The sequence below is a fragment of the Lampetra planeri genome, chromosome 40, assembly GCF_965212315.1.
Source record: "Lampetra planeri chromosome 40, kcLamPlan1.2.h2, whole genome shotgun sequence".
In the NCBI taxonomy this organism is placed as follows: Eukaryota; Metazoa; Chordata; class Hyperoartia; order Petromyzontiformes; family Petromyzontidae; genus Lampetra; species Lampetra planeri.
The window spans coordinates 8,086,624-8,192,218 of record NC_136146.1 but is presented as its reverse complement, the minus strand read 5'-3'; the positions used below and the strand labels follow the sequence as shown (position 1 = coordinate 8,192,218).

Below are 105,595 nucleotides of genomic sequence, written 5' to 3'. Positions count from 1 at the left end.
GAACCAATGCCGCTGGAGATCACGGACGCCCGGACTGATGGGATATAGAACAACAACAACAAAGAGAACATAAATTAAATCACGACGTTTCTGAAGCAACACAAGCAACCGTCGTGAGGTGTTGACTGCTCCAGCAAACACGCCTCAGTAATTTTGCTGGAGCAGTCAACACCTGATGACGGTGGCTTGTGTGGCTTCCGAAACGTCGTGATTTAATTTATTTTCTCTGTGTTGTTGTTGTATGTCCCGTCAGTCCGGGCGTCCGTAATCTCCAGCGGCATTGGTTCGACACCAACTCTGGGCCGGTTTTGATGTTACCCCAGTGGTGTGTTGGCATCGGCCTTCGGGCTTGCTTGAACCCAGCGCTTGTGAAACTCTGGACCCATATCTAACGAAGCGGGTCCCTTGCCTGTTCACGTGTGGCAGTTGTTCATCGGCGTCGGTTCAAGCAAGACTGCATCTGCTGACGAAGAAACTGAACGCCGAAACAGGTCCCGGAGTTTGTTTGTTTGCGTTGAACCGACGTTTGCCGAGATGATGCGCTCCCAAAAGGTTGTGTGGGGGCCGTTGGTTTTGTGTAGAAAAAAATTGACCTTTTTTTTGCGAAGGGACATAGAACTCAAGGAAACGTATTAGTAGGCTTTCGCGACCAATATTATCCATATCACAAGGGTTTTTTTGGGGTTAGATCGTGTAAATTATCATGACCCCCCCCCCTCATGGCCTTCACACGTGAGGTGCTCACAAGTGACGTCATCACATCTACCCCGCCATTTAAGGAACGAAACAGGAGGATTTCTCCACAAATCTGGCTGTCGCCTGATGATGTTGGTTGTAATTACCGGCGAAACGTCGTACTCGGATTATAAATGTTGTGTATTTACTTTACAACACACCGGTGTGCTGTACCAGTAACGAATTTGCATGTTCTGTTTACGTGACAAACCTTCCTGATTGGCTGTGTCGGGTGGTGGCGGATTTAACGACACATTTATATTTACGCGATCTAACCCAAATATAAAATTCAATTAAGGAAACGTATTGTCTGCGAATATGCTTCACACATTTTCTCCACAATGGCCCGAATTTATATAATGTCACGGTCAGTGTAAATACATAGCCCCCTTTTGTCAACATGAGCGGTGAGCGATATCCATGAACGCCAAATCCCACAACAAACCCATTTCACCGCTACGCACTGACCAGCGTGACGACGTATGGTCGAACAACCCCAATGAGTCGGCGTCGGAAGGCATTCACCCAGCGGTGAGCTGACACACGGTTGTCAATTATTTTGACGCATTACTACTCGATAGCATTATTAATCAGACTGCCTGTCTCTGTGTGTCTATGTTGTGTGTCTCTCTCTGTGTGTCTCTGTGTTGTCTCTCTCTCTGCGTGTGTGTCTGTCTGTGTGTCTCTATGTTGTATGTCTCTCTCTGTGTGTCTATGTTGTGTGTCTCTCTCTGTGTCTCTGTGTTGTGTGTCTCTCTCTCTGTGTCTATGTTGTATGTCTCTCTCTGTGTGTCTATGTTGTGTGTGTGTCTGTGTTGTGTCTATGTTGTGTGTGTCTCTCTCTCTCTCTGTGTCTCTGTGTTGTCTCTCTCTCTCTCTGCTTGTGTGTCTGTGTGTGTCTATGTTGTGTGTCTCTGTGTGTGTGTCTATGTTGTGTGTGTCTCTCTCTGTGTCTATGTTGTGTGTCTCTGTGTGTGTGTGTATGTTGTGTGTCTCTCTCTGTGTGTCTATGTTGTGTGTCTGTCTGTGTGTCTATGTTGTGTCTCTGTGTGTGTGTCTATGTTGTATGTCTCTTTGTGTGTCTGTGTTGTGTCTATGTTGTGTGTCTCTCTCTCTCTCTTTGTGTGTCTCTGTGTTGTCTCTCTCTCTGCTTGTGTGTCTGTGTGTGTCTATGTTGTGTGTCTCTGTGTGTGTCTATGTTGTGTGTCTCTCTCTGTGTGTCTATATTGTGGCTCTCTCTGTGTGTCTGTGTTGTGTGTCTCTCTCTGTGTGTCTGTGTTGTGTGTCTCTGTGTGTCTGTGTTGTCTCTCTCTGCTTGTGTGTCTGTGTGTGTGTCTATGTTGTGTCTCTGTGTGTGTCTATGTTGTGTGTGTCTCTCTCTCTGTATCTCTGTGTTGTCTCTCTCTGCTTGTGTGTGTCTGTCTGTGTGTCTCCGTGTCTGTGGTTTGTCTCTCTCAAATTCAGTTCTACCTGATGACGGTTGCTTGTGTTGCAATCGAAACGTCGTACTCGACTATTTAATTGATTTTCTTCCTACGTGACTTTACCGAAAGAACCAAACTGGAGGAGAGACGCGTGGACCCGTGGTGTTAACCTGTGGCCATGCCTGTCGCATGGCTGTCGAAAACATCCGCACGTGGCAGCGGATGATGCTCAGACGAGACAGGGGACAAGGGATCAACGCTCGGTCAACAAAGGGGCATTGGACGTCGCTTGACTGGGACCACCAAAAGCGACATCGCTCCCCTACTGACGGACGTTGCGTGTCGGTGTTGCGTCACCTTTGCGCCACACACGGACAGCTGTCGTCGTGGGGGGGAGGGATGGAAGGGGTGGGGGGTGGCTAGAGGCTAAAACGCATATGTGCATTGGAATGAATGAGATGTGGCGTGGATGTTAAGGCGCTGCTGAGACGCTGGGGGGCTATTTGAGCGCTCAAACGCGCGTCTTTGTTCCTTCTTGCAAGGCCGTAATTATAATATATATTGAGGGGGACACATCCCCCCAATATTCAAAAATGCTCAAAATGCCCCCCCCCCCAATGTATTGCTATAAAATAGATTTCTGTTTATATGATTGTGGTTATGGTTGTACTTTATTAATCCCGAATCTCTGTCATTACATACAATGAAACAAGAAAAGGTTAAAAGATAAAACAGAGCAATGTAAAACAAAACACTATTAGACATTATTGTAAAAAACAAATAAAAAGTGCATCCTATGTGTTAGTGTTTTTTTACATTTTAGGCAGGGAATTCGTTTTCAAATGTTGATTATTATTTTTCTGGGGGTGGGGACCCCACACCCCCTGGAAGATTTAGTCCCTCCCAATGTTGACTCCACGGCTACGGCCTTGCCTTCTTGGTGCAACTCGTAAGAGTGTGCGTCCACCTCCTCCAAACTGGGGCATTGCCATCAGCGTTGTTGACTATCGATTGTAAACCACGACAGTCCAAAATAAAGGCGCAGCGCCGCAAGTTCGTCTTGCTCACATCACTGCTGGCAGAAGCGCCTCCGGTAGAACGAACTCAAAAAAGCTGGACAATGGCCACGTGTCTTGGAAGACGTGGGGATGCCCACGTTTTACCCCACCACACCGATTGTGGTTGTCTCCAATCAAGAGACATTTTAAAAGTACAGTGCCTTTTGCCACAATTGTGATTATATGTATATTGAATTTCTTTCGCACCGTACGTAGCCAACCCATACGGTCTACCCGTATTCTTGTACAGGGAAATTTAGTTTTCAGGTTCGTACGGCGTACAGCCGTTTCAATACAGGAACAACAAAATATATATTTGTTTGTGTTTCTCCCCTTATGATGGAACTTTTGTCGGATAAAAGTTGAGATTTAGAAGGGCACGGGTCTGAATTGGTCTACAATAAGCGAGACACTGATGAGGGGTTGACAGGTATGACAACCGTGCTAATCGGAGGTGCGGTAGGAAGATGATAGAAGGGGTACGAATGTTGCTCAACAGAACCAGCAATACAACATCACCGCGATGTCCAAGTTTATCATTCTTGGTGTCCCCCCCCCCCTCCAGGAGCAGCGATTACGTGTGTACAGTATGTTGAACTTAAATTTCGATTTGAAGCTTTCGTGACTGCATGGATTCATATTCTTGGTTATTTCGGAAAAGTCACGTAGAAGGGAAATAATTAAAAAAATAAAACATAATTAGATAAAATCCTCACGACGTTTCGGCCACAACGCAAGCAGCGGTCCTCAGGTGAAGAAACGTCGTGATAATTTTATCTAATTATGTTTTCTTTTTATTATTTTATTATTTCCCTTCTACGTGACTTTACCGAAATAACCACGAGTATGTTGAACTTCTTTAGCGCCGCACGTGGCCATCCCGTGCTAAAATCGGAGCTGTCGACGAAGGTGGTTGTCACAGGTGATGAGTGAGTGGGTGTTCGTAAAGTGAGGACGTATTTGCGAAACGACGTAAGAAGGGGAGCTCACGTCTGCATGCCCCTCTCTCCCCCATACTCTTCCCTCTCCTCTCATCACCTTCTCATCCCCAACATTATTGGCCGTATCATTCCTTCTCTGCCCCTTCCCCTCGCTGCCCTGGTTTTCCTTTCTTCCTGCTGCTCGTTTTGAACCATGCCCTGTTTGCCTTGGGGGATTTCTGTTCTGACATCCATTTGCCGGTCATCTTGCCCCATCTTCTCGGTTCTCAAGTTTCCTATCTCTTTTTCCGTGCATTATCCATTTGTGTCTACTCCCTCTTTGCTGTGATGTGCCATGGGTAAAAGGTGTTACGTTCACGATTTTATTGTTACTCCTATGTTGCCATTGTACATACTGGTATCGTATATGTTTTGAAAATATACAGTATTAATACATGCCATTATTGGGTGTCTGTTAATTATACATGATATATTGATGACCTTAGAAGTCTGATTTACCGTAAGTATATTTTTTTTTTAACAAGGGAAGGTACAGAATACGGCAAGACAGGGTTTGATGGGGGGAAAGTGTAACGGAGCAACTCCAACAAGCGAGAACGTAAGTAGGAGATATACATCGTGGAGGGGTGATGCTTTCTTTGAGTGTTGTGTGGGGAGGCAACTGAGGGTGATGGTCTGGTGGAGGTTGGGTGACTCATGGGGTGGTGATCGGTGAGTGTGTTGAGGGATGTGTCAGTGGGAGTGTGGCAAAACGCGGTTTGTGTGTGTGAAGTCTGATTAAACACATTCCTGCGGAGGGAGCTGGTAGGAACGTTGGGTTGCTCGGTCAATGGTCAGGGTCAACGGCGGCGTGATGTATTCCGCAAATATGGCCGACTGTGAGGGCGGGCACAAGCTGGCGTGAGTAGGTTAAACGTTGAGTTTTATAAGGGCACCACGGGGTGACCAGCCCCTCCCCACCCAGCCCCACCCCTTCCACCCCCCACCCAGCCCCACCCTCCCCACCCAGCCCCTCCCCACCCAGCCCCTCCCCACCCTCCCCTCTCCACCCAGCCCTACCCCTCCCATTTTTGGATGCACGACGGACGGACGGACACAATAATCCCCTGTGGGCTGGTGTAACCAGGAGGTTCCTACCAGTAAAACTGCTTCATAACATCTCCACTACTTACTGGCTAGATGCATTGTTATTATAACTTCATCTGTAATAACACATTGTAATAATTGCTGATAAACCAGTTTCATGATCCTACCACTTCAACCTAAGTGCATTTGAGTTCCTGTTATCTGCGTTGATTTGGGGAGCACCGTTCGTGGTTCTTGTTCATGTTCAGTGGAATGTTGCTGCAGGTGATGTAATCGTTAGCGCAATGGACTTGCAATTCAGAGGTCGCCGTTTGGACCTCCCGGCGCGGCAGTTGGTACAATGAGCAAGTTAATCAGAATCAGAATATGGATTTAGACTAGAGGCATCAAATGAGCCCTGAAGCTCTTTTTCACAGATGTCTAGCATGGGCGGGTTAGCAAGTTAAATCCCTCCACCTCTGTCCCTCCAGCAGTGGTAATGGGTGCACCACAATCAATTGGCAGGTCGTGTGTGGTGGGGTAAAGTGTGGATACTCCACCTCTTCCAAGGCACTGATCAAGTGTGGAAGAGCAGGCGAAATACCCCCTATAGTGGAATCTAAAGAGCTCCCTCTAGTTGAGATCTTTGCACCAGCAGTGATGTGAGCAAGACCCCTGCTGAAACCTCTGAAACCTGTAACAGGACATTGAGTAGCCAAACACAAGAATCCAATGCAGGGATGCGAGGCTGATACAAAACTCTCGAAACTCTTGACAGATACCCAAGCAATACCCCTCATAGACCTCCGCCCGTACCAGACCATACAGAATCCTTAGTAATGTGTTTTGTACTAATATTACTCGTAAATCGTAATTCCCGTATATCACCGAATGTAATGGCAATAGTAGTGACATAAACAACTAGCACAATTAAAATTACACCTTTAAATTACAATATTTCCTTTAATTACTAATTAATTCTCAATAAAGTTATTGATATAGGTTCACAATTACTAATTACCACAATATTGTAGCTAAAACACAAGAAAATTTGACAAAATCAGCGACGATAAAACACGAGCAGCAACGAAAACAGCAGCGCGTGCTCGTATCGCGTGCAGACGAGACCACGTGACTCGAAGCGTCACTGTAGTCGGGTAACAATGACGGCTTTGACCGGAGCACATTCGAAGGTTCAAAAGTTAATTAACTATAGAGTTTTAGCCTTGTAGGTATATTGATACAATACATGTAAGCTGGGCTTACGAAAAAAATGTGTTATAACTAACTACGGGGATATTTTACTAAAAAATAATAAATGTATGCTGAAACACTGCACAAAAGTTGTATAGACAGTAATTTTGGTGTCACCCCCTCTGATGGTGTCACCCCGTGCGGTCCGCACCCCCCGCACCCCCCTAATGACGTGGGACCACCTCTGAAAATTAGTGAAGAACGCTGGTGTGCATTATTAGCTAAAGCAATAGGGGCCGTCCATAAATGACGTCACGCATCTAGGGGGGGGGGGGTCAGACATTTGTGACGATGTGTGACGAGGGGGGGGGGGTTGAGAAATGTAACGTCACATCAAAATTCGCAACTTTAAATAAATATAGACAACACGTTCTACTTAATTAAATAGACTTTTTAATAATTGTTTTCTCCTACAACATCAAAGTGCAGTGGCACATTAAATACGCACTACAATGACAATAGTTTAAAGCGATTTGAAGCATGTTTATTTTTGGGAGGGGGGGGGGCAGAGCTTTGTGACGTCATATTTGAGGGGGGGGTCTGACTTTTTGTGACGCCGTATGACGAGGGGGGGTTCAAAAATCGTCCAAAATCGCATGTGACGTCATTTATGGACGGCCCCTTAACCCGGGTCTTGATCCCTCAATACCCGGATCCTCATCAGTGCCGGGTTCGCTGTCCACGTCTCCCCCCCCCCACCGTGAGCTTTCCTCTCCCTCGGCTCTCTCCTCCGTCTCCCACCAGGGAGAGCCCTTAGCTCCACAACCACCATCGATCTCTCTCTGCCCGTGGTGTCACAATGTCGTCTGCGTGGAGCGGCTTTTCAGAGGAGGACCTGCGGCGAATGAAGGGGCAGAGCGACACCCCAGGTGAGAACCCTCGGCACCACACCCCCACTCCCCGCCACGCCGGCCCGGCCCTGTGCAACGGGATCCCGGCAGAGAAACCAGGCGAGGCCGAGGATGCGAGGCCTAATTTCCGAACCCGACCACCACCGCCCCCAATCCACCCCGTGAGTGTCGTCAAATCGTCTCGGCAAGGCAACATCGTCCGTGGTTTAAAACCCCCTGAGCGTTGGTTGACAGTCGTACGCCGAGACGTTGGTGTGGAATAGAGGTCACTTGAACGGGATCTTAGAAGTACCGTACAGTAAGTTCTGTGATATCCACTTCCACGGGTCGTTTTCTTACAATGGGGTAAGGGGGTTGGTGGGGGAAGAGGTTCCGAACGGATTTTTCGTTCGGGAATAAATGATATTGTGGGGGGGGAGGGGAATGACAAACATAATACAAAACCTACGTGCAGGTAAATATACAGGCGCATTGAATAGAGACAACCCTAACACAGGTACAGTGGGACACGCGTGCGAAAGCACACGCTAAGAACGCGGACAGAACAAGGGCCATGCAGGCAAGACACGGGTGACAGATCACACGATGACTTGATAGAAAACCTCTGACCAAATCAGCCGGAATTCCCCCGATGTGCGTTCTCGTAAAGGTTAAGCCGGATTAGTGCTTGGATCGGTGACCCATAGGCTGCCCCTGGTCTGTGCTAACGTAGTGTTCGGTCAGTGCAGAAGAATCAAGTGAAATCTATTACTCGTGAATGTATCATGGCACGTCTACGCTCGCCGCGTTCACCAAACTGCACTAACCAGCGTGGGGAAGTATAGTCGAGTTACATGCACGGCGTGGGATGTCCTCATCCAGCAGTGGATTGACATAAAGGTACAACGCGTGTACGTATGCCAACGCAACCGTCATGGACTTAACAAGACGAGAGATGGAGGAGAATACAATCAATGCTGTACAGCACAAACCCAGAATAATGACGATTATTGAACCTCAGCGGCGGTGTCAAACAACCATGGGACGGGTAGCCAGCCACACATTGGGCTGTCGCATGGTCGAGATGACGGTCCCTGCTGACACGTGGAAGGGAAGCGGTCTTAGGCATTGCGTCCTTCCTGCGAACGAAGTTAGTAGTCCCGAACCCAAGAACCCAAGCAAAACCGCCCCCCTAAATTCTAGCCCCTAACTCCCAACTCTTTACCTCTTACCCTAAATCCTAACCCCATCCTTAACAACAATAAAGACCCTAAGCTCTATCCTCTTAACTCTAAACCATTCCCCTAACCCAAGGCAAGTCAGTTTATTTTTGTTTCACACGTGGCGCCTTTCTGGAACAAATCTTCCATCCAAAGCGCCATCATCACATCATTACACACAACATAAACATAGAAACGAACAATTCTATATTGTGAAATAAATACGCTGCTGTCAATAGCTGTTCACAGTATTTCCTCGTTGTTCGCGAACTTGCTGTCCGCGATTACAACACAAACACGGGAACAGCATAGACAGACACACATGCAGAGAGAGACACACACAAAGACACACCGAGCGAGACACACCAAGACACACACCAATGTCTTGATGTGTGTGTCGCTCAGTGTGTCTTTGTGTGTGTCTCACCGAGCGAGACACACACCAAGACACACACCAATATACCAATATCTTGGTGTGTGTCTCGCTTGGTGTGTCTTTGTGTGTGTCTCTCAGACACGGGTGACAGATCACCCCCCCCCCCCCCCGATGACGATTGCTTGTGTTGCGATCGAAACGTCGGTTTTTGTTGTTCTACGTGACTTTACCGAAAGACCCAAAGAATATGAATTCCTGCAGTCACGAAAGCTTTAAGTCAAGATTCATTATAACCAATTATATTTTCTTTGTGTTCTGATGATTTTCATTAATAGCTTATTTACGTATTTATTATCTGCGAAAAAATGCTTCTCCAGAACGTATCCCTCGCTAATAACAATGGAATACTGGATATCTTAATTTTTCTTTATAAACAGCTCTAAACGCTAACCCCTAAGTGCTAAGCCTTTCCCCATAACCCTAAACCATTCCCCTAACCCAGGCGTTGGCAACCAAAATAACAAGTACAGAATTTTTTTTCGAATTCGGTAAAACAAACTCCAATGTTTGAAGAGCCACAATGCATGTGAATACGAGATGGTGGTCATTAAAAAATGACGTCACCAAGCAGCTCCGAAAGAGCCGCATGTTGCCAACCCCTGCCCTAACCTCAAGCCAAAATTCCTGAATGCTACACTACAATCCTAAACCCTGATCCCTGACCCATAACCCTACATAAAAAACTAAAGAAGTGGTGTTCCATTCATGTTTTTTCGACTGAAAGCTAAACAAGTGGAAATTGGAAAGAATGGCGAATGGGTAAGCATAACTCTGCACGTCTGCAGATACAAGTTAGGGTAGTGGCAGTCCAACTCTTCTCGTGAGTGACCTGTCCCATCCGCATCTCGAGGTCGTACGTGGCCATGGCGGACACGTGCTGTTGTTTCCTTCTCCAGCCGGACGCGACACCAACCGCAGCCGGCGGCACCTCCAGAAGGACGGGCGCAGTGTGCGGCGAGGCGGGCAGACTGCTCGCCCAGAAGGGATCAGGCTCGGAGGGGAGGCTCGTGGCCCAGCACCTGATCCGGAGCTCGCGGGAGCCATGCTCGCGCCCACGCGAGCACGCCCAGCTACGACGCTGCACGAGGTGACGCCCTCACACCTCCGATTAGTACGGTGGGCTACGTACGGTGCGAAAGAAGTTCAACATGCATCTTGTATATTTATTTAATCAATTACTTCCAAGCCGCTTCTTCCCACCCCCCCCCCCCCATGCAAATATTGACTTTTTTAAATATCACTCTGTAATGCTTTTTCTGACATGGTTCAGAAGCATGGTCATTTACAATAACACGGAAGAAAAACTGAAAATCGCGCAAAGAAGCATCGAGAGATTGGGCCAGCTGCAACGCTATTATTCCTGTCCAGGCTGCGAGCAATGCCACTCCGGTGGTTGCGACGAGGGCGCGTGAAAAGGAGGTGGTGACGGAGAAACTTGGTGAACCTCCTACCCAGGCCCAGCCCCGGGCGAGTGTGGAGACGACGCAATGTGGGGGGAAACAAGTGGAGGTTAAGGAGCTAGATAAGGATGAGGTGGAGAGGTGAGGCTCGCAAGAAATACTTTTTGGCCACGTATCATTTGCATTGTATAAGAAATGTGTTCTCGATGTTTGTATTCTGAAAAGAAAACCCATAAAAAGGGCCTCCATGTGTAATTTCAAACGATGTAAAAATTGTTTGTGTTTCGGATTGTTCCTAATGTGTGATATCACCAAAAGTTATGTTACTTTCATGGTGTCACTTCTCTGCTTTTTCCATAGTACGTGGCATTTTCTCTTACTACGTAAAATGTTTGCGTTAAGTGATTGTTTGACTGATGATTACTTTATGTTCAAATGGAATTAAGTCACGGGTTGTATCCGGCCCATGGGCCGTAGGTTCTCTATAACTGCTCAAGTCACATGATTTAAAACTGCTTTTTGTGTTCAGTTTGTCGTCCTCTCACACCGCCGATTAGCACGGTCGGCTTCATACGGTGCGAAAGAAGCTCAACATGCAAATATTTGGAACGTAAGATCGGCTGCTGGTGTTGTTACATGAACTGCTCCATGTGCCGTGATTGGCTGTGCCGCAGGAGGGAGCTCACGAAGTTGGAGATGATGCAGCAGGAACAACAGCACATGGAGGAGGAGAATAAGCGCAAGCGCAATATGCTGGCTTATGCCATCGCAGAGAGGTACGCCACCATCATTACCATCACTCACAACGTCAACAACAGCGTCGTCAACATCACCATCAAACACAATCGCCATCAACACAGTCAGCATACTAACATCACTACCATCGACAAGGTACATTACATCAACACCATAAACATGAACACCGTAATATTTAAACCCCAATACCATCAATATGACCTTCATCAACAGTGTGGCACTTAAACAGAAATTTGCGTCTTAATTTTCTTGACCCACATTCCACCAAGAAAGCGTATAATACTCTTTGCATAATCTATCTGGTCAACACTTTACAGAACCCACGCATACGTGCGCATGGTGTGTAACATGATCACATTGGCTGAGCATGCTTACCCATTGTCGCTGTTTATTTATCACCCAAGTTTTTTCATAAGCCTCTAGTTTGTCCAGTTTTCTCCAGGCTTAGATCCCTTTTTTGAGCAACGCAACTTTTTAATTACATAAACATTTCTTTAGCTTAACTTTACGACAGCTACCCTGACCCCGTGTTACAGACAGACGGACTCGGGAGACATTAACGCGCTCACCACGTTAGTTGGGAAGCGTTCGGAAGCTGTGCTGAAGGCCGGGATTGATGAGCGCTGTCGGGATGTGGATCAGCGCTAAGCGCACGCAGGCCGAGTCGGCGAGGATCTCCAGCGTCCGCAAGGAGCTCAACGAGCTGGACGGAGCGCTGAGCGGGGATGTTGCGCTGCTGCGCAGCAAGATCGAGGAGGCCTGCATGGCGTACCACCACGCGCGGTAACATTCACGTCAACACTCACGATGTGTAGACCTACCGCCATGCACGGTACTCGCACACAGCAACACACAACCACCATGCATGGTAACACGCACACGTGGTACGTAGTATACAGTATTACCGCCATGCACAGTACTGCCACATGGCAATACCGCCATGCACGGCAACGTGCACACTCAAATAAACTTCCGCCATGCGTGGTAACACACACGGTAACACATAGTATACAGCTCGACCATCATGCACAGTACTCGTACACGCACCACCACCACGTACGGTAAATAACACACGTGGTACATAGTAAAAAACACTACCACCACACAAGGTACAAGTTTGAATATTGTCTTCTGAGGGGTGTGAAGGGTTGCAAAGCCTCAAACGGGAAGATAATTCTCCACAGCCTGAGGAAATCCGGCTGATCTGCTCTCTCTGCCAAGGAGCTGTGAAGGGCAGTCATTATCTCTTACTAATTGGCCGTGTCGGGTTGTGGCATGTTTAACGACACGTTTATATTTACGCGTTCTAACCACAAAATAACCATTATGAGACCTCCTTTGCCAGTAGTAAAATATGATAATAGGTTTTTTACCCTTTTATCTGGCAACAAAACTGACACCTTTTTACAAGGGATCATGTTTGCATTAACCACAATACCTGCAGTCAAAATGCAAACAACAAAAAACAGCACTCTGATAATGTGTGCACTGTCCTTGAAATTGATTGGTGTGGACCAATTCAAGGACAATGCATACATTATCAGAGTGCTGTTTTTTGTTATTTGCATTTTGGCCGCAGGTATTGTGGCATTGCAAACATGGTCCCTTGTAAAAAGGTGTCGGTTTTGTTGCCAGATAAAAGGGTAAAAAACCTATTATCACAAAATAACCCTTATTGTGGATCATATTTGTCGCGAAAGCCTACTACTGCTACCATGTTTTAAACAGTCCTTGTCTCTGCAACTTGGGTGTGTCAACGCGTGCCGCGTCAGCAAGCGCTACGAGCGCGCGGAAGCGGAGTTCGTCGCCTCCAAGCTGGAGCTGCACCGGCTGGACGAGCGGCGCGAGCTGCTTGCTGAGCACCTGTGCGTGGTGATCCGGCAGAGCGAGGCGCGCAAGGCGGAGCGGCTCGAGACGCTCTTGAAGGCCCTGCACCTCGACAGCTCCGCGCCCCCGCCGGCCCTCGCAACGGCAGCGTTAGCGGACACAGCGAAGGGGGGAGGGGAGGAGGGGGCAAAGGGGATGGTGGCGGTGGCAGCGGAGTCGGCGACAGGCGAGGGGACGGTGGCGTCGGACGCGGAACTGGTCGCAGCCAAGGCGGAACGTGAGGCTGCGACAACCGGTGAGGCTGCGACAACCGGGGAGGCGGTGAAGGCGGCTGTGCCGACGGCCGGCGCAGGGGACTCGTCCGTTGACGTTGCCGTGGTCGCGTCGTCAAGCAGTTTGGTGGAGGGCGCAAGGCCACGGCCCGAAGTGACGGAGGTGAAGCAGCAAATTGTCAATGACAATGGAGCATCAACCACGGCGGTGTGATGGGTGGAAGAGACCAATGTTAACGCAACCCCGAGGTGTCTTATAAATGAAAGAGCAGCGCTCGAGTTAAGTGGACACGCTTTGGTGACTACATTGGTGAATTGAGATCATAAATAGGGGGGTGGTAGCTTCGTAGTTGTCTCGATTCGATGCCATTCAGCCTCCACACTCACGACTCGAGAGGTGTAAGGATTGCAGTTAGGTTTTGTATTGTAGACTTCATTGTACTAGTGAGTGTTAGGGTGAATCTTCGGGTAGTTTAAATGAAGAACTCAACCAATAAAGAATAGTTATTGTATTACATCTTCAAGACAATGTAAATTCACAGCAATGTGGCATGCAGTATGCTTTGGAACAGGCAAAGCTATTTGCACATCATCTATTTAAAAATCTACTTTAACTTTTTAAATCCACGGGGACAAATTGTTGTTTTTGTTTACATTGAAATATATATTCTTAAATACATTTATATGACTTGCCATCACCACCAAATCCACCGCTGGTTGGCCCAGCCTCTACTCACCCCGCGGCTTTTCTTCACCTCCGCTCTGCTCCTTCCTCCCCCTCTTCAGTCTGTCGCTGCCACCGCACGCTCTCTTGGCCCTTTCTACCTCATCAGCCCCATGGCCTCCGTCCTCTGATCGCTGTGCTCTCAATCCCATAAGCCCAGGACTCGGCCCCATCTGCTTCATGCTGTTATCCCAATAGCATCATTGGCTTCATACTTTGACCATCATGCACTTAGGTCTGTGCACCCCATGTCTTTGAGTCCCATCAGCTCCATACTCAAACGTATTATACTGGTAGGAACCTCCTGGTTACACCAGCCCACGGGATTATTCCGTCCATTGTGCTGGGTGGGGAGGATGTGGGTGGGGAGGAGCTGGGTGGGGAGGGGCTGGGTGGGGAGGGGCTGGGTGGGGAGGGGCTGGGTGGGGAGGGGCTGGGTGGGGAGGGGCTGGGTGGGGAGGGGCTGGGTGGGGAGGGGCTGGGTGGGGAGGGGCTGGGTGGGGAGGGGCTGGGTGGGGAGGGGCTGGGTGGGGAGGGGCTGGGTGGGGAGGGGCTGGTCACCCCGTGGTGCCCTTATAAAACTCAACGTTTAACCTACTCACGCCGGCTTGTGCGCGCCCTCACAGTCGGGCATATTTGTGGAATACACCATGCCGCCGTTGACCCTGGCCATTGACCGAGCAACCCAACGTTCCTACCAGCTCCCTCTGCAGGAATGTGTTATGTACATCGTCGTAGAGGCATCATCATCGAGACATCTGAGTAAAAATAAACTTTTATTTTACCAGGTAAGGCCCACTGATCTATACGGCTCTTTTTCAGAAGCGACTTAGCCACAAATGATAGCTCAACGAAGTGGATTTTCATCACGTGGAAATCTAGAGCAGTCAAAAACCCGAGACACACGTTGCTATTATTAATCTGACACTCAAACGCTCTGCTTTCATGCACTACTTACACGGCTGGGTTTATTTTTAAATATTCTTAATGACGGGGTTTGGACGATTATGTATCGAGTGCAGGACTCACGTCTTTATTTTATAAACTGGGGCTTCGTGAGCTCAAGGCCACGTACGATGCACTTGCGAGCATGATAACGGTTTTCAGTATCGATCTGGCGGATGGATAGTTCACGTTGCACAGATGACATCCGTGGATGCGAGTTTTGTTTTCCGTACCGAGAATATGGTGGCGATGCTTGTGCCCCAGAATAAATTTGATGCAGGAGTGGAAGAGAGCGCATCTACCATGCGACTCTCGTCAAGCACTTTTATGAGCTTACCTCCATCCATTGGTCCTCTGCCACAACAACCCCATCATGGCAGATGACTACCCCCCCCCCCACACAGCACCAGCGAAACACCACGTGGTCGCATTTCACACTTGAGTTTCAGGACTAATAATAGGGGTTTCCCCCTTTTTTCTGGCAACAAAACTGAAACTTTTTTACAAGGATTCATGTCTGCATTAACCACAATACTTGCAGTCAAAATGCAAACAAAAAACACACTATGATAATAAATGCATTGTCCTTGAAACTGATTGGTCCACACCAAGGGACGGCTTTCTTTTGAGCCTCGAGCCGTCCCTTGGTGTGGACCAATCAGTTTCAAGGACAATGCATATATTATCATAGTGTTTTTTTTGCATTTTGACTGCAAGTATTGTGGTTAATGCAGACATGAATCCTTGTAAAACGGTTTCAATTTTGTTGCCAGAAAAAAGGGGAAAAACCCTATTATTATATTTTGGCAAAGGAGGTCTAATGATGTTTCAGGACTATTCCAGTACGCCCGTCGCTTCAATCTTTCCAGGCCGTTGAAACGATGGTGCAAATTTCTTAAAACCGCCACACCGCTATCCATTCAGTAAGATGGGTACACCGCAATTGGCAGGTCGTGTTTGGTAGCTGATGTTTGGGTACTTAGTTTTATACTGGATTCCTCCAGTATAAAATATTCTGAATGCCAAAATAACATCAAGAGATGGTTTCTAGAGCTCCCTTTGGTGGAGGCCTTTATCCCAGCAATGGCATGAACAAGCAATTTTCAGGGCCGCACCATTGCATTTCATTTTATTCTGACTTCAGCGTAACAAACACGAATACACCAGCAGTGCTGTGGTTTCGAGAGTGAATGAACACACCAAGATGCATTACCTTTATGTGTTTCTTAATTGTAACAATTATCTCAACTGTACCATTGCTGTTGAGGTACACATAAATATTTATTTCTGGGGCTCCATACACTACAACCGCGTGAATTTTATCTGCGTTCACCCGCATCTGCAAAGCTGATTGTTTTACAGGAAAATCGACTAGCACCACCAGTTGGACGGTTTGCAAGATCAAATCCTGTTTGGGGTTAATTCAGCCATGCATTTCTCTGGGCTAGAGTAAATGTTCAGGCACAGTCCTGGGTGACTGAGCCGATACAATAAAGTTTGTTACACGGCGATAGAGGGATTAACAAAAAAAAGTTCTGACGCAAGAACCTGGATTAATCTTGGGCAGGAGCCCGAGATTCAAAAACCAGCATCTCAACGGTGATGACTCACTGTTCTGATGTATCCATTCTGAACTCTAATTCACTACCCAGCCACCTTAAATGTTTATAATTGCACGGAGATTTGATGATTGAGGACTTTAACGTGGGTGTGAGCTAAGGAACAATTCCACGTTATCTTCTTGGTTCTTTCGGTAAAGTCACGTAGAATTGAAATAATAAAATAATAAAAATAAAACAATAAAATAATTCTCGCGTTTCGGCCACAACGCAAGTAGCCGTCCTCAGGTGGAGAACAGGTCTGTCGAGGAGACGAGTCCGAAACGTCGTGAGAATTATTTTATTATATTTTATTTTTATTATTTTATTATTTCAATTCTACGTGACTTTACCGAAAGAACCAAGAAGATGAATCCCTGCAGTCACGAAAGCTTTAAATCGAAATTCCACGTTACGTAACGAAAAGCAATGGAGTCCGTGTCTTTTGTGCGCCTCTGATTCAACAGCGATTGATGTATCCATGGCTTTTCACTGCAAGCGTTTTCAAGGGCGCTACCATAGTGGCAGCATTGCTACTTATTTTGATTGCAACGATGAGTCAATTAACATTGATTCTTATGCTCACAATGCATGCTTCGCATTGTGTGTTTAAGGAGCAACTAGTTACCAAAAAAATTATGAAATGTTAATTTTACCGATGGAACGAACAAGACCGCACGCGGGATGGGCAACACAAACCAGACGGAACGAATTGTGGAAAAAAAAAAGGTTTTAATCAAATAATCGCCCCCAAATCGACAACGTGCTATAAGGCTACTAGCTAGAAATGCAAACCAGGGAGAGGAAAGTGGAGAGAGGAATGAGATGGGACGTGAGGGGCTTGGAGAGAGCAGTCGGGTGTTGTCACGAGAAGGGATCATCCGAGTAGACGACTTGATTGCGTCGATCTTGGTGCAGCCCCTTGGCGCTGTGCCCCAGCGCTGCACACACACAAAGACAAAAGATCCGCCCGTATAGCCTTAACAGACTGTTGGGGCAAGTGCTGTTAGCGAACACCTATGCAGGCCGGAACAGTAAACGAGGGGGTGGGTGGCCAGCACCACGCCCAACTCTCTTCGTCTCATTATTGGCAATATTTACACACTGCATCAGGTACTAATTTGAGGCCGAGTCAACCTAGGGGAGGCCCAGGGCCGGTTAAAATATTTGTCACTGGTGTTGGCCGTGAACGGGAATTGAACTACAATATTCACCGAGTTATCCCACTTTGGCATGTAGGCACAGAGTCAATCCTCTTCCACTCTGGTGTTAATCTAACAACAGCAATGCCACACATGCCAAGTTGCAGAACAGCTCAGAATTTACATTGCAGGTATTTGCCCAATATCCTTGAAGGGTTTATCTTGGTTTTCTATGTGTGTCTCTTCTTAATAGGTTCTCAGAGTAGGATTTGACTGACAAATTCACAACCAAGTTTAAATATACATTTATGTACAATGTACACGTTTTTTATACATAGTGCATTGGATAAGGTGACCAAATTTGCTACACAAGAACCTGGATTCATCTTGGTTGGGAATCCATGATCAAGGCCAGGACCACAGTCCTGATGTCAAACATCGTGCAGTCCCCTTGTCTATCTGTGATGCAATTACATGACACTCGGGAACTGCATGTGAAGGATGTGCATGTTTAACATACATTTACAGGGATATTTGTTGTGGTTGTAAAGGTGACAATCTATGCAAGGTTTGTTGATGGTGTTGATTATATTAATCGGATGTTTTTTATATTAAAGGTATATCATGAAGGGTACTTAAAAGTGTATAATTACGGTTATTGATTAATAAAGGTTTCGAATTATATTTGAATAATTTCTACAATATCTATTTGAGCAAAGGACTGTTCATCTGAGTAAAACTATCACTCAGCTACACCACATACCAACCACCCATTCACTACCAAACAAACTGTCCACACAGTACACAACCACTGCCTAATTACCAATTCACCCAGCTCACTACCCACCCACTCACTACTCAACCACTCACTATTATCTAGCCCTTAAACTCACTAGCCACTCAACTCACTACCCACCCAGATCACTACACACCCATCAACTCTATACCCATACACCCAGCTGACTATCCGCACAACTCACTACCCACGCAACCAGCTCACTACATCACCCACTCACTACCCAACCACTCAGCTCACCATCACCCGCCCTGCTTACTTAGGCTATGTCATCACATTAGACCCAACACCACCCCTTCCCCCGTCTCTATTGGAGGTGGTGGCTGAGATTACCCAGAGTGCTCCAGGGCGACGTCCCAGCTGTGGCCTCGATCTTGGGCTGACGGCGCGCAAGGGACACGCGGAGACGCACGTCCGATACCACGGCCCCGTTCATCTGTGCATAGCGACATTGCGACACGATTACATGCTACATCCATAATGACACTGTTACACGTTTACATGCTACATACAACACAACACCGCTACACATTGACATGCTACGTAAAAAATGGCAATGCTACACGTTTATATGCTACATACAATAAGCCACCGCTATACGTTCACATGCTACATACAACACAACACTGTTAACACGTTCACATGCTACATATAATGACACCACTACACATTCACATGCTACATACACCACGACAGCATTGCACACTTACTACATACAGCACAAAACCAATGCATGTTCATATGCTATATTTGGAACAAAAATGTAAACATGAATGGAAAATAAACTATAACATCTGCAATTTCATGTAATATATCATGGGTATGTACAGCCCTTTTGTCAATTTACTGCTGGATGAGGGCCTCCCCACGGCATGTAGATTATGGGGGGTTATTTAACCATACTTCACCATGCTGGTCAGTGCTGTTTGATGAAGTGGGAGGGGTGGTGGGAGATAATGGCATTAGCCGTAGCCAGGAATCGAGCTTAGGTCACCAGCTTCATAGGGCAGTGTGCTAACCACTGTGTAATTGCTCCACCATGTGACAACGCACGGAGCGGGGGTGTGGTCGTCATCACGCCTGGCCGCCTTTGTCTCACCAGTACTGATGTGAGCACACTGCACCAGGCACTTTTTTAAGTCCAGTGCTCGCTGCGCTGCATTGACTACTGGTTGCCGAACGAATACATTACAGGGTCTCACTCATTACACACGGAGTGCTTGCCACAAATGAACCATAATACCTTGCTGATCTCGTCAAGGAGCACAAACCATCACGCGAACTCCGGCCATCATCGCAGCAACTTTTGGCTAGCCAACAAACAAAGGTGGTCACCGCATCGTGCACTCTGAGATGCTCTTCTGCGGCGGTCAGGAACGCACTTCCTTACGATATTAGGAAGCACTTCAAAATCTAGATTGAAATCGAATTTCTTTAGAACTGCTTTTGTATTTAGTCTGTTGTCCTTCCCCTACACCTCCAAATAGCACGGTTGGCTACATACAGCGCAAAAGAAGTTCAACATACATACACACATACCCACCACACACTATATGTGACTTTGTGCTCTCACCTCCGCTATGGCTTGGTCGGCAGACTCCATTTTCTCGAACGTGACAAATCCACAGCTGTACACATGCACAGCAAGAACGCGGTGATTCTAAAGTGATGATGAACACATATGAAGCGATGCCTCTCCCACTCTGACACAACACAGCGCCACTTACCACAGAGATCCTGTGTACTGTAGCTTCAGAGTATGCCGACTGCAGCATCACCAATGCCCGTGTAATGATATGATGCTGTTAGTATTGTGGCGCTGCGGTGTTGTGCTGTAAGAGCTTCATGTCATCGTGGTGTGGTGGTGGTGGGTGTGTTGAAGTAATGGCATTGTTTCGATTTAAAGCTTTCGTGACTGCAGGGATTCATATTATTGGTTCTTGCTGTGGTTTTCACACCTGATGATGATTACTTGTGTTGCAATCGAAACGTCGTGATAATTTTATTGCTTTATTTTTATTATTTCATTATTTACCTTCTACGTGACTTTACCGAAAGAACCAAGAATATGATGACATTGTGTCGGAGTGGTATGGCATTGGTTGTGTTGGTGGTGGCAGCGATGTGGTGATGGTAATGACTATCTTGTGGTGAGGATGTATTGGGGGTGTGTGTTTTGCAGTTGTAGAGGTGACGGTGTGGTGTAATGGCGTCATATTGTATATTCTTGGTTCTTTCGGTAAAGTCACGTAGATAGAAAATAAAAGAATAATATTAAATAAATTTTTTTTTTTAATATTTCTATTTTCTATCTACGTGCCTTTACCGAAAGAACCAAGAATATGAATTCCTGCAGTCACGAAAGTTTTAAGTCACGTCGTATGTTGGTCGCATTAGTGGTGTGACGGTGTCACGTCATTGTGATGCATTGAAGTAATAGAGTTGTGTATTCGTGCTGTGTTGTTGTTGGTATGTCGGTTGCATAATGGTGTCATGTCATCGCGGTATTGCTCTGTTAACATAATGCTGTTGCGTTACAGTGATGTGGTCCTGATGTGTTGGGGGTATCATCGCATTGCAACGGTGATGTGGTTGAAAACTCATCTCTAAATTGAAAACTCATTTATTTTTAACTGCTTTTTCCGTTTAGATTGTTGTCCTTCCCCCACGCCTCCTATTATCACGGTTGCCTACAGATGTAGTTCAACACACATACGTACATGTGGTGCAAAGGTGTCGTGTTGCTGTAGTGTTGGTGTGTTGGTAGCGTAACAGGCACATGTTGCGGTAGACGATGTGATTGGTGCTCGTGCCTGCGAGCGCGCTCCATGGTGACGTTGAGGACCGGGCCGATGGAGCTGAAGGCCGTCTGCAGGATCTCGTCCGTGATCCCAGAGCCGTTCACGTAGATCGTGTTCCCCCGGCGAGGCTCACGCCGCTCCGACGAATCTTCGCAAGACACACATGCACGGGAACAAAACAAAGATCCCCCGTGTAGCCTTTAACAGACTGTTGGGGCAAGTGCTGTTAAGCGAGCACCGATGAAGGCCGAACAACACACGAGGCGGTGGGGTGGCCAGCACCATGACCCGGCCGCCTTTGTCTTCCTAGTGATGATGTTTACACAGTTTAACACGTAGGCTTTATTATTCATAATAAAGGTTTTTGGGTTAGATCGCGTTAGTATAGATGTGTTCATATTCTTGTTTTTTTCGGAAAAGTCACGTAGAAGGGAAATAAAAATTTAATTTAATTATCACGACGTTTCGGCCACAACGCAAGCAGCCGTCCTCAGGTGAAGAAACGTCGTGAGAATTGTATCTTATTATGTTTTATAATAAGATACAATTCTTATTATAAAACAGCGTCCTAATTAACACTGCTAAGCTTGGCAGCGTATTTTATATTTTATTTTTTATTATTTTATTATTTCCCTTCTACGTGACTTTACCGAAAGAACCAAGAATAAGAATCCCTGCAGTCACGAATGCTTTAAGTCGAAATATAGATGTGTTGTAACTCTCCACCACCCGACACAGCCAGCAAGGTTTGTCACGTAAACAGCGCGCCAATTAGTTTACTACTTCAGGCCACCGGTGTGTTTACACGTCGCACCAATGTACTCATTGGAGGCTGAGTCGACCTAGCGCAGGCCCAGGACTGGTGTTGATGAGGTTTCTGGTGGTGTTGATAACGATGCTGGTGGTGTCGATAGTAATGATGTTGTGGATATTGCTTCTGACTCCCAGATAGATATTCACCCTCTCCCACCCCAAGCATGATGGCTGCACTTGTCCGTCTTGCTTGTAGTCCCATTAGCTGGATTAGCTTAAATGTAAAATGTGCATTTACTTAGCAAACATCCTTTTACATTGTACATGTAAAAGTTAAAGAGAATTCACCCTCCTTTCAATTCAATAAATCGGCATAATTTTAGGCCATGATTTGATTAAATAATCAAGTTTTCGTTTGCTATTGCGGTGCATGTATAATTTACAATGGCTGCAGCGTTTACATGCAGCTAATACAATAAGTACGAAGAGAGAATAACTGATTCGTACTCGCGTTATTTGATTCATGTATCGTGTGCTTCATATATTTTTTTTTTAATCGATCAATCATTTTTATTCCAAGTGCCGTTGGTGGAGATTCTCACGTCTCTCTCGGTCCCACCCTCTGTCATCGACGCGCTCTGCATCTTCCATCGCTGAGTTCTCATTATCACGGCCACTCACAAAGCTGCATCAGCAAAACAGAGTAACATCGGAAATCACCGACATCGGCAAACGCCAATATTCACATCAACACGTACTGCTTTTTGTGTTTAGTTTTGTTGTCCTTCCCCCGGACTTCTGATTAGCACGGTTGCCTATGTACGGTGCGAAAAAAGCTCAACATACAATCACCACCATCACATTCACATTACTACCATCACATATATTTTCACTCAAAACACATGAACATCACCACCACTACATCAACAAAATAGCAGAAACACCATTATTACATCAACATTAGCAAGTGACCACGACCAAAATAATTTTACCACAACTTCAAAAACCACCACCACCATAACACACTATCTTCCAATCAACATCACCACCATCAAACCAGCAACGCCACCGTTATGATTCTGCTCCCGTACCTCTCGTAGAGATTCTTCACTTGTGGACGGCGCACGTTAGCCTGGAAGACGGAGACAGCAAAAATCGGCGACAATAAACATGCACATGGGCCCTCTACACTGATAGCCCTCTCAAATAGCTATTACCCATTCAGTTCTGGAGTGACAGCGAGGCAATTACATTACATCATCAACGTTCGTAGTTGATTTATTCTTTTATCGTGTAACGTACAGAAATCCGCACGATAAGCATCATAACTTGTCAAGCTGGAATGGTTACCTGACTCATGCTCGTTTAATAACTATTTTTTTTGTAATCTATATTCACACTGGAAACACATAAAATGATACACCAAAAATGTGAAATACGATTACAAGGATTTGAAAAACGGATCTCATGATAATCGTCATATCCTGATAATGAATATCGTATCATTTTGTGAAAAATTATATCATCACAACCTTACTGACTACTCAATGAAGCCAGTAGCAAATCAGAATTGAACCTGACCTGCCCCTCACATTGGTGGACTGGTGTGGAAGTTTTGGCAAAATTAACACTGGCCGCAAACACCTCTGTGGACTAACAGGTATAAAACAGTGGCATTTCGGTTGTGTGCGATTGTGCGCGTAATTTGTGTGCTTTGTGTTTAAGTGCACATATGGGAGTAACCACAACCTCCGCGGCCTCATCCTCGGCAGAAACGCTTCTCTGGAACGGCTGAAATGAGGGCGGCTTCTCCTTCTCTGGGTCCTGAATGCAAACACAGCAGAAAGCACATCGGCACAACGCAGACGGTACCAACGTGATTCATGTAAACGCAATGCGATCTTTATAAGCATCACAAAGAAAAAAGATGGTTATCTCTCGACTTAATTCATGCTAATCCCCTGCCCAACCGCCCGCAGATGCCACACGGCCTGCCGCATGCTCCTCCCCCCCCCTAGTACCCAATATAAACACGTGTCTCTAAATAGCTCTCTTCATACGCTACAGTAATTTTGCTGGAGCGGTTACACCTGATGACGGATGCTTGTGTTGCTTCGGAAACGTCGTGATTTAATTTAGTTGTTTTATTTTTATTTCATTTAGTTTTTACCTACGTGACTTTACCGAAAAAACCAAAGAGTATGGATCCTTGCAGTCACGAAAACTTCAAATCTAGAATTGCATAAAGTCGACTGGGTCGGCCCTGCTGACCTGCATTGCTGAATTATCTGGCTCCTGTAGTCTCAACACAAAGGTCTGCACAGTAGCCCATATAACCCCGTTTGACTGCACAGAGGAGCAAATTGCGATGGCATGGGCTCGAGAGGTTGACTGACTTGGTGAAAGAACTAATATTGTGTGAGGACCCCAATGGCGATCACCAGCATTTAATATTAATCACTGGCTTATAGTTTGGGAGACAGCATTTCACTACGTGGTACCTTAACAGGGAGATCTGTTGACATGAATGTCAACTTTTGGAAATACTTCCAGTTTCAAAACACCACGCTGCACTGTGCAATCTCCAGCTACAAGAACAAAAGACATCTCCCCTCTTTATGCTCATCGGGTGCAGCAGAGGGCAGTGCAGAAAATTGCATTGTTGTACCGTACTTCTGTGCTCCCACGTCTAAGCCTCCCCTACACCAACATGCCATGAAGTATGGTCAATAACACCCACCACTCGCATGGTGTGAAGAGGCCATCATCCAGCAGTGGAGTGAGAAAGGGCTGCACACATACATGTGTGTGTCTTTGTGATGAATGGCGGCGGTGTAGCAGTTAGTGCGCTGTGCTATGAACCCGGCGATCCGAGTTCGAATCCCGCTCACAGCCAATACCAGTGACGATTATCTGAACCGGTCCTGGGCCTCCCCTAGATCTACTCAGCCTCAAATGAGTACCTGGTGTGGTGTGCAAACATCGCCACTAGGGAGACAAAGGCGGCCGGGCGTGGTGCTAGCCACCCACCCCATTGTGTGCTGTGCCGGCCTTCATAGGAGCTCGCTGACATCAATTGCCCCAACAATCCATTAAGGCTATATGGGGGCTCTTTGTCCTTGCATGTGATGAATGGCAGCCACCGATGTTTTTTGTGAGGGTCTGTGAGCACCTTGAGCTTTCCCTCCAGCGTTCGCGAGCGCTTGAAGCCGGAGCTCTTGGTCTCGGGCCGGATGGCGCTGATGGCGCCGCTCTTCATCAGCTTCTTCGCCTGCTCCGTGGCTGCGGCTCCATCCACGGTCGGCTGCTCCGACACGGCTGGCGCAAAAACCACCATCCCCACCAACCAGAACCATCAACGCCGCCACCCGAGCAATCATCACTATCATTACAACCACAACTATCAACACCACCATCAATCACCACTACCAAAAACCATCATTCCCACCACCATGAACATCAACACTGCCACCACCCTCATAATCATCAACACCCCTAAAACCACCATCATAACCCTCAACACCACTACAAGAACAATCAATACTTTCAAGCACCATATTCACCATCACGGATACTGATATCATTAGAACCACCACCTTTATCACACATATCACTATAATGATCATCACCACCACCTTGATCACTCAGGCCAACATCAGCAGAACCATCAAGACCACAACCATTTCCAGTTGAACACCAACAGCACCAATTTCATAACCAACATCAATATCAGAACCTGCATCACCACAAAAATGAACCACAAAGACAACTGGTGATTGGTGGTTGTGATTATGGCAATTGCTGGTATTATAGATGGGTGGTTCGTGATGGCAAAAGTTGAGTATGATGATCGTGGTGGTTGTGATGATGGTAAGTGGGTTTAGTGATGTTGGTGATAGTGTTGGTGATAGTTGTGAAGACCGTCGTGATGATGGCAATTGTTTTGTTGATTGTGATGACAGGGGTGATAGTGATGGTAATGGTAAGGTAATGGTTGTGACGGTTATATAAGTGGTTGTCATGGTGGCGGTGTGGATGATGACGATGAATGTACTGCATCACTCACATCGCTTTAAACCACTCTGTGTGGACGGATTTGCCGTGCTTTGTTTCTTTAAGGCCATGACTGCTTTTTTCTGAAATTCACACAAGGTGCATGCAGCGTGAATTTCCCCCCACACACGCGACTCAAACTCTGGTCATCAGGTGCGCGTTTCTCATCAGCAAACCAAATCTAATGATAGCATTGTCAACCGTGTGCCTGCATTTTTCTCTCTGCATCAATCCCTCGCCATGTCTCTATGTCTGCCTCTGCTGGTTATCTGCGTCACTACCTCAATGTCTCCCTATGCATGTCACTCTCCATCTGTCTCTCCAACGCTTGCTGCCTTCAGGTCCTCCTGTGCGAATTCCTAGCTTTATATCTCAATTTATTGCATCTATGTATCCGTGTCTTTCTCTCTACGTCTCTGTCAATGTCTATCTACATTTCTTTCTGACTAAACACATTCCTGCGGAGGGAGCTGGTAGGAACGTTGGGTTGCTCGGTCAATGGCCAGGGTCAACGGCGGCGTGGTGTATTCCGCAAATATTCCCGACTGTGAGGGCGGGCACAAGCCGGCGTGAGTAGGTTAAACGTTAAGTTGTATAAGAGCACCACGGGGTGACCAGCCCCTCCCCACCTAGCCCCACCCCTCCCACCCCCCACCCAGCCCCACCCTCCCCACCCAGCCCCTCCCTCTCCACCCAGCCCCTCCCTGCACGACGGACACAATAATCCCCTGTGGGCTGGTGTAACCAGGAGGTTCCTACCAATAATAGTCTCTCCAATGTCCCTGTACCTCCATCTCTCCGTGCCTCAATGCGTGTCTCCGTATCTGCATTTATGTCACTGCATTTATCCGCGTGTCCGTCTGCTTGACTCCTTGTGTCTCTGCTTGTCTATGTCATTCCCTGTCTCTCTTTCAGACGTGGGTGTCAATAATTGTTATTGATGATGGAACGAATGCAACAACGTGATTGTGATCTCAGCAAACGATCTTGCTGGTTGTTATTATAACTGATCCCCAGGCTATTATTGGTATTTCAATATCAATATCTCCATGTCTCTCTCAATCTCTTTGTCTACAAGGTAGTCTCTTCTGTCTTTCCATATCTGTGCTCGTGTCCATCTGTCTCCAAGTCTCAACGTCTCCACGTCTTTTTCCTAAAATCTGTCTCAATCATGTTTTCTCTCTTCTGCCTCTCAAATGTCTCAGTCTATTAACTACTCTTATTTTTCGATTTAAAGCTTTCGTGACTGCAGGGATTCAAATATTATTTCCCTTCTACGTGACTTTAGCAAAAGAACCAATAATAGATTTCCCTTCTACGTGACTTTTACCAGATAAGGCCCACAATAGCTCAACGAAGTGGCTTATCGTGTGGAAATGTAAAGCAACCAAATGCTCCAGATGCACGTTTCTAAACGTGGAGTAAAGAATCTTGGAGGACCCGGAGAAGAAAACCACACGACCACGGGGAGAGTCATGTAAACTCCAAATATACAGCAGCTGTCAGGGTCGGGATCGAACCCATGTCCCTCCTGTTACACCAGGAGAACCAATCGTTCTGTGTATTGTTTTCAGTTGTAACTTGCTGACCCGCCCAAACTGGACATCTGTCAAATAAGTAACATTAAAAATACTTTTTTTTAAACACGCTTTAATTAAATGTACCGTACGAGTAATGGCAGAACTCCACGAAGTGGCCCCGAGGCTTGCCATAACGTAAGAGACCGTGGCCAATTACAGCCAACGTCAGTTGAGCGTGGACAATTAGACCCAAGCCGAAACATAAGATGTAAAAATGAATGTTTAAAAATATTTGTTTTATTTTTAATGATAGAATATAGTATTGTCATCAGTATGACATAAGTATACCGAGTTTGCAGTCGATACCACATTGGGAAGTGGGTTAAAATTGAGTTACAAGATTTGAGGGTACGACAACAACAGAAAGAATGCGTTAATAGAAAGCGTGTAAAAAAGATTGTTTAAAAATATACATTACATTTTTTATGATAGAATATAGAATTGTCATCAGTAAAGTCACGTAGAAGGGAAGTAATAAAATAATAAAAATAAAACATAATAAAACAATTCTCACGACGTTTCGGCCACAACGCAAGCAGCCGTCCTCAGGCGAAGAATGAGACATTATCAAGCTAGGAGCTTATATAGGTGTAGCGAGGAGGAGCGCCTTAACAAAAGAATGTGCATATGAAGAGGAATTTAGCATACCAATGGGCAATGCGTAGGAGGTGGGCGGAGGGGTTTCAAAGTCCCATTATGCCCATGCATTATGCAGGATCAACAGCACCACGGGGGGGCGCAAGGAACAGCGTTAATAAAGGAAAGGAATGTTAATGATATGTAGCTGCATTTACCAAACAACCATGTAGAAAACCAAAGTAAAAAAAAAACTACATAAAAAAACTAAAATATAAACTGATACTTACTATACTCTACAATAAGCTGAGTTACTAACAACAAATAATAAATTACAATTCTACGTCGTAAGAAGTATATAATATACTTCCATCTAAACTTTATTCTCATAGCATATACAGTACTATATACTGCCATAGATAAACCCAACATTAAATTAGATACTGTATTGCTGTAAACCACCCTATACTTAATACATTTTAATATAACACTATGTATTATTCAACTCACCCTAATGTGTATCGAAATGGTTTATTACGTCCTTCCAATGATTGCTAAGCCTGAATCCATCTTCTCGGTTAAAATTGTCTCTGTGTTTGTATATGTGGATCGCCTCATGAACGAATCTCTCATGATAGCCAGATGGCTTGCAGAGAACCTCCGTCTTGGAGAAGTCAATGTCATGTGAGCCCACTGAGTTGTAACAGTGGTCTGCCACGGCTGAGGTGTTTGTCCTACCGTGTTTTAGATCAGCTTTATGTTCACGAATGCGGTCTGAGACGTGTCGTTTGGTTTCCCCAATGTAACTGCTACCACAGAGGCAACTTAGTTTGTAGACGCCAGGGTACTGTATGTCTGGAATCACATCTTTTACAGACGGTACCAGATCACGGATTTTATGTACTGTGTTGAATCGGACCTGGATCTTGTGTTTAATCAGGATTTTGGAGATCTTTTTTGTGACCCCAGCAATGTAGGGTAAGGTGATGGTCTTGAAAGGCTCCTCAACAGGATCCTTCTTGATGGTTGGAGTGATTGATGGTTGGAGAGAAGGATCCTGTTGAGGAGCCTTTCAAGACCATCACCTTACCCTACATTGCTGGGGTCACAAAAAAGATCTCCAAAATCCTGATTAAACACAAGATCCAGGTCCGATTCAACACAGTACATAAAATCCGTGATCTGGTACCGTCTGTAAAAGATGTGATTCCAGACATACAGTACCCTGGCGTCTACAAACTAAGTTGCCTCTGTGGTAGCAGTTACATTGGGGAAACCAAACGACACGTCTCAGACCGCATTCGTGAACATAAAGCTGATCTAAAACACGGTAGGACAAACACCTCAGCCGTGGCAGACCACTGTTACAACTCAGTGGGCTCACATGACATTGACTTCTCCAAGACGGAGGTTCTCTGCAAGCCATCTGGCTATCATGAGAGATTCGTTCATGAGGCGATCCACATATACAAACACAGAGACAATTTTAACCGAGAAGATGGATTCAGGCTTAGCAATCATTGGAAGGACGTAATAAACCATTTCGATACACATTAGTTGAATAATACATAGTGTTATATTAAAATGTATAAAGTATAGGGTGGTTTACAGCAATACAGTATATAATTTAGTATATAATTTAATGTTGGGTTTATCTATGGCAGTATATAGTACTGTATATGCTAAGAGAATAAAGTTTAGATGGAAGTATATTATATACTTCTTACGACGTAGAATTGTAATTTATTATTTGTTGTTAGTAACTCAGCTTATTGTAGAGTATAGTAAGTATCAGTTTATATTTTAGTTTTGTATGTAGTTTTTTTTGTTTTACTTTGGTTTTCTACATGGTTGTTTGGTAAATGCAGCTACATATCATTAACATTCCTTTCCTTTGTAGTATTCTTGAATGAGGCAGAGACTTCGTAGAGGCCACACGCTTTTATTCCAATAACACTAGTCCTCCGGACTCACTGGGAGAACAGCCCAACCACACAACCTAGGGAGGTACAGCCCCCGGCTCTCTTCTCCTTACTCCCCTTCCCTAGCCTACAGCTACCCAGTTACTCTCCTTTCCTAGCCTATAGCTACTCAGCCCACTCAGTCCCAGCGGGGCGGCATCCTCGAGGCTTGGGGGTCCAGGATCTCCGGCCGCACCTCCTCCAGCTTCTCCTGAGATTGACCCCCTCCGCTCTCCGGGAGCCGTCTTATATCTCCTCCCTCTGAGGGGCGGGGGTGTCTCGGGGCCCTGGCTCTCGCCAGCCCCCTCCCCTCAGAGCGGTTCCAACCACCTCTCGTCCCTGCCGGTCCGGACCGATCCAGACCAGTACGTACCTCTCCCCTAGCTTGTGTGACCTATGTGACCTGTGTCAACCTTGGTGTCAACCTTGACCACGACATCACCCCCCCCTACACAGCACGCAGCCGTCCCGGCTGCATCACTATCCACATCCCAACCCTAACTCGCGAACCAGGAATTCTGAACACGACAAGAACAATGCGTGAGCCTCAACACAACAGTAACAACAACAGAACAGCAACCACAACCGTCCCCAATAATTTACCCCAACCCCCCTGTACACAAGAACACCGCGGACACACCACACCAACGAACAAGGTGACTCGAACACCCAGGCTCCGCGAGGAGGCAGTGTGTCTGCGACAGGTCTCAGGAGAACCTGAGACCCTTCGAACGAGTCCGTGTGGCGGGTCCATCGCCAGAGGCCAGCGTTCCTTGCGGAGGGTCAGGAGGGCCCAAATGACGGGCGTCCGGCACGTCCCGAGGCCCCGGGGACAAAGCCCGCGAGCCGTCTTCCTGCTGGACAGGCGGCCGGCTCGCTTCCCGCTCCTCCGGTGAGGCCACCCTAGGTGGACTCACACCTGCAGCATCCGAAAGAGTGGCAGGGGGTGTCGGAACAACAAGGGGGTCGCGAGGCCCTTCCCCCAACCTGCCGGACACGTCACGCGGCCGGCCCCTGCGAGATGAAGATGTGTGAGTGCGTGGTGTGACATAGGGCTTCAGGCGCGAGGGGTGCACGTACCAAGAACGCCGTCCGCACGCGACCCTAACACACTGGTCCCGAACGACCCGAATAATGTCGACCGGCCCCCCGCCAGGGCCGCAGCAATTTCGATGACGTTGACAGCGGCACCTGCGGGCAGTGCAGCCACGCCTTATCCCCTACCGCCCATTTATACCCCGTAACCCGGCGATTATACAGACGCTCATTGGCCCGTTGCCTTACCCTGGAATTTTCCTGCGCGGCCACCCTCGCCTCGACCAACTTCCGAATATTGAACTGAGCGTGTTCGGACAGTTTCGAGCGAGACGCCGCCGACTGGACCCGCAATTGCACCTCCATGGGGGGGTCGACATCCCTGCCGTACATTAAGTAGAAGGGCGAATAGCCCGTGGCCGCGTGAGGCGCCAACCTATATGCGGCCAGAACTCCGGGAATCCTCAGGTCCCAATCCAACTGTGTGTCGTCTACCTGATGACACAACATAGAGGTAATGGTCCGGTGTAGACGTTCGACCATACCATCGGTCTGCGGGTGGTAGGGGGAAGTCCGGACCTTCTGCGTGCACAAAAGGTCACAAACCTCCCGCAGAAGATTGGACGAAAAGTTCTTTCCCTGGTCGGTTAGCAGCCGTTCCGGGGCGCCCTTATCCAGGACGTAGCCCTGGAGAAACGCCTCCGCAATGGCTGCCGCCGACTGGTTGGGGAGGGGCCAGGCCATAGGCCAACGGGTGAAATATTCAACCCCAACCAGCAGGTACTTATTACCCCGAGCGGTGACAGGGAAGGGACCCAGAATGTCAAGGGCCACCAGCTCGTTAACCCGGGACACCTGAATGGACTGAAGGGGTGGGCAAGCCGCCCTAGCCGGGTGTTTCCGCCGCGCACACTGCGTGCAACTATTCAAAAGGTCGGCGACATCGCGCGCCATTCCCGGCCAAAAAAAATCCAATTGCAGTGTAGCGAGCGTTTTGTGAATACCCAAATGCAGGATGCGTTCGTGCGCCGCCCACACGGCCCTGCCCCGCAGAGCGGTGGGGACGACGATTTTGTAACGCCCCGAGCTGGCGTCCCATGACATGAGGAGACCCTCCCGCAAGCTGACAGTACCTACCCTTCCCTGACAATCTCCCCCTCTCTCCGCACGACGGCGTAACCTGAGGAGGGAATTGTCTTCCATCTGGAACCGTCCCCATTCGTCCAGAGGCAGATCGAGGAGCGAGTCGCGAGCGACCAACACCTGTGAGTCCCCCTCGGTGACAGGTTCCCCATCGACCACCCCTGCTGCCGCCGCCAAGGGGGAAGCCGGAGCGGTACTCGTGGCCGATTTGCATCTCCCCGAGCCCATAAAACACGCGCACCCATCACCCGGAGGGAGGCGTGACAAGCCATCCGCGTTTGAATGTTGTGTCCCCTTCCGGTACACCACCGTGAACGTGTAGTCCTGTAGGACCTCAAGCCAACGTGACAGCTGGCCGGACGGCTGGTCTATTTTCAACGCATACTGTAGCGCGGCGTGATCTGAACGAACCGTAAAATGCCTACCGTATAGGTACGGTCGATATTGTTGAACAAACACGACAATCGCGAGCAGTTCACGGCGGGTGACGCAATAACGTTGTTCTGCCGGAGACAGGACTCTACTGCCGTAGGCAACGACCCGTTCGACCCCGTTGACCACCTGCGAAAGCACCCCGCCGATGCCGGTATTGCTGGCATCGGTGTCCAGGATGAAGGGCAATGTGAAATCGGGATAGCATAAGGGAGGAGCTCGGACAAGGGCATCGCGAAGCGCCCTGAACGCCCTGTCTTCCTCTTCCCCCCAATGGAATTTAGCCCCCTTAGCCGTCAGAGCATGAAGGGGTTTGGCGATCGTCGCAAACCCCTCAACAAACCGGCGGTAATAGGACGCAAAGCCTATAAAGCTGCGGACTTCCCCCACAGACGTGGGCGTGGGCCACGTTCTTACACAGTCAGTTTTAGCAGGATCGGTGGCTATACCCGTAGAACTGACAACGTGGCCGAGGTACCGCACCGATTCACGCAACAGAAAACATTTCTGAGGCTTAAATTTAAGGTTAGCCGATCGCACTCTGAGAAATACAGCCCGCAGTCTGTCCAGATGTTCCTCAAACGTACGGCTGAAAATAATCACGTCGTCCAGATATATAAGACAAGAGTCCCACTGCAGGCCAGCGAGGACCAGTTCCATCAATCTCTGGAACGTCGCTGGAGCTGAGTGCAATCCCATGGGCAACCGATTGAACTGATAAAGGCCCTGTGGCGTACGAAACGCGGTCTTAGGTTTGGAAGCGTCATCCAAGGGCAGTTGCCAAAACCCCGACAAAAGGTCCAAGGTTGAAAAATACCGTGCCCCCGCCAAGGCATCGAGCGACTCGTCCATGCGAGGGAGCGGATACGCGTCCGCCAGCGAAACCTTGTTAAGCTTCCGAAAATCCACACAAAACCTCAAACTGCCATCATGTTTTTTAACAAGCACAATCGGCGCACCCCATGGGCTGTTGGAGGGAGCCACAATGTCAGCGGCAAGCATGTCATTCACTGCCAACCGGACATGTTCCTTCTCTGCCGGACTCAATCGGAACGGATTTTGCCGAATGGGAGCGGAATCTCCCGTATCAATGTGGTGTTTCAATAGATTAGTGCACCCAACATCGAATTTGTGTTTGCTAAAAACATCGGGAAATTCACGAAGCAACATGCGCAGCTTTAATCTTTGTGACTCTGAAAGATTTTCAGCCCCTGAACAGAGAGAATCCATCCATGCCTCATCGACACCCACCTGCGTCCCGAACGCCGGTGCCTCACCGACATGAGCCGCGACGGAGTCAGTGTGCAGCGGCAGCGACGCATGTGCAATGACAGCCCCTCGGTGCACGACCTTCGTCCGCAACCCCGCATTCAGCACCTGAATGAAGGGCTGTCCATCTCTAGGCACAAGCGTTTGTGCACCCACCAGGTCCAACCCTCGCTCGGTCGTATTGGAAGGAGACAACAAAACCCCCGACGTAGCGTCTGCCTCCAGTGGTTTGCGTAACTGAAGCGGTATTAGCATCTGCGCACCCGGCGGAATCCGCACGGTTTCAGACGCCATAGCCGGAACAGTCGTGCAAGCTGTGCGCAGCCGGTTTGGTGAGGGCAGAAACGCCATCCGGCGGCCCGAAGGAAGCTCGATGCAGCCTTTGTCAATTAAAATTTTGATGGGCATCCTCCCCAAGAAGTCCGTACCCAACAAACAGGGAACGGCCAAGGCATCGGAAACCAAAACGGGACCAGATAATTTAATGTCGCCAATACAAATTTGTGCAGTTATTTGGCCAATAATCCCCAGGGAACCCCCATTCGCCGCAAAGCAAGGGACGGAGAACGGGGTGAGTGCCTGACATCTCTTTGGTAACACGTTGTATATGAGGTCTGAAATTATAGTAGCCGAAGCTCCCGTATCGACCAGCAATCGAAATTGAATTCCCTCAATATCCCCGAGAATAACCGACGAGCCCGTCGCCGCGGCCACGACCCTGTGGGCCAACTCGGACCACTGAACAGCGCGAAGTGGCCCCCGAACATCAGCCGCGTTCCGCTCCCCCCCCCTCAACGCAACGCGATTTAGTGGCGCGCCGATTGGCGGTGTATGCGGTGTATGAGATGCGGGCAGGGACCGTGTGCGTGAGGTGTCGCGACATGCCTGGGGTTCTTGTGGAGCGGCCGGTGGACGGGCGGACGATGGTGGACGACCCGGAGCTCGGCGCCGGGGTGCTGGGCAACCCGATGCCAGGTGACCCAGCTGGCCACAGTTGTAGCACGTGACGCGAGCCCACGCCCGCGGGGATCCGTGTCTCCTCCGGGTTTCCCCTTGGCGAGGCCGGTCGGCCCCCCTCCAACTGGCGGCCTGCTGCGACGCGAAGGCCTGGGTATCCGGAACCTCGTCAACTCTTGCAGCGGCGCACGCCGCCACCTGCCCATCCCGCTGGAGGAGCAACTCTGTGTGTAAGTAATGTGCCGCCCCCAGCGAGGAAAGGTTAGCTTCATCTTTGACGTGGACGGCAATCCTCAGTTCCCGAGCCAGCAGCAGCAACTTCTCAAGCACTATGGAGTCCAGGCCCACATCGTCCATTCGAGGATAGGCCGCTTGAGCCAACGCCATCAGTGCACTCTGATAGGCGAGGGGTGTCTCGTCCGCCTCCCTCCTCCGACTGGCGAAACGATGTCTTGTTTCGGATGGAGGTCCATACACTAAGGCCATCCGATTGAGGGCCTCCTGCAAGGTGGAGCGCTCCCTCCGTGGAATAAGGAGGAACGTGGCCAAGGCCACGTCGTCCAAGGCGGAAGGCAGGGCTCGGAGAGCGATGTCGGCAGACCACCCAGCCGTCTCGGCATTTGCCACGAAACGGCGTGAAAAAGCAGCCCAGTCCCCCCCCTTTGCCGCGAAAACCTGCAGCGAAGGCAAGCGCTGTTGCAGCGCCGGGATGTAGTCCCCCCTTGAAGACAGCAGCGTCCCAAGTGCAGTATTTGAAGCATCTTCCGGCGGCAAAATATCCGACCAAATCGGCGGGCACCTACCCGAAAACTCTGCTTCTCCCGATGTAAGGCCGCCGATGCCGGATGTGACGCGGTTCACCTGTGCCCCATGACCTCCTGGGCGGGTGACGTCATTTCCCCCGGAAGCGGTGACCCCCCCGGCGGAAGTGACGTCATCTCCGGCGGCCGCATTCCCAGCGGAAGTGACGTTTCCCCCTCCGGAGGCGATGTCAAAATTTTGCGCGGGAATGGCGCGTTTCTCGGCGGGAACCCGTCCCATCCTCCGGCCTGGTTCTCCACCCGGTGCTCCCGCTCCCCCCAGCGTGAGCTCGTCGAGGATGGAGGCAGCGGCATGGAGGAGATCGGCCAGCCGGGCATGGGCCGACTGGATCGCCCATCCCGACGTCGGCGGACTCCTGGAGGGCCCCGGAGAACCCGAGCCCGCCCCTGCAGACCCGTCCCCCGGAAATGGCGCTCCCGACTCCGGCTCAGCGTCGCCCTCGACGTCCTTCTCCTGGCCCCTGGTGAGCGCTTTCTGTCTTGTTTCCATGTTGGCGAGGTTCGTTGGCCGCTTCTAACACCAGTTGTAGTATTCTTGAATGAGGCAGAGACTTCGTAGAGGCCACACGCTTTTATTCCAATAACACTAGTCCTCCGGACTCACTGGGAGAACAGCCCAACCACACAACCTAGGGAGGTACAGCCCCCGGCTCTCTTCTCCTTACTCCCCTTCCCTAGCCTACAGCTACCCAGTTACTCTCCTTTCCTAGCCTATAGCTACTCAGCCCACTCAGTCCCAGCGGGGCGGCATCCTCGAGGCTTGGGGGTCCAGGATCTCCGGCCGCACCTCCTCCAGCTTCTCCTGAGATTGACCCCCTCCGCTCTCCGGGAGCCGTCTTATATCTCCTCCCTCTGAGGGGCGGGGGTGTCTCGGGGCCCTGGCTCTCGCCAGCCCCCTCCCCTCAGAGCGGTTCCAACCACCTCTCGTCCCTGCCGGTCCGGACCGATCCAGACCAGTACGTACCTCTCCCCTAGCTTGTGTGACCTATGTGACCTGTGTCAACCTTGGTGTCAACCTTGACCACGACACCTTTATTAACGCTGTTCCTTGCGCCCCCCCGTGGTACTGTTGATCCTGCATAATGCATGGGCATAATGGGACTTTGAAACCCCTCCGCCCACCTCCTACGCATTGCCCATTGGTATGCTAAATTCCTCTTCATATGCACATTCTTTTGTTAAGGCGCTCCTCCTCGCTACACCTATATAAGCTCCTAGCTTGATAATGTCTCATTCTTCGCCTGAGGACGGCTGCTTGCGTTGTGGCCGAAACGTCGTGAGAATTGTTTTATTATGTTTTATTTTTATTATTTTATTACTTCCCTTCTACGTGACTTTACCGAAAGAACCAAGAAGATGAATCCCTGCAGTCACGAAAGCTTTAAATCGAAAAATGTCATCAGTAAGACATAAGTATACCAAGTTTGCAGTCGATACCACATTTTTTATGTGAGTTACAATTGAGTTACAAGATTTGAGGATACGACAACAGAGTGAGTTAAATAAAAGCGTGTAAATAAAAAAGAACATCCTATTTCATCGGACTCCACCGTGTCTGCGTTCTCATCTCTCCCGCGCGTCTCTACCAAATGTCACCTTCTTCTTGAGCTTGGCGAATTTCTTCTGCAGACTCTCCTCTTCCTCCGTGAGGGAGCTGGGGAAGATCATGATGACGACTGCTCCGCCGGCCCTGAAGGCAAAACACGTCCACCACGTTAACAGAACGAAAAGTACGACGAGAACTTCACCACCACGACACCGAACACGAAGACCCCCCCCCACCCAGCGTGGCCTGCAAGACAACCGGGGCAACACCGATGAAGGTCGGCACCGTGGCACACGAGGGGGTGGGTGGCCAACACCACGCGCGGCCGCCTTCGTATCCCCAGTGGCGATGTGTACTACAAGCCGCCACCAGGTACTCGTTTGAGGCTGAGTCGACCTAGGGGAGGCACAGGACTTGTTCGGATAATCGTCACTGATGGTGGTGTTGTTGGCCATTGTAACACCACCACTGTTGTAACACCACCACTGTTGTAACACCACCACTGCTGTACACACCACTGTTGTAACACCGCCACCACTGTTGTAACACCGCCACTGTTGTAACACCACCACTGCTGTACACACCACTGTTGTAACACCACCACCACTGTTGTAACACCACCACTGCTGTACACACCACTGTTGTAACACCACCACCACTGTTGTAACACCACCACTGCTGTACACACCACTGTTGTAACACCACCACCACTGTTGTAACACCGCCACTGTTGTAACACCACCACTACTGTACACACCACTGTTGTAACACCACCACTGCTGTAACACCACCACTTCTGTACACACCACTGTTGTAACACCACCACTGCTGTAACACCACCACTGCTGTACACACCACTGTTGTAACACCACCACTGCCACTGCACAATCGCTACCACACTAACACCACTGCACTACCGCTCGGATTCTAACATCACGGCCACTGTAATCAGGCTACCGATCTAACACCACCACCACGCTAACACCACCACCACAACACCACCACTCTAACACCACGCTAACACCACCACCACCACAACACCACCACGCTAACACCACCACTCTAACACCACCACGCTAACACCACCACTCTAACACCACCACCACAACACCACCACTCTAACACCACCACCACGCTAACACCACCACTCTAACACCACCACCACCACTCTAACACCACGCTAACACCACCACCACAACACCACCACGCTAACACCACCACCACCACTCTAACACCACCACCACGCTAACACCACGCTAACACCACCACCACTCTAACACCACCACACCACCACCACAACACCACCACCTCGCTAACACCACCGCACTAACCCGCTGTGAATCTAACGCCGCGCGCACGGCACCGCACACACAGAGAGACACACAGAGAGACACAGAGACAGAGAGACACACACACAGAGACACAGCGAGAGAGACAGAGAGACACACACAGCGAGACAGAGGCACACACAGAGACACACACAGACACACACAGAGAGACACCGACACACACAGACACACACAGAGAGACACAGACACACACAGAGAGACACAGACACACAGAGAGACACAGACCGAGAGAGGCGCCTCAGCGTCGCCCGGCAGTGACGTCGTCTCCGTCTGGGGTCGTCATCGCGCGCCCAGCGCCTCGCCAGCGCCTCGCCGCTCGAGTATCGATTCACAGCGAGCTCGCGATTCACGATCGCAGTGCGCGCGGATCGATTACTTTTGATTTTTACGGCCAGAGGTGGAGAACCTTTTTTCTGCCAGGGGCCATTTGGATGTTTTTATAACATCATTCGCGGGCCATGCAAAATTATCAACTTAGAAATTAGCCTTTTATATTTGGTCAAACATTTAATTAACTCACCCCTAATGCGATGGCTGGACCAGACTAATTAATTTGCGGGCCTTTATACGGACGTACGCGAACAAAAAATTTGGACTTATCCATCATCATCTAGATTTGAAGTTTTCATGACTGCAGGGATCCATACTCTTTGGTTCTTTCGGTAAAGTCACGTAGAAGGGAAATAATAAAATGATAGAAATATAAAAAATTCTCACGATGTTTCGACTGCAACACAAGCAATCATCATCAGGTGTGAAATCAACAGCAATATTTTTTTTAAAAAGTGGCGTTTTTTCAATATTTCTTGCTGTGGATTTCACACCTGATGACGATTGCTTGCGTTGCAGTCGAAACGTCGTGAGATTTTTATTGTTTTATATTTTTATTATTGTATTACTTCCCTTCTACGTGACTTTACCGAAAGAACCAAGAATATGAATCCCTGCAGTCACGAAAGCTTTAAATCAAAATGTATAAATGTGTCGTTAAACCCGTCACCACCCGACACAGCCGGCCAATAAGGTTTGTCACGTGAGCAGAACGTGCACATTCGTTACTCGCACTGCACAACCGGTGTGTTGGAGAGTTAAACCCCACAACATTTACAATTCTAGGACTACGTTTCGCTAGTTATTGCCACTAGCATCTTCAGGTGACAGCCAAATTGAACTTGGTTATATTTTTAAAAAATATTTTACCTGTAAAGAAAATCGAGCGAGATGATTAAATGAAGTTTTCTTTGTTTTTACATTGGGTGTCCATTTACACTCTTGCAAGGCTGTAGCCATGGAGTCAACATTGGGGGGGACCACATTTTCCAGGGGGTCTGGGGGTCCCCCCTCAAAAAAAAAAATCTAAATTTGAAAACGAATTTCCTGTCATTTCCTGCCCTAAAATATTTTTAAAAATTCACTAACACATAGGATGGACTTTTTATTTATATTTTACAATAATGTCTAAAAGTGTATTGTATTACATTGCACTGTTTTTTTCTTTTTTATCATTTCTTGTTTCATTGTATGTAATGGCAGAGATTAGGGATTAATAAAGTACAACCATAACAACAATCGTAGAAACAGAAATCTATTTTATAGCAATATATTGGGGGGGACATTTTGAGCATATTTTAACATTGGAGCGGATATGTCCCCCCCAAAATATATTATCACAAGCTTGCATTAACGTGTATTTCAAACACGTAATGGTATGTAATCGACCATTTAAATAGATTAACATTTTCTGGAGCTCAGCCCTCGGATAAGTTTAATCCTTGATCATAGCTGTCAACCCATACGGTTTACCCCGTATTCTTGTACAGAGAAATTTATTTTTAAAATCCATCCGGCGTACAGCCGTTTCAATATGGGCAACAAAAACATATTTGTTTGTGTTTCTCCCTTGTGATGGGACTTTGTAAGATGAACGTTGAGATTGATAAGGGCACGGGGTGACCAATAAGGTCTACATTGGTCTATAATAAATAAGGTTGACACTCATAAGGATTGACATGTGTGCCTGATTTAGGCCGCAGCCCATTACCCCCACCCAAGTTCGCTCATGTCCATGCAGTTCCCCTATTTGTGATTGCCATTTATATCATTGCGTTGTTCCGTTGTGTTTAGTGTGATATTGTGTTATCGCTTTAATCGCAAGCAAACCAATTCTTTTTGACGGACGATTTCATGTTCGTATTTTATGATGCGATTCACCCGTTTTCATTCAGTGTTATGGATTGTGTGTGTGCGTGTTTTATATCCTCTGTTTGGCAACTGTTGCATTTTAATCTTCGTGACGAAAGCGTTTAAATACCCTCACCAAAGATTTCCGTTGAGCAAAACAATCAGGCGACAGCTAGATTTGTGGAGAAATCCTCCTGTTTCGGTCCTAATTTAGAGGGATAAATGTGATGTCGTCACTTGTGAGCAAACCAGGTGCGAAGGCCGGAGGGGAGGATGGTTAATGATGCATATACATTACAATGGGTATCCATTGCCAGTTGGGTTATTCATGGTGCAATCAACATACATTATGCATGTGCATTGTGCATGCACTACACACGTACAATCCTGCCGTATGGTGACCTGTATAGGCATGCAGTTAATGCAGGGAGGAACAATGTTCCACACTGCCCACCAGGGATTATTTAGCTGTCTGTCTGTCTGACTGTCTGTGGTGCATAAATAAATATATAATACACACAGCTCTTTGATTGGTGGAGACCTCACAAACAGCTCTTTGATTGGTGGAGACCTACTGCCGGGTACGGAGAGGGGAGGTGCCTAAGGGAGGAGGGTCAGGGGAGGTGCCTAAGGAAGGGGGGAGTCAGGTAAACAGCTCTTTGATTGGTGGAGACCTACTGCCGGGTACGGAGAGGGGAGGTGCCTAAGGGAGGAGGGTCAGGGGAGGGGCCTAAGGAAGGGGGAGTCAGGAGAGGGGCCTGAGGGGGGGATCAGAGGAGGGGCCTAAGGGAGGAGGGGGTCAGGGGAGGGGCCTAAGAATATGGGGGGTGGTCAGGGGAGGGGCCCAAGGGAAAGGGGGTCAGGGGAGGGGCCTGAGGATATGGGGGGGTGGCCAGGGGAGGGGCCTAAGGGAGGGGGGGGTAAGGGGATGTGCTTAAGCAAGGGGGAGGTGCCGATAGTTAAGGGGGCTGGCTACCTGGTTGGCTGCCTGGCTACCTCAAGTCAAGTTATCTTGTACACAGGTAGGAACAACAGGGATTATTTGTCTGTCTGTCGTGCACGAATGCGCTGTCCAACCAAGTTCCTACCTGCCCACTCCGAAGGAACGTGTACGGTGTATGACTTGATAATTCGCTTCCAAGCAGTACTTAGCCCGTAGCTAATCCGGCTGTCGCCTAATTATGCTAGTTTGCAATTACTTGGAGAAGGCTCTACAAGCAATTGATAGTGATGATCATAACAGGCGCATATTTCTGAAATAAACAAAACATTTTTCCCTTTATTGCATGGAGCGCACGTAAACCAATACACCCTGAAAGGTAAAAAAAAAATACCATTTTTATATAGCAACTGTGTGGCAATGAACATCCGCCCACAATGGGCACGCGACAATCGCTGCCGCACACCACAGATAAAGCACAATGACGACCACGATTTCGACTTTTCTTTGTTAATGATGTTGCCCTACATAAGCAGGGCGACGAAAAATTGTTTAAGACTCATTAGAGTGTTCCTCTCCACGGAAATCTTTAGTAAAAGGCGAAAGATTTATTCGCTCTGAAGAGAAACCAGAGTAAAGCTTACGGCCACCACTCGTAGATACTTATATGAACAGTCTCTATATTTATCCTATGGGGCCTTTACTTCGTGACCACATTTTCATTTAATTTTACTTTCTAATATAAAATATTCGTATAATACTACTTTAAATTAGTATTTGTTTCAGTCTTATTCATCTGTCTACGCGAGGGTTATTGAGGTAAAATAAATAGCATAAATACTCATGCTGTGCATAAATTATAGTATTTGACCAATGGGGAGCGGTTGGACCTCTTCCAACCTCTTGGCTTCCTACTCCTGGCCAGGCGCGGTTCGTCCACTAGGGGGCGTTTGGGGCACCGCCCCAACCAAGCAACTGGAGATGAGAAATTATTTTTTATAATAAAATGTCACGATTCTTTCAACGCGAATTGCCTAACGAAGATAACATTTTAAGTTGTTCGTATTAGAAACCGCTGCTTGCAACGCCGTGGTCTGATTTGTGACTCGGGGAGGTCTCGGGGCAGCTGTGAAGGCGTCCGAGTGAGAGATATTCCCCTTCATCGTTGCGATCAGCTTCACATTTTAGCCACGCCGTTTGAGACCCATTCAGGGCGGTGAAAAAGGCGCCCGTGGCTGTAAATGAGACGATGTCTGCTATATTTGCACTGTGCAAATATAGCAGCTCATGGCCTACACGCTCCAGGAGGAAACAACAGCGATGGCGATGGCAGCAAGTGCAAGCAAATGAAGAATTAGGAAGGACACTGTGGATTCACTTCTAAATATTCAAATGCAGGAGAAGTTGAATGTCAAGCATTGGATTGGGTGGACGTGCTGCGTGGTGCGGTCGTGATGGCGTGGAGGAGACCGCGATGGCGTGGAGGATACCGTGATACACTCACTCATCTTACACTGACTCACTCACACATCATACACTGACTCACTCATCATACGCTGACTCACTCACACATCATACACTCACTTACACATCATACACTAACACAACCACTGACCCATTAACTCATCATACACTGATTCACTCATCATACACTCACTCATAATACACTAACTCACTCACACGTCATACACTCACTCACTCACACATCACACACTGGGAGTGTCATGCTGCCAGATATGGCTGAAAGTTTGGTCGTACATGTTATGTATATCGTTTATTGTTCAATTTGAGTCAAAGTTCCTATGATTACTGTTGTTACATAGTATTTTATAGCTTTATTTTGGTGATTTCAAAAACATATGGTTAATCTAAATTGTCTTATGGTTGTTATTGTTTGACTTGCAATACACTGGGATTTTTGCACGCAGCGTTGTAATACGGTGGGGTTTTACTGGTAGGAACGAAGTGGACCAGACCACCAATAGATTAATGTGTCCGTCCGTCCGCGTCAGTCCGTCCGTGTATCAACATCGCCCCCTACTGCAAACGCTTGGCATGACCCTGTCCGACAAGATGGCCGCCCGCTCCCCCTGCGATCTGTGAATTAAACAAGATGGCCGTCGCTTCCGGCGCATCACGGCAAAACTTTAAACTTCACTTCAAAATTACTTTACTGAAACGCAGCACGTTTATTTAAAAAATTACTTTACTGAAACGCAGCACGTTTTTTTAACACAGAGACAAGAAACATTTATTAACACAGAGACGAGATACATTTAATCGCCTTATTTGTGCACGAAAAGCACGGCGCGAGGCCTAGTGCGGCAGGCTTCGCGAGGCCTAGTGCGGCAGGCTTATTAACACAGAGATGGTAACGCAGCACGAGAGGTGCCTAAGGGAGGAGGGTCAGGGGAGGTGCCTAAGGAAGGGGGGAGTCAGGTAAACAGCTCTTTGATTGGTGGAGACCTACTGCCGGGTACGGAGAGGGGAGGTGCCTAAGGGAGGAGGGTCAGGGGAGGGGCCTAAGGAAGGGGGAGTCAGGAGAGGGGCCTGAGGGGGGGATCAGAGGAGGGGCCTAAGGGAGGAGGGGGTCAGGGGAGGGGCCTAAGAATATGGGGGGTGGTCAGGGGAGGGGCCCAAGGGAAAGGGGGTCAGGGGAGGGGCCTGAGGATATGGGGGGGTGGCCAGGGGAGGGGCCTAAGGGAAGGGGGGGTAAGGGGATGTGCTTAAGCAAGGGGGAGGTGCCGATAGTTAAGGGGGCTGGCTACCTGGTTGGCTGCCTGGCTACCTCAAGTCAAGTTATCTTGTACACAGGTAGGAACAACAGGGATTATTTGTCTGTCTGTCGTGCACGAATGCGCTGTCCAACCAAGTTCCTACCTGCCCACTCCGAAGGAACGTGTACGGTGTATGACTTGATAATTCGCTTCCAAGCAGTACTTAGCCCGTAGCTAATCCGGCTGTCGCCTAATTATGCTAGTTTGCAATTACTTGGAGAAGGCTCTACAAGCAATTGATAGTGATGATCATAACAGGCGCATATTTCTGAAATAAACAAAACATTTTTCCCTTTATTGCATGGAGCGCACGTAAACCAATACACCCTGAAAGGTAAAAAAAAAATACCATTTTTATATAGCAACTGTGTGGCAATGAACATCCGCCCACAATGGGCACGCGACAATCGCTGCCGCACACCACAGATAAAGCACAATGACGACCACGATTTCGACTTTTCTTTGTTAATGATGTTGCCCTACATAAGCAGGGCGACGAAAAATTGTTTAAGACTCATTAGAGTGTTCCTCTCCACGGAAATCTTTAGTAAAAGGCGAAAGATTTATTCGCTCTGAAGAGAAACCAGAGTAAAGCTTACGGCCACCACTCGTAGATACTTATATGAACAGTCTCTATATTTATCCTATGGGGCCTTTACTTCGTGACCACATTTTCATTTAATTTTACTTTCTAATATAAAATATTCGTATAATACTACTTTAAATTAGTATTTGTTTCAGTCTTATTCATCTGTCTACGCGAGGGTTATTGAGGTAAAATAAATAGCATAAATACTCATGCTGTGCATAAATTATAGTATTTGACCAATGGGGAGCGGTTGGACCTCTTCCAACCTCTTGGCTTCCTACTCCTGGCCAGGCGCGGTTCGTCCACTAGGGGGCGTTTGGGGCACCGCCCCAACCAAGCAACTGGAGATGAGAAATTATTTTTTATAATAAAATGTCACGATTCTTTCAACGCGAATTGCCTAACGAAGATAACATTTTAAGTTGTTCGTATTAGAAACCGCTGCTTGCAACGCCGTGGTCTGATTTGTGACTCGGGGAGGTCTCGGGGCAGCTGTGAAGGCGTCCGAGTGAGAGATATTCCCCTTCATCGTTGCGATCAGCTTCACATTTTAGCCACGCCGTTTGAGACCCATTCAGGGCGGTGAAAAAGGCGCCCGTGGCTGTAAATGAGACGATGTCTGCTATATTTGCACTGTGCAAATATAGCAGCTCATGGCCTACACGCTCCAGGAGGAAACAACAGCGATGGCGATGGCAGCAAGTGCAAGCAAATGAAGAATTAGGAAGGACACTGTGGATTCACTTCTAAATATTCAAATGCAGGAGAAGTTGAATGTCAAGCATTGGATTGGGTGGACGTGCTGCGTGGTGCGGTCGTGATGGCGTGGAGGAGACCGCGATGGCGTGGAGGATACCGTGATACACTCACTCATCTTACACTGACTTACTCACACATCATACACTGACTCACTCATCATACGCTGACTCACTCACACATCATACACTCACTTACACATCATACACTAACACAACCACTGACCCATTAACTCATCATACACTGATTCACTCATCATACACTCACTCATAATACACTCACTCACTCACACGTCATACACTCACTCACACATCACACACTGGGAGTGTCATGCTGCCAGATATGGCTGAAAGTTTGGTCGTACATGTTATGTATATCGTTTATTGTTCAATTTGAGTCAAAGTTCCTATGATTACTGTTGTTACATAGTATTTCATAGCTTTATTTTGGTGATTTCAAAAACATATGGTTAATCTAAATTGTCTTATGGTTGTTATTTTTTGACTTGCAATACACTGGGATTTTTGCACACAGCGTTGTAATACGGTGGGGTTTTACTGGTAGGAACGAAGTGGACCAGACCACCAATAGATTAATGGGTCTGTCCGTCCGCGTCCGTCCGTCCGTCCATCCGTGTATCAACATCGCCCCCTACTGCAAACACTTGGCATGACCCTGTCCGACAAGATGGCCGCCCGCTCCCCCTGCGATCTGTGAATTAAACAAGATGGCCGTCGCTTCCGGCGCATCACGGCAAAACTTTAAACTTCACTTAAAAATTACTTTACTGAAACGCAGCACGTTTATTTAAAAATTACTTTACTGAAACGCAGCACGTTTTTTTAACACAGAGACAAGAAACATTTATTAACACAGAGACGAGATACATTTAATCGCCTTATTTGTGCACGAAAAGCACGGCGCGAGGCCTAGTGCGGCAGGCTTCGCGAGGCCTAGTGCGGCAGGCTTATTAACACAGAGATGAAACGCAGCACGTTTATTTAAAAAAAAAATACTTTCCTGAAACGCGGCACGTTTTTTTTAACACAGAGACAAGAAACATTTATTAACACAGAGACGAGATACATTTAATCGCCTTATTTGTGCACGAAAAGCACGGCGCGAGGCCTAGTGCGGCAGGCTTCGCGAGGCCTAGTGCGGCAGGCTTATTAACACAGAGATGAAACGCAGCACGTTTATTAAAAAAAAAATTACTTTACTGAAACGCAGCACGTTTTTTTAACACAGAGACAAGAAACATTTATTAACACAGAGACGAGATACATTTAATCGCCTTATTTGTGCACGAAAAGCACGGCGCAAGGCCTAGTGTGGCAGGCTTCGCGAGGCCTAGTGCGGCAGGCTTCGCGAGGCCTAGTGCAGAAGGTGGTGGTGGGGGGTGGGATGGGTGGTGTTGAGGGTGGTGTTGGGGGGTCTTTAAATCTCACAGCGTTTCTTGTTAAAACAAACACTTTTAATTAACGTTACACTAGAATACAGTAATTTTTTCTTTAACTCCTCTATACCCGGTCGATATCCCTGTACCGGTACTAAGTATTATTCCTACCAGCCCACCCCGCAGGGTCCTGTTATACTGGTAGGAACGAAGTGGACCAGACCACCAATAGATGAATGTGTCCGTCCGTCCGTCCGTGTATCAACATCGCCCCCTACTGCAAACACTTGGCATGACCCTACAAAAACCTTTAGACTCAGTGACGCTATCCTGGTAGCAACATCGCCCCCTACTGCAAACACTTGGCATGACCCTACAAAAACCTTTAGACTCAGTGACGCTATCCTGGCTAAACAAGTGTAAAATTCCCTTATAATTCCCTCAGATAGCTTTTAATTAAAACATTTAAATTAATGAGGCTTTCCTGGCTAAACACGTGTAACATTCCCTTATAATTCCCTGAGATAGCTTTTTTTAACACAGAGACAAGATACATTTATTAACACAGAGACGAGATACATTTAATCGCCTTATTTGTGCACGAAAAGCACGGCGCGAGGCCTAGTGCGGCAGGCTTCGCGAGGCCTAGTGCGGCAGGCTTTGCGAGGCCTACTGCAGAAAAGGCATCGCGAGGCCTACTGCAGAGAAGGCTTCGCGAGGCCTACTGCAGAGAAGGCTTCGCGAGGCCTACTGCAGAGAAGGCTTCGCGAGGCCTACTGCAGAGAAGGCTTCGCGAGGCCTAGTGCAGAAGGCTTCGCGAGGCCTACTGCAGGAGGCTTCGCGAGGCCTAGCGCAGGAGGCTTCGCGAGGCCTACTGCGACAGGCTTCGCGAGGCCGTCCGTCTGTCCGACAAGATGGCCGCCCGCTCCCCCTGCGATCCGTGAACTAAATGAACTAAACAAGATGGCCGTCGCATCCGGCGCAGCCAATGACATCGCCTGTTGCAATCCTTGCTCTGTGGGCGCGCGAGTCAGTGGGGAGAGGGGTGTGGACGTCATCGCTCTGTGGGCGCGCGCGTCAGTGGGGAGGGGGGTGTGGACGTCATCGCTCACCCCCCATGCACAAATCATTTTCTTTTTAACTCCTCTATACCCGGTCGATATCCCTGTACCGGTATTAGTATTATTCCTACCAGCCCACCCCGCAGGGTCCTGTTTTTCTGGAAGATTTGCTGGTTTATCCAGGATGTTTCTGTTGCGCGTCGTCGCTTTAAGATGTTTCTCTGTTCATATTTTGTTTGTTGCGGTTGCACCCGACTCAATAGCCGCATGACTCACAGGGCTACACCTAATAAATGAAACTTGAAAGAAACTGGGTCCTGATCAACCGATTCGAACACCACATTTTCAGAGGTCACTTACAACAGCCCCACCTAATGGAAATATCACGAGCCGCCACTGCTCCTGACCCCCTTTGTCTTCCCAACACAATGCCTTATTACTCCCCCCCCCCCCCCCCAGCTAGGACCAGGACTATCCCAACCCCTCCGTAACAATCCCTCCCGTTCGACTGACATTAAAACAGCACTTACAATCAGCCGATTATTCATTTACAATCATCATACCTTTTTATTTAAAGCTTTTTATATTTTTATTATTGTATTATTTCCCTTTTACGTGACTTTACCGAAAGAACCAAGAATATAATATAATCATTATCATCTTACGTACATTGTTTAATTTCTGTACAGCGCGTTGGAAAAGGCGTTATATAAATCTATCTAAGATGGCGGTGCCTCAATAACTTGGCCAACATCCGATAGCTTTTACAAGGAAATATATTTTAACAAATCTTGTAATTTATTATCTCCAGAATGTTTAATACACTTTCGCTAAACTCTTCTTTATGACTGTTCAAACCCCGCATCAAGAGCAAAAAATAAATTCCTCCCCATATGGTTGGCTCAATGCGAAAAGTCGCATTCACATGGCAAATTTCACTCACTGCAAGTACAGCATATACGGCAACAAAATGTTGGTTCTATCTTTTTTAACGAAGGGAGTCCTGCCGAAGCAGGACGACGAAAAATTGTTTGATACTCATTAGAGTGTTCCTCTCCACGGAAATCTTTAGTAAAAGGCGAAAGATTTATTCGCTCTGAAGAGAAACCAGAGTACTTTTAAACTCCTACTCCATATTACTTATACGAAAAGTCTCTATATTTACCCTATGGGGTGCCGAGGCAAACGTACAGTATTTGTTTAGAATTATTTATTTTAACGTAACCGTCAATTGTATGAATTCATCTTCACATTTTTGTTGGCGTTCGCTGCCATGAAAACGTATAAACTTAAAGCTATTCACGTGAAGAAGCATTTTACATTTAGACATTGCCGCTAGCTCATTATGCATAATCGGGGTATTCGACCAATGGGAGGCCCGCGTCTCTCATTGGCTTCAAAGCAGGCTCCACGTGTGTGTGTGATGCAGCGGAACTTGGTGAAACGTTTTCAAAGCACGAGTCACTCACATTTCTGAAGAGATGCCACCCACTAACTCTGCAGCCCTTATAACCTGAAAAAGACCGCTTGTATTGCGATCGAAACGTCATGGATTTTTTGCTTTTAATTAAGATTTATGTTTTCTAACTACGTGACTTTACTGAAAGAACCAAGAATATGAATAACTAGCTGTGCTGCCCGGCTTCGCCCGGGACTTGGATTCACCACGCCCGGCCGCCTTTGTCTCCCCAGTGGCGATGTTCGCACACAACACACCAGTTACTTGTTTGAGGCTGAGTCGACCTAGGAGAGGGCCAGGACCGGTTGAAATAATCGTCACCGGTGGTGGCCGTGAGCGGGAATCGAACTCGGGTCGTCGGGTTCGTAGCGCAGCGCGCGATCCGCGACAAAGTCGCTGCCCCCACACACAGCATAAAGACAAAATCCCTCGTGTAGCCTGTGAGACTGTAGGGGCAAGTGCTGTTAGCGAGCACCTATGAAGGCCGGCACGGCACACGAGGGGGTGGGTGGACAGCACTCCGCCCGGCCGCCTTTGTCTCCCCAGTGGCGATGTTCACACACAACACACCAGTTACTTGTTTGAGGCTGAGTCGACCTAGGGGAGGCTCAGGACCGGTTAAAATAATCGTCGCCGGGTTCGTAGCGCAGCGCGCTAACCACATGCGCGGGTCACGTGACAGATTTGACGTCACCGCTCATTTGCATTATTGAGCTCCCCCCTAAAAAAGTGTATTTTTTATTTTTGCATGATGTACAGTCTGGGAAGTACCCACATGGCAAATTTCCAGTTTGTTGCATGTCGGGAAGTAGACTAAACATTTTGAACAGACACACATAATCACAACTTTGCCTTTTATATACAGTATATGGATATTTGCCTTTTATATATATGGAGAAGATAAAATAAGTATTTAGATCAGTGAGGCTTCCCTGGGTTATCACGCAATTATTCGTGTTTGCTCTTATGTGCACTGAATAACATCATTAACGTCCTGCAAATATGTTCTGTGCTAGCGTGTGCTTTTTTATTATTTGATTATTTCCGAACATTTCAATAGATTATTTTCTTAAAGAACAAAAGCCCGATGACCGACGCAGTGTGTGGAGGGGGGGGCTTTCATCCAGCAGTTGACTGACGAAGAGCCAAGCGGAGCAACGCGAATGGTGACAAAGCGATGAGCATGAGATGCGTCAAACACATTGACGTCTTCCTCCAACAGTGGATAGACCATAGCTGGTTGACATACCTGTCCAACCCGTTATTACAGACCAATTCAGACCTTATTGGTCACCCCATGTCCCTTATACATCTCAACGTTCATTCTACAAAGTCCGATCACAAGGGAGAAACACAAACAAATAGACAAAAACATGTTCTAACGCAATTTCCCTGTACAGGAATACGGGTAAACTGTACGGGTTGAGGCTTATGCAACAATATTATATCCAACAAATGATGGACGTTTAAATCAATATTCTAGTGAGCTCGCTAACTTTGGATGATTTTTTTGTTCAAATAAATGTATATTCGACGGGTCTAAAATGTACGTTAGGGGCCGTCCATAAATGACGTCACGCACCTAGAGGGGGGGGGTCAGACATTTGTGACGATGTGTGACGAGGGGGGGGGGGTTTGAGAAATTTGACGTCACATCAAAATGCGCAACTTTAAATAAATATAGATAACACGTTCTAGTTAATTAAAGACTTTTTAATAAATGTTTTCTGCTACAACATCAGAGTGCAGCGCTACATTAAATACGCACTACAATGACAATAGTTTAAAGCGATTTGAAGCATGTTTAACATTTTTTGGGGGGGTAGCAGAGCTTTGTGACGTCACATTTGAGGGGGGGTCTGACTTTTTGTGACGCCGTGTAACGACAACGGGGGGGGGGTAAAAAATCGCGTGACGTCATTTATGGACGACCCCTTATATCGTGATGTATGCAACTGATTCAATTACTGTTCACCATCCACAACAACAAATGTTGTTACTACGAAAGGCCAAAGCCTGCTAATAACAAACTATGTATTTATTTTGGGGAAATCCAATGGGCAGTCGGGGCGGGTCAGCGAATTACCAATGCACTTTTGCTAGTACACACTGTAATAGATATTCCTCCATAAACGAACAACGCGCTATATAGGCATCAATACGTGATTCGCATTTTGAATGGGCTCCATCGCGTTCAATGTAAAGCCTTGGAGAAGGCTCTACAAGCAATGGATAGACAATTGATGAGCATAGCAGGCGCATATTTCTGAAATAAACAACAATGTCCCTTTATTGCATGGAGTGCACATAAACAATACACCCTCAAAAGATTTTATAATACCATTTTGATATAGCAACTGATGTGTGGCTATGAACAACTGCACACAATGAGCAGGCCACAATCGCTGCCACACACCACAAATACGCACAATAACGACCACGATTTCGACTTTTCTTTGTTAATGATGTTGCCCTACATAAGCAGGGCGACGAAAAATTGTTTAAGACTCATTAGAGTGTTCCTCTCCACGGAAATCTTTAGTAAAAGGCGAAAGATTTATTCGCTCTGAAGAGAAACCAGAGTAAAGTTTATTTCCATCACTCGTAGGTACTTATATAAATACGCTGTATATTTACACTATGGGGCTCTTTGGCATGTGTCATTACCTTTTAATCTTTAGTATATTCATGATTTTAGAATACATCTTAATATTATTGCTCACTTCGTTTCAAATTTGTAGTAAATACTATAAAGCTATTCACGTAAAGGAAGACGTATTTCTGTTTAGTGGTTACAGCGGTCTGTCGTGCATAATTGCGTTATTCGACCAATGGGGAGGGGGGAGATAAAACCGCGTCTTTCATTGGTTCCGAAGTTTCCTCTCTCCGTCTGCATGACGTTCCCCGACTTTGTGGTCAAACGTCTGCAGAATCGCGTCAGTCTCAAGAATCCGTGACAAGTTCCTGGGTTAATCTCCAGCCTCAACAGACTGTAAAGGAGCAAGCGCTGCCCGCGAGCACCCAATGAAGGCCGCGACGGCACGCTAGGATGTGGCCGGGCAGCTTCCACGCTCGACCGCCTTTGTCTCCCGAGCGGCGATGATGTTTAAGACGCTGCACCGGCGACTCATTTGAGGCCGAGGTCGACCTTGGGGGGGGGGGGGGCGTTAAGACCGGTTCCGACGGTGTTGACCGTGAGCGGGAATCGAACTGGGGTAGCCGGGTTCGTAGCGCGGCGCGCTAACCGCTGCACCACCGCTCCCCGGCGGAGTCCTGCAGAGAGCGATGGCCGGGAAGGGGTTGGCCGATCGCTTTTGAGCGCCACTGAGGTCTTCTTCCATTGCAGCTGAGCAAGCCTCACGTCTCCTCCTTCCTCCACAGTCCAGGTTGGATGTGACCAAGGCCGTAATTATAATATATATGGACACACACACACCGACCCCCCCCCCCCCAATATTCAAATATGCTAAAAATGTCCCCCCAATATATTGCTATAAAATTGCTATGCTATGGCAATAAAAACAACAATTTGCTATACCTTGGCCACAATATCTGGACTTGTCTTCATATAAATCAATGCATATATTTTTGTTTATATGACTGTGGTTATGGGTGTACTTTAGTAATCCCTAATCTCTGCCATTACATACAATGAAACAAGAAATGGTAAAAAAAGTAAAAACAGAGCAATGTAATACAATACACTATTAGACATTATTGTAAAAAAAAGTCCATCCCATGTGTTAGTGAATTTTTGAAATATTTTCGGCAAGAAATCAGTTTTCAAATTTAGATATTTTTCTGGGCTGGGACCCCCAGACCCCGTGGAAGATTTGGTCCCCCCCAATGTTGACTCCATGGCTACGGCCTTGGATGTGACACACCGGGCGAGTGTGGCCACCCTCTCTGAGGACTCGGGCAAGGCCACCACTAACTTGGCCACGTTAACAACCCAGCCACGCCTGCCACAAAACAAATTCAGTCGCTTTGAAGCAGAGGTCGCAAACGGGTTTTGATTCCTTACCCGTACCCGGCCGCACCAGGGTCGCAAACGGCTACCCGTACCCGGCCGGGTACGGGTAACCGGGTATCGGGTAGGGTATGGGTATCGGGTACCCAGTTGCGACCTCTGCTTTGAAGGGAGACCCAGAATGACTGTAACTCGAGCACCTCCGCTCCGTATGAATAACGGACATCGATATTTGAACCAATTGTCCATTTGAATTTTGCTGTCTTTTCTTGGATTTTCTGTTTGCACATAGTCACATAGTCACTTTAAAATGTTTTCTTGTTCATGTTTTTGTTTGTTGCGGTTGCACCCGAATCAAGAGCCGAATGGCTCACAGGGCTATATCTAATAAATTAAACTGAATTTTGTGAGGTGTCCTAACGAGCTAAATAACTGCAAGCGGATAAAAAAAAAACAATTAAACGGGCGCTTTGCACGCATGGCGACACTGTGTTCGCGTGCGCCGGTTACTCTGGAAACCAACATTGATTACGACCAACGCGTTCAGGTACCTTATATCGTGCTAGGTTATACCATAGGGGCCGTCCATAAATGACATCACGCACCTAGGGAGGGGGGTTGAGAAATATGATAAAACCACACCGATTCATCTTCTTGGTTCTTTCGGTAAAGTCACGTAGAAGGGAATTTTTTTTTACATTTAAATAAATGTATTTTTATAATTTCCCTTCTACGTGACTTTACCGAAAGAACCAAGAAGGTGAATCCCTGCAGTCATGAAATCTTTAAGTCGAAATCACACCGATTAACTCTACGAATCGCAATGATTTGATTTTTTTCTAAAACAAAACGCCTTTTTGTGGTTGTTTTGTCCGCGCGCGGCCACCGTTCCGCCCGGCGGAAGTGCTTCACTCCACGTGGCGACGCCGACTGGTCGCCGCTCAGGTCGTCCGTGCTGCTGCTGCTGCCGCCGCTGCTGCTGCTCCTCTTCCTCCTCCTCGTTCGCCCTCGGCTACCCGCCGCCCATCCCGCCGCTCGCCCCCCTTCGTCGTACAGGAGGGCGAACCCTCGCCGCCCTCAAATCGACGTGGCCATGCTGCTGGAGGCGCTGCCCGGGCAGTGCTCGGTCGTGCTGGGCCGCAAGTCTGGTGAGTGTCTTGTTAACAAAGACGAACATCTCCCTCCGCGTAACCATTAATAGGCCGTCGTGTGGGAAGTTGCTGTTCGCGAGCACCTAATAAAGGTAGGGACGGCAACACAAGGTTGATACCCCTTCCTCCCCATCTCAGCACTTACGCCCGACCGCCTTAAGAGTCCCCAGTACTCAAGACTAAGCCGGTCCAAGGGAGGCCCACAGGACCGGTTCAGATATTCGCCACTGTTCATTGGTCTTGAAATACAAAGCACGCGTATCTTTGTCTCACTCGTGCTCGTTTTAATCACCGCCCCAGGTATTGTAATCAATTTAAGACCGGGTGGGCCGAGACGGAATGTGACCAGTGACCCGTTCGCATATTCCTGACTGACCTCGGTGTTTTTCCGAACCTCGCTTCACAGCAGTAATTCTAATTAATCAGTGCAGTTGGAATGTTATACCTACTCTTCGCTGGCAATACACGTAATTATAAACAACGGTAATGCATGTAAACGGTTCTTAAAAGCGACAATGATTATCATTACACACTTTCGTAATGATCATAATCGTCGCCTCGTTTGAGGTTGCAGACCGGTGGTACTGTATGTTTAACTTATTTCGCACCGTAAGTAGCCAACCGTGCTAATCGGAAGTGTGGCAGTCATGGGGGAGAACCCATCCGCATGGCTGTGTGCACCATACCTGTCAACCCCCTATCAGTGCCCAACCTTATTACAGACCACCTCAGATCTTATTGGTCACCCCGTGCCCTTATATAAATCTCAACGTTCATCCTACAAAGTCCCATCACAAGGGAGAAACACAAATACACTCACCACTTGTACACACCACTCGTACATGCACCATTACACTCACCACGAGTACACTCACCACTACGCTCACCACTAAATACCTGCCAACCCCTTATCAGTGCCATACCTCATTACAGACCACCTCAAACTTTATTGGTCACCCCGTGCCCTTATAAATCTCAACGTTCATCCTACAATGTCCCATCACAAAGGGAGAAACAAACAAATAGACGTAAATATTTTGCTCGGATTTAAACGGCTGTACGCCATGCGGACCTGAAAACGCAATTTCTCTGTACAAGAAGGGTTGACAGCACGTACTGGGTGGTAATTATTATTGCATCGCAGTGATCCGTGAGAGATGGCGTTGGCCATGAATGATGAACGCCAGTCAGTAGGTTGGTTGTTAAGTAGATGGACTTCCCTCGGTCAGAGAATGTGGAATTTCTACGGCTGCTTGAGCGAGGCACAGTGAGTTTGTGAGTCGAAGTCGGGTGCAAGTGTGGTTGACACGATGGGCCATGTCCATGCAGTTGTAACCACATCAAAGACAAATATCTCCCGTATAGCCTTAACAGACTGTTAGGGCAAGTGCTGTTAGCGATAACCTAAGAAGGCACACAAATGGGTAGGTGGCCAATACCACGCTCGGCCGCCTTTGTCTCCCTAGTGACGATGTTTACACCAGATAATCATTTGAGGCTGAGTCAACCTACTGGAGGCCCAGGACCAGTTAAAATAATTGGTGTTGGCCGCGAGCGGGATTCGAACCTGGGTCGTCAGGTTCGTAGCGCAATGCGCTAACCGTTACACCACCACTTTCAGCCACTCACAATACGCTCACCAAGTCCACAAAGTTTATTCGTGTAACCAGGTGAGAACCCAGCAGACCCTGATAGTGTAGTCTTTGTCTAATTCGCTAGAGTGACCTGTTACACCGAAATGACAAAATAGAGGATTTTTTGGGGTTAGATCGTGTCAATATATAAATGTGTCGTTAAACCCGCTACCACCCAACACAGCCAAGTAGTAAGAGTTGTCACGTAAACAGAACATGCCAATTCGTCACGAGTATAGCACGCCGGTGTGTTGGAGAGCCAAGCCACAACATTTACAATCGGAGTACTCTATGTCGATGTCTCAATGACGATATCGATGTCTCTATGTCGGTATCTCTATGACGATGTTAAATGTCTCTATGATGATGTCTTTATGGTGATGTCTTTGACGATGTCTATATGTCGACGTCTATGACAATGTCGATGTCTATGATGATGTCTCTGATGATATCTCTGGGACGATGTCGCTATGACGATGTCTCTATGACGGTGTCGCTATGACGATGTCTCTGTGATGATGTCACTACGTTGGTCAATGTTGGTGTCTCTCAGCTCCCGTGCACTACGCGTTTGAGGCCGCTGGCCGCTGGCTCGAAGCACTCGTGTGGCGCCGTTCGCGCAGTGCCACCTCGCTCTCCGCGGCCGACGCGGCCGAGGGCAGCAGCTCGGAGTCGGAGGACGATGGCGACGAGGAGCGCCTCGAGTTGGAAGAATACCCGCTCCTCAAGAGCCTCGACCCCAAGGAGTGGAAGGTTCGAGTCCCGAGCTGGGTCGTTAACTGGCCTTCATAATTAGACAAAGTCAAAGACTAGGCATGGACGTACAAACCGCACGGTGGTAGGCCTAAGGGCGAGTAATACGGCAAGTCCCCGCTAAACGTGGCGGTTGCGTTCCTGAAATTGCCTCGTAAAGCAATTTTGCATGAGGCCGGAGATTAATTTTCCCATGAGGAATAACGGTAAAGGTGAGAGTGCCATTGCAGCCCGTCATTTTATTATTGTTTTTATATTTTCAGTTTCATTTATTTGGAATAGCCCTGTGAGCCATTCGGCTCTTGATTCAGGTGCAACCACAACAAACAATAAAATTACAAGATACATTAAAAATTTACTGTACGCAAATTGAAACATCCCCTACAAAAACAATAAAATCTTCCAGAAAAAGCACCATTTGTTCATGCTGCGTACAAAAATGTGACAGTACATTGTTTTACAGTGATTTATTTTTAAATACTTTGTGTTTATATAGTATTTATATTAATATTCTATGTGTTGACAGTAGTGCAGGAGCCCTACGATCACTTACTGGATGCTTACCACTCATTGTTAAATGAGTGGTAAGCATCCAGTAAAGTTTCCGATTGGTGAGATGACGCTATGCAACACAAAGATGCTGGAACAACGTGAGGAAGAGGAAGGCATGCCGTCTGGTGCTGGCTGCATCACCCCCTCATACGTGCACAGTACCGCCCTTCATAGGTGCTAGCCAACAACACTTGCTCCAACAGGCAATGTGGGCTACATGGGTGATCATTGTGTGTTTGTTTGTGTCGACAGACTCAAGATCACTACCTGGTGCTGGGCCTAGGAAAACTGCGGTACCAAGCCACAGCCAAACAGATCAAGGCTGCGCGTGAGTCACTCTTAAAGTCCTTGGAGCAGCGGGGGCTGGACATGGGCCCTTGTGTGGAGCTGGAAGCGAGTTTCCCTGTGGCGCTGCACTGTGTGTGTGTCTACCAAACCAATTCAGCCGCACAACTGCTAAGCGGTGGAGCGAGGGGCAATCGCAAGGTTGTGAGGTCAAATCCTGGTTGGGATTAGGGGTGGGTTTTCATTAACTCATCCCATAATCGCTCCTTCCGTGGTTGATCAAATGAGTACCACTTTGTTGTGGGGAAGATCAACAGTGGTTGCCCTGTGGACTTACCCCCTGCTGCCACAGTAATGTGGAAATTCCACCACTGGCTCTGCAGGGCTGTAAACGCGATGTGAGCACTGTTTGCATCACTGATCACTCGAACAGGAATTCTCACCGGCAAGTGCCTCTTTGGGACATAATTAACGCTTTCCAACCGAGTTGGAAAGCGTCGATGTGTGATCTCTGTCCCTCCGGAACCGGGGGGGCTGGGGATCACAATAACTCGTAGCGATGATCCAGTATGAACGAAACTCCAGCGTGTAGTCGTGTTGCCTTTTGGGACTCTCCGTAGAGGAAACCGGCCACGTTGATCAAAGCATTGTTGCCCAAATCCTGGAGACAAAACTAGCGATAAATATGATTTGCGTTGCCAAGGCGATGAGCGTTGCCATGGCGATGTTGCCTAGCTGTGCAGTGATGTTACCGCCCGTTAAATGCTCCCAAGGACAGACGTGTGGGCAGGCGTAGTTGATTCCGTCCGTGTGCGTGATTTTTCTTTTTTGTTTTGTCCCGACAGACAAAGCCATGGTCCTGAAGCATCACCCAGACAAGCGCGAAGCCACGGGGCAGCGGACGGGCAACGGCGAGGACGACTACTTCACCTGCATCACAAAGGGTGAGAGGACCCCTCGCTCGTCAGGCATTGCCATCACCGCTACCACCAAAACCACCGCCACCACCAAAACTACCGCCACCATCACTACAAAGGCCATCACCACCATCGCTGTTGCCGCCACCACAACAATCGCCGCCATAATACCATTACTGCCACCACCGAAATTGCGCCCACAACGACCACATGCAGTGGTGTAATTTCTGTATCGTTAGTGTGCCTCTTGTGTACATTAACCGACACGGGAGTGATGAATGTGTCGTTCGAGAGTGTGTTCTGTACAGTCGGAGTGTTTGCTGCGTGTGTTGTATAAGCCGTAGTTGACCGTCTCATCAGGGGTTAGTGGACGCAACAAACGTTGCGAAATTCCATTCCCATGGCAGTCGAGGAAGAGCCACGCCCTGGCTTGCCAGGAGAAGGCGGTTTAGCAAAGTGCAGTCTTACATCTGTCCCTTCTGTATGGTATAGAGCAGGGGTCCTCAAACTTTTTAAACAGGGGGCCAGTTCACTGTCCCTCAGACCGTTGGAGGGCCGGACTATAGTTAAAAAAGACTATGAACAAATTCCTATGCACACTGCATATATCTTATTTTGAAGTGAAGAAACAAAACGGGAACAAATACAATATTTAAAATGAAGAACAAGTAAAGTTAAATCAACAAACTTGCCAGTATTTCAATGGGAACTATGGGCCTGCTTTTGGCTAATGAGATGGTCAATGTACGGTTCCATATTTGTCACTGCTAGTCGTAACAAGTGATGCAAGTGTGCATCCGTTAGTCTAGATCTGGTTGGAGATTTCAAATTTTCATTCTGGAAAAAGTTTGTTCACAGACATAAGCGCTGCCAAAGATGGTTGCCATTTTGAGTGCATGGTTCCTGAGATGAGGATATGTATCAGAGGGGAGAAATGCATAGAAATTATGAAGGCTGCTTGACTTGAATGCGTCTTTCAGAGAGTCACAATTCTGCAGTTCAGCCAGTTCTATTTGGTAAATTGTATCCACATTTTCAATGTCAATAGAAAATGGGTTACGGAAAAGCTGTATGTCCTGTTCATGGAGATGAAGCTCGTTAAATCTAAATTGGAACTCCTTTTGCAATTTTTCCAGTAAATCCACACATGTTTTGTTTGGGAATGCAACCAATGGTTTTTCCGCTAACAGATTTTGAGTTGTGGGGAGATGGCAGAAGTTTTCCTCCTTCACTTGTTTGATGAGGAGGCCTAATTTTACTTCAAATGCTTTGACATGTGATTGCATATCACATATGAGCTTCCCCTTTCCTTGAAGTTGCACATTGAAACTGTTGAGTAGCTCTGTTACATTTGTCAGAAAGGCAAGGTGCCATTTCCATTCTGCATCATTGAGCTCTGGTACTTCTTTGTTTTTTGAAAACAGAAAAACTGTAATCTGTGGAAGTAAGTCATGTAAACGTTTCAAAACTCTCCCTCGACTCAGCCAACGGACTTCTGTGTGGTACAGAACATCTTCATAGTCAACATTTAGCTCAGACAGAAATTCCTGAAATTGTCTGTGGTTTAGTGCATGAGCTCTAATGAGTTAACAGAGTCCCACTTCAGTGATTTACTACACAGCGCTTGTTGGTGGATGAGGCAGTGTATGGCTATTGGACGAGAATGGTTATGTTTGTCCATCTCTTGGTTAATGCGAGCAATTACTCCTTTCTTAGACCCCACCATGCTAGGAGCACCATCAGTTGTCACACTGGCTAGTTTAGCCCAGTTCAGCTCCAAACCATTCACAGTTTGGCAAACCTTTGCATAGATATCCTCTCCTGTAGTTGTTCCTTTGATGCTTTGCAGTGCAGCAAGCTCTTCTGTGACTTTGAAATAGTCATTCGTCCCACGAATAAAAATTAGAAGTTGTGCAGAATCACGAACATCATTGCTTTCGTCGAGTGCCAAGGAAAAATAGGAAAGTTTTTTTGTGGAGTTTTGCAAATGCTGATGGAAATTGTCTCCCATTTCTTCAATCCTCCGTGTAATTGTAGGTCCTGAAAGACTCACTGTACTAAATAAATCGGCCTTCTCTGGACACATCTCTTTGGCAACAGAGAGAAGGCATTCTTTAACAAATTCTCCCTCAACGAATGGTCTGCCAGTGCACACTATTAGCTTGGCAACTTGAAAACTTGCTCGCAGTGATGAAATATTTAGCTGCTTCTGCTTCACAAAAGTATTTTGCTGAGTTGTTAATGTATTTTTCAGTTTTAGTATTTTATCTTTTCTCACTTCTCCGACCAAACAATCATATTTATCTTTATGTTGAGTTTCATAGTGTCGACGTAAATTGTATTCTTTGAACACAGACACTATATTCTGGCATATCAGACGCACAGCTCTTTCCTTGTACTGCATGAAAAAGTAATCATAAGTCCACTGTTTTTTGAATATCCTACACTCCGAGTAAATTTTTCTCTTTCTTGACATCATTGTGTCCTAGGGAGTCAAAATTGCTATTAGTAAAATACCAATATATATACAGCGCTACAAAAACAATATACAGTACCAGCAATAACTTTGCCCACACAGAGACATACAGACTGCACTGCCCATCAATGCAGTCTGATTGGGGGAACTCCGCTTTTACCCCAGGCTCACACTGGTGCGGGTGCCATTAAAAAGTTAATTACACCTGCAGTTTTGTTCACAGATCGCAGCCCAATGAGTGCTCACCAGCGCAGCCCAATTAGTGCTCACCAGCGCAGCCCAATTAGTGCTCACAAGCGCAGCCCAATTAGTGACCATGGGCCGGATAAATGCCCTCGGTGGGCCGCATGTGGCCCGCGGGCCGTAGTTTGAGGACCCCTGGTATAGAGGGTTGCCTCCTCGTAAATGTGGGTTTTCTCTTGGTGCTCTGGTTTCCTCCTACATTTATAAACACATTAATTTTCTGAAAACATCTTAATATATAAATGGACCGCAGAGCTTGGGCAATTCTTCACCGCTTTGCTGGCTGCCTTCCAGCTGGGCCTCTGAATTCCTCGCGATTGTGAGATGCAATTTAAACCTTCTCCTCCCTGTTCCTCCCCCACCTCCTCCCCGGTTGACCGTGGCGGTAGCGTACGAGGAGCTAGGAGACCCCGTGAAGCGCCGCGCATTCGACAGCGTCGACCCGACGTTCGACAGCAGCACCCCGACACGCGGAGACGTCAAGTCCGGGGACTTCTACGAGACCTTCACGGAGGTGTTCGATAGGAACGCACGGTAATACGCGCGTACGCATAGACCCAGAAACCCTCCCCCCGCCCCCCTCATAGCCTCTAACAGACTGTTGGGGCAAGTCCTGTTAGCAGGAATCAGAATATTTTTCAGAATATTTTTCAGAATATTTTTTTATCCTGGAGAAATCCGATGAGCTATGAAGCTCTTTTTCACAGATGTCCAGAAATATCATCTATTGGGAGTGCTTGGTGCGCTGCGCTACAAACCCAGCGACCCGCGTTCGATTCCCACCCACGGTCAACGGTGATGATTATGATGGTGATGATTATAATGGTAATGACGATGATGATGCTGCTGATGATGATGCTGTTCCTGCTGATGATACTGCTCTTGCTGATGATGATGTACCTGCTGATGCTCTTGTTAGTCAAGCTGCTGATGAGGCTGCTTTTACCGATGACGATGATGAAGATTTAGCTGCTGAAACTGCTGTTGATGATGCTGCTGATCTGCCCCAAGGTGGTCAACCAAGCAGCCTGTGCCTCGTCTGGGTGACGAATCGTCGGCCTTTGAGGAGGTGGACAGATTCTACTCGTTCTGGTACAACTTCGACTCGTGGAGAGAGTTCTCCTACCTCGACGAGGAGGAGAAGGACAAGGCTGAGTGGTGAGAAAGACGGAGAAAGAGTGTGAATATGAGTGCCTGAGTGAGCATAGAAGAGATCGTCTTGTTTCACTGCAGCTCTCTTACCCATTCTAGCAGTTGCTTCTGGCTGTGGTGGTCCCACCTGATGACGAGCGATTGTGTAGCGCCCGAAACGTCGTGATTTAATTTATTTAATTGTTTTACTTTTATCATTTTTTACCTACGTGACTTTACCGAAAGAACCAAAGAGTATGTGATTAACTCTCACTCGCTTATCCTCCCCATGTTTCACCCACTCTTATCTTCTTCCACCCTTTCTTGCTCTCTCTCCCTCTCTTTCCCCCTCTCACTCTCTCTCTCCCTCTCTCTCCCCCTCTCCCTCTCTCTCCCCCTCTCCCACTCTCCCACTCTCTCCCCCTCTCACTCTCTCTCCCCCTCTCGCTCTCTCTCCCCCTCTCCCTCTCTCTCCCCCTCTCCCTCTCTCTCCCCCTCTCCCTCTCTCTCTCCCCCTCTCGCTCTCTCTCCCCCTCTCCCTCTCTCTCCCCCTCTCCCTATCTCTCCCCCTCTCACTCTCTCTCCCAATCTCTCTCCCTCTCTCTCCCACTCTCTCCCTCTAGCCGGGACGAGCGGCGCTGGATTGAGAAGCAGAACCGGGCGGCACGCACTCAGCGCAAGAAGGAGGAGATGGTTCGCCTTCGCTCGCTCGTCGGTGAGGTGCAGCCAGCTAGTCCTGCCGCCACCTCCCATTTATCATTATCGTCGTCATCATTTACGATGAATTCATTCTGGCTTAGATCATGGTGTAGGTATAATGTTATTTTTATGTTTCACTATAACCCTCCACCACCCAAAAAGAGCCATTCATGTCAAGTTGCTCCGTCGTGGCAATTTATTGATTTATCCGCAAATGGGAGGAATGTTGAAATGTGAACAAAACGCTTGATAATTGTGTACAACGTTTCACTGGGGATAACACCCAGCATCGACTGTGTCATGAAATAGCTTTCTGCTCCACGTCCTTAAGTGTGATTATAGGCGTGAATTGATGAATGTGTGTGGTCGGCGTGGGCAGACTTAGTCACGTGACACAGAAATGCGGAGGAGTGGTGTGTTTGTCGTGTGTGTGCTGTGTATATGCAGTGTATACAGGGCCGGATTAAGATTTTAGAGGCGCCTGGGCTTACAGGTACTGTGAGGCCCCCAGTAATATTTTCAAACGGAAAACAAAGTTAAATAAAAAACACATTCCTGAGGAGAGAGCTGGTAGGAACGTTGGGTTGCTCGGTCAATGGCCAGGGTCAACGGTGGCGTGGTGTATTACACAAATATGCCCGACTGTGAGGGCGGGCACAAGCCGGCGTGAGTAGGTTCAACGTTGAGTTTTATAAGAGCACCACGGGGTGACCAGCCCCACCCCTCCCACCCCCCCACCCAGCCCCACCCTCCCCACCCAGCCCCTCCCCACCCAGCCCCTCCCCACCCCCCCCTTTCCACCCAGCCCCTCCCCACCCTCCCCTCCCCACCCAGCCCCTCCCCACCCTCCCCTCCCCACCCAGCCCCTCCCCACCCAGCCCCTCCCTGCACAACGGACACAATAATCCCCTGTGGGCTGGTGTAACCAGGGGGTTCCTACCAGTATCAAATGTATTTTTAAATCCTTTATATTAAGTTTGCGTGCTTGCTTGCTTGCGTGCTTGCTTGCTTGCTTAGGACCGTGCAAATCTTTCGGTCGTTTTTTAACCCACTTCCCGTGATCCAATCGAGCTGACATTTTCCACACAGACTCGTTGTGCCAGACAATTATTGTTCGTGAAAAAAATTTTCCCAAAATTTTACACTTTTTAGGCAAAAAAAAATTAGTTTACATATATTCAAATAGAACGCATTCATGGCTTTGGCTGAACGTCAGAGTGTAAGAGCCCAGAGCGTAACCCCTCCACAGGCCGTGGCGGAGTAGCGCAGTTGGTAGCGCCCTCGCTTCCCATGCCAAAGGTCGCGGGATCGATCCCCGCGTCCTCCACAGGCGAATATATTTTTAAATCCTTTATATTAAGTTCGCTTGCTTGCTTGCGTGCTTGCTTGCATGCTTGCTTGCTTACGACCGTGCAAATCTTTCGGTCGTTTTTTAACCCACTTCCCGTGATCCAATCGAGCTGACATTTTCCACACAGACTCGTTGTGCGAGACAATTAATGTTCGTGAAAAAAAATTCCCAAAATTTTACACTTTTTAGGCAAAAAAAAAATGATTTTACATATATTCAAATAGAACTCATTCATGGCTAAGAGCCCAGAGCGTAACCCCTCCACAGGCCGTGGCGGAGTAGCGCAGTTGGTAGCGCCCTCGCTTCCCATGCCAAAGGTCGCGGGATCGATCCCCGCGTCCTCCACAGGCGAATATATTTTTAAATCCTTTATATTAAGTTCGCTGCCACGCATATAAAGGATTTATAGTGAAAAACTTTGTTTTTACGGGTTATACTGATGTAGGGGTGTTAGAGAGAGAGCCCGTTATGCATGGCAGCTTATGGAAAACAAACACAGTGGGCGGGGCTACGTGAGTGCACGGGGAGGTGCTCTCTACGACGTCCGCGCCAGGCACCCTGGGGGGGCTGATTCGGAGTTATGATCCCCCGGGGCCCCACCCCTCAGCGGGGGGTTGGGTATAAAAGGGGATGTATCAGAGGGCTCGAGAGAGATGTTAAGCTAACCAGTGAAGACAGAAGACGTCTTAGCTAGAGCCCTGGACTCCCCTGGTTCGCCGTCCTTATCAGGGCCGAACAGGACCGAGCCAGCGGCGTGGTCCCGAGATCCAGAGCCGGTGCTCTTGTCAGTGCTGGTCTGGGACTCAGGGTACCGGGCCCGACTTACCAGTGTCGGGCCAGATAGCCTCCCCTAGCCCATTAGAGGAGGACTAGGAGGCAGGCTAGAAGTAGCTAGCGCGTGTATCCCCAGCTAGCCGGGTGAGGGGGCCGACACCCCCTCTAGAGTTGTATGCCACAACCGTGCTGTGTGTAATAAACCCGTGTGCCTCCAACTCCGGCGTCCAAGAGTCGTGAACTCTACTACACTTATTACAAGGCTAACAACAACTACAATTCAGCATTCACAAGTGAAATAACTTTTTACTTAATCTCTGGAGGCCCTCCAGCTGGTAGAGGCCCTTGGGCTGCAGCCCCTAAAGCCCCCGTGCCTTAATCCGGCCCTGATTGTATATAGCACGCAGTGTGTATGTATAGAGAGCGGTAGTGGTTAGCACACTTGAGATATGAACCCGGAGACCCGAGTTCGGCTCCCGCTCACGGCCAACACGGTAATGAATATCTGAACCAATCCTCGGCCTCTCCTGGGTCGACTCGCCCTTAAATATGTACCTGGTGTGGTGCGTAAACATTAGCACTGGCGAGACAATGGCGGCCGGGCGTGGTGCTGGCCTTTCCACCTCCTTGTGCTCTGTTGCCAGCCTTAATAGGTGCTCGCTCACAACACTTGCCCCAACAGCCTGTGTGAGCTACACGGGGGACCTTTGTCTCTGGCAGACCTGGCGTACTCGTGTGACTCGCGGGTGAGGAGGTTCCGCGACGAGGAGAAGTCGCGCAAAGAGGCGGAGAAGAGAGCCAAGGCGGACGCCAAGAGACAGAGGCAGGAGGAGATCGACAGGGTGAGTGCGGGCCAGCGCCAGTGACTTACAGCTGAGTGGGGTGGGACTCCTTGCTTGACTGTGCGAACGGGCGAGTGTGTAAAGTGAGAGTGTGTGGATGTGTGCGTGTGTCAGGTGGTGCAGCGGTTTAGCGCGCTGCGCTGCGAATCCGGCTACCTGAGTTCGACTCCCGCTCATGGCCAACACCAATAACAATTATCTGAACCGGTCCTGGGCCTCGCCTAGGTCGACTCAGGCTCAAATGTGTACCCGGTGCGGTGTGTAACATCGCCACTGTGGAGACAAAGGGCGTGGTGCTAGCCACCACCCACCCCCTCGTGTGCCACATCGGCCTTCATAACAGCACTTGCCCCAAAAGTCTTGTCAAGGCTGTACGGGGGATCTTTGTTTTGTGTCAGGGTGTGAGAGTCTTGATTGATGCCATTCCGTGCGTCTGTCCCGTGGGCATTGCAACGCCGCTGTCCGATTGAACGCCGCCATGCGTGTGTCTCTCCTAATGCCCGTCTCTTCATCCCCCCCCCTCCCACCCCCTCCAGGCGAGGCAAGCGGAGGCGGAGGCGGCGCGCGCGCTGCGGGAGAAGGAGGAGGCGGAGGCTCGTGTGGCCGCGCAGCACGCCAAGAAGGAGAAGGAGACGTTGAAGCGAGCGCTCAAGAAGGAGCGCCAGAGGCTGCGCGCGTTCTGCAAGGTGCTTAAACCACACGAGGCCAGCTCCGGTCATCCTTCCAGCGGCAGCCTTTGGGCTGGTCCATCGAATAAAGATGGTGGCCGCATCACGCGCTTCTGAATGCGGCCGTCTGGAACGCTCTTCCTTCCGATATTAGGAAGCTGCTGGAGCTACGCGTGCTTCCAAATTATCTAAATTGGAAACTCATGTCTTTCTAAATGATTTTTGTGTTTATTGTTGTCCTTCCGCCGCACCTCCGATTAGACCGGTTGGCTACTTCTGTTGCGAAAGAAAATGAACATACAGCACACATACAGCGCCACTCCACCATGGTGCCGTGCCGGGGGGACAGGGGTGTTCATCCTCACCACTCGGTGGCTTGCCAAGATAGCGGTGCTGCTTGCGTTGTATCTCTGTTGCTTCAGCCCTGCAGGGATGGAAGTGATGATGATTGTGATGATGGCACTCGTGATGTTGATGATGTTTCTATTGACGGTTGTGAGGATGGAATTAGCCGACACACGACCAGGATTTGAACTGGTGATATTTTGATCATCAGTCACATCCACTGACCAGAGTGATGCTGCCCATTTATTTGCAATCGTATGAATACAGTCTGCTTGTGTTTGTGTGTGGGATGGAGCGGTGGTGCAGTGGTTGTCACACTCCGCTATGTACCCGGTGACCAGAGTTCGATTCCCGCTTACGGCCAACATCGGGGATAAAAATATCTTAACCTGTTCTGAGCCTCCCCTAGGTCAACTCAGCCATTCTGTAAAAACTTCTTCACTGGGGATACAAAAGGCAGCCTGGCACGGTGCTGGCCGTGCCTGCCTTCATAAGTGCTACACGCTAACACAACTCGCATCAAGAGTCTGTTAAGGCTACATGGGGGATCTTTGTCTTGGTCGTCACTTTAGACTTGGAGCTACTTTGCGGAGGATGAAGCGGAGAGCGTGCGCATGATGGGGGAGATGGAGAAACTGTGCGAGAACCTGGAGCTCAACAGGTGAGAAAAGCAGATGTGCAGAACACACGCTAAGCATACGCCACGCGCACACCAAGCACTACTCTTGTTCTGCACATGACAATCGCACGGTAAGCACAGACACGGGAAGCACAAGGCTCGCCGCATACAAGGACCGGGTTTCAGACATGTCAGAGACGTACCAAGCACATAACGCGACCACATTTACAGTACCTTCCACCTCCCGCAATCTCCCTACCATGATCTCCCATCTGCCTCCATCTTTTACCACCTCGATCTACCACAACTTCCCCCATCTCCGATTAGCACGGTTGCTACTTACGGTGCGAAATAATTTAAACTTCATCTTCTATCTCACCGCTCCGTGTCCACCCATATCCCCCTTCTCTCCCACTCTATAATATCTTCCTATCTCCTTTTAAAACTTTCAATCTCCCACCATCTCCTTCACATTCCTCCATCCACCTTCCATCTCCTTTCAATCTCCCACCCCGCATCCTCCCATCTCCCATCGTCTCCTGTCTCTTATCATCTCCCACAATCTGCTCACATTTCCAATCTCCTGTTATCTCCCCTTCGCTTCTTCCACCATCTTTCATCATCTCCCACCACCATCTCCTCTCATATACCACAATCTCTCATCTTCCATCAACCACCCAACCAACCCACCCAACCCCACCCACCCACCCAACCCAACCCACCCACCCAACACAACCCAACCCACCCACCCAACACAACCCAACCCACCCACCCAACCCAACCCAACCCACCCACCCACCCCAACCCACCCACCCACCCCAACCCACCCACCCACCCCAACCCACCCCAACCCACCCACCCACCCCAACCCACCCACCCCAACCCACCCACCCAAACCACCCAACCCACCCACCTACCCAACCCAACCCACCCACCCAACCCAACCCAACCCACCCAACCCACCCAACCCAATCCCACCAAACCCAACCCACCCAACCCAACCCACCCATCCAACCCACCCATCCATCCAACCACCCACCCACCAACCCAACCCAACCCCCCCACCCAACCCAACCCACCCACCCAACCCACCCAGCCCACCCCACGCAACCCAAACCACCCATCCACCCACCCACCCAACCCAACCCTACCCACCCACCCACCCAACCCAACCCAACCAACCCACCCACCCACCCACCCAACCCACCCAACCGAACTCACCCATCCACTCAACCCCACCCACCCACCCAACCCAACCCACCCAACCCACCCACCCACCCAACCCAACCCACCCAACCCACCCAGCCCAACCCACGCAACCCAACCCACCCATCCACCCACCCACCCACCCACCCAACCCAACCCAACCCCACCCACCCACCCACCCACCCCACCCAACCACCCACCCCACCCAACCCAACCCCACCCACCCACCCAACCCAACCAACCCACCCATAACCGAACCCACCCAACCGAACCCACCCACCCAACCCAACCCACCCGAACCAACCCACTCAAACCTCCCAAACAACCCACCCACCCACCAAACTCACAAAACCCGCCCAACCAACCAAACCCACACATCCAATCCAACCCAACCCAACCCACCCAACCAACCCAACCCACCCAACCAACCCACCCACCCACCCAACCTACCCACAACTCCACCAACCCCCCCGACTCTCCGCCCTCAGCCTGCAGGATCTGAACGAGGCCCTGGAGACTTGTGGGGGGCGCGAGGCGGCTCACGAGGCAGTGGGGGGTCGCCTGCGCGAGGTGGAGGAGCTGCTGGAGCGGCGGCGCGTGGAGGAGGCCGAGGCTCAGGCACGCGAGCGGGCGGCCCGCGGCGCCGACGCCGACGCCGCCGCCGCCGCTGCCTCCCTCGGGGGGGGACGACGCCTCGTCTGCCACGTCGGCGGCAGGTGGGGGCGGCGGTGGCAAAGCATGGCCCCCAGAGGACCTGCAGCTCCTCATCAAGTCCGTCAACCTCTTCCCAGCGGGGACCTCCTCACGGTGAGGAGGGGAGCTGGGGGTGTGGGGGCTCCGCCAGGGCAACTCGGCGATATGGTGCCGACTGACTTTGGTGGGGGAATGTTTGTCGTGTTCTGTGTTAGTGAAAGTGGCTGGGTGTGAGGGCGGGTGTGAGTGAGTTCGTGGGTATGAGTAAGAGTGAGTGAGTAGGTGCGAGTGAGTCGGTGGGTGTGAGTGAGAGAATGAGTAGGTATTAGTAGTTTAGTATTTTATTTTGAATTACCCTGTGAGCCAAAAAGCTCTTGAATCGTGTTTCATCAACAAAAAACAACACCGCCGTTTCTCCGACAAATGCAACAAGTCACGGTCAAAATAAGTCGAGAATAAACAAGAACAGATAAGCTAAATAAAAAATAGCAAATCATAATTGCACTATAAAAATTTCCTTTTTTTGTAAGAAATAATTAACTAAATGTAGGTTATTATCAAATAGCATGCTGTATCTATAAAAAAAAATTAAAATCTGCCATATGAATTGTAATGCAGATACGGCCTAAAAGACGACGGCATTGCATTTAGGATAAAAAAAACACAGCATCCATGTAAAATACGTAATGTAAGCAACGCGCATCAAGTGGTCGCTTACAAGCAAATCATCTCATCTAACTCTTTATACATTGGCAGCTGGACTGGAATTCACTTGAAATGAGTGATTTGAAGCGAGTGATGGACGGCGATGACTTGCAGGACCATGTTTCGTGGCAATATTGTTCCACAGACTCGGGGCAGCCACCAAAAACGCTCGTTCACCAAAACTTGTTTTGTATCTAGGAAACGTTCAACAGAAGGAGTGATGAACTTCTCTGGTTCGGTCCGCCCTACCGTCGTGTCAGCTGATCTAACAGATATTATGCCGAATTACGACTCAGGATATTGTAAATAAACAAAGCTTGATGAATCGTTCTGCGGTCGTGGAGTTGTACAAGTCACAATGATGGGTTTTTTCAGGGGCATCCAGAGCAAATCTTAGAACAGAATGATAAGTGGGAATGAGCTTATTCAATGTTGTATTGGAGGCAGATTGGTACACAATATTACAGTAATCGCATAATGGTAATAAGGTAACCCTTACCAATTCTAACCGAAACTTAGCTGGTAAGCAACGTTTATGTCTGTAGAGAAATCTAGTTTAAAATCTTGGAATTCCTCCCAATGCATTCACCAAGCTTCCAGGGATACTGTTATGTTGACTCTATGTATCATAGTGCTTTTAATAATATTTTTTATGAAAATGGCTATCTCATTACCTTTGGTGCCTCTGTCTAGATGAATGAGATTGTAATTATCAGTTTCAATTTGAGAATGTTTTACACCCGTTGAAAATAGCATTTCCATCAGACTGGTGACATCGGGATGTGGACTTAACTTCCTGTTTTAGCAAATCTAGTTTGCATAAAATCCCTCTTATATTTACATGCATGAATCCAACACCTCTTCTATTCGTAAATTAATAAGTGCATAATGTAGTAGGTTTATCCGGACTTGGATGAGTGGGTGGGTGTGAGAATGAGTGGGTGTGAGAGTGAGTGAGTGGGTGGATGTTAGTGAGTGAGTGAGTGGGTGTGAGTGAGTGAGTGCGAGTGTGTGGGTGTGATAGTGAATGAGCGGGCTTGAGTGAGAGTAAGTGTGAGCAAGTCGTCAGTCGGTGATTGCGAGTGAGCTGCTCATTGTCAACGCGCACCACGTGTGTCCCCGTGACGCCACAATGACGTCAACATCGTCGCACCCAGTGAGAGGAACCGCCCGTACGTGCGGACTCTGTCGCGCGCTTCTCCCACGCGCCCGCGGAGGGGTTCATTATTCAGCCAGGATAACAGAGTAGCACCCACACCACTCACGCAGGATTCCTGTCCGCCGCGATTGAGAATGGGTGGCTCTGCCCAGGAGAGGGAGCACCGAGGATGGCATGGCTGTGACGCCATGGCACGAGGCCTTTTAGCGCAGTTTGTTTGTTTCTCCTATTATTTGGGCAATAACACTTCTCGATGTGGCCGTTTCCTGCAGGGTGAGTCCCTAATAGCAACACAACTTTACACTAGAGTTTAATTCATGCTGGATCATCACTACCACCCCCCCACCCTCAACTCGTACACACGGATGGACAGAGATTGTCCGTAATGGCACCACGGTGGGGAGATGTTAACTACCTCGCCTGGAATGCAGAAGGCTGTGGGTTCGATCCCACCCCTGACGCCTGCGGTATAATAGGGAGTTTGCATGTTCTCCCCGTGGTCGCGTGAATTTTTCTCCGGGTCCTCCGGTTTTTTCCTCCACATTTAGAATCATGCGTTTAGAATATTTGGCTACTGCTATAATTTTCCATGTGATAAGCTACATTGTTGAGCCATCCTTTGTGGCCAGGTCACTTACCAAAAAGAGCGATATAGCTCGGTGGGCCTCACCTGGTAAAATAACCCAACCCCCCCCCCCCTCTCTCTATTTAAGGCCTCGACACAGAGGCATTGGGTCTCTGTGTATCTATGTTGTGTGTCTTGTATTGTCTCTGCTTTTGTGTATGTCTGTGTGTGTCCGTGTTCTGTGTTTTGTCTCTCTCTCAAATTTAGTTCTACCTGATGACGGTTGCTTGTGTTGCAATCGAAACGTCGTACTCTATTATTTTATTTGTTTGTATTTGTTTTCTTTCTACGTGACTTTACCGAAAGGACCAAAGAGAAATTCCTGCAGTCACGAAAGCTTCAAATAAAGTTTAAATAACAATAGTTTAGTTTTTAAACGCTCGGTAAAGAGTCGGCGGTGCTTGCCTCCTGCATACAGCCCCCCCCTCACCCCCTCGTGGTACAGACAGAGCTCACGCACTCTGCGCCTTCTTACCTTCGCAGCTGGGAAGTCATCGCCAGCTTCATCAACTCGCACTCACTCACCCCTGGGGTTCGCCGAACGGCGCGGGACGTGGTGGCCATGACCAAACACCTCCAGAAACTCGGTGAGTGGGGGAGTTGAAGCACGTACACACAGACACTGGGTATTATTATTGTGTATGTATGTTGAACTTATTTCTCACCGTACATAGCCAACCGTGCTCATCGGCGGCGCGGGAGGAAGGACAACAAATGAAACACAAAAAGCAGTTCTGAAGAAGTTAGTTTTTAATCGAGATGGTCTAAAAGTGCATAACTCCAGTGGTTTCCTAATATCGGAAGGAAGAGCGTTCCAGAAGCGCATCTGAAAGCGCACGATGCAGTGACCGTCTTTGTACGATGGCCGGCCAAAAGCCACTGCGAGGATGACCGGAGTTTGCATGATGGTTTATGCTCCTTGACGAGATCATCATGTTATTGTGGTTCAATTGTGGCAAGCACTCTGTGTGCGACCTCATAATGTATTCGTTCGGCAATCGGAAGCCAATGCAACTCGCCGAGTACTGGACAGACGTGGTCGCATCTTGCAGTGTTTGCCCAGGAAAACCTGACGTTGAATCTTCAAGATTTTTTCAGGAGGGTTCTGCCAGGTTTTCCTAGCAGGGGGAGATGTTGTTGCTGCTGCTGACTTTTTTAGCATTTGGATGATTGGTCAATGCCAGTTACATTGTTCGTGTGTTTTCGCTGTGGGAAGAACCCGGAGAACTCGGAGGAAACCCATGTAGAACAAGGCAAAGATCATACAACCTCAATTCTCTTATTTGCACTCAATGACAAAGACAATGATCCACCGTATAGCCTTAACAGACTGTTGGGGCAAGTGCTATTAGCGAGCACCTATGAAGGTCTGCACGGCACATGAATCGGTGGGTGGCCAGCACCACACCCGGCCGCCTTTCTCTCCCTAGTGTTGATGTTTACACACCACACCAGGTACTCATTTGAGGCTGAATCGACCTAGAGGAGGCCCAGGACCAGTTCAGATAATCACCCGTGTTGGCCGTGAGCGGGCATCGAACTCGAGTCGCCTTGTTCGTAGCGCGGGGCACTAACCGCTACACTACCGTTCCCCACAATCACACACATGCTCATTCTCACTCTCTGCAGAATAGGGGGCGGTCATAAAAATTCCACGCAGGCGCCAAAGTCGGGAATCGAACCGAGACCCTTCTTGCCGTGAGTCACAAGTGTGACCCACTCCGCATCCACCCTACCGCAATGCTGCAATCCACGGGATAATCCAAAGGTTGCCGCTTTCAATTCCTTCTCCCAGTGCGGTAGTTAAAACAATGTGGGGTGAGGTTTGTAAATTCTCCCCACCTCCACCTCTGGCGACCCAGCAGTGTCCAGTAGGGGAGGGTCAGAATGTTGAAACAACACACAATACAAAACACGATAGGAGTGCAAAGTATAAGAAAGGTAAACAAATCACTAAAGAATACACAAAAAAAATTAACTTTTTTTATTTTATCAGGTAAAGCCCCACCGAGCTATTGGCTTCTTTTTCAGAAGCGAGCTGGCCACAAATGATAGCTCAACGAAGTGGCTTAACATTTAGACATTTGTAGCAGCCAAATAATCATAAGTAATCGAAACGCATGTTTGTGTTTACCACAGTTAGTCGATCGGCAGGTCACGCGTGGTGGGGTAAATTGTCGGTTGCTACCACTGTCTTCCAGCCCGCTGTTCCAGTGTGGACGAGTAGGTCAAACCCCCTCTAGATGTCCCTTCCGTAGACGCTCTTCTGCCAGCAGTGGCGTGAGTGCGCAATTGCAGGGCTGCTCCTCTACCTGCGACCTCTGCGTTGCATGCAGACCCGGCGCAGAAGGAGGAGCTGAGTCGGCGGGCGAGCGAGCGACTGCACTCGGGGGCAGGGACGCTGGCTCCCGGACTCGACCGCGCGACACCGTCAGAGCGTGATGGTAGCACACACACTCGCTCACATGCGTACACGCGCAGGCACGTACTCACTGGCATGCACGCACTCGCACACGCATTCGCTCACATGTGCACACGCATACACGTGCAGTCACGTACACATGTGCTCACGCTGGTACGCACACACTCGCTCACACACGTACACGCGTACACGTGCAGACACATACACACGTGCTCACACGCTCACACGCACGCGTTCCCGCACTCACATGCGTACACGTGTACACGTGCAGACAGGTACACGCGCGCTCACAAGCTGATATGTGCACACTCACACATGGCACGTGTTCACGCAGTCACACGCACGTGTTCACCCACTCGCACACGTATACGTGTTGACACGCACGCGCTCACGCAACAACAACAACCGTTTGCCACAAAGTGGCGGTGACGTCACCACGGCGCTTGTGTCAGTCTAGATGCACTCTGAGGCCGTCATGTGAAGTGTGTGGAAGGCTTGCTACTGACAGGTCACGGGACAGACCCAGGTATTATGATGGGTTGAATAAGATGACCAGCAGATGCACAACTGTGCTTCCACACACACACAAAGACAAAAATCCCCAGTATAGCTAAAACAGCTGTTGGGACAACTGCTGTTAGTGTGCACCTATGGTGGGTGACCAGCACCATGCCCGACCGCCTTTGTCTCCCTAGTGGCGATGTTTACACACCATACTAGGTATTAGTTTGAGGTTGAGTTGACCTAGGGAAGGCGTAGGACCGGTTCAGATATTCGTCATGGTGTTGGCCATGAGCGGGAATCGAACCCTGGTCGCCAGGTTCGTAGTGCAGCACGCTAACCGCAACACGGCCGCTCCCCACACACACAACAACAACCGCCATTCGCCACTAAGTGGCGGTGACGTCACCACGACGCTTGTGCCAGGCCATGTGCACCTTGAGGCCACGTGAAGTGTCGAATGCCCGCTAGCAGGAGGTCACGGGGCAGACCCAGCAGGTGCCACGGGTCGACTGACCGAGATGACTGGCTGATGCACCACCTGTGCCCCCTACTGCGCCAACGTACATACTAACACACGTGCGCGTGTGTGCGTGCTCAGGCCCAGGAGTGAGCGAGTCCGTTGCCCCGGCTGCCTCCGAGAGCCCTTGGACGGCGGCGGAGCAAAAACTTTTGGAGCAGGCGCTGAAGACGCACACGGGGGGCGGTCCCGAGCGCTGGGACGCCATAGCACGCGCCGTGCCAGGTCGCACTCGCAAGGAGTGCATGCGGCGATATAAGGTAAGCCAACGGGCGGCGGTGGAAACTCCCATTAGGGTCTGAAATGGGGGGGGGATGCTTTGCAATTGAAAGTTGTCTTTCAATCGGAAGGCCGTGAGGTCAATTCCTAGTTGTGGGGCGGGGGTCGGGGGTTGACTCAGCCCATTATTTCATTGTGGGGAAGATGAACAGCGGTTGTCCTTTGGATTGACTCACCCCCACCATAGTGGAAATGAGGAATTTCCATAACTGGCTATGCAGGACTGTAGATGGGAGGTGAGCACCGCTTGCATCACTGCTCACTCTAGCAGGAAATCACTCTGGCTGGTGCCTCAGCCGGACGGCATTAACGCCTGCGAGGTGGAAATGGCGTGAATGGGTGATGGGCGATTTCTGTCCGTCCCGTTGTAGCAGGTGAGAGGGTCATGCTAACTCTTGTAGCGATGATCCGGTATGAATTAAATACTTCTTGGTTCTTTCGGTAAAGTCACATAGACGGGAAATAATAAAATATACGCTGCCAAGCTTGGCGGTGTTCATTGGGACGCTGTCTTTCGGACAGCTCTGTCTCTTCACCTGAGGGACGGCATCTTGTGTTGTGGCTGAAACGTCGTGAGATTTTTTTTATTACCGAAAGAACCAAGAAGATGAATCCCTGCAGTCACAAAAGCTTTAAATCAAAAATTAAACTCTAACCGTGAAGTTGCGCTGCCGTTAAGGAACTCGCCCTCGAGGAAACTGGACACATTGCCAAATAGATAGACCTTTTCGGCCAAGGCGATCATGTCAAAAGCCGCACGACATCTAAAGCAGTTGAACCGATTTCGGTGCTGGCTTCATTGGCTGCTGCTAAATGATAAAAACCTGGTTCTCAAGTGCAGCGAGATAATGGTTTCAGCCATATCACTAATGAAGGCACACAAAAATCCTGATCACTTAAAAACATGTTCTGCACTTAATTTGGCTAAAATCCAGCTCTGAAAATGTTGAATATGGTTTTTGACTCTCACGCACAGTACGCTCAAGTGGCAGAGCGGGTGGGATAGTGATGCCCTCTCTACTGTGCGGAGCAGAGGTCATTGAAATAAGAAGTGTTCTGAGAGGTTGCTCTGTGATATCCGCTTCCGTGGGAAATTCTCTAACACACGGGAGGGTGGTTTGTATTGCTTTTGAGATTTGCCTTGAGATGACCCAACACCGCCAATCGTAACACAATCGTGGATTTTTCGATTTAAAGCTTTCGTGACTGCAGGGATTCATATTCTTGGTTCTTTCGGTAAAGTCACGTAGAAGGGAAATAATAAAAGAATAAAAATACAACAATTAAATTCTCACGACGTTTCGATTGCAGCACAAGCAATCATCAGGTGTGAAAACCACAACAAGAAAATTTGAAAAAAGTGGCGTTTTTTTTTTCTTAACGTGGTGCTAACGTTAAGAAAAAAACACCTTGTGTTGCAATCGAAACGTCGTGAGAATTTGATAGTTGTATTTTTATTATTTTATTATTTCCCTTGTACGTGACTTTACCGAAAGAACCAAGAATACAATCGTGGATTTAAAAACATCTGGAAAATAAGCTGCTGTGCCTCGCTAAAACACCGAGAACTGGGGTCACTCAGTTTCAACTGTCAGCGTGATTGGTAGTGAATCACAATCACAGTGCGCCGATTGTGCCGATTGTAATCTCAGCTGATACCGCCGCTGTTTGGCCGATTGACCCCAGTTGTCCGTTGTGCATAGTGCGGTTGTGCGTTAACCGCTGCACCACCACTCCACGCTCGCCGACCGGAGGCTCTGTCAAATCTCAGTCTTGTCGCGTGCTTGGCACGTGTTTTTGACGCGCGTTTTGTCATGTCGGCTGCAGGAGCTGGTGGAGATGGTGAAGGCGAAGAAAGCTGCACAGGAGGCGGTTAAGATGAATAAACAGAAGTAGCAAGAGCAACGGGAGAGGAGCGCATGAATGGGGAGGAGTGAGTGGGGGGGGGAGTGGGTGGAGATGAACAGTTTCACGCCTCACAGGAGGTGTGAGTGGGGCAGGGTTGCAAATGGGCGATTGAGAATAATGTGTGAACGGGCGAGTGCGTGAGTGACTATAGGCGAGGTGAGGCGGTGTGAATGAGTAGCTTAGAAGGGATCGGATGAGTGAATCAGAGGTGCTGATGTGAGCGGTGTAGATGTGTGCGAGTCAATAGTTGAGTGAGAAGGTGACCCCAAATAGGGGAGATGGTAATAGTGAGTGTTCAGCGTGGGTGTTGATGCGTGAGATTGCGCGCGAGCGCGTGCGAGATTGTGCGTGAGCTGGTGTTGGCGCTTTGCGTCGTGCGTCGTGTCACCAAGATGACAGAAGCAGCCTCTCTCTGGCGCCGGAAACGCGTCGTGACATTTCACGAGCATCCCCTGTGACATTTTGCGTACAAAACTGCTGACCCGTGTATGTGTGTGCGCGCGCGCGTATTTTATTGGCGTGTACAACACGAATTAAACTTTTGCGCTGCTGAGAGGAGAAACATTGCCAGTGATGTCATCAGTTGGCCTTGGTGCGAGCGACACTGGGGAGACCGGGCGAGATCTCTTCCACTTGTTGGATGATGAATGCTGAAGCAGGTTCCTCGATGCTGTAGTCATTGGAGATTATTTTAAACATAATGCAACCCGGATCCATGTCAAACCGGACCCTTGGCAGTTCACCAGCATTGGTTCAAACAAGCCTGACTGTTGATGAGACATCAGTTGATGAGACATCAACAGTCAGTTGCATTTGGGAGAATTTAATATTTATCTGATGTTATTTTAGTCTCGTGCTGATCATTCATCCTATTTGCCCAACATAACATTTGCCACACGTGCAGTTGATCCTGTACACACCTTCTGTTGATAGCTTCGGTAATACATCTTTTGTACCAGATATTAGATTCTGTATTTTATGTACCGTGCAAAATGGGACTCGGATGTTTTGTTTTTCCAAACATCTGATTAACTGCACGTGTGGTAAATGTTATGTTGGGCAAACAGGACTAATGATCAGCACGATACTAAAAGAACATCAGAGAAATATTAAATTATCCCAAATGCAACTGTCAGCAGTAGCAGAACACGCGTGCCAACAAGGACACTCAATTGATTTTGATAATGTTGAAGTTGTGTGCAAAACTAGCTACTACTGGCCAAGACTAATTAGAGAATCTATCGAAGTTGAACGTAATCAAAATAACTTTAACCGTTCGGATAGCTACCGTCACGGTGATGCGTGGAAGCGAATCATCAACTAATACATTCTTTAAATGCATGCCTACAAAGGGCAGCGTACTTTAATAGGGGTTACCGTTGGTAGGGCTATTTTAATAAACAATAGACATGAAGGACAAGTTCAAAGGGCCTGCATAATGTACGTTGCCTCGGTAATCCCTCCCACCCACATTGTGCAAGAGCACAGAAGGGTAGTCACCACATCTAAGCCTCGATATAAGGACCTAAACAATAAGACTTCTCACAAATCTCTCTGTCGCCTGATGAAGCTAGTTGTAATTACTGGCGAAACGTCGTACTCAGTTTGTAAATGTGGCTTGGCTCTCCAACACACCGGTGTGCTGTACTAGTGACAAATTGGCCACGTTCTGTTTACGTGACAACCCTTACTAGTTGACTGTGTCGGGTGGTGGCGGGTTTTAACGACACATTTTTACGCGATCTAACCCAAAAACCTCTTATGGATGATATTGGTCGCGAAAACCTACGTGTGTGTTTCTTTTGTGTGTGGTGGGACATATGAAGCAGGCAGAGCATTCTCTGCTCATGTTTTCAAATCTTCACACGTGGCTGTGCTCATGACATTTTGCCTGATGTCTTCACAATGATATGCACCTCTTCACGAAGCCAGTGGCACAGACAACGCCGCATCGGCGAATTAACTTGACGTTCACTTTTAATTCTGATGACTTACGCGTACGTGCCGAGGCTCCCACAAGGCCATGCGGGAGGGCGTGTGGCACAGTTTGGCGCCGGCTATAGAGTTCGGTTGTGTCGCTACGGTTCTCTGCGGTGATAAACAATGTTTTTTTTCTTTTAAACAACGGTGATACGCCTCTCTAAATAAAGTTAACACTAACAACCGCGCGCACGTTCCGAAATTCAGCGGCGCAACTTGCAGACGTCTCGGAACGTGAAAGGGTTAAGGGACCGTGGGTAGGGGGGGGAAGAGGAGGGTGAGGAGGGTGAGGGCCTGGGCAGGATGCGCCACGGCTGGCAGGGACGACGTACGGCGGTTGAGGCAAACTGCGGAACGGCGGCCCAAGGAGAGGACGCGCCCCAAAGCACGACCGCCGTCGAGGCAGAGCGACACAATGTTGAGTGCTGGGGACGTCCCGTGGTGTCGCGGGCAGGGGCGGTTTCTTCATTAGGGCGATTGGGCGACGCACCACCAATGTCATTCAACCACAGAGTCACGCTAGCCGTCACTGTGCCTCTGGATATAGTCCAATCAGCGTCATGTCACGTTCTGTGGAGTACCGCCTCTTTTTGGGCAATTTCACTCCGGCTGAGAATCGCCCCAAGTGGCCCCATAGACTTACATTCAAAGATGTTTTTTTTCGAACGGGGGGCGCTGCAATGCATTCTCTATGGCTTCCGGGAGGGCTCGCACTAACGTGCTTACGTCATCATACGTAAGCACGTTTCATCCAACATAATTTGTCGCCACCTAGTGGAATCTTTAATAAAATAAACTTGAGTGGATTGTATTAATAGTGAGTATAGAAACAAACAAGATGTATTGTAAGAGTCACTTTATTTTTCATTAATATTAAAGAAGTGAAGTTGCCTTTACATGCTTAAGCTGTTAATTTATCCATTGCATGGGTGGACCTTATCCTTATCAATCATCCAGACATTTCCCCCCCCCCCCCCGAGAGATTTTGCAGAAGCCGCCACTGGTCGCGGGACCGTGAGGGGCGATGAAGGGGGGGGGGGGGTCCTTTATGCAGCAGTGGAGAGCGTGGCTCCTTAGGAATGGATCTACACTGGATATTTTAAAAAATGTGAGTGAAGACGCCATATTTGTATTCATATCGACAGGCATCTACAAAACGGATTAATGATTGGCATTTTGCACCCATTGCCAATTTAACTGATTTCAGAGCATTCCTGTGAAAAAAAAACTTTACACAGTTGTTGGTAATTACAGTATGGCCTCAAAAGGAAAATAGGCGACATTTCATGAAATTAACCTTCACAGCACGTAATCGACGATAATTGGTGCTTTAAAACTCCCCTACGCGTGTGTCAGGTGGTGGAGGGTTTCACGACGCATTCGGTCAGATCATTACATGTGTAGTAACGCTTACGACTCGTTGACACCGGAGTTGGAGGCACACTTGTTTATTTGAACACCACTTGTGACATACACAATTGAGGGGGTATCGGCCCCCTCACCCGTCTATCTGAGGACACACCTCTAGGCTAACCCTAGCCTGCCTCTGAGTCCTCCACTACTGGGCTAGGGGAGGCTAACTTGGCCCGACACTGGTCAGTCGGGCCCGGTACCCAGAGTCCAGACCAGCTCTGGCTCTGGTACCACGCCACTGGCTCGAGCCTGCGCGGTCCTGATAAGGACGGCGTACCAGGGGGAGTCCAGGGCTCTATCTAAGACGTCTTCCGCCTTCTCTTCTTTAGCTAAACATCACTCCCGAGCCCTTCGATGCATTCCCCTTTTATACCCAACCCCTCCCTGAGGGGTGGGGCCCCGGGGGATCATAACGACCGAATCGACCCCCCAGGGTGTCTGGCGCGGACGTCGCAGAGGGCATCTGCTCGTGCACACATGTAGCCCCGCCTACTGTGTTTGTTTCCCATAGGCTGCCATGCATAACGGGCTCTCTCTAACACCCCTACATCACTCCCCCCCGCATAGCATGCAGCCGTCCCGGCTGCCAACATACAAAAATTTGACAATAAAGGTGCCTTTACCCCCTGACCGCGCGTGTGCCTCACTATTTTTGAACAATAACAGGAACCAGAACAAGAACGCAACAGCAAGATGAGAAACAACCCGTCGCACCCCCCCCGAATAAATACGAATTCCGTAAAAAAAAACAGCCTATATACAATCAGCAGGGAACCCACCACGCACACACAACACACGGTGAACCCAACATATGTACATCCGAGGAGCGAGGAACACACCACCCACACAACACCCAATAAACACAACAGCTATGTACACATTTCGCCGGCCTCACAACAGTTTGCGCATTTTAGCGCGCGTCCTTGCAGCGGGCCCCTCACACGGGGTAACCCCGCGTGGCGGACCATCAGGTGGCGAATGTCCGTCTTGGGGTGAGCATTCATCCGACTCCGCGTGACCCTTGGTATCCGCAGGCGGGGTGATCGGGCGTGAGCCCGTCACTCCTGATGCTCCTGAAGGTGGCACAGCCGGCAAGGCATTAGGTGAGAGCGACGGAGACGGACCCAGCGAGTCGGCCGACCCCCCACACGTTTGGCCACGCGCGTGTGAAGTGGGATTGTGTACCGCCGCGAAGGGTTTTAACCTAGAGGGGTGCACGAACCATCTCCGCTTCCCCCACTTTATGCGCACGCACTGCGGACGTAACACCTCCACCACTTCCACAGGGCCCCGCCACGGCCGCACCAGTTTAGAGGAGGTTGCCAGTGGCACCTGAGGGCAGTGCAACCATGCCTTGTCCCCCGGCTTCCACTGCAGTATGTGCGCTCGACTCAATCTGAGGCGCTCATTCGCCTTCTGACGGAGGTCAGAGTTTTGCATTGCAGCATCCCGTGCCTCGGTCAATTTTTCCAGATTAAATTTAACATGGTCAGCCAGATTAGTTTTTCCCTGCGGCACGGGGATCCGCAACTGGGCACGAACAGGCGGGTCTGGTTCTCGGCCATACATGAGGTAAAAGGGAGAAAACCCCGTAGCTGCATGGAGTGCCATCCGGTACGCCGCCAAGACCCCCTGAATTTGTAGGTCCCAATCCGTTTGCGAGTCCGAAACTTGTTGTGATAACATGGACGAGATGGTGCGATGCAAACGTTCGACCATCCCGTCAGTTTGTGGGTGATATGGGGAGGTCCGAATTTTCTTTGTGCCCAGGAGATCGCAGACTTGTCGGAGTAGTTTACCGGAAAAATTTCTGCCCTGGTCGGTCAGCAACCTCTCCGGAGCACCTTTGTCCAGGACATAACCCTGAACGAAGGCCTCCACGATGGCTGCTGCCGACTGGTTGGCCAGAGGCCAGGCCACAGGCCAGCGTGTAAAATACTCGACACCAGTCAACAAATATCTATTCCCCCTGGGGGTGGCGGGGAATGGTCCCAAAATGTCCAGAGCGACCAGCTCGTTTATCCTGGACACCTTGATCGATTGCAAAGGCGGGTTAGACTCCCGTGCCGGCGGTTTGCGTTGCGCACATTGAGGGCATGATCCCAACAAATCCCCAACATCCCTCGTCATGCCAGGCCAATAAAAATCAAGTTGCAACAAGGCGAGAGTCATTTTGGGTCCCCAGGTGTAGGAGGCGCTCATGCGCGGCCCATACCACCCTACCCCGCAACCCAGTAGGGACCACCGGCCGATGTCGACGTGACTTCCCGTCCCAATGCATCAGCAGACCTTGGCACATTTCCCATGCGTCGGAACCACCTCTTTTTCCCCCCCCCCCGCACCGCCAACGCGACGTTGCCACCCGAGGAGGGAGACATTCTCCATCTGGAGGTGCCCCCATTCAATGACGGGCAACCCCAACAGGGAATCTTTGCCCTGTTGTTCGATCGAATTAGGAACCACTGCATCGTCGTCGTTGGCGGCCGCCAAGACAGGTACCGATGTGTCCCCTGGAGGCCTGCAACGTCCAGACCCCAGGAGGCATGCACACTCGGAGGCGGTTGGCAAGCGTGACAGAGCGTCCGCGTTGGTGTGGCGAACGCCCTTACGGTATGTGGTTTGGAAATCGTAATCCTGGAGGACCTCCAACCATCGGGACAATTGTCCCGATGGCTGTTGAACCCTCAGGGCGTACTGCAGTGCTGCATGATCTGTGCGGACGGTGAAATGCCGACCGTACAGATATGGGCGATACTGTTGGACGAAATGGACAATTGCCAACAGTTCCCTACGGGTGACACAATATCGTTGCTCCGCTGGAGACAACACCCGACTGCCGTACGCAACCACACGTTCCACGCCGTCAACCACCTGGGAGAGCACGCCCCCAATACCCGTGTTGCTCGCATCGGTGTCGAGCAAGAACGGTTTTGAAAAATCAGGGTAAATCAGGGGAGGAGCGTTTACCAAAGCATCCCGAAGGGAGCAAAAAGCAGCTTCCTCCTCCTGACCCCAGCAGAACCGAACCCCTTTAGATGTTAAAGCATGTAGGGGTTTGGCGATAGTCGCAAGATTAGCGACGAAGCGTCTATAATACGACGCAAACCATATGAAACTCCAAACCTCTCCCACTGAGGTGGGAGTCGGCCAGGAGCTAACACACTGCGTTTTGGCGGGATCGGTAGAAATACCTGAGCGCCCCACGATGTGCCCCAAATAACGCACCGACTCGCGTAACAAATGGCATTTTTGGGGCTTAAATTTCAAATTAGCAGCCCGCATCTTTAGGAAAACTGCCCGCAACCTCTGGAGATGTTCCTCAAAAGTTTTGCCAAAGACAATGACGTCATCCAAATAAATCAGGCACGACTCCCATTGCAATCCAGCCAAAACCAATTCCATCAACCGCTGGAAAGTTGCCGGCGCTGAGTGTAAGCCCATCGGCAACCGGTTGAATTGAAACAGGCCGTGCGGAGTACGGAAAGCAGTTTTAGGCTTTGAATCATCGTCCAGAGGAAGCTGCCAGAATCCCGAAAGTAAGTCCAATGTGGAGAAGAATCGCACTCCCGCCAAGGCGTCAAGCGATTCGTCCATCCGTGGGAGCGGGTATGCGTCGGCAACCGTAATTTTATTAAGGCGCCGAAAGTCAACGCAAAACCGCAACGAACCGTCCTGCTTCTTAACCAGGACGATCGGCGCTCCCCAAGGGCTGTTGGAGGGAGAAATGATGTTGGCGGCTAGCATGTCATCAACAGCCGATTTGACATGGTCCTTTTCGGCGGGACTCAACCGAAAAGGATTTTGGCGTATTGGCGCGCTGTCACCCGTATCAATATAGTGACGCAGCAGATGAGTGCAGCCCAAATCGTATTTATCCCGACTGAAAACGTCGGAAAATTCCCTCAGTAGTGTCTTAAGACGTTGGCGCTCTAAATTTGACAGGTCCGTCGATCCCGCGCAAAGCGCCTCGAGCCACCCTTCATCGCTGTCTGAATGTGGTTGCGGCGCAGGGGCAGCGCTGACATGACACGCGACGGGTTCCTCACAGGGCACCGGCGTTGCGTGAGCAAGCACGGTCCCCTGTGGGACCACCACCGTCTGCGAGCCCACATTGAGGACCGCGATGAAGGGTTCTCCATCCCCTCTCACTATGGTCTGGGCCGGGAGTAAATTAGGTCCACTGATCCCGGCCCTAGACGGTCCCAGCAGAACCCCTTTATCCCCAATGCCTTTAGCGAAAGGCCGCCGAAGTCTTAAAGGAATTAACATTTGCGCCCCCGGAGGAACGCGCACCGTTCTATCTACGAACGCCGGCACCGTCGCGAATGCCGTCCGGCTCGTAGCGGGGGATGGCAAAAACGCCATGCGTCGGCCCGATGGGAGCTCAATGCATCCCTGGTCGATTAATATCCTAATCGGCATTTTGGCCAGGAAATATGTCCCCAGCAGGCACGGAACCGCCAGCGAGGAGGAAACAAAAATCGGCCCAGATAATTTAATATCCCCGACACAAATTTGGGCTCGAATCTGTCCGATGATGCCAAGTGAACCCCCGTTAGCAGCAAAGAATGGCACATTAACAGGCATCAAAGGACGGCTCTGGACAGGGAGAATGTTATAAATCAACTCCGAAATAATGGTCGCCGATGCTCCTGTATCGACCAGGATGCGCACCTCCACCCCATGGATGTGACCCACAACGGCCGACGACCCCGACGACGCGGCTACAACCCGATGGGCCTACACGGACCACTGGCTGGGTTCAATGTGAGTACCCAGAGCGGTGCGTGTTGGTGCCATGGTACGCGATATTGGCCCCCCCTTCGCTGCGGTGTTTGAGTGTGCGACGGGCGTGTGCGTGGGCCAAACGTGAGGGGTGCCGCGACTCGCCGGATTATGATGGTGGAGCTTGTGACGAGGGCCGGCGTCCCGTTGAGGCGTCGTCCCGCGCTGCCGAGGAGAGCGGCACCCCGAGGCGACGTGGCCCCGGATGCCGCAGTTGTAGCAGCGTGGAAGCGCTGGTGGCGACGATGGACGTTGTAGATGGCTCGAACCGGCCCGGTCCTCCCGCACTCCCGCTCCGTGCTGCCGTCGATGGTTGACGGCGCAAACCTCTTCCGCCGGGAGGGTGGCCGCAGCGACGGCGCGCCCGCTCGCCGCCTTGCTGGCCTTCCGTCGTTGAGAGGACAGGTTTGCGTGGAGGAGACGGGCCGCTTGGAGGGAGCACATTTCTGCATCGTCCTGTGCGACAATGACGATGTCTAAGTCGTCCGCCAGCAAAAGTATCTTCTCTGTCACCATGGCGTCGATCCCTTCGTCGTCCATTCGTGGAAAGGCTTCCTTCGCCAGCGCCAGGAGGCTTGTACGGTACGCCAGGGGCGACTCCTTCGTCCCCCGCTGGCGATCGTAAAAGAGTTGACGACAGTCCGATGGTGGCCCATACACAGCGGACAGCACTTGCATCGCCTTCCGCAGCGTGGACCGCCTCTCCTTCGCTGCCGATGTTAGTGTGGCGAGGGCGTCGCTGTCGAGGAGTGCTGGCAGTGCTCGGAGAGCCTCGGCGTCTTTCCACTGTGCCATCTCCTGGTGAGCGAGGAAGCGCCGCTGGAAGCCGCCCCAGTCGCCCTCCTCGCCCACAAATTCTTTGAGCGGCGGCAGTCGCTGATGTAAGGCAGCGGCTGCAGAGGACGATCGCGCTCCCTCGTCTCCCTCACTCGACTCAGCGTCGGCCCGAAGCAGCGATGGCATCGCCGGTCGCACCCGTGGTGACGCGGCAGGTACTGTACTCCCGCCGTTGGACGCGATGCTTAGAGCGGCCACGCCCTCAACAGCAGCTGCGGCAATGGCGGGAGATTCAAAATGTTGCTCCGTTGAAATGGCGGGAAGGCGCTGTGGTCGTTGGCTGCTGTCGCCTCGTGGCGGTCCCGCAGCCCCCAGCCGCGTGATGTTATCGAGCATGGCGGCTGCGGCGTACAGCAGCTCGGCCAGCTTCGCGTGCGCCTGCCTCAGCCCCTCCGTCGACGGCTCCCCTTCCTCCAGCTGCTGTGGCGTGGATGCACCCAGTCCTGGCTGCTCGATGGCATCTTCAGCCGTCTCGGGCTCTCCAACTGCAGCGGTGTCCTCCGCCCCTGGTACTCCGACTCGAGTCGTCCGGCGTGTATCCATGTTCGTACTTTGTTTCACTTCTGACGCCAGATGTAGTAACGCTTACGACTCGTTGACACCGGAGTTGGAGGCACACTTGTTTATTTGAACACCACTTGTGACATACACAATTGAGGGGGTATCGGCCCCCTCACCCGTCTATCTGAGGACACACCTCTAGGCTAACCCTAGCCTGCCTCTGAGTCCTCCACTACTGGGCTAGGGGAGGCTAACTTGGCCCGACACTGGTCAGTCGGGCCCGGTACCCAGAGTCCAGACCAGCACTGGCTCTGGCTCTGGTACCACGCCACTGGCTCGAGCCTGCGCGGTCCTGATAAGGACGGCGTACCAGGGGGAGTCCAGGGCTCTATCTATGACGTCTTCCGCCTTCTCTTCTTTAGCTAAACATCACTCCCGAGCCCTTCGATGCATTCCCCTTTTATACCCAACCCCTCCCTGAGGGGTGAGGCCCCGGGGGATCATAACGACCGAATCGACCCCCCAGGGTGTCTGGCGCGGACGTCGCAGAGGGCACCTGCTCGTGCACACATGTAGCCCCGCCTACTGTGTTTGTTTCCCATAGGCTGCCATGCATAACGGGCTCTCTCTAACACCCCTACACATGGCCTCAACCAGAAATCAATTATGAAACCTGATATCAGTTTCGGAAACCTGCTACGCATTAAAACCAATGCGTTTGTACAGTATTGTATATGTGTGTATGGCTATGTATATAAGCATGATACATGTGTCCAAATCTTCCAATGGTTTGTGAGCTCCGGCAGGCAAGGCTGCGTTTGCTGGGTTATGTAGCCCGCATGCCCAGCCACCGCACGCTGCCCAATCAGATTTTGTTTGGCCGGATAGAGGGCTAAACGTTTGCGGCACGGGCTCGAGAAGAGATGGAGGATAATACAGGGAGGAACAATGTTCCACACTGCCCACCAGGGATTATTTAGCTGTCTGTCTGTCTGACTGTCTGTCGTACATAATATATAATACACACAGCGCTTTGATTGGTGGAGACCTTACAAACAGCTCTTTGATTGGTGGAGACCTACTGCCGGGTACGGAGAGGGAGGTGCCTAAGGGAGGAGGGTCAGGGGAGGGGCCTAAGGAAGGGGGGAGTCAGGTAAACAGCTCTTTGATTGGTGGAGACCTACTGCCGGGTACGGAGAGGGGAGGTGCCTAAGGGAGGAGGGTCAGGGGAGGGGCCTAAGGAAGGGGGGAGTCAGGTAAACAGCTCTTTGATTGGTGGAGACCTACTGCCGGGTACTGAGAGGGGAGGTGCCTAAGGGAGGAGGGTCAGGGGAGGGGCCTAAGGAAGGGGGGAGTCAGGGGAGGGGCCTGAGGGGGGGGGTCAGCGGAGGGGCCTGAGGGAGGGGGGGTCAGGGGAGGGCCTTAAGGATATGGGGGGGGGGGGTGCTCAGGGGAGGGGCCTAACAGAAGGGGGGTTAGGGGAGGGGCCTAATGGAAGGGGGGTCAGGGGAGGGGCCTGAGGATATGGGGGGGGGGGGTGGTCAGGGGAGGGGCCTAAGGGAAAGGGGGTCAGGGGAGGGGCCTAAGGGGGGAGGGGCCTAAGGGAGGGGGGGGCGATAGTTCAGGGGGCTGTCTGCCTGGCTACCTAAAGTCAAGTTATCTTGTATACATACAGGTAGGAACAACAGGTTCCACACTGCCCACCAGGGATTATTTGTCTGTCTGTCGTGCACGAATGCGCTGTCCAACCAAGTTCCTACCTGTCCACTCCGAAGGAACGTGTTGAGCTGAGTAGACTTGCCTTTGGCTGAATGGTAACAGCGGTGTCAAGATCCGCCTCGATGGAGGAGGCTCGTGAAGGGGACGCTACTGGGTAGTTGGAGGCAGTCGCCCTCCAGCAACAGTGGAGGGCAAAGGAGCGACGCTCACAACAAGCGGAGCGCCGGGCAGCTAAAACACAGTAGGGATCACAGCTGATGTATCTGCAATTATCTCAATCAACCCCTGGCACTTGGGTCTGTTCCGTGACCTGCCACGTGGCCTCAAGGTGCACCTAGCCTGGCACAAGCACAAAAAATTCACAATTTTTGTTTGATGAATTTTACGACCCAAATCTAAAATATATTTTCCCTATTTTAAAACTCGATGCCAAGCTGTAATTAGGCATTTATAATTATGTTTTCAGGTTAGGTAACGTAAGTAAAATGTAAAAGGTGTCGTACTCCATCTGACGCTGTCATGTTAGCAAACGTGCCAGTTTATATTGTGAATCAAAAAAACGGTCGCGAAATCCAACCGTGTAGAAGCATGCGTCGACAACCCTACGGTAAAAAAAAAATCGACGTTCTAAATTTTGGGCCCCCCCTGCTACCCAACCCCCCACCCCCCAAAAAAACTGTTGGGGGGAAAAAATCAATACAAAGATTTAGCTTTTAGATTTTTTTAAATCCAACAATTGTATTCTGATTGCACTTTCGGCGTCAAGTCATAGCAATCGCAACTCTTCGTGTTAGAGAAGAGCTTAAAATAAGTTAATATCACGGAGTTAGCTCTTAAGTTCACACCGATGTACGCACAGACAATGGGGGATATAACTTTCTCAGCAGAACTACATTTTATGTGACTGAGTGGCATTGGGTAGTGTGACTTTTAGCGCTACTGCGCTACGAACCCGGCGACCCGAGTTCGATTCCCGCTCACGGCCAACACCGGTGACAATTATCTGAACCGGTCCTGGGACTCCCCTAGGTCGACTCGGCCTCAAATGAGTACCTGTTGCGGTGTGCAAACATCGCCACTCAGAGAGACAAAGGCGGCCGAGCGTGGTGCTGACCAACCCACCCCCCTCGTGTGCCGTGCCGGCCTTCATAGGTGCTCGCTAACAGCACTTGCGCCTACAGTCTGTTAATGCTACACGGGGGAGTCTTTGTCATTGGGTGATCGGACTGGGGCCATCAACTCACGATGCTGAATCACTATTTGGTCTGTGGTGGGGGAGGTCTCTGCGAGTTCACCGCAGAGCCGGATTATCATAGTAGCAAAAGTAGCATATACTACGGGCCCCGCACTTTCAGTGAGTCTGCACTTGCTCTTACTATAGTACTATACTGCCTTAAACTTTTATGAACGACTGGGTGTTTAAGGTTAGCTATTTGTCGTATTATCTGGCTGTATAGCAAATGAAAAAATACAATTACTTTACTATGCAAGTTTAAAATTTGTGATTTAATATTCATGTGTTTTTTTTATATTTAGGGCCCCTTTATTAATATACTAGCGGAAAGTACCCGGCGTTGCCCGGGCCAAAAAGACACACATCGACTTAGACACACACAGACGTCGAATCACACACACATTGACTTACACACACACACACAGATATGGACTCACACACACATAGACGTACACACACACACAGACGTCGACCCACACACACATCGACTGACACGCGCTTAATCCGGCACTGGTCCACCGTCCTGGGTGGTCATGGCCTCCTTGCGCCCCTAAGCTGCCAGACGCGTCACCTAATGAACCGCGTTGTTTGCGTAATTTCCTAACGCTGCGCAATCGCGACGCTGTAACGTCTCAAAGGCACCAATTAGGCTAATTGGTGGTGATGTGAGAGGACGAGGTGGCCTTCGTTGCAGACGTGGACAACGTCTTGTTTGCAAGTAACGAAGTGACGTAAGAGTTGAGGGTGCAGCCCTGCAATGTCGCGCCCGCTCCGCTGCCGGTGCAAAGGCTTCCAAACTGGACAAGGGGCCGTCCATAAATGACGTCACGCACCTAGGGTGGGGGGGTCAGACATTTGTGACGATGTGTGACGAGGGGGGTGGGGGATAAATGTGACGTCACAACAAAATACGCAACTTTAAATAGACAACGCGTTCTACTTAATTCAATAGACTTTTTAATAAATGTTTTCTCCTACAACATCAGAGTGCAGCGCCACATTAATTACGCACTACAATGGCAATAGCTTAAAGCGATTTGAAGAATTTTTTTTGGGGAGGAAGAGGTTTGTGACGTCATATTTGAGGGGGGGTCTGACTTTTTGTGACGCCGTGTGACGAATGGGGGGGGGGTCGAAAATCGTCCAAAATCGCGTGACGTCATTTATGGACGGCCACCATGTTTTTGGCCTACTCGTCTACGGTGGCCACGTACGTTTAAATGAAGAGATGCGAGAGTAAGCGCTCTTTGCACCACCTCACGCAACGTGCCCGTTTGACCGTGGCGGCGTTGAAAGTTCGAATCGGGGACTACTTCGTTGCAGCCGACCACCAAGGTAGTCATCACGTGAGATGGCGGCCTTCATCCAGCAGTGGATTGACCGTGATGATGAATTACGATCAACCCACCAGCGGCCGTGGCCTGCACCGTCTACGATAGAGGCTCACAGAGCTTTCAGTTTCATTTATTAGGTATAGCCCTGTGTGCCATTCGGCTCTTGAATCGGATGCAACCGCAACAAACAAAAAAACAAAAAAATGAACAAGAAAACATCTTAAAGTGACTATGCGCAAACAGAAAAATCCAGGAAAAAACTGCAAAGTGCCAGCCTAAATGCACGTCGGCCACGCTAATCACAGTCGGCAGACGAAAATTGTCATTCGCAGCCACAATTGGCTGGGCTGTGTCTGGGCGTCGATCCCGGCAGGTCTGCGCTCAAAGCAAGCCTCGCGTTATGCAACACTGTTGTCACGTGTGCTCTCTTAATGAGATGGCGATGCGCGTGCTTAATTAGCGAGGCGGGTTGGTGCGAGGGACATCTCCCATGTGTTTAGAGTTTTGAGTTGACAGCCTGAATCGGTGCTCGCTGACAGCACTTTCGCCTCCCTCGCCCCCACCCCCCAGAGACCATCATTAGGCTAACGAGATTACTTTGCACGGGTGAGCGTGTTAGTAGAGAGCTGCAGTGCTGTGTGCTGCACCATGAACCGGGACGATTTGAGTTCAGTAGCCGCTCACCGTGACGAATATCTGAACCTGTGTTCGGCCTCCCCCTAGGTCGACTCAGCCTTAAATGAACACCCGGTACGGGTGTGTAAACATCAAGACGCTCTGAAAAAATAAAAGTTGTACGCACAAAGACAAAGGTTCCGCCTGCATACTTTGTTTTTTTTTTACGCGCTGTCGGGGCAAGTGCTGATAGCGAGCAGCTTACAAAGGCTGGGATGGCTCACGATGGGGTGGGCGGTCAGGGGGGGGGGCGTGGGGGTTTGGGCCACACCACCCACGTCAAGCCGCCTTTGTCTCCCCAGTGCTGACGGCTACACACTTCACACACAGTCGTACCCCACCCCCCCACATCACCCTCTAATGCTCTGGAGAAACTCGCACGCGCCCGTTTGCGTTTCATTTATTATTTAAGTGGCTCATAAAAAGCGACGTTTCCACCGCGACCCCCAGACCCGCGCCGCTCGCCTCTTGTGTTTGTTTGCCAGGTGAGACACTGCTTGTCGGTTTGGTTTCTTTTATTTTATCCCCCCCCCGCCCGCGCGCTGAGCTTCCAGATCCCAGCCAGGTTCAAATCCCGGCCCCCGCTGTTCATCCGTAGTGCCGTGTTAGTGGGAGTTTTGTTGTTGTTCTTGTTGTATGTATGTGTCACCCCCCCCTCCTCCTTGAAGTAAAGACGAGGTTTGCCGCAGTGACCATAATTTCGGATTTTTCTCATTATATTCGTAGACGCTCCGGCATGTGTGAACAATGTTTCGCCCTTTAGCCGTTGCAGAGTGCACCATTAGAATCGAAATTGTTCGCGCACGCACTAAATTTGTGGTGAAATATTCCCTCCCTGTAGCCCCTTTATCGTGTCGTTAGCGTTTACGCCACTCGCCGCTGTTTATTACAAAAAAATGTCAACTCTCTAGACCTTTTAGCACGTCGTTCAAATGTATAATCGGCCACTCGCACGCTCACGATCGGCTATGTAAATAGTGACTATCCATGCAGGGCCCAGGCGCTCATCATCGTCGTTATGAGCCTTGATCTATCCACTGCTGGATGCAAGCCATATTGATGGGTCTCACGGTCTCGCGATGCGACGATCCAGGAGATGGGAACGACGCCCCTCTCCCGCGGTGTTTTTTATTTCCCCGCTTGGCTGCCACTCCGTGCATGGTCTCGACCACCCGCCGTCGTTCCCTCCAGTGCCGCGTCCTGCCTCAGCCCACTCTTTGATGTCTCCAACTTGCGTATGTTCTGCATCGATCTAACCCATCTGTCCCTGCGTCTCGGTGTAATACAAATCATCAATCTCCCCTGCGCTTATCTGCGCACTTTACAGAATGTCTTCCAAGCTGTCTGTCTGTGTCCAAGCGTATGATCCGTGTCGTAGCAGAGACACCACCTCCTTGAAATTCATCCAACCCTGCAAAATGTCCGATGAAATTCGGGCACTTCTCATCCGTAATGTCCCGCAGAAGTGCACCACTGATATATTTTGTCTCGCTGAGGCTTGGCACGCATCTTGTGCACTTTACTCACCCTCTCTGAGGCCAGTCGCCCCTCTAGCAAGGGCTTGAGGTATTGCTGTAAACTATAAACTTGATTCTTAATTCTCTCACCCATGATGACGGCGCTTCAACCCTCAAACTCTTCGCCGTATAACATCAACCGAAGCCGAATTCTAACGTCGCGTCTCACCTTTACTATTTCACCTCAACGCCAGGCCTCCGCTTAATTACTGGTGATTGTAATACCCACAATGACAATACGTCTCAACGAATCTCAACCACCTTCCAGTCACTCTTGAAAGCGATCGATCTCTTCCCAATATCTCCCGTTCACTCCCACGGTCACACTTTCAACCCTGTAATCTCCACCGCCATGTCCATCGCTCTCAACCACTCTTTCAGCCATCAATTTCAACGAACACCTCGTGAACGTCTTCTCCCTCCCCAAGCTAGTGCCTAAATCTAACGACGTTTCGATCGCAACACAAGCAATCGTCATCAGGTGGGACAACTACAGCAAGAAACAACTGCTGACGATTGCTTGTGTTGCGATCGAAACGTCGTGATTTGTTTTATTTTATTTCTAACTACGTGACTTTACCGAAAGAACCAAAGAGTATGGATTCCTGCAGTCACGAAAGCTTCAAATCAAGATTTGCTCAAATCTCCTCGCCTCCAACTATACATCTGTCTACTGCTCTCCTCTGCTCCCACATTCTCTCAATCCCCTGCTTCGTGGGCCCAACAATGGTTCTGTTGAGCGCTAGCAATACCACATCATCCACCACTGTGAATGGCCTCGCCTCTCAGATGACTTTGCACCTCTTTTCGAAGCGCCCCAGCTCACCCTGGTTGACAACAGTTCTCTGGTGTCAAACGCTCCTCATCCTCTTGCCTTATGCGTCTGTCTCCCCGATCACTTACACATGCCTGCCACCATGAACATCCGCAAAATACAAAAAACCTCAAAGCTAAAAAAAGTCTTCCATCCTCGATCCGTTACCCACAAACCTCATTCCTTGCTTGTGTACACACCCTACCACAATTTCAATGCCTCCATCTCATCCGCTACCGTTCCCTTAAGCCTGCTGCTGCTACTACCATTCCCATCCTTAAAAAAACAGACTGGACCCAAAGTTTCCATAACATCTCAACTGAAAAGTTAGATGACCGCTATCACGGCCATAATCTTTATCGGGCCATAAATGCTTAACAACTAAATAACACTCGGCAACGTTTATGCGTTTTATTTGTCCTTGACAATGGTGGCAGAGGTGCAGTAGTTTGTACCGCAACTGCTAAGTCAGCGAACGTTTGAAGAAAGTCAAATATATCCAGCAACAAATATCCCAGCAAAGGTTATAGCAGTGTGGCAGTATTGAATTACCGAACATGCTACGCAAATTTGGACGGTAAATATATTGACCCAGTAGCCGCTGATCCTTAGTCGCTGTAAACTGCCACTCTATTGTGACATTTAAAATCATACTTAGCCGACATGCTAATAGCATGCCAGTCAGCTAATTTGCGAAATATTGTAGCGCATTAACAAATAATCTGACATCGAGGCTTACCCCCCTCCTCCCCCCCCCCCAGAAACCATCTGTGTGTTGTACCGGACCCGTGTTCTTTCTACAATAACAACATAAAAAAACTGAACTCATTCGTCAATAACATTGTGTGGCCTTCAAAGAAAATCATATATATATATGAGGTGACGTTTTGGGAAATTGCACCTTTTTCATAGGACATTCATACAAAGGCCAGAAGACAGATGGAGTGGATAATAAAATATGCATTTTACACCATGGGGCCTGATGAGAATTTTTTTTCGAAAAATACATATATATATTTACGATAACCATATAAGAATAGGTTTTACCCTTTCTGGCAATAAAACAGGTGTTAAGATGTTAAAACACCAAACTGAAACCTTTTGCAAGGAATCATGTCTGGTCTAACACTGTTTGAGACTAGGCTCTAAAGAAAGCTGTCTCTGGTGTGGACCAATCCGTTTCAAAGACAATGCATTACGACTGCAGGTATTGTGGTCTATACAAACATGACTCCTTGTAAAAAAGGTGTCAGTTTTGTTGCCAGATAAAAGGGTAAAAAAACAATTATCATATTTTTTCTACTGGCAAATGAGGTTCCAATGGTGTAAAAGGCATCAAATGAACCTTATGGCTGTCCCCAGGGTCCCATAGTACCCCGGCTCTCGTACAATGTCCGTGATGCAGTCATCTTTAGTCTGTTGATGGTCGGCGATGCGGCAATCGACTCATCTCGACGAGCTGTACACGATGCACTATTCAAAGTAGAATGTTTCGATATCGGATTTTTTATACTGATGCTTGGCGTTTCGACATCGCGGAGTGGCACCGATTTCGGATTGATTGGTACCCCAGTCGCGGAGTTAAGTACACCCCTGGAAAAAAATAGTGTCCCAGAAATACAATATTTAATTGCCTCCGCCATACGGTATTATTTGGTACCGCCATGAGGATCATAAACTAGCAGAGCATGTTCTTTTTTATTGCATGTTCACCACAAGAATATGTGGTTAATGTAAACATGATTCTTTGAAAAAAGGTTTAGTTTGCTGTTTTAGCATCTTCACACAATTGTTTTATGGCCAGAAAGGGTAAAAACCTATTCTTACATTTTGATACTGGCAAAGGAGGTCACGTGATTCTGATAACCAGTTTCTTTGACGTCGCATATTATCTATTTTTTTTTCGGGCCAGATAGTGTTATTGACGAATGTTTTGGGTATTTAGTTTGTTCATTCTGCTTGTGCACTACTGCCAACGCACCGGCAGCAGCATCACCGAAGTTTTTATTTTTATTAATTTTAATTTCATTTTTTACCTACGTGACTTTACCGAAAGAACTAAGAGTATGAATCCTTGCAGTCACGAAAGCTTCAAATCTAGAATCACCGAAGTGTTTTATTATTTTGGAATGTTAGTTATGTTCACAAACGCGATGTACGGTTAATGAGCCGAAACGTCGCATTACTACTGGCAGGCCTGACAACAACAAAAACACACGCATAGCAAAATGTAAAATATATATATCATTCTGATTAAAAACAGAACATTTATACTTCAAGTGGCACATTTAAAATGTGATTAATTCATGCGTCATGATTTTTTTTATCCATTTCACGTTGGAAAACGGTGGGCTAAATAATTTGGTATTTAATCAATTTGCGAGACAATTTTATTTCGTGAAACATTTACCTGCTCTGGGGACCTGGGCATCGAACGGCTTTACGCAAGTTCAAAAACAATATTTTCCGATTTTCCACGAGATTTTATGGACGTAAGTTTCCGCAAGAATACACCAAATGATACCGAGCGGACCCAAGTCCACCGTCACCCCGACACGGCTATTGTGAGGAACGAGAGCCATCCCCGTGTTTGTAGTTGCGTTCGAGCTGTTGTGTGCGCGCGCGCGTGTTTGCCTTTCTTTGTCTTTGTTATATGTACTCTTTGGTTCTTTCGGTAAAGTCACGTAGGTGTAAAATAAAATAAATTGTTATACTTATACCTCAAAGACAACGATCCTCCGCATAGCTTTAACAGACTGTTGGGGCAAGTGCTGTTTGCGAGCGCCTATGAAGGCCGGCACGCAACACGAGGGAGTGTGCGCAGCATGTAGGGCAGCGGTCGGCATCCTCGTTATTTATGAAGGAACCAACGTCTCATATTCACACGCATCGCGCTACGCTGCGCTACGAACCCGACGAACCGAGTTCGATTCCCGCTCACGGCCACCAACGCCAGTGACGATTATCTGAACCGGTCCTGGGCCTCCCCTAGATCGACTCGGCCTCAAATGAGTACCTGGTGCGGTTTTGTAGTAAACATCGCCACCCCACCCCGTGGCGTCCCGGCCTTCATAAGTGCTCGCTCACAGCACTTGCCCCAACAGTCTGTGTCAGGCTATAAGGGGGATCTTTGTCTTTGTCTTCTTTGTATGAATGTGTTCAATCACGCATTCGCTCTTCGTCTCTTCTCGACCCTCTTCACCGACACAAACTTCCCCATCCACATTAAGCGGCCACCTTAGCTCGCGAAGTTTCCGCTCCTCACTCAAAACTCACACTCATTGTTCCCTAGATCACCCCACGACCCCCTTAATCACCCCCTCATAACCGCCACCGTTACTGTTCCCGTTTTCGTATTTTCATTATATGGCGATCACTCATTCACCCCCATTCATTAATTCATTCAATCCGTCCACCATCATTCACTGTCATCAATTTCGCTTTCACCCAATTCACGCATCGCAGATTTGCCCCCATCGCGTCCCCTCTTCTCTTTTGTTCACCTCGTCTCCACCGTTACACGCATACGTTGTTGTACCGCTGTTAATTCTTTGTAAATGCGACTTCGTAAATGCGCTACATACATTCCGCTAAGATGTGATAATGTGTACTCGTGTGTCGAGCTTCTTTCGCACGCAGCCAACCGTGCCAATCGACGGTAAGGATAACAAACTCAGCACACAAAAATGAAGTTCTAAAGAGATGAGTTTGTCAATGTAGATGATTATTTAAAAGCGCATAGCTCCAGCGTTCCAGGCGGGCCACAAAAGCGCATCCGAAAGTGCCACGCGATGCGGTGACCACCGACTTTGTTCGACGGTTTAGCAGCCAAAAGCAGCCGCTGCTGCTGTGAGGATGGCCGAAGTTCGCGTGATGTGTGGTGGTGGTTGTGTCGTTTGTAATTGCGTTTGAGCAGTTGTGTTTGCACGTGTGGGTTGCGTTGGCGCGCTTGTCGCGATGTATGATATTGTTGTTGAGTGGTTTAGGGTTGTGATACTTTATGGTTGGTTACTTATAACTACACGACATATTATAAAAATACTGACAACATTGCATTGTACTATAGCAAACCGATAACCTTTCAAACGATATGATAAACGATCGTAACATTAACATCGCATTCTACTATATAAACGTTCGGTAACCTTTTATAACATCTGTTAACGTTATTTACGACGATATAATTAACAACAGTGATGTGCTTATTGAATTGCAGCGTCGCCTGGATGAAAATGTACCTTTGTCTCGCCAGTGCTGGTGTTTATAACACACCACACCAGATACGAACTTGAGGCTGAGTCAACAGGTCCAAATATTCGCGACTGTGGTTGACCGTGAGCAGGAATCGAACCCGGGACGCTGGGTTAGTTGCACAGTGCGCTAACCACTGCGCCACCGCTCCCCGCTCACACACATTACGTATACACAGGTCTCTCGTATAGACATTAACAAGGCCGCTGGGTCAAGTAAACGCTGTTAAGCAATATACTTGTGGTGAACATGCAAGTAAACCAAACAAATGCTCTGATAGTATCTGCATTGTCTTTGAAAATGATCGGTCCACACCAGAGACAGTTTTCTTTGAGCCTAGGCTCAATCAGTGTGAGACCAAATCTTGGCTTAAAACTACCGTGACCGCAGGAATTCATATTTTTGGTTCTTTCGGTAAAGTCACGTAGATAGAAAAAATTAAAAGTAAATAAAATAAAAACTACGACGTTTTGATCACAACACAAGCGATCGTCATCAGGAGAGAGAAAAAGCAGCGTTAAGCCAGAGGACGCCAAAAGGCGAACAGCACAAAGACAATGCCACTGTCGGAACATTTAAGAGCTCGGGGTGAGCAGCTACATCATGGGACGAGAGCCGCGATGCACGTGGTGAATACGAGAAAGTGGGCCCTTAATAACTCCACCAAGCGGTTGGCAGGATGCGGACCGCTGCCCGATATGCTGCACACACATCGCCTCGTGTGCCGTGCCGGCCTTCATAGATGCTCGCCAACAGCACTTGCCCCAATAGTCTGTTAAGCCTGTACGGGTAAATCCCTGGCACACGAGGGGGTGGGTGGTCAGGACCGCGCCCGACCGCCTTTGTCTCTCTAACCCACCACCACCCAACACAGCCAGTTCGTAAGGGTTGTCATGTAAACAAAGTGTGCCAATTAGTTACTAGTTCAGCACACCGGTGTGTTGGAAAGTAACTCCACAACATTTACGATTTGAGCAGTCGTTTCGCTGGTAATTACATCCAGCTTCATCGGGCGATTTTTGCCAGAATAGTGAAGAGATCCACCTGCAAGAAACCCCCTTTATTATGAACGTCGCAGCATGCTCCATCATCGCGACCACACTGCACCATCGACAACAGTCACAGCGGACCTTTCATCCGGCGGTAGTTTGATCATGGCTGATGATGATCACGATGGTGTGTGTGTGTGCGGGCATGCGTCTCGAGCGATACACGCTTGCTTCGAGACGCACTTTGTGCCGTCACGCTAATGTGGAAATGGCGTGCGTTCAAGTTTCAAGTTTCATTTATTTGGTATATAGCCCTGTGAGCCATGCGGCTCTTAAGTCGGGTGCAACCGCAACAAACAAAATATGAGCGTCGCGACCAATGCCGGATTATCCTCGTAGCAAAAAGTAGCTACAAATGCTCCGGGGCCCGCACTTTCAAAGGCCCCGCGCTAAATGCTTTCAAGTTATCAATTCCGGTTCAGTGATTCTGCACTTGCTTAATTATTATGGTACTATACCGCCTTCAACTTTGACTGGGTGTTTAAGGTCAGCGATTTGTCGTATTATCTGGTTGTATAGAACATTTTTAAAAATACAATTAATTTACTATGTAAGTTCAAAATGGACGTGTTTTAATATTTACGGGTTTCTTCTAGATTTGAAGTTTTCGTGACTGCAAGGGTCCATACTCTTTGGTTCTTTCGGAAAAGTCACGTAGGTGAAAATAAAAATAATAATAAAATTAAAATGAAAATAGCTAAATTAAATCACGACGTTTCGGAAGCAACACAAGCCTCCGTCATCAGGTAGGCCAGCCACAGCAAGACATTTTACGGGTTTTTATTTTATTTAGGGCCCCTTTATAACATATGCTACAGGCCCCGCATTAGCTTCATCCGGCACTGGGCGCGACTCTCCCCTCGATCGCCGTGCGTCGGTTCCCAAGGCCCCGCTCACGACTCAACAATTATAACGGCATAAGCGTCAGGCTCGGGTTTAATTACTCATCAGGGGTGGAGGGGGGTGCATACGGCTCAGCTAATTAACTAAGTAGGGGGGGGGGGTGTTGCGTGTTTGTCTGTGTCAGCCGGTGCACGCTAACAGCGCTTGCCCCTACAAGTCTGTTAAGGCTATGCGCCTTTGCGTGTGCGTCTGTCGTCTGCCTGTGCATTTACTGTAATTGGTAATTGTGAGGATGGCGCGCCCGTTCTGCCATCTGTTCCATGTTTTTATTTGGATCTCTGTCTGCCTGTCTATTGTGCTCATTTCAACGGCTTGTGGGTTTTGTCTGTTTAATTGTTGTGCGTCTTTTTTGTTTCATTTCATTGCCCTGTGTGTCGTCTGTTGATCTAATATCGCCGGCAGACCCGAAACGTTGCCGCGGCACTGATGCAGTTCAGTATCGATAAATTGGCAGTGCCGGATTATCCGAGTAGCAAAAGTACCTACATATGCTACGGGCCCCGCACTTTCAAGGGCCCCGCGCTAAATGCTTTGAAGCTACCAATTCCGGTTCAGTGATTCTGCACTTGCTTTATTACTATAGTACTATACTGCCTTAAACTTTTATGAACGACTGGGTGTCTAAGGTTAGCGATTCGTCGTATTATCTGGCTGTATAGCAAATAAAAATACAATTACTTTACCATGCAAGTTACAAATTTGTGTTTGAATATTTATGTGGTTTTTTTAGGGCCCCTTTATAACATATACGACAGGCCCCGCACTAGCTTAATCCGGCACTGTCAGTTAGTGAGCAGTAGATTAGCAAACACGGTATAGGTTTTTTGGGGTTAGATCGCGTAAATATAAATGTGTCGCTAAACCCGCCACCACCCGACACAGCCAATTAGTAAGGGTTGTCACGTAAACAGAATGTGCCAATTCGTTACTAGTACAGCACACCGGTGTGTTGGAGAGCAAAGCCACAACATTTATAATCCAAACTAGATTAGCATAACACCTTATTTTGGAGTTCAATTCGCTGAATTAACAAGTTTGGCTAAACCATGCCTACGCACGGATTACGTAATCGACGTGACCAGTTTTCTCTGCGGTAATTCCTTAATAGTTTAGAAGTACTATCATGGACCTCCTCCTTCTCCCTGTTACTTACAGACGCACGAAGAGCACTCTGATGCATTAACTACACGTTGGGTGATCGTTGCCTTTGCAATTGCCGCACCTAAACTATGTAACTCGAGGTTCGGACTTCAGATACACTTTACAAGTCTTCAAATCTTGACGAAAAACGTATCTGTTTAAAATGTCTCTCTCTCGTTGGTTATTTTCAACGTCTTTCTCACTTCTTCTTTCCTTCGTTGTTGTTAAACTATTTTCCGCCTTGCCACGCATAGCACCCCGTGAACAATTTGTTTGAGGGCGCTTCATAAATGTTAATTACTATTATTATTACTACACGCTTTGAATCTCAGCTGGAAAGTATTCTAAACGATTCCCGTTCCCTCTCTCCGCAGTTGAGAAACATGTCGACAGTAAACACCTCGCTGGCCACAGCGACCACCAATGCCAACGATTCCGAAAATGGGTTCTATGGAAAACACGTCACCCATATCGTCATGTTCTCCACCGTGTTGCCGTCTCTTCTGCTCATGTTCTTCGTCTTGTTCTTATTCTGGTGCGAACCACGCCTACGCGACAGCGCCCGCCACATCTTCTTCCTCAACCTCGTCGTTGTGGACGTCTTCTTCATCGTCACTGTCGGATTGCAGGCGTTTCGTGAGCTCAACAGTGCTCACAGCATCGCGATCACCGAGTGCATCATCTTCGCCACCGTTTCCATGATGTGCATCGTCAACGGCGTTGGGTGTATCACCGTTATGGCCGTGGAGCGCTACATCGCCATCTGCCACCCGCTCCGATACCACAGCCTCATCAACAGGGCTGCAATTCGCAGGTGCCAATTATATTAAATCGTTCCCACGAAGAGGTTGACTTCATGAATGGCATCCACTCTGCCCGCCTTTCTGTAATGGAGGGTCGCGCTGACTCCCGTAAATGTGATCTAATATAAAATACAATGTGAGTATAAAGCTACCTTGCTATAAGGGCCCGTCCATAAATGACGTCACGCACCTAGGGTGGGGGGGGGGTCAGACATTTGTGACGATGTGTAACTAAAGGGGGGGGGGGTTTGAGAAATGTGACGCCACATCAAAATGCGCAACTTTAAATATAAACAACACGTTCTACTTAATGAAATATAATTGTTATAACAACACTAATTTTGATTAATTTTCATTACAAACTATTTGATTATTTAAATTTACTAAGGTCACCTTTTATTCCATGAAGGAGCATTTTGCTTATTCATCGGAGAATGGAGAAGCACACATTTAGTTATTCAACATTTGTATTTTAATGATTCTACCATATTTCGATTTAAAGCTTTCGTGACTGCAGGGATTCATCTTCTTGGTTCTTTCGGTAAAGTCACGTAGAAGGGAAATAATAAAATGACTTTTTGTGACGCCGTGTGATGAGGGGGGGGGGGGCAAAAATCGTCCAAAATGGCGTGACGTCATTTATGGACGGCCCCTAAACTGAGCACTTCTTATGTATTTTAGGGTTGTATCGCACGTTGGTCAGCAGGAGGTCCAACGTTTTATTCCCCGTGCTGTGAGCTTCTCCAGGAAGTGATTTGAGGAATTTAATTTCTCCCCTCCATTATTTAGCGTTGTCTGCTGCTGGTGTTTACATGGCAAACGAAATTCCTGTTTTCAACGTTCTTCTTCCTGGCATTTATCCCACTCGTGTGGGGAATCTTCCCGGTTATCCCATGTATTGGGCCATCTCCATGTCCACTCCACAGTCCTTCATATTCTGGTTAATTACTTAGAACCTCCTCCATCAACGTCTGCCTCTCGGTCTCCATCTTGGCCCTTTAATGGTCATCACCTTCCGTTCTAATTCTGGGTTTCCCCTCTTAGTACCACATGTCTTAGCCGTCTAAATCATCTTTCAGTTTAGTTTATCTTTGAATTGGTACCACCGCTCTTGCCTGTTCGTCTCTTTATCTTTAGATCGAGTATTGTGATCCCTGAAATGGATTTTGTCATCCTAATTTCTGCGGTGTACAACATCTGCTGTTACCAACATTCAGACCCGTGTGTCAGTACAGTGCAATAAAGCAATGTTATTGTCATGAGAAATATTATCACATGAATTTCGCGCCGTTGATGTCAAATTTAGAATACATATTTGTCTTCGTATGAAGACAATGATTTTCATTCAAAGGGTTCTCAAAAGGCTCCCTTCATCACATCTCATCTCGACCATTCTTTGACCTGTGGCAGTGTATACTGCATCGGGGATCTCCAGATGCGGCTCAAGGTGTATAATACAGCAACCAGACTGCAACTGGGCATCACCGACTAAGTAGGGGGCAGATGTTGCGATGTGGTTTTCCCAAAGAAGCAATGTGTGGGTAATTTATCAAGTTTAGCACATTTGGACAGTGCCAATGGACAGAGGGAGTTCCAGGCCGTGAATGCAAGTGTTATAAGTAATATTTAAAAACACTTTTTTTTTAAACACGCTTTAATGAAATGTTTCGTACGAGTAATGGCAGAACTCCACGACTCCAGGAAGTGGCCCCGAAGCTTGCCATAACGTAAGGGGCCGTGGTGATTTACAGCCAACGTCAGTTGAGCATGGACAATTAGACCCAAGCCGAAACATAACATATACAAAAGATTGTTAAAAAAATATTTATTTTATTATTTGGTTCTTTCGGTTAAGTCACGTCTAAAGATAAAATAATAAATTAAATTAAATAACAGAATACGACGTTTCGATTGCAACACAAGCAATCATCAGGTATAATGAAATAGCGACATAAAATCTAACCAGAAAACTATAGACAGACATATTAGCAGACAGATATTACCAAAATACATAGCGAGAGCAACACAGGTAACAGCTCTCGCTATGTATCTTGGTAATATCTGTCTGCTAATATGTCTGTCTATAGTTTTCTGGTTAGATTTTATGTCGCTATTTCATTATACCTGATGATGATTGCTTGTGTTGCAATCGAAACGTCGTATTCTATTATTTAATTTAATGTATTATATTCCTGCAGTCACGAAAGTTCTAAATTTATTTATTTTATTTTTTATGATCGAATATAGTATTGTCATCAGTAAGACATAAGTATACGAAGTTTGCAGTCGATACCACATTAGGAAGTGGGTTAAAATTGAGTTACAATATTTGAGGATACGACAACAACAACAGA

The 105,595-nt window shown here is 48.7% G+C and overlaps 4 protein-coding genes and 4 non-coding genes across 10 annotated transcripts in view; 3 read left to right on the top strand and 5 right to left on the bottom strand.

The window, feature by feature from the left end:
- Positions 1–7,139: 7,139 nt before the first annotated feature.
- Positions 7,140–13,728, top strand: GORAB (golgin, RAB6 interacting). Of its 2 annotated transcripts, XM_078613123.1 has the most exons (6): positions 7,140–7,346; positions 9,860–10,050; positions 10,332–10,504; positions 11,038–11,139; positions 11,762–11,902; positions 12,892–13,728. In XM_078613123.1, the coding sequence occupies exons 1-6, from the start codon at positions 7,277–7,279 to the stop codon at positions 13,430–13,432; spliced, it is 1,218 nt and encodes a 405-aa protein (XP_078469249.1). In that variant the 5' UTR covers positions 7,140–7,276; the 3' UTR covers positions 13,433–13,728. The 2 variants fall into 2 exon arrangements, with proteins under 2 accessions (XP_078469249.1, XP_078469250.1); XM_078613124.1 differs by lacking the exons at positions 7,140–7,346; positions 10,332–10,504 and having other exon boundaries at positions 9,733–10,050.
- A 3,476-nt stretch (positions 13,729–17,204) lies between these two features.
- NELFE (negative elongation factor complex member E) lies at positions 17,205–39,043 on the bottom strand. Of its 2 annotated transcripts, none has more exons than XM_078613125.1 (11): positions 38,925–39,043; positions 37,401–37,494; positions 26,044–26,113; positions 25,150–25,295; positions 23,727–23,801; positions 23,069–23,109; positions 22,580–22,662; positions 21,237–21,372; positions 19,997–20,051; positions 18,757–18,859; positions 17,205–17,426 (listed from the first exon to the last, which is right to left on the bottom strand). In XM_078613125.1, the coding sequence occupies exons 2-11, from the start codon at positions 37,470–37,472 to the stop codon at positions 17,350–17,352; spliced, it is 858 nt and encodes a 285-aa protein (XP_078469251.1). In that variant the 5' UTR covers positions 37,473–37,494; positions 38,925–39,043; the 3' UTR covers positions 17,205–17,349. The 2 variants fall into 2 exon arrangements, with proteins under 2 accessions (XP_078469251.1, XP_078469252.1); XM_078613126.1 differs by having other exon boundaries at positions 38,682–38,949.
- Positions 39,044–42,340: 3,297 nt separating this feature from the next.
- LOC144731956 (U5 spliceosomal RNA) lies at positions 42,341–42,457 on the bottom strand. The gene has a single exon (XR_013588104.1). It is a non-coding gene; the product is annotated as a U5 spliceosomal RNA (small nuclear RNA).
- A 2,615-nt stretch (positions 42,458–45,072) lies between these two features.
- LOC144731948 (U5 spliceosomal RNA) lies at positions 45,073–45,189 on the bottom strand. The gene has a single exon (XR_013588098.1). It is a non-coding gene; the product is annotated as a U5 spliceosomal RNA (small nuclear RNA).
- A 4,209-nt stretch (positions 45,190–49,398) lies between these two features.
- LOC144731917 (U5 spliceosomal RNA) lies at positions 49,399–49,515 on the bottom strand. Its single transcript, XR_013588067.1, has one exon. It is a non-coding gene; the product is annotated as a U5 spliceosomal RNA (small nuclear RNA).
- Positions 49,516–52,327: 2,812 nt separating this feature from the next.
- On the bottom strand, positions 52,328–52,444 carry LOC144731937 (U5 spliceosomal RNA). Its single transcript, XR_013588087.1, has one exon. It is a non-coding gene; the product is annotated as a U5 spliceosomal RNA (small nuclear RNA).
- Positions 52,445–54,739: 2,295 nt separating this feature from the next.
- DNAJC2 (DnaJ heat shock protein family (Hsp40) member C2) lies at positions 54,740–78,848 on the top strand. The gene is given in 16 exon segments (XM_078613122.1): positions 54,740–54,976; positions 57,167–57,366; positions 58,171–58,246; positions 59,049–59,147; positions 62,229–62,373; positions 62,851–62,997; positions 63,594–63,685; positions 66,515–66,636; positions 67,173–67,322; positions 68,222–68,310; positions 69,963–70,149; positions 70,151–70,281; positions 73,140–73,243; positions 74,993–75,100; positions 76,181–76,359; positions 78,206–78,848. Coding segments are annotated over 16 exon segments (1,953 nt in total). The 5' UTR covers positions 54,740–54,921; the 3' UTR covers positions 78,275–78,848.
- A 24,066-nt stretch (positions 78,849–102,914) lies between these two features.
- LOC144731692 (odorant receptor 131-2-like) overlaps positions 102,915–105,595 on the top strand; it is a 34,882-nt gene continuing 32,201 nt past the window's right edge. Inside the window, exon 1 of the mRNA XM_078612868.1 lies at positions 102,915–103,252. Within this exon, the coding sequence (XP_078468994.1) occupies positions 102,915–103,252 (338 nt within the window). The remainder of the gene's footprint in view (positions 103,253–105,595) is intronic.

Coding starts and splice junctions, on each gene's coding strand:
- NELFE (XM_078613125.1), bottom strand. CDS start 37,472: ATGATCTTCCCCAGCTCCCTCACGGAGGAAGAGGAGAGTCTGCAGAAG. Junction 26,114..37,400: donor TCGCCAAGCTCAAGAAGAAG/GTGACATTTGGT, acceptor TGTGAATTTCAG/AAAAAAGCAGTCATGGCCTT. Junction 25,296..26,043: donor ACAGAGTGGTTTAAAGCGAT/GTGAGTGATGCA, acceptor TTTTTGCGCCAG/CCGTGTCGGAGCAGCCGACC.
- GORAB (XM_078613123.1), top strand. CDS start 7,277: ATGTCGTCTGCGTGGAGCGGCTTTTCAGAGGAGGACCTGCGGCGAATG. Junction 10,051..10,331: donor CAGCTACGACGCTGCACGAG/GTGACGCCCTCA, acceptor ATTCCTGTCCAG/GCTGCGAGCAATGCCACTCC. Junction 10,505..11,037: donor GATAAGGATGAGGTGGAGAG/GTGAGGCTCGCA, acceptor GCTGTGCCGCAG/GAGGGAGCTCACGAAGTTGG.